This window comes from Convolutriloba macropyga, chromosome 9 (genome assembly GCF_964194025.1).
Source record: "Convolutriloba macropyga chromosome 9, txConMacr16.3, whole genome shotgun sequence".
NCBI lineage: Eukaryota > Metazoa > Xenacoelomorpha > Acoela > Convolutidae > Convolutriloba > Convolutriloba macropyga.
The window spans coordinates 25404865-25533262 of NC_134476.1; the positions used below are offsets into that span (position 1 = coordinate 25404865).

At 35.3% G+C, this 128398-nt stretch overlaps 3 protein-coding genes across 6 annotated transcripts; all 3 read left to right on the top strand.

Moving 5' to 3' along the window:
* The first annotated feature begins 14166 nt into the window (after window positions 1-14166).
* Window positions 14167-17745, top strand: LOC142345681 (G patch domain-containing protein 1-like). Its single transcript, XM_075397905.1, has 2 exons — window positions 14167-14385; window positions 14651-17745. The coding sequence occupies exons 1-2, from the start codon at window positions 14241-14243 to the stop codon at window positions 17044-17046; spliced, it is 2541 nt and encodes an 846-aa protein (XP_075254020.1). The 5' UTR covers window positions 14167-14240; the 3' UTR covers window positions 17047-17745.
* A 7324-nt stretch (window positions 17746-25069) lies between these two features.
* On the top strand, window positions 25070-41757 carry LOC142345682 (glutamate--cysteine ligase regulatory subunit-like). Of its 3 annotated transcripts, none has more exons than XM_075397908.1 (9): window positions 25070-25889; window positions 26340-26511; window positions 29500-29565; window positions 29866-29950; window positions 31592-31648; window positions 32154-32342; window positions 36873-37054; window positions 40644-40832; window positions 41455-41757. In XM_075397908.1, exons 2-9 carry the CDS (start codon window positions 26359-26361, stop codon window positions 41578-41580), a joined length of 1047 nt encoding a protein of 348 aa, XP_075254023.1. In that variant the 5' UTR covers window positions 25070-25889; window positions 26340-26358; the 3' UTR covers window positions 41581-41757. The 3 variants fall into 3 exon arrangements, with proteins under 3 accessions (XP_075254023.1, XP_075254022.1, XP_075254021.1); XM_075397907.1 differs by having other exon boundaries at window positions 26347-26511; XM_075397906.1 differs by having other exon boundaries at window positions 26357-26511.
* Window positions 41758-55046: 13289 nt separating this feature from the next.
* LOC142345683 (uncharacterized) lies at window positions 55047-115744 on the top strand. Of its 2 annotated transcripts, XM_075397909.1 has the most exons (11): window positions 55047-55183; window positions 59684-59977; window positions 63402-63593; window positions 66712-66747; window positions 67724-68029; window positions 82679-82791; window positions 91334-91391; window positions 92221-92533; window positions 112282-112571; window positions 112940-113136; window positions 115081-115744. In XM_075397909.1, the coding sequence occupies exons 1-11, from the start codon at window positions 55146-55148 to the stop codon at window positions 115428-115430; spliced, it is 2187 nt and encodes a 728-aa protein (XP_075254024.1). In that variant the 5' UTR covers window positions 55047-55145; the 3' UTR covers window positions 115431-115744. The 2 variants fall into 2 exon arrangements, with proteins under 2 accessions (XP_075254024.1, XP_075254025.1); XM_075397910.1 differs by lacking the exon at window positions 66712-66747.
* The last annotated feature ends 12654 nt before the right edge of the window (window positions 115745-128398 follow it).

The window sequence follows — 128398 nt, forward strand, 5'->3', positions numbered from 1 at the left end:
AGAGGACTACCAATTACGTTTGGCAGTCCATTAGCTTCACAACCTTGTTTTTAACCTGTTTTGAACGCGTTATCAATAACAGCAGAACAGTTCAAGGCATTTGTTTGGCAATCCAGAGGCAAATTCGTTGGTTTGTTATTTGCCTTAGGTTGAAGCTCCCGGACTGCAAGAATGAATCATGACAGCTGATTGTAACTGTCAATAATTTGGTATCACTTTGAAGATTGGATGAACACATTTTTGAGAGGGCGTTTCGACCCAATTCTGCAGTTATATATCGAATTAGCAGACTCTTAAGATAGCCTGATGAGAAAAGTTCGTCAATTTGATCTAATGCCTTTAGTGAAATTGCGAAAGACAGCGCGGGAGTGGTACTACTGAGATAAGTGAGAGCAGATATGATAGTGGTTTTGCTGCGTGAAATTTTTGAACTCTAATTTTAGATGAGAAAACTGTGTTGGAACAAAAATTCGCTTTCTCAATTGATTGTTTTGTCTATGTGCGGCAATTTGACTTTCATTTTTACTATTTTCCGCTGTTTTGGATCAATGGTTCTTCCAATCCATTGATAGTCCTTTCTATGACTAGCTTTTTGTTTAGTCAATGCAAATTTTTTTGAATTGTGGGTTAGAACTTATCCTGCTTTATTTTCAGTTCTCTTTACCTTTCGATCACGTTTTATTATTTTTTTTTAATACCAATGTGCGGCAAGCGGATCAACGGTGGCTATTTTTCGGCAATTTGGCCGCCATTTTCCTATATTGAGTATTAAAAATAATCAAATGTTGAAGTTGTATCAGACACAGTAGACAAACGCAAAGCTTTGATTTTCACATGCAATGTTTTCCCCAATTATTTTTAGTAGATTTTCTGGTTGTCAGCCCATTCTTTGCCCATGGAAATAGAGCCGCTACAATTATTAATCTGTGAATAATTGTATAGAAGATTAAAATCGTTGGTTATAAATAATTGCTCAGCAGTTCTGTTTAATTGTCGCAGCTATACATCAATCGTCTGTAGGTTCTGCAACGTACTCGTTTTGTTCAATTTCTTTGTTATTTCACCATTATTGACTCAATCATGTCGCTGATCTTTCTGAATGTTATGGTTCTAAAAGATGTTAGATTCGCAAATTCGGTGCACTTTATAATAATAATGTTACTTAATTATATACTGAAAAAAGGTGATTCAACTAGTGCTTCTTCTGCTGATAAATAGAATCGTATTTTTCATTTCCTCCTCTTGTGGAAATCATCCCAGAGCAACATAAAGTGATTGACGTGAATTGATTCCATATTTTATAGAGTTAATTATTTGATTTGTAGCAGTTTTTTCTGGTTGCCGGTACCGAAATAGAATCAAGCGTGCAGTGTTAACGTCCAATAAGGCGAATGAAAAATGAAATAAATGTTTGCTAACTGAGCAAGAATATGGTAACACATCCAGTGAGGAAGAAATTCTATACATTTTCATTACTAGCTAATTTTAAACTCACACGAAAATTTTAAACTTCTCAAAGAAAACATTGTCTCTTGGTGTGGTTAGCGATGATTTGCTTTTTGAGATTAACAAGGAGGCTCGGTAATGTGCGTACGCACATAAGTTTCCGACACTGCTCATCCACATTTCTGAGTTAATTGGCTGCCAAATGATGAAGAGTTAGAAAACCTTCAACAACATACATATCGTTCAATAAAAAACCAATGGAAAGCAATAATACCACCCTAGAGGGCCGATGAATGTCGTTGATAATATGACTACTAGAAAGGAAAATAATAAATATCAAACAATATTTACGACCAAAACTCGATGGCTATAAATAAAATCATAGCAAAATCAAACTCCCATCAGATAAAACCTAAACGAAACAATTTAACCTATACTTCATTAAAAAAGACATGAGACCTGTCCTCAATCTGACTGGTTAACAGGTCGACTAAAAAGAGCAAAAAGTTAGGAAGTTAAAAGAAATACCTTTCTCATTTTGAAAAAAGTTAGTTTCAAAGTGATTAACACCAATAGATAAAAACTGAAATTACTAACAGGTTCATTTATAACACCATGGGTGCGAAATTCAAAAATACGTTTCCATTTTTGAAAACAATTAGTTTTACCGTTATTAATGTCATTAGATGTCAACTGAAATCCCTAAAATGTTCATTTATATCTCCAAGGGAAGCAATTAAAACATGTCATTATCCATTTTTCAATTGCGCAAATTTTCAAAGCCAATGGAATCTACGATTATTGTCATAAATTAAAAAAGAAAACAAAAATCGTATAAAATGTACAAATATAAAAAATCTGAAATATTTTGTGAAGTCTCGTAGTAACAGTTGTAACAAAGCCGAGAAACAACTGTTTGAAGCTAAAACCATTATAGAAATCATATTGCAGTTAACTGGAAACGGGCTGTGACCTGTTTTTACAGAGACTGAGCTACAAATTTACCGAAATACTATTTAAAAAAATGAAGCTCAAAAACCCAAATATGTTTTTGAAAAGGAATATTTTCAAAAGTCATAGAAGACTAATAAAATTTCAACAAACAGTAATGGATTAAGTTGCAATACCTCAGGAAACTAATTGGGCCTGTTAATAATGTGACTAAGTCACGACCCCACAAAATAACAACAAATATATAAAGAAGCTAAAACTTCAAACAATTATACGAGATCACACTTTCAAGGCACTATAATTATATAATGTCGCCTGCAAGAACTTCAAATTGTCAATTTTTTGTCATTTTAACTTAGAGAAGCCTTCCTTATATAAGGACTACGAGGAGATGACAACAAAAAGAAACCCAAAAATTTAACAGTTTAGAAATCTCAAAAAGTTTTTGTGGAATTAATGGTCGAAGCAATAGGTCACAACACATAACCAAGCGCAAAAGATTTTATGAATCAACGAAAGTAATTGAGACTTCTAATTAGTGAGATCGAGTTACATGGTTAAGTAAATGAAAGCATAGGAGATTTTTTTTCTGATTTCAATTTTCAAGTCATTAAAACAAACAGCTATAAACTGAAGTCTTTAAATAGGTTGAGTTATACGTCCTGGGGAAGCAATTGAGACGTATTATTTATCAGGTACATGGCTTTCAGCGACAAAAAAGACAAATATAGGCAAAAAAATCCATTTAAATTTTACGAGATAACTGTGTCTCAGCCCAAAAAGCATAAACTACATAACTAAAACAACTAACATATCCAGATACGCTTTTTTCCAACGCTGTGCACTTTTCCTACTATAATTTCCTTCAATTTGAAATGTCAATAATATGATAATTTGACAAGGAAACAAAATGAACTCATAATATATGCAATTATGCGCCAAAATAAAAAAAAACATGCTAACGCGTAGTATAAAAACCATAGAACCATTCCGAACATTAAATTATAAGCCAGTGGGTGTAGAACTAGCTCGTTTGCCAGCTTAAAGAGAATATGGCCGCAGCTTAAGGTAATTACTTCCGGCAAATTTGAAATCAGTAGGCTAAAAAAAGCAACTTTGGTCCCGAAAAAAATCGAATTTTTAAAAATTTAGCAAAAATTCTAGCCAAAGAACTCAGCAACCCTCCTCTATCTTAAGAGATAAAATTAATAACACTACAGCAAAAAATCTGAACAAATTTTAGCAAATGTGACGAAAATTAGGTCGAAAATACCGTAAATGTCAATAAAAACAGATGAATTACGTCAAATATTCACAAAACTTTAAACCCCGATAACTCCCTATAAAAAGCAAAAATTGAAAAAATCTTTTGAATTCCATATTCTACGCTGGACGGGCTTCTTATTGATACCACTCACAACTCTCTACGATGATTATATCGATCGGCCAAAATTATCTGATAAAAAAACCCATTTGAGTATATAGTTCCTCCCCCACTAAAGTGGGTCGGAACAACTATCTGAATTTTTCTGCTTTTAGTTACAATTGCAATCTGGGTTATAGCAAAAGCAAACGACGAGATGCCCCTAAGTTTACCTTTTATGGTTGTGCTTAAGTAAAAAAAATGGTAAAAAACCGAAAAAGTAAAAATTAGAAAAATATTTATGCTGAGAAACATAGTCAGCTGATACAAATTGGCACTGAAAGAATCGCAATTGGTTAATAGCCGGAAAGAAATGGATTATAGTGAAATCGATTTTTTGCGTGCTCTGAAGGAGGAGAACAGCCCGCGATGTATATAAGTTTGACAATGTCATTTGATTCATGCGCAGATTTTTCGTCTATTTTTGGATTGGAATGGCCAAAGCTTAGCTCAATTAATCCTATATATTAAATTTCTCCATTATTTGATTAGGTAAGCTTATGAAAAAATATAAACGCAGAATTGGGTTAATCGAATAACGAAAACTGTACGGTTGGTGGAAATGAAAAGGAACTAGAATTGTAATCTTTCGAGGTCACATCGTGGTTTTCAAGATGAGTTTGGGTGATTTTACTTAAATCGGTTAATTATAACAAAGATTATGTAAAAGTCAATGCTTTATGTGAAAAAAAGTTTTAATCACTCTTTTGAAGAAAAGTTAAAAGATGAGAGAATTTTGGTTGATTTTTAATTGCTCTTGAACGAAGTTCATAGCAATTATTGTCTTTTTTTATGCAAAATTTTTGCTTGACAATTTTGACTTTTCGAGTGACTTTTACGTTTCGCGTGATCTAAAGTTCTCTCTCAATCACAATTTCAAGCAGCTGAACTCAATTGGCGGCAATTTAATACTAAAAGACAAATGAAAAGTGCGCCGAAACTGGTGCCATTTTTTTAAATCTTAATAGCGGTGTGTTAACCTCTGTGGTTATTTGAAGCCCACTTTTGAACATCTTAGTCCCATTCAGGCTCCCTCTCCCCCACTCACCCCCCCCCCCCCCCCCACCACGACCGGAGCTGGCTGCAGTTCATTAGAGCTCCCACTAGTCGTTCGAGAGCCATTCTTCCGACGTTTAGTGGGTTATGTTTTCTTGTATTATTCAGAGGGGGAGAGAAAACGTCACGAAAGAATTTTGCTCATCGAGTATTCTTTGTTCAGTGCCGTATTTTCAAAGCAGTTGGATTTCGAAGATGGTGACTTGTATCTGTCATAATGGTCATTCGCAGAAATATTAAGACATTTAGGGTTCAGAGTGGTTTTAGCCACTTTCTTTATGTATTAAACATGTAGATGCAATGTTGAGCCATTTTTAAACTCCCCCGTTTTAAACTATTTGGCTCCTTCTGTTTTGTTCCCAATTTTTGCAGTCTTTTGGAAACCTGCACAGCAAAGGTTAACATCTGTTAGAACCAGTTTGCTGTTACTGAGGCCAATCGATCCTTGGTCGCTTGAGAAAATTTGGCCCGGATTTTGTCGGCTATGTTTCCTTGGTTTTGTCATTGCTCTTACCTTTTTGTCAAGTTAGTTCTTGACAGAGGTCGGTAATCACTGAAGGAAAAGAAATGCTTTTTAATATGCTTTTGAGTTCTATTTTTTTTAATCTCTAGAAATCAATAGCAGTCTAATGTTTTCCTGATTTTTCCTTTTTTGGCATGCTTGGTTTTTATTTTTCTTTTGTCATTGTACTTATTAGCCACTTTTATCCTCTCAGTCGTCTGTTATTGTGCTCCGACAATCGCAAGATTTGTTTTCGAAAATTGCATTTGTTGTGCTCCCCTTTTTTTTTGTAAGATGTGAGCACGATAGATTCATTATATCCAGTTAAAGCCCAAGAGCCGTTAGTTTGCATTTATCTTTCAGCTGGCTCCAGTTTTTTAAGTGTTTACTACAGTTGCAGGGTTGAAATAAGCAGACCGGTCTGGATCATTTCATGGTCAGATTGAATCTTTTTAACGAAGTTTTTAGCAATTATTTTGGTCCCGCTTTCCTATAGATATTTTTCGCTCGACTGATTTTTTGTTTGAGTTTTGTTCAAATTTTTGTTCCTCAATTCTACAATAAATAGGCATTAAGTGTCTTGGAAGCTCTCTTAGAGCTCTACGATTTAGTAGTCGCTAAGCTTGCGAGACATGGGAAACCGTTGAATTACCCACATAAACCCCTCCACCAGTCACTCATGCCCAATCTCGAACTACTCACGACACCCCCCGTTCACCTTCTTTCACCTTGCGTCAGGTAACCCCTCTTCCCGCCCTTTAACCCCCTATGCTTTATCCCCGCCTGAGACGCCCACCTACTAACCCTACCATCCCTTAGCCACAGCGGGCGCCTATCGAAGTCAGTCGACGGCTTGTCTTTTGAGAGAATATCGTCGGGCTTCAGGTGGTTATGTTACCTTCTTTTTGTCCGGTTTCTCGATTTGTTTGTCAATTTAGTTCTTGATAGAGGTCGGTCGTGGTTTGTATGGGTCACATGCTATCAGAAACGTCTATCTGGAATTTATATTTTGCATTTATCTAATCTTCAGACGACTGTGGTCGCCTCCACCACTCACTCATGCCCAATCTCGAACCACTCACGACACTCGCCGTTCACCCTCTTTCACCTTGCGTCATGTAACCCCTCTTCCCGCCCTTTAACCCCCTATGCTTCATCCCCGCCTGAGACGCCCACCTCCTAACCCTACCATCCCTTAGCCGCAGCGGGCGCCTGTCGTAATTAGTCGCCGGCTTGTCTTTGGAGAGAATATCGTCCGGCTTTAGGTGGTTATGTTACCTTCTTTTTGTCCGTTTTCTTGATTTGTTTCTCAATTTAGTTCTTGATCGAGGTAGGTCGTGGTTTGTATGGGTTACATGCTATCAGAAACGTCTATCTCGAATAATAGTTTGCATTTATCTAATCTTCAGAGGACTTTAAAACCAACATTTACGGAGTTTTTCATGATTCGGATTTTGCCATTTTTGCATTTTCAGGCGCCAATAAAAACTTAGAAGCTTGCAGCTAAGTTAGTGCGTATATTTTACAACGCAGAAATGTTTTTTGAAGAATTTTGATTCCAGAATACCGGCACCTTTTGCTAATGGTTTCTTTATTTTTCTATCTTTCTAAATTTTAATTAATTTTTATGGCTGTGGTCGCCGTTTAATATTTCTAGCCCGGTTTGTGGCAGCATTTCATAGTTTTTTCCATAGTTTGGCCTGAAGAGAATTTAAACGTTATGGATATCAAAAAATGAAAATTTTACCAAAGAGTTTTTCAGATTTTTTTGAGCTTGCCGCTTGGCTCTGGCGTAGTTTTTAACATCTCAATTAAACTTATCAATTATCTTATTTACGTCAGATAACTTAAATTTCAGTTTATCTTTTCAAAACTTAGGCTTAAGTGGTTTTAGATTTTTTGATTTTGATCTAATTAGCTTCGGCTACATTCGTAACGTTGAGCAGCATTTGTTTAGGAGTTATGTAAATGTTCCATCTAATATGTTTTTGATAGAAAATGTTGGTTTTAAATGCTTTTACACATAGTGTCTATATCTCAATCGGTAAATTTTTAATTTTCTAGATTTGTTAATTTGTTCTTTCTGTCTTTTTGGCTATTGGTGGTCACTTGGTATGCCAATCAGGCCAGGCAAGGGATTTGCAATTTTTCTGCTCAAATCAATGGACTGCATTTCAAGAATTATTTTGCAATGTTTTATTTTGTCAATCAAAATTTTGTTTCATACCTAATTTGGACTCTTTTTTGCCTACTTGTTTTGACTTCGCTAGGTTAGTTTCGTTGCTCATTCTGCTCGAATCGTTTTTCAGTGGCAATTAGGTACTCAGTAGGAGAATCTAAAATGAACAGAGTCAGTATCGAAAAGCGAAATCAAAATTAGAATGGCGATGAACCCATAAAGACCAGTTTTTGGATTTGAATGCCCCGTATTTGATATTTGTTCTAATTAATCTGTGTTACGAAGTCGAATTTTTTTATTGGTTTTGACGCTAATCCTGTATGTTTTCATCAATAAACAGGAGTGTGTCGTATTCTAACATAAGGTAACTTATTCCGATATGTTTTGTGAAACAATCAATCAATTTTTTCAGTTTTTTTGCGATCCCTGTTGGGGTCATGGGAATCAATTGCAATCTGTCTGCCTGAGTCCCGCAGCCTGACTGCTCTGGTTAGTCGTTGATCCGCGATCAATAATATCACAGAATATGTTGAGAATCACTTCTCGATTTATTAACTCAGATTTATCAATTTTTTATCAAATTCATCTCACCGTTTCATCTTTATTTTTCTTATATCTATTTTTGTTCGAATGGCATAGTTTAATGAATTAAACAGTTTGTAAAAGATTTTTAAATTAAAGACAACGGTCTAAGTCTGGTTTTGCTTTGGGTCAGTTTCAGAGTCTTCAGTTTGTTGCGAACATTTTGCCATGCGACAAGAATTAATGTGCCACTTTCTGACAGATCTGTCACTATAGAGTCGAATTTGTGTGAGTGATGTAATTTTCGGCTCTCCTTGGTATTGGTTTTTGGTCAATCAGGTGAAATTTTTCAATCATAATTTTGCTCAAGCAAGAAAATGACTTCTGTGCTTAACTATTAAATTTATATTGAGAGTGTAAACTCTTATCAACTTGAATAGAGATCAACCGAACTAGGTTTGCTAGAAAGAAATTGCGTTTGAAGTTTGATTTCGAGAGAAAGATGGAATGCGAAAATAGAAGACTGAGTAGCAGATTTTTGTGTTCGGTCTTTATGGGCTTTTGAACTATTGGTCTTCACAGTCTATATCGTGGCTACTGTCCGGCCGTCTGCCAGTTATGTACTCTTTTAGTTATTCCCTAATTTAATAATATTTTTATCGAAGTGAAACAAGTTCTTAAGCATTATAAGGCTTAAATTTATATAATCCGGAAGAGAGCAACAATATCGCTTTATTATAGGGTATGGTATGAATGGCTAGTTTCTTAGGCTCTTATTTTTCTGCAGCATATGTGCCGTCTTGTTCTTCTGTTCCTTTTTTTATTTTTTCGCAGCTCGAATAATGTGAAAAAATGTTGAAAACAGTTTTCTGATGAGTGTCCGTTTTGCTCCAATTTTTTGAATCTTTTGAATGGGTTCAAATTATCCGTAGAGGAATTTTCTCGTTACTAATCTCTTTCTTATAGGCTATTCTTCGCATTTTCTCGCTTTTATCTCTTTTTCCCCCGGTTATCAGGAATATTGAAAAATGCAAGTATTTTTTTAAATTTAGTTGTTGAAATGGTTTATCTGTGTTCTGTCAGTTGGTTTTTAAAAAGTTTTTGAAAAGAGTTGACCGAAAATAGTGAGTTATACTGATTATTTTGCCTTGAAGCAAATATAGTTGAATGAAATGTCGGCAATTGCGACAATTTCAAAAAATTTTGAGTCTCGATCAGGTATAAGAACATTTCCGGAATTATACTACGTTTCTTTGTCTCACTCTATATCGATTGGCCCAAATTGGTTCGACAAGAAAAGCTAAGTTTGCAAATATTTATTGACTCCATTAATGATTCGCGGCTTGGAAAAAAGAGAAGAAGAATTTTCTTCTCTGATACAAAATAATACTAATAGCAACAAAAAGTCTAAAATATAAGCACACACACACATATATATATATATATATATATATATATATTTATTTGTTTTTATATTTATATATATATATATATATATACAAACATATATTTATATATATATATATATATATATATATACATATACATATATATATATATATATATATATAATATATAATATATATATATATACATATATATATATATATATATATATATGTATATATATATATAGTTATATACATATATATATACATATATATATATATATATATATATATATATATATAGTTATGTACATATATATATACTTATATATATATATATATATATATATATATATATATATATATATAAATATACAAATATATAGCACAGAGAGGAAAGCAGACGGAACCCATTGGTTCACTTGAAGCTGCCCCAATAACATTGTGTTACAGAAAATGAATATTAGTCAACTAAGTTGATTTAAGTATCCCAATCTCACTAAAGCAAGTAAGCAATCTCACCTAAGCAAAGAAAACGAAACATTAAAAATAGAGAGTAACTAAAAATTTGAAATTGTTTTGCATTTGAGCTACCTGACTGATGTAGAACATCCTGAGAGGCTTTGAAAAGTGTTTAGTTTGAGGGAAGGGGTACGTTACATTGATCAAGATTAGGTTCTGGCACCCAAATGTCAGGATTCCAAAACCCAAGATTTATGTAACGTTGACAGACTTCCTCCACCTCCACCGAACAACCCGCACCACTTTTGTGGACAGGAATTCTTTAGTTCGTTAGGAGGAAGTCTGACTGCTCTATTCACTTCAACTATCTAAACACAAAGTCAGTTAAGTCTATATTGCCTAGAATATATAGATCCTTTATGATATGAACAATTTTTGAAAAATTGGTTTTATCCATCACACGAGGTGTTTCTAGAACACCGTTTTCAATCGGCAGTTTGAACAATTTTGCTCCCCTATAGGCTAGCGAACATTTTTTAAACCTGTTTGACTTGGAAGGCAATTTTAGAAGAATTTTTTTTAGCACTGCGCGTTGAACGGGAGTTTTCTTTATTTTTGAAGAGGTTATTCGTATGTTCCTCAGAATGCAATTTTTCAGCAGAACGAAGAACACATTTCAGTAGCTCATATATGTACAGTTCATAGACCGAAAGAATTTTATACTGGACAAAAAGATTACCAACATGCTTGTCTTTTTTCTTAAAATATATTGTACGCAAAACTTTCTTTTGCAAAATTATAATAGGCTTTAATGCATTCAGCGATGTATATCCATGAACTAAAGTTCCATGCTGAATTATGGGTTTAATGTTTGTATCATAATACCTCAGCAAGAAAACTCTAGGAACTACGTGCCTTAATTTGCACAAACTTCCACACTGAACAACAGTTTTTTTACGAACAGTTTCGATATGGTAATAATTCTTTAGTTGATTGTCCAAAAAATTCCTACGTATTTGCAGTGCGATTGGGAAACTTGACACGATCCAGCTATGTTTAGATAACTAAAATCTGGAGTCACATTTTTGAAATTAACATTCACCGTTTTCTCTAAATTCAGTGTTAATTTGTTGCGTAACAGCCAAGTGTTTACACTAGCTAGATCCACTTCCAGCTCATTTTTGGAGCTGTTAATGCCCGCAATGTTTGTATCGTCAGCAAACAGAAACACGTCACTGCTTTTACATGCCTTAGGGAGGTCGTTTACATAAATGATGAACAACAAAGGGCCTGGAATTGAACCTTGAGGAACGCCGTATTTTATATCAGACAGCTTAGATCTTACAACATTTACTTCAACACACTGTTTACGATTGCCTAGAACACTTTTCATCCAATTTTTACAATGACCCACTCAGCCATAAAGATCAAACTTTCCGAGTAAGATTTCATTGTCTTTTGTATCAAAAGCTTTCTTTAGATCAATCAAGACAGTTGCAGTTGTTTTTCTATCATTATGCACTCTTACTTTTTCCGTAAGTTACTTTTCCGGCAGTGGTATCAATGGTACAATGCTTGCGCCTAAAACCGAACTGATTCTTGTGTAAGAGATTGTTGCTTTCAAGATAATTAAAGATCCCGGAGTAAGCTATTTTTTCAAAGTTGCCCTAACATATTAAAAGAGAGATGGGCCGGTATTCATTACAGCATGCTTTATTTCCTGATTTGAACAGAGGAAAAATTTTTGTGATGGACAAAGCAGTAGGGAAAACACCCTGTTGGAATGATATTTTAACCAGTTTTGATAGATAGGGAGCCACTATGTCTTTACAAGCCTTTATTACTTTGGATCATACGTCGTCTAAACCACAAGAAGTTTTATTTGATAGGTATTCAATGACATCAGATATCTCCTTCTCATTGGTATCATAGAACTAGATTGAAAAATTAGTTTGGTGACGGAAAGCATTACTAAAAGGAATTTGAACACATGAATTGACGAGTTTTTCTCCAACAGAAGAGAAAAGAGTTCATTTCTTGTGCTATATCAAATGGCTTTGTTAATTGTCCGACTTCTGTTTCCAACATGGGTATTTGATCTGACCTTTCATTTTTGCCCTGAAGATCAGTTATTGTTTTGAAAACTTTCCTCGACTCACCCAGATAGTTTTCAGATTTTTAGAAGTAATTACGCATTTTTTGTTCTTTTTTAGTTCGATATCTCAAAAGTAGAAACTTTTTTCGCAAACTGGCGCTATTCCAATCTTTGGACCATTGGCCATTTGCTTAATTTCTTTTGTTTAAATATTTAGATTGTTAGTTAACCATTTAGGCTTCAGATTTGATTTGTGACAAAAAACTTTCATATGAGCATTATGATCAAAAACCAGCTAAAAACACTGCTGGAAGGAATTGAAGCATGTATTCATTTCACCATTTAATTCAATTTTTTTGCAATTGAAGACCCATGGTAAAACAAAACATCTCTGACTTCACTTGAAATTTTGTAAACGAGATATCTCGAAAACTTAACTTTGCATTGCTATGTTTGGCGACAATTTCAAAGGAAACTGGATAGTGATCTGAAATCTTTCACCTTTGTGAGTTTCAATCTTGCCTTCCACATTTTTTGTTATAAAATGGTCGATACAGGAATCCACAGAGTTGATATTCGTATCACTATTTAGCAGCTCGAAACCATTACTGTTAATAATATCAAAATAGGCTGCTGTTAGATTTTTTGAAATGTTGATATTGAAGTCACCAGAAATGATAACGGTGCAGTCTTTTTTACTTAAACATTCCAACGTTTCTTCAAGGCGTGCAAGAAACTCCATTTTTTTTTGTTTTTTGGGAGGATTGTAAACAACCAATATGAAGTAGTATTTTTTTGCTTCTACTTTGATTAGAAGGCTTTCATCTAAAATGCTCTGTTCCTCAGCGACACAATTTTACTGCTTCCCGGCATTGAATCATTACACCTCCTCCACTCTAGGGCCTTGTTTTAGAAACGGGCGTTTTATAGCCTGATAACTTACGGTGTCATATTATCTTCAAGCAAGGTTTCTGTTAGACAGAGTATCAGGGGGTGACTCGAGGTAATCTAGTTGTGACTCCAGTTCATCATAATGTTTTACTAATGATCTAGTATTAAGATGAAAAATTATTAAGGAAAGCTGATCAGTTTTAGGCAAATTTTTATTTAGTTGCTAAAACGATGAATTATCAAAGCAGAATTGCACATCCTGTAATTCGTATCCCAGCTCAATACCTTCATACAGTTGAACACAATGTACTTTTTCATTATCCTTCCATTTGCAGAACAAATTTCCCTCTCTTGGCAATGTCGATTCTGTTCGTATGTCGCTTTTCATCAAATTGTGGAACCTTAGTCTGGCTCTTGTTGGGTCTTCAACAATCGAAACGTTCATGGTTGCGTAATTTTCTCCCAACTTTCGCTTGTTTCTTAAAATTTAGACTCTTGCTTACTCTTCTGTTGAAACGAACTAAAATGGGTCTTTCGTTCTTATTGGATGGAAGACGATGAGCAATCGAGATATCTTTTTTATCCAATGCTACTCCAATATCTGATGCCAACTCCACTACGTTGCTTTTTGTTCTATCGCTAGACTCCCAAATGGTGCAATTATTTGAATCAGTTGTTATGTTTTCTGAAATTTCCAGTATTCGCAAATTGTCTCGCCTATTGTAATTCTCCAGCATTTTTGTTTCTGATAACATCTTCAATGTCAGCTCATCCTTTTGATACCTCATTTGCTCTCGAACGGAATCTGTAGCTGAATCGATTTCTGATTTTGCTTCTTTTAAAATTTCCTCCTTTGTACCACTTGAAAGTTTTTCAATCATTTCTTCGATAACCTGCTTTACTGAACACTTCACCTCATCACTTCACATCATCAATGAAACTTGATATGTCCAGATCGCCGTTTTCGTTTAATGGGCTCAATTCACTTCTCGTTATCTTCTTTTCAGGTTTACCGACTCGTGTTTGTAGCGGTGATTGATAATGAAATCTAGGTTGAGGCATATTTACGTCTACTGAGTCATCTAAACGCTCTTCTTGAAGGTTTTCATGTTTTTTGGCAGGGTTAGTTAGCATGCATCGCTGGCTCATCTCTGAAACTATTTCATAAGTTGATCACAACAATTAGGCTAAAAATAAGAAGCATATCATTTGGTGGCTACCATTATATAATCCAGCAGAATCGAGACGAAAATAACTTTGATATGCTTTCAGTTATAAATGGGAGTTAGCTTCCTTATTTTGCCTTCTCGCTAATATTCATAGCGATGTTCAAACATAGAGATGTTCAGAACGAAGATGACGATGACAATTGTGTCCATTACGGAACTGCCTTTCCACCATTGGACGAGGACGAGCAGCCAATCAGAAAGCCAGTTCCCATCCACGAGCAAACTGTCACGGATGAGAGAGGTAAAGGTTTTGTTTCTGGGATATTACTTTTTGTACCCAGCAGTTTATCTCAAAGAATATGCATCAAATCATTTTGTTCCCCGAGGTTTATCGACAATCAAATCAGTAGATCCGGTTGATTCTCTGGTTTTATACAGCATACTTTCCTTTCCTAATTATATGTATTGTAGCGGCTATCGGACAACACTTTGATAGCAACCATACGACAGGTTAAATGCCACTAATTTTTTTGTATCCGTTAGCTATATAAACTTGTATCGTTTAGGTCGTCAACGTTTTCATGGTGCTTTTACTGGCGGATTCTCGGCCGGATTCTTTAATACAGTGGGATCCAAAGAAGGATTCGAACCGGCGACTTTCCAGTCTTCGAGGTCGAACAGGCAGTCCATGAAGCAGAAAAGCGTGAACGATTTCATGGATCATGAAGATATTAACGAATTTGGAATTGCACCTAAAAGGTTAAAAGTCAATGATGAGTTTATCAGTGACAAGCTTGCAACGAATGCGAAATTGAACACGGATGTAATTGAGCGACATATCCAGGTTAACCCTGTGGATCTTGGTATACGACTGTTAAGGAGGCTGGGTGTACGTGATGGGAAAGGTGTTGGGGCGAATGTTGAACGAGAACTGAATATTGGAAAGGAAACGCCTGAAGAAAACGGGAATGATGCTACAATCGGAAAAGTCTACACTTGTGCGCGACCACCTCCTGAGTTTCAATTATTGACGGAATCGGATGTCATAGAACCGGATGTCATGCGCAAGTTTAAACTGGCACCTGATGATATTGCTTCATTCATTGTTAGGAATCCAAAATCTGACCGCAAAGGTCTGGGTTATGTTGGATTGAACCCTCAGAATTTTGTTGGAACTGAGGGATCTGGATTTGAGTCCAGAAGTGTCACGGGAATGAGTGGACAGGCGTTTGGTGTGGGTGCTTTTGAGGACGACGATGACGACATTTATGCTCAAGAGAATTTAAATGACTACGATTTTGAATTGGGTCCATCAAGACCAAGTGACAGACGAGATGCTAATAAAGTTGGTATTGGAGTCGCGGAAGGATTTGTGAAGGCGTCGAAGGAGTTCAAATTTACAGCAATTCCGGGACTAAAGTTGCCAAAAAACTACCAGCCTTCAGTTCCGAAATCGGTGTTGGATTCCTGCTCCAATAGTCGAGATCGGGAACCGGAGGTTGAGAAGAAGCCACTGGTGTTTGCCGGTGTTCGATCCGACAAAGGTATTATGGAACCGATTGTCGGCAGTGCAGTTCAAAGGGAGCCAATTAGTTCGGAAACTGGACCGTCTAAAGACAGTATGTTGGTGCAAGGAGGTGGTGCTATCAGTACCCAGACTGAAAAACTTGAATGGCGGGTCAATTCTTCCGAAAAAGAGTTCAAACCTTCAATACTTCCTACAAACTCTCGTTTCGTATCTGCGGGAAAACTGGACACTTTAAGCAACCGCGTAGTTGAGCAGGAAAAAATTGAAACTCCTCGAGAGAAGGCGGCGCGTATGAAAATGTACGGAAAATTGACACGATCTGTGATGCCTTATCGGTTCGCTTCTATTGTCTGCAAACGCTTCAACGTTAAGCTGACAGCTGAGAACTCTTATGAGCCTAAAGCAAACGACCAGACTGTTAAGAATATGTTCGGTCGCGGAATTTTAGACCAACCAATATTTGAATTTAAATCTCATGAAGTCCATAAGTCATTGCAATATGGAACCTCAAGTAAAGGCGATGCTGGTGATGACGATAAACAAGGTTCAAGCAAAGATCGCCATGAATCACTGCATGATCGCACCATTCAAAAGTCAAATTTTCTCGCATTTTTAAACGATTCTGATCTGCCTGAGTCTAGGACGCGTGAACAAGAGGCCATTGAAATTAAACGTGTTGAACAGCCGAATGTTGACTCACGAGAGAATTCAGTTCATACCTTGATCGGAAAACAACTCATTGATTCGTCAAATGTCGGTCCAGTGCAGGATTTATCGAAAGCGAAAAGTGAAGAAAATGCTGATTGCGAAGCGTTAGACTCCCTCAAAAACTTGAATCTGCTTTTGGATGTTTTTGGCGATGATGATGATGATGTTCATGACGTTTTCGATGAAACTGATAATGGCAGTGAACATCTGAACAACTCAACTTCAGATAAGCACATGGCGATTTCAGTCAATGAAAGATCAAGCGATGATCGACCCAGGGTTATCAAACAAGTCGTCCCTTATAGTGCAGAAATTGGTCACTCTGGCACCCAAAATACCTTCCGTGAAGATCAAGATTGTTTCAGCAAGTTTTTTGAAGTTCCAGGAACTGAAAGTACGAAACCCTCGTTTAATAACGTTAACAGTGAGTCTGTATTATCTGCAGCCGCAAAATGCGCTGTTAAAGAAGAAGCAAGCGTGATATCCTCGGTTGATTCAGAGGAGGAATTTGGACCTTGTTTGCCACCTGCCCCCAACCCGTCAAATGATTACGTCACGTCTGAAATTAGTTCAGTTCTGATGCTAAATGTTAAACAAGAAGTTGAGTGCGATTCAAACTCGAGCAAAGTTGCTGTTGATGTGTTGTTTGTTGAAAAGATTTGCAGTGAACTGAAACACAAGAAAAAGAAGAAAGAGAAGAAACATAAGAAGTCAAAGAAATCTTGACAAGAGAATGAATTTAATGTGTTTTTAACGCTTTAGATCTCAAGCTCGGATCTACGAATATCAAAAGCGGTATTATATCACTTCATATAGTTTAAGATTTTGTCAGAAAAATCTTTGCTATGACCTTGACGAAGTCGTGTAAACAGAGACTGAAGTCAGTCCAGGCCTAGTTCTTCATAGCTGGCTGTACTTTCAAATATGGCCTTGAAATCAATTATATTCAGTCCTGAGAAAACAAATGGGAAGCAATATCTTCACGGGTCTGGTCCAAGAAACTGTGGGTTGAATATTTGTTTGTTCAGACTTATGAAACACGTGTTCACCAAATGTGGTCAAGCATTAATTGGTGCAATTGCATGAATGACTCGACAAAACAAGAGTGGAATATATGGTTTTCCGTTCAAAATTGAATATAAATTGTATTCGTAAATGGTTTTGATTTATCTAAGTTCTACTATTATCTTTGCCAAAGAGGAAGGCGTCTTTTTATCGGTTTGGGATTGTCTTAGTAAACATTTTTTTATCAATTCTTTTTAGAAGACACTTTATTACGAAGTGCTCTCTATCTGGACAATTTTAGTATCTGTTTGTTCGGTGAGCAAATCAATAGTGATCAGAAAAATACCTCTGTATTTTCAACCCCTCGGTGTTATCTTTTATCTTTTATTATCTTTTTGAAATCAATTTGTGCATGATATATATTGTTCTCGTACAAATATTTTAAATCAGTGGAATTAAAATTAACAGAAATAAATGCCAGAAGTCAACTTGCGTCTAAATACAAATACTTACCTCTCGTGTCCTAATTTTCTCATTTGAATGTCGCAAGCAAAGTTCATCGATTTGGAAAATTGTAAGAGACAAAGTTGTGTTTCGCCAGCGTTCTCTTTCTATCGCTTCAATGACTCCCAAAAGAGACAAAGAATTTTTTAAAGTGCTGTTGGTCCTCTTATGCGATGTTTTGGTTAAGTTTCAAGTTTTTGTTCACTCTTGTCTTTTTGATTTTTGCTTCGTTAATTATTTTGGAAAGAGTTCTAAACAGCTCATATCAATTGACGGAAGTAGTTAAGCACTCAAATTCCGTCTTAACTTGTCTATATACTTGACAATCCAATTCTCGTTCCGATCCCACCTACAGAGGGGAGGAAATATGTAGTCAATTTTAGCCAATCGGTGAAGTAATCACAGCATGTTGTGAGTAGTGGCAACAATCGTGAAGCGTGTATTGAACTTAAATTAGGTTTAATTGAATTTCGTTTTTCGAGGAGTTATCTGTGTTTAAAGCTCTTATAAACATTTGATGTTTGACATGATTTTGTTCACGTCACTTTAAGTGTCATTGTTGCTTCAATTAACACCTTTTTTCCGATTTAATAATATTTGGAACAATTACGTGTTTCTTAGAGACAAGCGACAATAATAAGGCTAATTATACTATCGAGGATTTTTAAAATGAAAAGGAGTCGGATTGTATTGTGGAGCTGTTTTTTTATAAATCGCACATTTTTTATATTGTCAATTACAAGTCAGTTTTTACTTCAAAGTTCCATTGATCGCGGATCCCCTTAACATTCAAATGAAGCCCAAAGAAGATGTATTATGTTTTCAGAGAGCAGAGCAGTTCATTATTTTTTTTGCTTCGACACGATTTTGAATCTTGCTTCTTTTGTTTTTTGTGGTCTTGTGACTTGGTCTCATTAATAAAAGGTTCAATTTGATTCTCTAGGGGTGTGATGAAAAAGGGCGAGAGGCTTGAGCGAACTTATCTAATGCTGTAAGTTGATGCCCAATGGCTCGCGTAACTTAAATTAAATATATTTGTTTGTTTTCAAAATTTCGGTCGAATTTTTTCTTGCGCGGTTTTTAATCCTACTTTGGATGTTTTTGGCGATGATGATGATGATGTTCATGACGTTTTCGATGAAACTGATAATGGCAGTGAACATCTGAACAACTCAACTTCAGATAAGCACATGGCGATTTCAGTCAATGAAAGATCAAGCGATGATCGACCCAGGGTTATCAAACAAGTCGTCCCTTATAGTGCAGAAATTGGTCACTCTGGCACCCAAAATACCTTCCGTGAAGATCAAGATTGTTTCAGCAAGTTTTTTGAAGTTCCAGGAACTGAAAGTACGAAACCCTCGTTTAATAACGTTAACAGTGAGTCTGTATTATCTGCAGCCGCAAAATGCGCTGTTAAAGAAGAAGCAAGCGTGATATCCTCGGTTGATTCAGAGGAGGAATTTGGACCTTGTTTGCCACCTGCCCCCAACCCGTCAAATGATTACGTCACGTCTGAAATTAGTTCAGTTCTGATGCAAAATGTTAAACAAGAAGTTGAGTGCGATTCAAACTCGAGCAAAGTTGCTGTTGATGTGTTGTTTGTTGAAAAGATTTGCAGTGAACTGAAACACAAGAAAAAGAAGAAAGAGAAGAAACATAAGAAGTCAAAGAAATCTTGACAAGAGAATGAATTTAATGTGTTTTTAACGCTTTAGATCTCAAGCTCGGATCTACGAATATCAAAAGCGGTATTATATCACTTCATATAGTTTAAGATTTTGTCAGAAAAATCTTTGCTATGACCTTGACGAAGTCGTGTAAACAGAGACTGAAGTCAGTCCAGGCCTAGTTCTTCATAGCTGGCTGTACTTTCAAATATGGCCTTGAAATCAATTATATTCAGTCCTGAGAAAACAAATGGGAAGCAATATCTTCACGGGTCTGGTCCAAGAAACTGTGGGTTGAATATTTGTTTGTTCAGACTTATGAAACACGTGTTCACCAAATGTGGTCAAGCATTAATTGGTGCAATTGCATGAATGACTCGACAAAACAAGAGTGGAATATATGGTTTTCCGTTCAAAATTGAATATAAATTGTATTCGTAAATGGTTTTGATTTATCTAAGTTCTACTATTATCTTTGCCAAAGAGGAAGGCGTCTTTTTATCGGTTTGGGATTGTCTTAGTAAACATTTTTTTATCAATTCTTTTTAGAAGACACTTTATTACGAAGTGCTCTCTATCTGGACAATTTTAGTATCTGTTTGTTCGGTGAGCAAATCAATAGTGATCAGAAAAATACCTCTGTATTTTCAACCCCTCGGTGTTATCTTTTATCTTTTATTATCTTTTTGAAATCAATTTGTGCATGATATATATTGTTCTCGTACAAATATTTTAAATCAGTGGAATTAAAATTAACAGAAATAAATGCCAGAAGTCAACTTGCGTCTAAATACAAATACTTACCTCTCGTGTCCTAATTTTCTCATTTGAATGTCGCAAGCAAAGTTCATCGATTTGGAAAATTGTAAGAGACAAAGTTGTGTTTCGCCAGCGTTCTCTTTCTATCGCTTCAATGACTCCCAAAAGAGACAAAGAATTTTTTAAAGTGCTGTTGGTCCTCTTATGCGATGTTTTGGTTAAGTTTCAAGTTTTTGTTCACTCTTGTCTTTTTGATTTTTGCTTCGTTAATTATTTTGGAAAGAGTTCTAAACAGCTCATATCAATTGACGGAAGTAGTTAAGCACTCAAATTCCGTCTTAACTTGTCTATATACTTGACAATCCAATTCTCGTTCCGATCCCACCTACAGAGGGGAGGAAATATGTAGTCAATTTTAGCCAATCGGTGAAGTAATCACAGCATGTTGTGAGTAGTGGCAACAATCGTGAAGCGTGTATTGAACTTAAATTAGGTTTAATTGAATTTCGTTTTTCGAGGAGTTATCTGTGTTTAAAGCTCTTATAAACATTTGATGTTTGACATGATTTTGTTCACGTCACTTTAAGTGTCATTGTTGCTTCAATTAACACCTTTTTTCCGATTTAATAATATTTGGAACAATTACGTGTTTCTTAGAGACAAGCGACAATAATAAGGCTAATTATACTATCGAGGATTTTTAAAATGAAAAGGAGTCGGATTGTATTGTGGAGCTGTTTTTTTATAAATCGCACATTTTTTATATTGTCAATTACAAGTCAGTTTTTACTTCAAAGTTCCATTGATCGCGGATCCCCTTAACATTCAAATGAAGCCCAAAGAAGATGTATTATGTTTTCAGAGAGCAGAGCAGTTCATTATTTTTTTTGCTTCGACACGATTTTGAATCTTGCTTCTTTTGTTTTTTGTGGTCTTGTGACTTGGTCTCATTAATAAAAGGTTCAATTTGATTCTCTAGGGGTGTGATGAAAAAGGGCGAGAGGCATGAGCGAACTTATCTAATGCTGTAAGTTGATGCCCAATGGCTCGCGTAACTTAAATTAAATATATTTGTTTGTTTTCAAAATTTCGGTCGAATTTTTTCTTGCGCGGTTTTTAATCCTACTTTGTACAACGAGTACCTCAGCTTATTAATTGCAGGTATCATCATCTTTCTGGTAAAATCAATCTTTCAGTGGTTTCCGCTGACTCTAGGTCTCACAAAAAATTCTGATTTTTGTTTTCCCCCATATTTGGATTCTTTTCGTTCCTTTTCTCATTATCACCTTAATTGCAGAGCGCATTGGCGTTTAAAAGAGCTTAGATTGAACTTGATTGTTTATGCTTTAAGTAGAGAGCTTTTGGTTTTATTGGGTTCCACGCTATTTTCTTGCTAATTTTATTTCAGTTTTTGAGTTTTATGTGTTTCTTTTTGTAGTTTAATTCCATCTGATTAATTACCGGTCCATTGCCTTTAATTGGTAAGCAATGGTTGTGATGACTTTGAACTTGATTGTTTTCAAGTATATCAGTGTATTTTGAACTTTGCCCTCTGTGTTCTTAGTTTCACCAATGACAGGTCCTAGCCACTTGCTGCTTAATGTTGGTTTTGACGGCTTTTGATGCAAACTACGTTGATTGTTTTAATGGCTTCAACCCAGTGTGTCTTGTAAATTGTTTAATTGATATTGAACGAAGTTCATAGCAATTATTGTAAACGTGTTGGTCTTTTTTATGCAAATTTTTCGCTTGACAATTTTGCGCTTTTCTTCTAGAACATTCTTTGACTTCTCAAGTGACTTTTTTACGCTTTTGCTCGTCATTTTTGAGTGATCTCTATTGCTCTCATTCCGAATTAAAGCTTGTTGCTAATATACAATCGGTTGCAGCAGAGCAAAAATGAGTGACTCAAAGCGCAGTAGTTAGTGGGGCTGGCTATGAATCGGGAGGTTAGTGGTTCGAATCCCGTATAGGGCAAGGTTTTTTGCACCCAAAAAGAAAAATTGATTTAGGCTACAGACCCTGAATTGAATTGCCCCGCCCTTGTCGTTCAAGAGAAATTTTTCCGACATTTGTCGGTTTATATTTGAGTATTTAGCTTTGCCTGTATTTTTGTTATTTTTTTAGTCTGATGACTTTGTTTCACTAATGGCAGGTTCCTTTGGCTTCCATAGTTATGCGTAAATCTATCTACTATTTTTTCTTTTGGTTGTCTTGACTTTCGAATTTATTTAATTTCAAAAAATTCTTGGATTCTTTTGATTTTTGAGTTTGCCAAAGGCGAACGATAGTTTTCTTTACTAGTTGAAAACCATTGTACCTTTCTAAGGCCACAAAAAGTATAGGAAAATAGGTCATATCATTTGAGATGTTTTTCATATCTTAACAGTAAATTTAAAACATCACTCAAAAATTGCTTCTGACCGCCATTAACAAACGAAAATTATTTGATGAAATTTACAGACTCATTGCTTACAGACGCAGATTATTTGGCGCCTCGTGTTTCACTAAGAAACTAAATTGGTTGGTGTAAATTGGACTGAAGTTTTAAATAGAAAACAGATGTTTTCCGAAACAGCTATTTTTAATAAAGCTATGATTTACCCAGGACGAATCGAATCGTGTCTGCTGCTTACAATGTTGCACCTCAAAACTTAGCTTCCCCCTTCCTATTAATATCGATGTTTTTTTCTGCCATAAGATTTTTTCTGTCATAAGATGAAAATATGCAAGACTAACTGTAAGTGCATATATGACTGTATATCTTCAGTGTTGGGATATATAGATTTTCGGGCTTCATTTTTTGATTTTGAAATATAGATTTCAAATATTTAAAAATTTGAATACTGCATATAGTGTGGGGAATCTTTGTGCCGCCGCATTTTAACCAATTTTCTTGGTTTTAACTGGAGTGTTCACACTTCGCTTCCCCGGTATTGGAGTAAAATGCAAAGACGGAAATATCTTTCTCGAACCAACGGTTCTGCTATTCCTATCTTTCATTCAATCATTGTGCTGAGTAGATGTGACTGGCCTGGAAAATATTACTTAAAAATATTTCAGTAATAGAAGTGATTAATTGCTCTCGATTGGTTTTGACGCAATTTAAGATGTGGGTGCCTTTAGTTGTGCAAATTTTTTGCTAACCAATTTGCTTTTTGATTTAATTTTGCTTCTTTGGCTTTTTAAATCTCGCGTAATCTGTTTCTATTTATTTCATAATTGTAACCAGCTGAACTCGATTGGCGGCTGTTTCCTGAAAGTCAACTAAAAAATGCGCTGAGCTTTAACAATCTGCAAATAATTGAAGACCTGTAGTGAATTTTTGCCCATTCAACCGCTAACGATAGCATAACCATCAACCTCCCGCGACTCCGGCTGGCTGAAGCAGACTAGAAGAGAATTGAGCCCCGTCTTTCGCTCGAAAGCAGTTTCTCCTAAGATGGTTGGTTATGTTTTCTCAACCTTTGCTGAACAAAACAGTCACAGATAAAAAGTTGCAATTAATAAAAAAGCTATTCCCAGACAGAATTTTTTCATCTAAAATGGTCCACGAGAAGCAGGCTATTGGTTCGCAAGTAATTTTTTGAAGCGCTTAAGCAACAAATGACATAACTTACAACAGAAAAATACCATTTGATTTACAAAAACAAAAAATACGTTCTCATTTTATTGTATTTATGTTTGCCTTCCTGTCTAGCATGCGTTCAAAAAGTCAATGTTGGTTTCAATAAAGCGGAGATGGTTTCAAAGAGTTAGTTTCACTGTGAGTTGTTAGTTATTGTTTATTAGCACTGCCAACACGACAATTTATCATTAGCAGCTTTCTCAATTGCGTTTTCGCGTTTTGTTTGCAACCGCCACATTCCAATTCCAAAGCAGTTGCTATGCTCAATTTTCAAAGCAGAAAATCAGATGAGATGGTAACATATTTCACCTCTCACTGCAAACCTATTCTATGCAAAACCTATTCTATTCTAAACCTAACTGCAAATTTTTCGGCGAGGAAGTGATCAAATGGCAGTAAGCGTTTATTATTAGTAGTTGCACTGCGCTGACAGATCGTAGCTTTGAAAAGAGAAGCTGATTGGAGCATTTAATTGTAATGTTTCTATCTCTGCAGTTCTATTTTTATATCACATGCAGAATTTAGCACCCCGTAAATTGTTGCAACACTATTTTAAGATTTTTGTTAGATGTCGTCAGATATACCTGTTGGACTTGTTTCGACTATGGGTGAGTTGTTTGATCTCAGATAATCAGTCAATCGTCAATATGACTGTGTTTAGTTTGAGATAGTTTGTGTTGATCGAAAGACCTGATTATGAAACTGGTAAAACTTGATTAAACTCTTAGTGATCTGCATTTCTCGTCATTTGACTATACCAAGCATAGTTCGATCGAAGCAACAGGTACAGTTATGCAGTACTCAATTTTAACAGGGTATTTTGTATTTGCCCAACAAACATTGATCATAGTGTAGGCCATGTTTGGTTGCTTTGTAGTTTGTATCTGGATAAAATTTTTGGGATGTGATAAAAAATGGTCATGTTTTTTTTCGTAAAAATAACTGGTCACAGAAAGCTCCAGCGCCGTTGGTGCATGCACCGCTGATAGTTCTAAGACTCTTGTAAAGTGCTTAATACTCAGAAAACCTCTTCAGCTTAGACTTGTCCAAGTAAACTGCTATAATTGAAGTAGTTTTAATATTTGATGGCATGCTTCTAAAAGAGCTCTACTAATAGTGACTTAATGAGATTTTAATTAATTTTCATTTCAAAAACTCTTCGAGTGGTTTTGGTTCTTTTCAGATAAATTTGTTGACTACCTCGTGAAATCTTTTGAACAAAGACACCAAAGTGCATTACTATTGAACACCGCCTCCTCCACCTTCACAATAACAGTCACCACCTGTCGCCTGCTCTTTATATGTTTAGTATTTAACATTAGCTTTAGCACACCTCCACCACAAGAATAAGAAGCAATCGCAACTATCAAGCTATCTAGCCGGTCAGACTCATCATCTGTCCTTAATCAAATAGATCAAAGAGAATTTTGATGAAATTTATTGAAGCGTTCAGCAAAATTACAATTTATACCATTATAAGTAGAAATTTTAACAGCACCAAACAATCTACGTTAATTCCAAATTTTTGCAACCGACTGTTTTTTTTATTTGCTGCTTGTAAAAACATCGGCCATTTTTTGTATATATTTTCATTCGCCATTATTAGAGCGTCTGTTTGTTCGTTTTGATTTTCTGCATAGTTTGCTGGTGGTATATGCAAAATTGTACCTGCTTTACCTTTTAGCAGCGTAATTTACTTTGATCATCGATTACTTTCTTAGCCTGGTTACTGTACGTTTACTATAGAAGAACCAAAACTTTGACTTGAATTATTAAAGTTTGAAATTAGTTTCTGAATCATAATTGTTTTGAGTTTATTGAATTTTGGGACTTTATCTGTTACTAGTTGGGTTAATTTAACATTCCATTTGCGTACATATTAAGCTGCGATACAAAAAGGGGTTATAAAGGGTCAGTTATAGTATATATTTTGCTTCGAAATTTTCGAGTTATTTAACACCTGTCGTTATTTCACTTATACCCGCTGCAGAATCAGTCTCAAAGTTGTGCACTTTTTTCTTTCCCCTTTTGAATATGATATTCTGAAATAATCAATTTTAAACCACACTAGTAATTGAATAAACTGAGCTAGAAACTTTCATTTTTTGTTGGGACATAAACCGTAATCTATGCTGAAAAAAGTAAGTTTGCATTCAATTGTTCAGTATGAGGAATTTCATTCCTGTGATTGGACGAATAAGTGTTATAATATTTTTGAAACTATTGTGCATAATGAATTTGCCACTATTACATTCAATGAATCTGTTTCTTAATTTGGTTAAAATGATTGGAACGGATAAAGTCAGTTTTAAAAATGAAAAAAAAAACTTCAAAGCAGCATTTTACAACCAAGATAGTAGATTTTAAAAATAAATAAATAGAAATAAAGTTTTTATCATAGTACACATTAAATTGATAAAATCAAGAAATAGGGTCACGGGGAAAGGGAACAGTTGAAAGTTTGAAACAGAAATGACAAGTGCTACACTGTTCGCGGATATTGACCCCAGGGGATGTGACGATGTACTACCTGCTATTCCAAATGCCTCCTCCTTGTTTATTCACACAGGCAATATCATCAACAGAGGATTTATATACAAGAGGTCGCCAACTGTCACCGAGGAGGTTTGTTAGAATCACATTTTATCACTTAATTGTTCGGATCTAAAGAAATAGGTAAGAACTATATGCTTGATGTGCTCTTCAGACAGTGTTGAACGGTCGTTTTACCATCGGAGGAGAAAGTGAGTTGTGTCATTGGAACATCTTTGTAAAGTGTCATTCGGAAAAGCAAAATGGATAGGAGGAATTAGAAAAGTGTTTCATAAGAAGCCGTTGTTTGTTGCAACTCAGCTGATTCTTGAAACAAGCTGCATCATAAATAAACTAAGAATTTGTCAAATGAAAAATTTGCTCTGTGTGCGGGTTTTTTCAAAAATGGTCCAAATTTTGCACATTTAAGCTCATTATACAGCTTTGGGTCCCATTTTTTATTGAAGGCATATTTTGATTGAATGCTCGTGAACGAAGTTTGAGGCAATTGTGTATTTTATGCAACTTTTTGATGAGAAATTCTGACCTTTTGATTGACTGATTGACTACGTTCTTTTTTTGCTTTTTGCGCAATTTTGAGCAGATCATTGCAACCCGAGGCAGTGTAATACTAAAATTCAACCTGCAGGGCGTCAATGTTTCACTTTTTTCATTTCAATTCTTTAATAACCAATAATAGCGCAATTTACTAATTTTTTTGTTCCCACCAAAAAAATTGCGATGATGTTCTAAGTGACCGCATCTGCAGTTAACTCTTAAGGCAGAATACAACCAATAGAAAATTTTAAAAGAAAAGTAATCAAATATGATAGTACTTTTACATTCTTATTTCACGATAGAGGTTTGAAGAGAATTCTAATTCTAAATGAGTCTGGTGTTACTGAATATAGCAATGTTTGCTCTATGTTGCCTCAAACTGTAACAATGAGCTGAAGATAAATTTTCTCTGTATCTGTTTCTCGGTTAACTTTTCTCGTCTTTAATTTTTGGCTGTAGAACTATTTGTCTGAGCACAATCGGCCATGCTGAGCAAACGAGTAGCAAATGTGGCTTTCTAAATACATTATTTTGAGCTATGACTTGAGGTCTGCAGTGTTGTTTTATGTGCTACAGATTTTTAATTTCCAGGTTTCAAACCTCAAACGTAAAAATATTTTAATTGAAGCTTCGACCCAGCAGGGCTGTTAGAGGCTCTCCTGCTGAGTGTATAGAGTGCTGTTTTTCGAGTTTTAAAAAGAATTTTAATAGCCGCCGTCAGCCTTTTAACGACTATTATTTAGGCGCTCTCATTTTTTTTTACAATTCAATGATTTTGTATTGTATTGAGGCGCTGTCTTTTTTTAATGATCTGTTCACACATTTCTTAATCTTTGAATTCAAAGATTATTAATAGGAAGTGAAGCGCAAAAGCGAGAGTGAGAAAACGGTGTTTGAACAAAAATTAGCTTGTGGTTTTTTGTTTACATGCGGCTATTTGAAATTGATTTTTGCTAATTTTTCAATTTGTTGATCGAATTTTTGTCTAATTGGCTTTCCAAATCCATTTCTTGTCAATCTTAGGTCTATTGTTTTATTAGTCATTTCTTTGATTAATGCTTTTTGCTTAACCTATTGATGATGTTTTTCGTTTTACATAGTCACGACTTATCTCACTCGCTGTTTCAGCTGAATGGATTCTAAATTTTTGCATGCATTGAAATACGCTATGTAGGGAATACGGCCATTGTCAAAAGACCAAAATCAAAATAAACGTGATAAACCGATAAAGACCGGTCATTAAGTCATAGTTCATTAGGTTATCAAAGTCCAATAGAGCGAATGCTAGCTGACATTAGTATTGGCCTCAATAGCCTTTAGTTTACTAGCTGATTTAAGTATTGTTTTGAATATAACTGAACCTTCATACCACATTTGAACACTTTTTGAAACTTCGGAAAAAATTCGTCAATTTCTATCTTCTGTTTCAATCCCGATATTCGTCAACGGAGGCTATTTCTGGCAATTTGCCGGCTATATTTCTCCTGGTTTTCTTTTGTTGGTGTCGCTTTTGACGGTTCAATTTTTTTTGGACAGAGGCAAAACTTAATCTCTCATTATCTTTTGATAATGAAAAGTGAATACATGCATGAATATTTTTAAAAATTCAATCACTCTTCACGTTTTGATTGCAATCACAATTCTTGAACATGTTTGTGTTTATTCGAGATGTGTTTAAATAAAGCGCGCCCTTTCTGAGTTCAATTAAGCTGACATCTTAAATTTTAGCTGCCCAATTTTTCTGTCGTTACTTTAGATCTCATTCGATTCATTGGTATTTTGAGCCTCGAGGTCTAGAAAACTATTGCAGCTATTTTCTTGCAACCTGCCTGCTATGATTTTTGATATAATAAAATAGCGTGACTTCCTTTAAAAATTCCTTACAATTGTAATTATAATTTTTTATTGCGAGAGGTTAGAGACTTCTACGTTGAAGGACAATTATGAGCCTCTTTGCTTCGTCACTAAATCACATTTTTTAATAGCCTTTTTTAAATGTAATAAATGAAATGATTGTTGCCAAAAGTGATCTTGGCGAGTGTTTTGACTTATCGGGTCATTTGTTGGCCTTACTTGCAACAGAAACCATTTTTTAAAGGGAATTTATAGTTGAATTAGTGAAGTTTTTCGGGCCGGGCCCTCGAGCTGTTTTTGATGGGTTTTGGTATGAATATAACGAAACGATTTGTAGTTAGTCTAGTTGACTCGGTTTCAATCAAAGTGACTCTAATCTGCTAAATTGACAGCTCGAAGTCAAGTAGAGTCATTGCTGACGACATAATGACCTAATGACTTTATCTTTCGTCCTCAAAGGTCATGAACTGTTTGCTTAACTCTGAGGTTAAAGATACTAAGCTTTATTTTTTGGCGATTCTGTAATCTAAATGACACACATAAGATCTAAAGAACAGATTGACAGTTCGGCGGCTGATGCTTTTTCAATTTCAGAATTTTTGCAAATGTTTCCAGTAAATGTGCAAATTAGAGCAGATATTTTGCCAACAACAGTTTCTCATGTTTCAGATCAAACTGACGTGTGTAAAAACACTGGGAAAATGGCTTTCGGGAATAAACAAACACGAGACAAAGGTAACTATCGACTTAAACTCTGACATTTTGTCGGTCTTGAGTAACTTCCCGTCGAAATTTTTGGCGCCATAGTAATGTGACTCACTCACCCTGACTTGACGCAATACAAGCAATCAAAATACGAATGATTTCAAATGTAATCCCAAACCAAGTTCAAAAAGGCTGATGATAAGAATTTGGTTATATTAAATTGAAAGAGCTCAGAATGAGTAAATGACGTTAGCAAAAATTGATAAAATAGTTTTCAGCATGCAAATAAAATATGTGAATATGTCTGAATGTGCATTTTACTGTTGTTAGATGTTGGATGTGGTAGACATGGACTATGGCCAGATCACCAACTCAGCCGGGATCACAGAAGACAGAAAGAACCTTAAGATAACAGGTTAACTACAGATTAGGAAGAAGAACTTCTCGGTACTTCATTGCTGTGACGTCAGCTTACATACTGATTTATCTCAGAAATTTAAGTGGGTCCTTATAACGCTCGCCAATCGTACACAATTTATTTTTTATCATGCGCATTTTTATTTATCATGACTGATTTTGGTAAATATTTGTCCCTTAATGGTCAGTAATGTCTTTTGCACGTTGGCTTCATTTTTGTCCACTCTGTGATTGACAATGATGATGAATTTGTTTCTCGCAGCCCATAGTAGTTTTTTGTAACTGCTACATGTTTTTATATGCTAAAAGTCAGAAAGCCGGCTTATCGCTATGTTAAAGGCATGTGCTTAGTATACAATTGATTAATGGTGCAATCCCCTGACTGCGTGAAACACTGTCGATCTGGGGCTGAGTTGTCACGTAACCATGGCTCCAGGTTGACCCCAGTCGTCGCCCCGATATCTGCTTCAATAATGGCTCCACTTGAGATTATGAAATGTTTGGAATAAAAAAGGACAGTTGAGAACAGGCTTCTCTTTATCCACTTCAACATTCTAATGATGTTCCGCTGTGATAACGGGGAACAACATTATTATTCTAAACGTGACTTGTGGCCAACACCAAAACAATACAATACAATAGGTGCTATTGATAGATAGTCCAAAACATATTGACGAAAGGAGTAAATAAAGTCGCTCGTTCGACTAGACTACCGAATTGGGCCGTTTTGTCATTCTCTGGGCTCAGTTAAACAGGTGTTCTCCTTCAGATATTGAGATTAAGAGCACAATCGACAACTTGCTACCCAACAAACGCATAGGAAAATCTTGTGTGTCACAATTTCCGACGATGCCTTACTTCAAGCAAGAGCATTTAACCAAGTTCAAACAGCTGACATCGGTTGCTTCTCTTTGGCTTCTTGGCTATCCGCAAAAAAAACGACCAATTAGGATAAGATTATTTGTAAGCAGTTGATTAACTGCTATCAAACGAAGGTTGTAGGTATTATGTTTGTGCGATTTTACTTGTGCGATTTTTTGCTTGACCGATTTTTCGTCTTTTAACTTTTTTCCTCAAAAACGGGATAAACAGGTAAAGCCCAGAGGGCATTAATTGGCCGAGCAGCTATGTTAGAGCATTAATGGTCTCGAATGTGCGAAATTTCATGGTGAAGGTGGGTAGAGTTTGAGCTCCCAGGCTCTTACCCGGCTATTTGAAAGATACAACGAGTCTTCTTCTGAAACTAAATTAGTTCTGAGTTAGTGTAAAGTACCGGTAAAGTTGTTTTACAGACACCATGTAGTTTGATTGATGTCATGATAGAGGAACTGACATAGCAAAGCCAATAAAGAGTGATTCTAGAAATATTCTCGTTAAAACTTTTTCTGCCAGCGTTTGTCGCTTTACTCAGATTTTAGTCTTTTTCATTTATTAAAAATTTCAATACCCAAATTGTCAGGACTGGAATTTATTGAGCTAATACATTACCTGGACTTTTTTTCGGTCGTTCCAGTATGAGTTGAGTAATTAATTGCCTCTGATTTTATAGTTGTACGATCATATTTTTGAAAATCTTTGGACCTAATACAGAGCAGAGAATCTTCTCTATCATGTTATGTTATAATTTGTTTTGTTTCAGTGAAACTGTTTGTCAACAATGCTGGGCCAGATTGCGTGAATGAGGCTCTTAACTGTGGTAAGTATGTGATTGATATCAGATGTATCAATTTTATTAAATTGACATTGAAAAAATTATCAGCTGCTGTTGAACAACAATTTAATTCACAACTAATATTTGAAGGTCCATGGTCGAATCAGTTCGCATTACATGTAGAGACTTTTCTTGGAATGTAATGCTCTTAGAAGGGAGTCTTAGAGACACCCAGAAGGGAAATGTTGCTCACAAACTAGTTGATTGACTGAATAATTGTAATGAGAGCGGCAAGTATAGCGTTTCAGTTTTGTTAGTCAAATTATGAACCATACCTGAACTTCAAAAATAGAGCATCGGCAGAGTTCTTTTTGTTTCTTTTTGTACACGCTGCTATCCAAATGAGGTCACTGACGGCAATGGAAACCATTTGCGGACAATGTTGATATAAATGGGTCATTAAAGATTGAACTACATTTCTATCATTCAGCATCATTAGGATAAGCAAAATGAATTGTCATTTTTTTATGTTGAACAAGGCTCGTTTTAGTTGGAGCTAAGTTGGGTACTTCATACGTGGAAACTCTGATCCTCTCTTTGCCCGGAACCTCCCACGGGGCCTCTGTCACCTACAATGGATTAGTGGGTCCGTACTGGGAGGCAGCAGAGAGTGTGTCCCACTTCGAGTACACCTCTCGCACTCACCACTCTGAATGTTCCAAGCGATCCAATCCTGATGGTGAGTATAAATTTTCTGCCAGATTTTAGTTTTGTTAACACGCGGAAAACGTCCAGGGCTGTTTATGACCCCTAGTTACAAATATTAAGTTGTCATGAGGTTTAAAGTTAACTGTGCAACTAAAGACAAAGTGGGAAATAAAATAACGCAATTAAGAGAGAAACGATTTATTGTTTTCTAGTTCGATCAGAGGAATTTATTGCGGTCGATAAGGCAAAATTTGTGACCGGACGTTTCATATCTTAAAATAGAGAAAGTTTGCTTCAAATTGTTTGGAACAATTTTGGAAAGTTTTGGTTGCGTTAAATTTGAAAGCCATTTCGTTGTGGTTTTGATGTTTACTTTGTATATTTTGTTTCATTCTATTTTTGAAACAAAGCCGCACATTTTTGAATTTTTTTGTGTTTCAACTGGTTTTTTACGAAGAGGTACCTGTGGGCTGCATTGTTTTCAGAGTCTCGGTAAGAAATTTTTATTTACCAGATTTGCCAGTTAGTGATAGTTTTATTAGTATTCTGGTTTTTAACTGCTACGACGATTTTGAACTGTCTTCACCACGTCTAAAATATTCATGTGTTTGGTAACCAAATGGGATTGAGTGGCAAGCATAATTCTTCCCTATAGTTTTTCTTAAATTTTTTTCTCGGCAAATTTGAGGCAAAGTTGGTTGATTTTAAAATTTTGTCGTTTTTTATTTGAGTGAGTTTGATGTTTTTCGCCTTTAATGTAAAAAGCAAAATAACCAATGACTTTTGAGATATTTTGTTGATGAAAATAATTTTAATTGCTCTCAAACGAAGTTTGTAGCGATTATATTAGTCCTGTCGGTCTTTTATGCGATTTTTCGCATGCCGGTTTTTCGTCTGACCCATTTCATTTGACTTTTTGTCCTCAAAAACGGGATAAATTCGTAGCCTCGGCGGGTATTAAGCGCTCTTAGCGCCTTTCAGCTCACTAGTCTCCAATTATGCAATTCACAGAAACTGTTTTAGAGACATACTTATAGTGTGAAGGGCGGTTCTTAGAGGATGACCCCCCCCCCCCCCCCACACATACACACACAACACAAATCAGCCCCCTCTCACTTCACCCCCTCCCCCCAATCGCCGCCCCTTTACATCGTTCAGGCCGTAAGGGCACCGTGTAGCCAAAAACCGCCCTCCCATCGTTGCCTCCCACTATTACACTAAGTTTTTGATGGAGGGATTGTTCTACGCCGTATAGGTAGTTGATTTCTGGAGGTTTTCGCGGACAGTTATCGTTCGAGCAATTGCGTATGTTGACTTAAAGGTGGCTTCAGTGGTTGGATTGCTGATCAGTGAGGTCCAGAGTGTCGTGTCATGGTCTTTTGTTTCAGAAAACTGCGGTTATTTCATGCGTAATTAATTGCTCTTGAACGAACTATGAAGAAATTATTTCAAATGTGTCTATTTTGAACTTTTGCTTGCCCAATTTTGTGCTTATGTTCAAGAACATTCTGTCGCTCTCGATTGAAATTTTCTCGCCTGACTTCTTGATTTTCTGGTGCTAGGACAATAGATCGAAAGGCAACAAATCGAAAGCAAATATTGGGACAGTAGATCCAAAATAAAATTATTCAGGTTGCGTGTGGCCAATCAGATAAGCTGTCATTTTTTATACAGCGTATAAAATTTTCTGTTTTGATATTTTGTTCGGTTGTGATAGATTCATATCAAGTCTCACGGGCCGCTAAGGCATGGCCACGGCTCGCGAGTCATGGCCAGATGCGGCAGTTTTAACACCAGCTCGCAAATAATACCTAATTTCGGCCGATGAGATTAGATTAATTTTGGAGCTAGTGTCCCTATTTTTCTGTTTTCGATCTAACGTCCAATCTATTTTCCTGTCACCTGATTTTCTAGCTTCATAATCGTAATTGCGTAATAGATAAGTTGTGCGATTGGCGTCTGGAAAACGTGGATTCGAATTCCTCCCTTATAGCGACTTTTTGCACACATGCATATGGTGACTGCGTGTTTGTCTTCTGGTGGATGCATATTACTTGTTTTTGAGAGAATAAAGGGAGACAACTCCCTTTCAGAAATACCTGTGCAACTGAGCTATGGTCACCAATAATTACTCAAGCAGACACCATCAAGCTAAATTTTTTATTAAATCTATTCAGATACTATGCACCGAATGAGTAAGTATACAAATAAGACGACATTTAATTGCTTTCGAACGAAGTTTGACATAATTATTGTAATCGTGTGTCTAATGAAAAACTTTTGCCTGACTGTTTTACTTTTACGCTCTTGACTTTTTACGTAATCTAATTTTTTCTTTTTATTTACAATTTTAAGAAGCTGAACTCAATTTTAAGAAGCTGAACTCAAACAGTGCGCCAAAATTACTGTCCTTTTTTATTTTACATCTTAATGGTTGTATATAATTACCACTAATGACATCATTTGAATCACCTTAGTTAATTTCTTTGTCCGCCTCCTCCAAGCTACCTCCCGTCCACCACATGATTGAAGCAGGCTCCAATAGGATGGCTCTTAATATTCTTATGAGTGAAATTCTTGCGATATAAGTGGGTTATGTTTTTTTGGGCTAATTATAATTGTACCCGGGATTGTTATATTTCTCAGCATATCTGGTAAATTTTCATATTTAATAGCCGCACAACGATAGCTGGGGCTATTATTGGCCTTCTCTTGATTTTTTACAATTCAAAGAATTTGAATTGTATTAGGGCGCATTCTTTTTTAAGATCTGTTCACACATTTTCATGATTTTCGAAGTCAAATTGGAGTAGTGATTTTGGTCACGACGAAACAGGAAATGGAGCGAAAAAGCGAGTGGTTTTGCGGCGTGAAGTTTTTCGCTCTTATTTTAAAGTAAAGTGAGAAAAAGGTGTTTGAACAAAATTTCCCTTTCTCGCTAGTGGTTTTTTGTTCACATGCGGCATTTTGACATTGATTTTGTTTTTTTATTTTTTATTTGATTTTATTTTCAGAAATGGGTTTTCCCTATTCACTCATATTCCGTTCTAGGTCTGGTGTTTTGTTTAGTTCTGGGTCTGGCGTCATGAAAATTTTGTGAATTGTACGTCAGGACGACTTGTCCTTCTATGTTTTTTTAATTTGCTTTACCTTTTGACCACGTTTTTCGTTTTACATAAGTCACGATTTTCACGTTTGACTTCTGACTTATCTCACTCACTGTTTCAACTGAATGGATTCTTTTTTTTTCGCTCTGATTTCAAAGTAGAGTGAGAAAACTGTGTTTGAACAAAAATTCGCTTTCTCGCTAGTGATTTTTTGTTCACATGCGGCAATTTCACTTTCAGTTTTACTGTTTTTTTTCGATTTTTTGGATAGGATTTTTTCTTAATGGTTTTCCCAATCCATTCATAGTTAATTCTAGGCCTAGTTTTTTTTTGTTTGAACCAAATTTTCATTCCTCGCTAGTGTTTTTTGTTCACATGCGGCATTTTGACATTCTGTTTTTTTTTATTTATCTGATTTTTTTGGAAATGGTTTTCCCAATTCATTCATAAGAACATGACGTCACAACCACTTCAAATCTGATTTTTGTTCATTCGTTCATGCAATTTCAACTGAAGTGTGTGCGTGAGGTCATCTTTCGCTCTTAGTGGAGCGAGTTTTTTTGTTCATTCGCGTGATTAAATTTTTGGTCACACTTGACTTTCCTCGCTCTCAAAAATGACTTCCTCGCTTTGAAATTGACTTTTATTTACTTTAATTCAAAGAGATAATGTCAAATGGGTGTGTCTCACTATAAATTAAGGTTGTTTGAGAGCAGCTTATAGAGGCAGCAAAAATTTATACATATTTTGAATCAAAATACAACATATCAGCCTCAATGAAAGGCGGATTTTTTGGTCTGTCTTTTTTACTGTTTTTTGAGACTGCAGATCTACGAAGCTATTGCGGCTATTTTCCGACAATCTGCCAGCTATGTTTTAAATTTTAAAACTGTAGAAAATTTTTTAACAAATCCCGTTTGAGGACTTCGAAATATATATCTTATTTGCAAGCCAGGTTCAGCAATGCGTCCGTGGTATTTGATTTGCGTCCGTGGTAAATTTGATTCGATCATCTATTCAAAACTTTGCACTTCATTGCTCAACGCTAACGACAAAATTTCAAATTCCACCAAATTGGACCAACTTCTGTGAGGCCAAAATAGTTAATTGATCTCAAACGAAGTTTGTAGCCATTATATTTGTCCTGGTGTCTTTTTTATTCAGTTTTTGATTTTTTTGATGCTATTGTTCACTTGACTGATTTTTTGTCTGACTCCCTTGACTTTCTTCCTCAAAAACAGGAAAAAACAGGTAACACGTTTTAGGTAAACCGTAGCTAGTTACTGACGAAGACAACCGCTCACCAGTTGTTTAGAGCAATTTGCCGGACGTTAGTCGGTTATGCTAGAAGAAACTTGACAAAACATTTTTATTACCACGAGATTAACCATTTTTATACAGATATCTAGGTATCGTTTTTCCAAGACCATTAGTCACTTTTCTTTTGTTTGCAGACACCCTGGGCTCTGGTGAAGTGGGAGAAGAGGAGGATGAGGATGAGTTGATGTGCAGTGAGGACAGTGCCTCAGTTGTGAGGAAAGATGCCAATGATGGAAATGTATTCATATCCTGGACTGTCGGATTCTCAGACCTGAACGCAGCCTCCCTCAGAGATGTGTACGATAATGCACATAATGTTAGTTCTATATACGGCTTGGTTTTCTTACCAAATACCTTTCTCTCGGGATGAAATCATTGTTTGGACTGGTTTTAAATGAAGTGATGGAAATTGTAAACTTTTAAGAGCTTATTGGAGAATAGCTCAATTGCCAAGCCTTTCAAGTTGCTGTTCAAGAAAACGTTGGGGCATTAATATCTTTGTAGTGTTTTGCGGTTCCTTGTCGTCAGAATAAGCATTTAGTATAAACGCACATGACCTATCAATTTTGTTTGCCTCTTCCACATTTCCTGCACAGAATCAGACCTGCATCAGAAACGAAAATGATTGCTGTAATCATTTTTTTCGCTTCTGATGCCGGTCTGATTCTGTGCAGGAAATGTGGAAGAGGCAAACAAAAATGATAGGTCATGTTCCTTCGCACATAACTCGTCAAACCCCCATCCAGTTAAAACGTGAAAGTATATTTAAAAAGTGTTTATTTAAAAAGTTTATACTAAATACGTATTCTCAGATATTTGATTTTAGTTATATTCCTGCTGAAAGGTTCTTACTGTTAAATATCGTGAGCTTGTTCGTAACTCTTTTGAGCCGTTTTAGCCTCTAAGCGTGTTCACCGAATGCTTGTATTTTCCTTTCATAAATGCGAGCAGCACTCTGATTCCCATTATCTGGTAATAAATGTTGAAAGGCGGCAATGATAAAAGCGTCAGCAAAACCTGTTTTGAAACGCTCTCACCCATGTATTGAGAAAATAAAACTCGCTCACAAACTAGATTATATTTACTTGCCTCTTAAATGTGTTAAGAACTACATAGCAACGGAGAGTTTTGTATTTTAGTACTTCTTAGTATGCAGTATCTCCCCTCTCCTCGCTCTTAATCAGTGCTCATGATCCCACTGGGGTTGATATAGATAAAACATCAGCCACCTCCTCACATGTTGTTCGAGAGCAATTTGTCCGACTGTATTTGGTATTGTTCAAGTTTTAATTTTAATTAGTCTCACAATACCAAACAATGAATGTGAGTTTCATTTTTGATGGTTCTGTTTTTCGTCAATTTGCAGCAACCCTTAAACCGCTGTCTCGTTCCAAAGACCTTTTTGTCAACACAAATTATTGTTTTGTTTTTTTACCTCAAATTATTGACTTCAACTTTTATTGTGCAAACACATAGTTCAAATTTCTACGTTGAAATTTCGACTGCGATGTTAACAATGCATGCTAAGAATTTTTCCTTTCATTATTTCGTGAAACTTTGAGGTTGTGGCAAAAAACAATGAAAAGAACTTGAACATTTTATTTTGTTTTGAGGTAATTTTTGATTTACAGTGATTAAAAAACAGCCGATTGTCAGGCTTTTATATTCATAGTTATTAGTATATTTTAGTTATTCGGACATCAACAGAGAAAATCAGAACGTTGTCAGACTAATTTGTGATAATTAGTATTTGCGTTTTCTGACATTTTAAGCAAACGAGAAAAGTAACAACTTCTCACATCTCAAATTTTCATGCAAATCAACTGATTTTAGATAAAATTTAAACATATATATTTTTTAATTTACAGGTTTCGCATTTATTGTTGCTCAATGTCTGTTTGTACGAGCTTGTCATTTAGCACTTGCATAAATAAAAGCTATGGTTAAATTTTTTTAGCGTCGATTTTAGTATAAATACTATTAAATATAGTTCTAATATTAAATTTCAAATTATAATCGTGTTCTAATTGCGAGAAAGAGAAGAAACTCGAGCATCAATGTCTTTTATGAAACAAAAATTTAATAATCTTTACCATCGATATATGTTTGCATCTGAATGATTCCACTTCATTTCTTTACGCAAAATGTTGATTGTCAAATTTTAACAATAAGTTCCAGAGAAGAAATTCATGAAATGAAGTTTTTTTGCACCCAGATTTTTTGGGTTGGAACAGTTGCAAGGTGAAAATAATTGTCGAGACAATTGAGCCCGAAGGAAATTCATGTACACCCATTAGCAGTCAAGTTTATGACAATAGCATTTTCAAGAGTTTGTGAGTTTATGTTTGAATTTGGGTAATTGGCTCTAAACTTTGCCCTTTTTCTGGGGTACGGAACCATTATGGTGAAAATATTTGTAGAGATAATTTTTTAAATGGAAGTTGGCACTGAAAAAATTGTGACAAGTGAAAACAGTCACCAGCCAAATTGGATTAGGATAATTGGATGATTGAATGATTCTTTTCAGGATAAATCTGCCAGACTAGTTGGTGTTCTGCTGTAGGTCGCATATTTTGCTCATGTTGACTTTTGGTGTAAAACTATGAAAAGAATAAAATATGTTTTGTAACCTTTGCATAATCTTAACTCATCGCTACGCAAACAGGAGTGAGTGAATCATTGACCGCAAATTTTGTGCTCAAAATTTTAAAACTGTGTCTTTGCGTGATAATCGCTTTGGCCTGATCAATTTTTTAATTGCTCTCAAACGAAGTTTGTAGCAATTATATTAGTCCTGTCGGTCTTTTTTTATGCGATTTTTCGCTTGACCAATTTTTCGTCTGACGCTTTTGACTTTTCGTCCTCAAAAACGGGATAAACAGGTAGCGCCCAGCGGGCATTATGTGCTCTTAGAGCCTTTCAGGTCTGTTTCAGCTCAAACTGTCTTGTAGACTTATACTTATACTTATGGTGTGAGGGGCGGTTCTTAGAGGTTGACACCCCCCCCCCCCTTTGTTGACCCCCCACCCCCACTATTGGCTCCACCCCCCCCCCCCACCGCGCTTTTGCCCCCCACCCAGTGCTGTCCCCATCAGCCCCGGTGCAACCCCCCCCCCTCCCCCGTGGCTAGCTACTGACCAAGCCAATCGCTCGCCGGTCGTTTGAGAGCAATTCGCCCGACGTTAGTCGGTTATGTTTGAATTGTTTAGTTACTCTCAATTTTGTACATGTAAACTCTTTTCGACCATTTACCTTCAATCTTGTATTCACTCAAGAGGCGTGCATTCACGCAGGTGTATGCCTTAATGCATCGAGAACCCCTTGCTGAGAATCACTTTTAATGAGTATGATTTGATTACTTGGGTGCATCAATGTGCATAGAAGTGAGTCGAGTACGAAACTGTTCCAAAAGCCGCGGGTGGCGTTGCTTCAGAAGAACAGCTTAACCATTTGGTCGAAGCAAATATATAAAATTTTAACGAGGTACGAGTTCAAAGAATCTGAGACTATCGGACTATTTTCGACTTGTTAACAAATAAACACTTTGGTTCTGGTGCTTCTATTTTTTATTTACTCTGCTGAATTATAAAGTCTATCGCAGCAAATTTTTGCATGCCTGCTGAATTGAGTTGGTTTTAGAAACAATCGGTTTTTAGAAGATTAATTGTAACAATAGAACGTGCGACTGTTTAGCGCATGTTTTCATTTTATTTGTAATTCAAAACCACAAAATTTTTGTGATCGAATTTTTTTTTACCCGTTTTGAATAACAATATAGCGTGGTCAGGTAACTTCTTTTTGTCAGGGATTTTTGATACGGATATATATATATATATATATATATATATATATATATATATATATATATATATATTTACTGTCGGACTAGGCTGTTCTGTGTTTAGAAGCCCTCGATTGACCAGATTAACTCGGATGTGTGTTGTTCTCCACCTGAAGATTTGGTGGCCTTGTGCAAAGAGAAAGACATCCAACTGTTGACCCACAATGACCCCAGAGACATACTCAGTGAAGATGTCATGGCAGAGATACTTTCGTCACACCTTACACATCACAAAGACTTGCTTGGATGGCAGGTACCGTTCGTTCGTTAATTGCTAATGAAAGCAATAATTTGTATACAATCAAGTATTCCTCAATGTAACTTGAAAGATGAAATAAATGTCTCCGAGAAGGCAGACAAACCTGGTTCAAAGAACCGACCAATCAACGATGCACCAATAAACGCAATCTGTGAAACATGTTTATGACTGAAGACGCATTTGTTTTAGCTCTGCAGTCGTCCCTAATACTCTCTCCCAATAATTTGAAAACCTAGAAATTTGACTGAAGCGGAATTGCATTCGATCATGCCCTGGTTAAAAAGAGATCCTCTCAAAATGCAACTATTGTACCTGAACATGTTTTTTCGGTTAAACGAGGAATACTCTAAATCTGTGAGGACAAAATTGAAATGCCTCTTTCGTAACTTGCCTGAAATGGTCACCAAAATACAAGTTACGAAAGAGGCATCTCAATTTTGTCCTCACAGATTTAGAGTATTCCTAGTTTAACCGAAAAAACATGTTCGGGTACAATAGTTGCATTTTGAGAGGATCTCTTTTTAACCAGGGCATGATCCAATGCAATTCTGATCGAATTTCAGGCAAGACAGATCTATTTGATGCTTTCACGGAGGAAATCATTTTGTTGTTTTAGGTTGCATGGGTGTTGCGCTATTCTGGTCTAGTCAAGTGCAGAGGCATTATTCACACAAAGGGATACATCGTGAAACTTGCCAGGAACAGTTCCTCACAAGACCACTTCATGATAGCACCACATTAACAGAGAACACAGCGAACCCTAACACAACAGTCAAGTTTACATCTGTTTCATACTATTAAAATTATAAAATTGTCAAAAATCCTAATTTCATTGTATGGCTTGATGTCAAATCAAAATTTAAAATTTTTGTTCATTTATTACAACTGAGCTCAAACCCAACCTCATAATGGTAAACCCGCTAGCACATTTGTATTGAGGATTGTCTCACTGAAAATTTGCCAACGGAAAGTGTTTTTAGCACATTTGTGTTATTGAATAAGCTGTTTTCTATAACCTTTTACAAATGCTGGCTGAAAAAGCAACCTTAAAGCAATTAAGAATCCACCAGGATCGAGAATCCAAAAAGGCATGATACCAGACTCAACCAGTCTTATGAGCTCAGTTGGGAAGTCGATAACTTGTAAATATGTTCTCCGAACTGCTATTAATCATAATCATAACTAACTTAACCTGGTCTAAGGTTTGAGGTTTATTCCTTCGCAGTGATGACATCTCGTGGAACGCAAAATGAGCCTTCGAAATCTTTTTTTGCTTCTACGGTTTGTAGATTGGTTTGTTTAAAATTTCGTTGTTAATACGCAACTTTTCTGTGGCTTATTGTTTCTGATATCAAACTTAGCCGACATCACTACTTAATTGTTTGGTAAACTTTGTTTTCTTGATTTCAAATACGGAATTATTTAAAAAAAAACAAGACTAGTGTAGCTCAACCCCACTAACATTTATCACCCTATAGCTGAAATAAATTGCATTTCTTAATTTTGGTGTACATTAAACGAATGATTTACTGAAATTTAATAGAGAATGATGAATCTAAGCAGTGGAAAATGTAGACAATTTGTGACAACCAATGTCAAATTTTGATATTTTATACTCGTTGATGTATGTTTCATAAGTCTGTGTACCAACCCCTTGGAGAAGTTAGGACAGGATAGATCACGTTTTTTGAAATTTTATTTTACCAAACAATCCACAGAGTATAATGAGCGTGAATTTTGTTGATTTTTGTCACCGAAGTACTATGCTGTTGTTTATCAAACGATGTATCAGCGTGACCTAAAATTACTGGTTTGTTAGTAATTAATTACCTCTATCTTGAGTTGGCCGTTTCCTTGAAGTGTTAAACGAGGCGGGCTGTTAAAAGTTTGCAGATGTAATTAAATGAGCAGTTTACCTTATGGTCATATATTAATTGTAATTTTATACAAAAAACTATTTTGCATAAAAATAAAAATTTTAAAAGTTTGTATTTTTCTATCTGAACCAACCGTTCTTTTATAATCAGCAGCTTGAGGTGCATTAGAAAATCATTTGCTCAGCAGAGTTGTAGATTATTTGCAACGTTTCGCCTCATGACAGTCGTTCAATTTTGTATCCATTTGGCGGAAATTTTGAGCCAAAATTTTCGGACATTAGGCGAATACCAACAAAGGCACTCAAAAGCGGTACTTCAAAATTCAATTGACGCTCTAAGGTACTCAAAATTCCCTAATAATTGTCTTCACAGCAAAATTAGTAAAAGCAGTACATATTGATTATACCATTTTTGCAAATTCTTTCCTCTCAAAATACCTTTGGGCAAAGGTATTTGGCAATAAATGCGGAGGCAAGAGTGGAAAATATTATTAAAAATTCCTTGTTTTCACCTTTTTAGAGTTTTGGAAAGTTCAACAAAAATGTCATAAAAGCTGGATGAACATAAAGAAATGCTGCAAATACTGTATGTTAAAAAATTGGACCGTTTTCTTGAACTAATATTGTATAGAGAATTTTTTAGGGACTTTTGAGTACTTCATGATGTCGAGTGGCTTTTGAGTGCTTTAATTGGTATCCGCCTTATGTCCTCAGAACTTTTGTTCAAATTTTTTGTCTAGTGGTTAGAAAAATGTTTCCGCTTAATCAAGTTTGCATCTAATATCCCATCGCCTGTTTTTTAATCGTTTTTGTTGAGTGAATTTTGAAGCAGGAAATAAAACGCGTAGAAAAATTTGGTCGCTGAAAAAGAAATGAAGAGCAGAGCGAAACGAGAAAGATTGTTTGTTCTTACCAATATTTTGGAGAAAGTGAGAAGTTGAATTGTGCAGAAAAATTTGTGTGAAATTTTTTGCTCTGATTTTAAAGTAGAGTGAGAAAGCGGTGTTTGAAAAAAAACCGTTTTCTCGCTAGTGGTTTTTTGTTCAAATGAGGCATTTAGTTAATAATCTGTTCTGTCTTTTTCAATTTTTCTGGATCTGATTTTTTCAAAATGGTTTTTCTGCTCTATTCATGGTCCATTCTAGGTCGAGTTTTTTTGTTAAGTCAATAAAAATTCTTTGAAATGTGTCACATTTCAAAGAATTGTTTTCTTTTGCGGAATTGGAATAGAAGAGAAGCCTCTTACTTGCGTTTAGATATCAAGTGACAAAAGATTCGTTGTTATCAAACAGTCTTTTGTCGAGAAGGAAGAGAAAAAGACATTTCAAACTATTTTATTTCTCTTTGCAGTTTTTTGTTTTTTTTTTAATTGCTCTCAAATGAAATTTATACAAATTACCATAGTCCTGTGGTCCTTTGTTATGCAATTCTTGCTCGACCGATTTTTCGTCCGATCCTTCTGACGGAGGGCATGTGGACCAGCAGCCCTCTTAAAGTCTAACGCAGTATTAGTATCTTAGTATGCGGTTCACGAAAACTGTTTTGAAGAGAAATTTCAAGGTTTGAAGGGCATCTCGTTGTCTTAGTTTGACCCCTCTGTTACGCGCCGCCTGTTCAATCAACCTCAAACCCGCCGTCCATTTTCTTCTTAACAAGCAATTGGGACACCCCTCTTGTCCAGCTCTCTCAACCTTACTCCCATCATTTGACGCCCCCCCCCCACCATCGCTTGACCTCCCCTCACTCCGCTCAAACCCACATGATGCGTCTAAACCCCAGCTGGCTTCTAACTAAGCTCACTATTCGCAAGTGTAGTCTATTTTGACCTGCCAATTGTTTTTGAACTTTTCAACACTCTTATTTAATCGGAAGAAGCTATTATTGGCTTTGTGTGCCCTTGTAATATCAAATTTTTTTTGGTTTTAGGTTTATAAGTTGTTTTTAATTGCTTCTGTTTTGATGAACTGACTTCAAATGATATATTAATTCTCATGAAGGGTGTTAGTAAGTACTTTTTATTTGACAGATTCATTATAGTTGGCACAGCCGGCTCTTCGAATCATTTCCGGTAACCTTCCACCAGTCAGGTAGCAAAAAACGGGGAAAAGTTCGGGGAGTGAATTGAATTGGTAAAAGTTTATTCGATAAACAAATTCAGTGCGGAGGAAAGAGAGAGAGAGGATATTTCGTTCATGCTTTCTTTCGGCACAGAGCAAGAAATATAAGTGTGAAAGAATTGCTCTGCGAGCAATTTTTTTAAAAGGTTTTTTGAAGTTTTTTTATTTTCGAAATTTCTTTTTTCTAGAGGGTTATTTTAGACTAATTTTATCAATGAGATTGTTTTGAAACCGGTTTTTTGGATTTTGGCAATCAAGGGGAGTTTTATGCTAATTTATTGTTTTTTCAATTAAATCTAGGGCTTTAAGGCTATTTTAGCGATCAGCTCATTTTTACGTTTTGCATTTGCTTGTTACTGCGATTAGGCTTAATGCAGCGGGCAGTCTCTATTGCAATTTAATTAAAGTTTTATGTAACAAGCATTTTTCCCTTTCGAATTTTGACATGAAATTGAGAAAAACCATTGTTTATTTTCCTTATTTAGTTTTCCCTGTTTTTCAGAATTAGAGAGATTTTTGTGCTCATTTTGGATTGTCAACTTTGAGCAATGATGTTGTCTCGATTACCAGAGATACCTTTGTCGAAAAGCTGCTTTCTGGCAAAGACATCTTCGAATTATTTCCGCAATTCTTTCTGCTGTTTTCACGTGAGCGAGCAAGAAAACCTGAAGTTCAGGGTGTGAAAAAGTCATTTTGATGAACAAATTTTAAGTGCGGAGAAAAAAGATTAGGTAGTTTGTTCATGCCTTCTTTTGAAACAGAGCAAGAAATGTAGGTGTGGAAAGATTATTTAGCGCTCTCCTCTGAATTTAATTTGTAGTGGGATGCTGTCTTTTTTGTTAAGATATGTTTACACATTTTGATGATTTTTGAAGTCAAATAGAAGTGATGTTTTTGGTCTCGACGGAACAGGAAGTTAGTTTTTTGGTTTTTTACTGTTTTTTCGATTTTTGGATCTGACTTTCTCTGAATGGTTTTTCTACTCTATTCATGGTCCATTCTAGGTCTTGTTTTTTATAGTAAAGGAAAATTCTTTGATATGTGTCACGACTTGTCCTGCTGTATTATACTCTTGTGTGGAATTTGAATGGAACCTTACTATTTGTGTTTAGATACCAATTGATAACAGTTTTGTTGGTATCAGACAACATATTTTTGGGAAATAAGAGAAAATAGACATATTAAATTATTTTATTTCTCTTTGCAGTTTTTCGTTTTTTTTAATTGCGCTCAAATGAAATTTATAGCTATTACCTTAGTCCTGTGGCCTTTTTTTATGTGGTTTCTCTCTTGACCATTTTTTTGTCTGATCCTGACGGAGGGAATTAAATGGACCAGGAGCTCTCTTCGAGTCTAACGCCTTAATAGTCTCTAAGTATGCCGTTCACAAAAACTGTTTTGAGGAGAACTGTCAAGGTGTGAAGGGCGTCTTTTAGTCTTAGTTTGACCCCTCTTAGGCCCCCATCAATCATCCCCAAACCCGCAGTCCTTTTTTCTGACCAGGTAATTTGGACTCCCCCTCTCGTCCAGCTCTCCCACAACCTTACTCCCATCACGAACCACCTGCCCCAGCATCGCTTGACCTCACCTCACTCCGCTCAAACCCGCATGATGCACCTATAGGCCCGAGATGGCTACTAATGATGCCTACCGCTCGCAAGTTTACTCTATTTTGACCTAACATTTGTTTTCTTAAATTTTCTTTACTTTTAATTGCTCGAAGGAAGCTATTCTTGGCTTTGTGCCCTTGTAATAACAAAAAATGTTTTTTTTGTTTTAGATTTATGAGTTTTTAAAATTTTTCATTTTTTTCAGGAATTGACTTCAAATGAAATAATAATTCTCATGAGGGGTGTTAGTAAGTACGATTTATTTGACAGGTTTGTTTTGTTGGGCAAAGCCGGATCTTCGATTCGTTTCCGGAAACCTTCTAGCTGTTTTTTTTTCTTAAAGTGAGTGAGCAAAAAACGGGGAAAAGTTCGGGTAGTGAATTGAATTGGTAAAAGTTTATTCGATGAACAAATTCAGAGATCGGAGGAAAAAGAGAGTGAATATTTTGTTCATGCCTTCTTTGGGCACAGAGCAAGAAGTATAGGTGTGAAAAAGTTGCTAAGCCATCGGTTTTAAGGTGCGGCCCTATGAATTTTTTTCGGAATTTCTTTTGTCTAAAAGGTTATTTATCAATATGAAATTGTTTTAAAACCGGTTGGTTGGTTTTTGGCAATCAAGGGGAGTTTTATGCTAATTTAAGGATTTTTCAATTAAATATTTGGTTTTAATGCTATTTGTGCAATTATTGGCCCATTTTTGTTTTATTGCTTTTGCTTGTTACTGAAATTCATGCTCGCGGGCAGTCTGTTGAAATTTATTTTCATTTTTTCTTGGTACCAAGCCTTTTTGTCTTTCGAAATTTGAAATTATTTTGAGAAAAACTATTGTTTTTTATTTTCCTAATTTTAGTTTTCCTTATATTTCAGAATTAGAGAGGTATATGTGCTCATTTTGGATTGTCAAAATTTGTTTGAGCAAAATTTGTTTTATCTCTGGTGATCTTTATCGATTATTAAAGATAATGTTTTCTGTTTGTGTTTGTACTTGTGCAAATTGTACGGAATTTTGTAATTGTTTTGGGTTAATTTACTTTTAACTTTTCTCCCTCTTATTTCATTTAAGATAGTTTTTCTCTTCTTTGATGCTTACTGCGTCAGCAACTAGTTATTCGAAAAGCTGCTTTTTGGCAAAGATACCTTCAAGTTATTTCCGCAATTCCTCCTGCCGTTTTGAAGTGAGCGAGCAAGAAAACCTGGAGTTCAGTAAGTGAATAAAGTTTGAAAAAGTCATTTTGATGAACAAATTTTAAGAGCGGCGACAGAGGACCAGATAATTTGTCCATGCCTTTTTTTGAAACAGAGCGAGAAATGTAGGTGTGAAAAAATTATTTAGCACTCCCCTTTGAATTTAATTTATAGTGGGACGCTATCTTTTTTTAAAGATATGTTGACACATTTTAATGATTTTTGAAGTCAATTAGAAGTGATGTTTTTGGTCTCGTCGAAACAGGAAGTGAATTTTTTGGGGTTTTTTTTCTTTTTCCGATTTTTGGAACTGACTTTCTCTGAAAGGTTTTTCCTTCTCTATTCATGGCCCATTCTAGGTCTCAGTTTTCGTTTTGTCAATGAAAATTCTTTGGTTATCTTTTTTTAAGGATATGTACACACATCTTCATGATTTTCGAAATCAAATAGAAAGGATGATTTTGTCTCGCCAAAACACAAAATGAAGCGAAAAAGCTAGTGGTTTTGTGGTGTAAAATTTTTTGCTCTGATTTTAAGGTAGAGTGAGAAAACGTTGTTTGAAAAAAATCGCTTTCTCGCAAGTTGCTTTTTGTTCACATGCGGCATTTTGACATTGATTTTTACTTTTTCCATTTTTTGAATCTGATTTTTTCTGAATGATTTTTCTACTCTATTCATGGTCCATTCTAGGTCTTGTTTTTTATAGTAAATGAAAATTCTTTGATATGTGTCACGACTTGTCCTGCTGTATTATACTCTTGTGTGGAATTTGAATGGAACCTTACTATTTGTGTTCAGATACCAATTGATAACAGTTTTGTTGGTATCAGACAATATTTTTGGGAAATAAGAGAAAATAGACATATTAAATTATTTTATTTCTCTTTGCAGTTTTTCGTTTTTTTTTAATTGCGCTCAAATGAAATTTATAGCTATTACCTTAGTCCTGTGGCCTTTTTTAATGCGGTTTCTCTCTTGACCATTTTTTTGTCCGATCCTGACGGAGGGAATTAAATGGATCAGGAGCTCTCTTCGAGTCCAACGTCTTAATAGTCTCTAAGTATGCTGTTCACAAAAACTGTTTTGAGGAGAACTGTCAAGGTGTGAAGGGCGTCTTTTAGTCTTAGTTTGACCCCTCTTAGCCCCCCATCAATCATCCCCAAACCCGCAGTCCTTTTTTCTGACCAGGTAATTTGGACTCCCCCTCTCGTCCAGCTCTCCCACAACCTTACTCCCATCACGAACCACCTGCCCCAGCATCGCTTGACCTCTCCTCACTCCGCTCAAACCCGCATGATGCATCTATAGGCCCGAGATGGCTACTAACGAAGCCTACCGCTCGCAAGTTTACTATTTTGACCTGACATTTGTTTTCTTAAATTTTCTTTACTTTTAATTGCTCGAAGGAAGCTATTCTTGGCTTTGTGCCCTTGTAATAACAAAAAATGTTTTTTTTTGTTTTAGATTTATGAGTTTTTTAAATTTTAATTTTTTTTCAGGAATTGACTTCAAATGAAATAATAATTCTCATGAGGGGTGTTAGTAAGTACGATTTATTTGACAGGTTTGTTTTGTTGGGCAAAGCCGGATCTTCGATTCGTGCCCGGAAACCTTCAAGCTGTTTTTTTCTTAAAGTCAGTGAGCAAAAAAACGGGGAAAAGTTCGGGTAGTGAATTGAATTGGTAAAAGTTTATTAGATGAACAAATTCAGAGATCGGAGGAAAGAGAGAGTGAATATTTTGTTCATGCCTTCTTTGGGCACAGAGCAAGAGGTATAGGTGTGAAAAAATTGCTAAGCCATCTGTTTTAAGGTGCGGCCCTATGAATTTTTTTCGGAATTTCTTTTGTCTAAAAGGTTATTTATCAATATGAAATTGTTTTAAAACCGGTTGGTTGGTTTTTGGCAATCAAGGGGAGTTTTATGCTAATTTAAGGATTTTTCAATTAAATATTTGGTTTTAATGCTATTTGTGCAATTATTGGCCCATTTTTGCTTTATTGCATTTGCTTGTTTCTGAAATTTGCTTCATGCTCGCGGGCAGTCTCTGTTGCAATATAATCTAAATTTTTTGTAGCATGCTTTTTTGTCTTTCGAAATTGACACTAAATTGAGAAAATTTATTTTTTATTTTCCTAATTTAGTTTTCCCTGTATTTCAGAATTTTGGAGGTTTATTTCCTCATTTTAGGTTTTCAAAATTTGTTTGAGCAATTTGTTTGAGTTTGTTTTATCTCTTTTAAACATTATCGATTACTAGAGATGGTGTTTTCTGTTTGCATTTGTACTTGTGCAAATCGTATAGAATTTTGTATTTGTTTTGGGTCATTTTTTAGCCTATTTTCCCTGTTATTTCAATAAGGATAGTTTTTCTCTTCTTTGATGCTTATTGCCGTGATAAACGAGTTATTCGAACAACTGCTTTTTGGTAAAGACATCTTTCGGTTATTTCCGGATTTTTTCCTGCTGTTTTGAAGTGAGCGAGCAAGAAAACCTGAAGTTCAGGGAATTAATAAAGTTTGCAAATTCTTTTTGATGAACAAATTCGAAGAGTGGAGAAAAAGGTCAGATAGTTTATTCATGCCTTTTTTGAAACAGCGCAAAAAGTATAGGTGTGAAAAAATTTTTGCTAAGCGAGAATTCCAACTTTTTTGTTCATGACGGTCATTTTGTTTTAATTTTTTTACGCTGACAGCCTCGAAACAGCATTTTCTTCGTCTTTTAATGCCCCTCTTTACATCTTTTATATACATGACGTCATTCTGTTGTGTTATCTTTTAATAGCCGCCGTCCGTCAGCCTCGCAACGGCTATTATTTAGAGCTCTCCTTTGAATTTAAATTGTAGTGGGACGCTATTTTTTTAAACATTTGTTCACACGTTTTCTTGAATTTTGATGTCAAATAGAAGTGATGATTTTCGTCTCGCCGAAACAGGAAATGAAGCGAAAAAATAAGTGATTTTTGGTGTGAAATTTTTCGCTTCGATTTTAAAGTAGAGTGAGAAAACGCTGATTGAAAAAATCGCTTTCTTGCTAGTTGTTTATTGTTAACATGCGGCATTTTTTCATTTTTTCAGGATCCGATTCTTTGTAAATGGTTTTTCTGCTCCATTCATAGTCCGTTCTAGGTCTAGTATTTTGTTTAGTCAATAAAAATTCTTTGAAATGTCTCACGACTTGTCCTGCTATGTTGTATTCTTTCGCGCTTTTTAATTGCTCTTGAACGAAGTTCATAGCAATTATTGTAAATGTGTTGGTCTTTCTTATGCAAATTTTTTGCTTGACCGTTTTTGCGCTTTTGTTCTTAAACATTTTTTAACTTCTCAAGTGACTTTTTCACGCTTTCCTCCTTCTTTGTTGAGTGATCTCTATTGCTCTCACTCCGAAGCTGATTGCAGCGTAGCAAGATTGGCCTGATATCCGAGTGGGCAGTTCTTCTGGTTAGAGATCGGGAGGTCAATGGTTCGAATCCCGAGACAGTTTTCTACAAAAAGGGGGATCTGTTCGAAGGAAAGGTTAGTTTGTTTATAACAGTTCAACCTCTTGCTGACCTACTACCCACTTACCGCTTTTGCACGTGCACTGGACCCACCTATACGTCCACCGGTCTACTTTTTGCACCCCTAAACCTTGTATACCTACCCCCTATACAATCCAGCGTTTAACCACCTTAAAGTGAAAGATAAATGTTTGCTAATTTCTATGTAAAAAATGTCAACAAACGTTCCCCTAGAACTATAAGACATTCATTGATAAGTTTTACCGTGCTCTTTTTGCATACCAGGATGTGTTGGTTTTGTGACCAGTTGTTTCGGATGATATTTAGTTTAGTGTATGATTATCACAGTACTTTTTGTAAGATAAAATAACTTGATTCTCGAAATGGATTGTGTGAAGATTGCTCTGCGATTTGATTTAGTATGAGGTTTCCTTTAGTTTCAGAGATCTCTATCTTTGTTTTATTATACACAGTTTTCGCTTGACCATTTTTTAAGACCTTATCTCGCTGGCTTGAGAGATTTTCCTTGTCACTTCTTAAATTTTGTGTGATGTCTGTCGCTCTCTTTCGCAGAATTTTGATCAACTAATCTAAATTGGGCAGTTTACTAGACATGAAAAGTGCGCAAAAAGACATTAGTTTTATGTTTTCACTCTAAATCTCAGAAGTGGTTTAAAGTTAGCGCTAATAACACCATTTGAAGACCCTTAGTGATTTTATTGAGGCTACTACACCCTCAACTCTGATTTTGCGTTTGTTGTTTGAATGAATCGAGGAAAGAATGACATTGCGAGCATGAAGAATAGTTTCAGAGGAAAAACCTACGTTCAATCCGGTGATCTGTTTAATTCGGGGTAATTAATTAATTAATCCCAAAAGAAGTTTGGAGCGATCATTTTAATCGTATGTTTTTTTAACTAAAAGTGAGGATTGGCTTTGCTTGGTTTATTGTTCACGCATTTGAATGAAAGAATTCATTTTCATCTCATCACATATAATCTGCCTCACTCAAAATTTACCTCTGCCCCCTCTAACTTCTGAAGTTCATTTTGTAGCGACTATTTGATCAATCGTCAAATTGGCGAAGTTCAGAGACGTCTATATTCCATTAGGTGAATGGGGGGGGGGGGAACTTTAATAGTGTTTTTGACCAAGCACGGCCGCTCTCTAAAAATTCAATTCTTAACTATTAGTAAAATTTCATTTGAGAATTAGGATATCTTAGGAATCAGTTTTCGTTTTTTTTTTGGTTATAAGATTTTTTTATCAGTGATATCTTCATAGGCCGATAGTAGCCCATAATGCGGAGACTTGGTCTGCTCTTAGAGTGCCGCTAATGGGCTCGGGTTGATGCGACATCAAATAAAATATAAGAGCAACTTAAGATTTCAAATATTGTGATGTTATTGATTGCTAATTGTACTTCTATAAATGATCCAGCATTTTCTTCATAGGGCGCTGTTTTTCATTGGCAAATACTAGGCGTTAAAACTGTATACAACTTTCGGCCGGCTGAACTGACATGTATTTTAGAAGTACTGCTGCCAGTATTGATTCAGCTTTACTTAATTAAACACCCAAAAAGTTCAGCGTGGTTTTTTGAGTAATACATTATTTCATACTATCGTCGTCTTCAGCCATCAAGTTCATTATTCTAGGTCAAACCGGTGCTGGTGCGAGGGAGGATGTGCTTCAAAAGTTAGCGCAATGCTTAAGATAGTTGATATGGCGTTATGACACAACTTTCATTCGGTATCATCCCAGTGTGGTTAATGTGGCAAAAGTTCAGTTTTCCAAACAAATTTTGATGCTTTTTTGCTCAGTTTTACTGGAAACGAAAATTCATTTGGCTCTTGATTGAGATGTGTGTGAAACAGTTTTTGAGGTATACAGATTTGCACTCTGAACATTTTCAAGTTATTTTCAGTTATCAGTCTACTTAGTTTTGTTTGATTGTGCCGAAAATGGTTTTTTAGTGTGTTTTGGAGGCTCGAGCAGTTTTCCTCAAGTTATGCAATTGTCATATCTAAGACGGGCAGTGATGCCTGTTGATAACGGCTTACAAACCTTTTTCTGTTTTAACAGTCTGTTCCCCAGATTTTTACGAAAAATTTGTGGTATTTCGAAGCATTTTCCGTCTAGAATTTAAATTTATAAATTTTAGATACTTTTCAGTAACATTTTTGGTCTTTGATATTTGTTTTCTTGTCAAAAGTAAAAAATGCATTGCGTCTTGAACTAACGTAACTGACAAACGAAGACACTGTTATGTTTGTATATCTGTGCTTAAGAATCAACTAGAGCCCAAAAATTGTAATTAGATTCTTTTCAGTTTTTGCTGCTTGTGTTAAACTGCAGTTTTTCCAAGGCGTTTCGTATCGTATCGTTACTCAAACTACAGAAACATTGAGCTCAATTCTAATAGGCATTTTAAATGATTTGGTGTGGATTTTCTGAATTCTTCTGGTTATTCACTATCCTCAAAGGTTCTATTGGGCTGTAAGGTCACTTCTTGAACATTTGTTTGATTTCACTTTTCGAGCGACTTTTTCGCTCTTCGATTCTTGATTTCTGTGTGACCTTAATTGCTCTCTTTCAGAAGTTATGTCTTGCTAAAAATAAAAGCGATTGTAACATACGCAGACGAAGGGCCCTGATCGCCAAGTGGTTGATGCTTCAGTCTATTAGGTCACGGAATCGCTCACGGCTTTGGTTGAAATTTTTTGCACGCCCAAAAATGTGCCTAGCCTACAGTCACTTCGGAAATAAATTGCCCCTCCTGTCGTTTGAGAGAAATGTACCCGATAGTTGTTGGTTTATGCTAATGTGATTTTATGTCGTAATCACCTGTGAAAACAAAATACGTACCATCCATTTTATTTTAAAGATTTCGTTTTTCGCTCTGTCTTCGTGACATAATAATGGTTTATAAAAAATTGTTACATTGAATAAGTTATCCTAGGGTTTGTTATTTCTCTTCCTGATTAGCGTTATTTGTTTCTCGGATAAAGACAGTTTTCCTGAGGCAAAGGTATCTAGATTAAGGATCTCAATTCAGCTGATTTTAGTTCTTACTTAAAAAGACGTTCACTGCAGTATTGCGAATTCTCTAGCTGATTGCCCTTTGGATAATGTTAGTTTGCGAAAATTCATTTCAAAATGCTCTCACTTTTCTTTTAGCTTATCAATTTTTTTCGATTTGAGAAACTATCACAACCCAACAAGGAGCCAAATTATCCGCTTTATCATGAGAAAAGATGCTTGTATTACCCATTGCTGATTTGTGAGGTGAAATGATAGTGATACCAGATTCGAGGTTAAATGAATCAAGATGAAAACAGAAATAGAACTGATTATGGTTTTCAACTTTTTCCCTCAATGTAGTAGCTTCTTTGTTTCAGCTTCAGCTGCCCACATTGCCACTCCTTCTCTTCGTTGAATATCGGCAATAGTTAATTAATTGCTCTCGAACGATGTTTCTGAAGCAATTATTGCGAAGGTGTTGGTCTTTTTGATGCAAAGTTTTTGCCCGTTAGGACTCTTCGAGTGACTTTTGCATTCTTCACTTTTTCGTTTTGCGTGCTCTAAATATCTCTCTCGCGCACAATTTCAGCAATTTATGTTCATTTATTTGACATTTCATTTCGACAAAGGAAAGTGTTGAAATTTTTATTATAGTATACTGATTATTACGATAAAACTTGTTAAAATTATTACTTGTAGTGAGTGAGTACTTGGATGAAGTGGTGAATTGTTTTTGCAGAGATTTTCTCCTCTAGCTCTAGCGTTTTAGAGACTGCCAAGATGACGAGAGCTAAATACGGTATCATTAGAATTTTTAGTTGTTGGTTTTATCAATTGGGCAAGCTGTTTATTTGATTATTGTTTTGTCAGTTCTCTCTCAATTTCTGATGCATTCTTTTCAGATAAGAGATGATAATGTGAAAATTGTGTTTGTTTTGGTGTGCGTCCCTTCATCCCTGAGCCCAAAGTACTCCAGGAGGAAAATAACTGAATGCTCAGATGGAGTCAACACAGCTTCCATCGCGCTCCGAATTCTCGTGAGCTTTATTTTTCCCTGTCATCTCATGACATTTCTCGAATTTTTCATGCTCTAACTACCCAGAAGGATTAAATTTCTTTATTTGGAAAAATCCACTGTAACTTTTTCAAAACAATGCATTTCATGTACGTTTTTGAAAATAGAATGTCTAAATTTGTGTTACTTTGTGTCATTTTGGTAAACTCTTCATCACACTTCAAAGTTTTTTGAAATCTTATTGAACAAGACAACTCGTGCGAGTCTGCACAGCACAAACGCACAAAATGTTCCTACATTTGGAGGAAAAACTCTTCTCATTATCAGTTGCCGCGGAAAGTTGATGTTTCAACAAGAATAATCAATCGTAAGAAAAGTGCTGAAAAAATACAAAAATAGTAAAATAAGAATTCAATCGAACGAAGCATCAAATAAATTTATTTCAATGTTTCCTTGGCAAATTTTTAAAGAAAATGCAAAGTTCAATATTTCTCGCGTTTTCCCAAATGTTTGTCTTCAATTTCCTTCTGGCGAACGCTGTGTTTAAGAGTTACTATTAAATTAAAATGCTTATCAGATGCAATTAACTTCGAGAGCATAACTTTTAAAGTCTGTATCAGTATCATAAAATTAAGTTTAGGATGAAGTTGAAAGGAAGTAAAAAAAAATGCGTGTTTCTCCAGTAATTTTTAAAGATCTGGTTTTCCCTGTCTTCATGGGAGCCTATCTATAATTTTTAAGTCAAATCAAACTCATAATGATCTAGTGGGCATAGTAGTTGTGTGTGACATTTCTGCAACATTTTTTGCTGCGTTTGAATTGAAGTGAGCTCCATTTTCCATATAAAGTGAAGACATACAGATGAGTTTTGAAGTGTTTCTGTTGACTGACGCTAGAGACCAACTCAAGGACCAAAGATTTAAAATCGCGTATTCTTCTATTCATTTTCTTATTTCCAAGAAAGCATTCTTGTGTTCCTATACCTTTGCAGTCAATCAATCTTTTTCAATCTTATTAAAAGGACAAAAATTAAACGATTACTATATTGTTCATAAATCTAGAGGCCAGTAAATAATAACCATATCAATTTTTGATTTTATCGTTTCCCTTTAACAGACAATTTGAGATAATATTTGAACGTATGATATAGCTGGAACGCGTTTTCACTGGTTTATTTGCTTCTCTAGATTTATGAACAATATCTCTTGAGGGGGGAGGAACTATCTACTCAAATGGGTTTTTTTTTGTTCAGACAATTTTGACCGATCGATATATTCGTCGTACAGAGTTGTGAGTGGTATCATTAAATAGCCCCTCCAGCGTAGAATATGGAATTAAAAAGATTTTTTTAAAAATTCGTATTTCACAGATAGTTATCTAGGTTTGAAGTTTTGTGAAAAATAGACGGATTTCCGTTGTTTTTATTCACATTTTCCGGAATTTCGCCTAAATGTTCGTCAATTTTGCTAAAAATTGTAGAAATTGTTAACAACAGTAATTTTAACTTTATTTTTAGAAACGAAAAAAGTTTTTTGACTATTTTGATTTAATTTTTATGGCTAAAATTTTGGCTAAAAATTTCCAAAATTGAGCTTTCTTTCATCAAAAGTTGCCCGAAATGAGCTTTTCTGTCCTCTTTGATTAAATTTGCCGATAGTACACACCCCGAAAACATCAAAAACTTTGTAAACTACAAAGGGAGCCAGCTTTACTTCCAATTCCTTTGAGAGTAGTCTATAATCTAAATTTTGCCGTTTTCTAAATTTACTCTATGATTATTAAAAACGCAGCATTTATTTTTGATCTTTTGACTAACGAATTATCTAGACATAAAGCAGTTGAATCAACTGAGTGTTCTAAATGGACGATCAGCAATAGCGGAGCGGGTTTTGGTCCAATATTGGACTCTAACAGTCGAAAAAATAATTCGCATTTTAATCAGTCGGTTTTAAAAAAAAAATTTGAGCTTTTTTATGTTAATTAAGGATTAGAACAATTCACATCAAAGCTCACTGTTGATAGGTTCAAATGGCTTCCTAAGCAGTTTCAAATGATTGTAGTCATTTTCTCTACTCGAAAGCATATGGTCGTTTTGACTTTTAAAATTTTTGGTTTTAAATAAACAACGGCTTGTTTAACTTTGCAACTATTTTTCTCTTAATTTGGTCAACTTGTAGCTTAGTGTCAGCAAAGAAAGAATGTTTCTCCTTCCTCTTCTTTCTATTGAGATAAATTTTAATCTTTTCGGTTTTACGCGTCCAGTTATGGTTTTCTGGCTTTGATATTACTTGATTTCACAATTTTATTTTGTGTAATGGCTTCTTTTTAACGGTTTTTTTCTCGTTTTGTTACATTATCACATTATTGACATTTCACCTGCTACATTATTGGTGTTGAATGTAAGGCACAATTGATCATATAATGGCCTTGAAAGGCAAGATTATGGTTTTAACGGCTTCGACGTCCCTTTCTCGAAGAATTCGAATTTTTTTTACAATTGTCTTTAACTGTTGATTTTATTTTCTCTATTTAGTCGTATGAGATTACCTGGATAATGACAGGTCTCAGAAGCAATTCACGAGGATTTAAACGAGCCTTTATTTTGATTTGAGTAGATTGCTGATGCCTTTAATGACTTTGAAATCAATTGTTTTGAAAAAAAAAATTTTTTAACGTTGTTCAACATCGCATTTTTGTTCTTTTTTGTCTTTTTGTTACCTAATCTTGTTAATTTAAGGTCAGATATAACATTTTTGTTGTCAAGGGAAGGTGCAAGTGTACCAAATCTAATGTTTTTCACAGAAATGTTTATAAAATAATATAAGGGTTTTTGGCACAAAAAGTAAATTAAATTTTAATTTTTGTCTATTTATTGTTCTTTTTGTAGACGTAAGACATGTTCTGAGTAATTACCTGCCTCAAGCGCTTCCCTTGGACAAAAAGACGAACCTATCTATTTATTTCATTTTGTAGCTTATGGTTTTCATGACATTGAAAATAATTGTTTTCGAAAAAAACAAAATTTTTAAATAGTTTTGCACTTTCTCTTTTTGGTATACTTGTTACCTATTCTCATTAATGAGAAGGCCTATGCCACATTTTTGGCGTTCCAGTAAGATTCAATTCAACATATTTTGAGGGGCCAAATATGACTTTACGGCTTCGACAGCGTTTTCTCGCAAGTTTTAATTCAATTTTTTTTGTCTTTGTTGATTTTTTGTAACTGTATAAAAAATTGACAAATGACAGGTCTTAATGCCCTCATTTGGAGGCGTTTGTGTTCATAAACACATTGGATAAACATTTTGCCATCTAATGGTTTTCCTCACTTTGAAATTGGTTGTTTTTAAAAAATATAAGCCATTTTTTTTTATCTTTGCTGTTATTTTGTTTTTTTTTTGTCTAATTGTTACCGAGCTTTTCTATAAAGTGGTCTCATATCTTTTATAGTGAAGTATAATTTATTTGAGCCTGTTTGAGCTGGTTAGCTTGTTTGGGCTTGTATGTAATTTCTTTTATAATGGACATAAAGTTTTGGATGTAATTAATTTTTGTTATTGTTGTTTGATTTATTGTTCGTCTTGGCTTGCTTTCTTAATAATGATTGATCTCATCAATCTAGTGCGGCATGTTTTTACTCCACTGAGTTATTTGCGTTGGAGGCGATCTTTGTCCGTACACATTTTTATTTGAAAAATGCTTGAATTTTTGGGGTTTTCTGTCTGTTCCTAATTTGGTAGACATTTATGCCAAAACTGTGGATGAGCGGGGTCGGAACTTTATGTGCAAACGCACATTACCGAGATTCCTTGTTTAATAAATGTCTTTTCTTTTAAATAAGATTGAAAAAGATTGATTTACTGCAAAGGTGCAGGAACACAAAATAATTTTCTGGAAATAAGAAAATGAAATGAAAAATACGCGATTTTAATTCTTAGGATCTGCAGTTTAGCTCTTCAGTTACCAAATTGAAATCGATTATAATTATAAACAAATAATGAAATAAATGCTAAAACGTTTTTATCTCAATTCACCACACACACACACATCTCAGCACACAATACAGGTTTTCTTATCCAATTTTCTTTCAAAGTTTCTAACTGTTCCTTTTTTCACCCTGGTATAAATTGGCTATTAAAAGCAGCCTCTATGAGGTTGAAATTTCTGTTTTCTTTTCTATCCACGATTCGCAAAGAAAAACTTGACAGAAAACCAAAAACGCCGTCATCGCATTTATATTCCCCAATTTTGAAAAAAAATGTATTGAACGATCAGTTCATGCATTAATGTCTACTAGATTAATTGTAAATAGCTTTGAAAATTATTTGAAACGGAGTATCAAATGTCTAAGTGAAATTTCTACTTTTTAAGTTTGGGATTTTGAAAATTTGGGATAATAGTCTGCTTCATTGGGATTTTGCGTCAGCGCAATAAGAGAATCAACAAAGGAAATCGTTTATTTGAACAGGGCTTTCGGATATTTTGTAAATAACGGTCCTAAATTGATCAATTTTGGTTTTAGACACTACACGAAAAACTTGATAGATCGTAGCCCTGCATCTCCGACTTTTCTACAACGACGCATAGCATCACATAGTTCGTATGAGAACCTTTACCCACCGAATAATACTCACCCCAATTTCTTTGTCACACCACACGCAGTCACGACACTCACTCCTCCCCCAACACATTCGGGGGGCACTAGAGGAATAGAACCCAATCACAGAGCGGGAAGCAGTGCCGAAGATTACATCAACTTGAAGGCCTATGTTGGCTCCAATCAGACGTCACCAGTTAAGCGGTCCAGGAACAACAGGTTAATAGTCTGTAGTCAATGAGTTATAATTTTATTATATTTTTTAAAAAATAGTTCTTCCGATCCTTCTCAAATTGTGCGCTCAAAGTGATTTTTCAGTCATCTGGAACGAACCAAACATCCAGCCCCGTGCCCAAAAACATTTTGAAAGGGCCAATTGAGCGTGAAGTACTATTGGAGTAATTAGAGAAATATTCAAATATTACCCGAACTGATATACTGTAATGGATTCAATTGAACAATTTTTGATTTTTCGTGAATTTTTGTCCAGAGAAACGGAATAAACTGGTAAAGCTTGTATTCTATTCATGGACGTTCCAGAAAACAACTTTATGTTGTGAAGAGCTATACCACCTCCCCCTCAGTCCAACCAACCCCTTCCTACCCCCCCCCCAACCGCTCAACCCCGCATGATATGTAAGCGTAATTTTACGATGTACATACTCTTCTTCGAGTACCTCTCACTTTTGTGACTACGAAAACCAACTACTCGCAAGAGGTTTGGTAGCAGTTCGTGAATCGTTTGTCGCTTCTTTCAACTGTTGGTCTTCTTTATGTTTTCCATCTATTTCAAATGATGGAAGTCTCTGTGAAGTCTCTCGTCTATAAATTCCCAGACGAGTTTTTTTTAAAACATGAATTTTCTGGAAGTGCGGGAAATGCATGGTTTATTGCTCTCGAACCAAGTTAAAAGCAGCTGTTGCAGTCCCTTGTTTCTTGCAAAATTTTGCTTAACCATTTTGATGTTTATTTTTTTTCGCTTGCTTTAGCTGTTTTACTTTCGAATAGATTTTAAACGAGGCATAGAAACAGCCACTGTTCAATTAAAGGCAATAAAGTAGTAACGGCAGGGGAGAATAAGGAAGATCAAAAAGTTTTAACCAAGACGTGCACACATGATTTTTTTTGTTTCGAAATATTTTAATTGAACAAAATAATTTCCGACAGGTCAGAAACTGCATATTGAACTATTTGATGATGAAATTGTGAATGTGACATTCAAACGTGACGAACTACGAAGAAATCAAGTCGGTATTTTATTTTTTGATAACGTTCTCAAATTTTGGGCAATTTTTCATTTGATTTTTTCTCTTGTTTTTCAAGCCAGACAAATTGTTGAATCAAGGTCAGAAAAAGACATCTAAACGCTTGCTCTTGCACAAAATTGGGATTTTTAAAATAGAGAAAAGGCACAATTGGGTAATCCAAGTCAAGATAACTGAACGAAACTGTGTTTTTAGTTTTGTCAATTTTGATAATGCCTTGAAATGTACATACATGTTTACTATATGAAAACAGAATAAACTGGAGCTAGTTCTGTTCTTTTTGAGCATGTTTCGAAAATTTTGAGTTTGGATTCCTTTTTTAACGCATATTAAAGAATACATGATTGAGTGGCGGATTTTTTGTCTTTTCTCAGTCACCTACTTGACTGATTCTTTTTACTCTTTCAGAAATTATGAGCAAGTTAATTAGAGTATAAGCTAATAATTACCTAAATTAGCTATTAATAATAGTTTAGAACGAAACTGGCTGAAAACAATGTTGCCACTCAGTTAAAATTTTAAAATTCTCGCCGAAAATCTGCACTGGTTTATGTTGTTTTGGAGCTTTCTGAGGCAAAACTACATTTAAGTAGTTCAAGAGAAAATAGTCCGCTAGATAAAATAAAATTTGAAAAGATATTGTGGACTCTTTTTTTGCTTTCTCCCGAATCGTTGTCTACCTGGTATTTTAAGATTTGTCTATTGTTGTCTTATTTTTCGGCCAGCTACGAACACGAAAGCGAGTCGGAAGACACTTAGTACTTGCTCTCAAACGAAGTTTGTAGCAATTATATTAGTCCGGTTGGTCTTTTTTATGCGATTTTTTGCTAGACCGATTTTTCGTCTGACGCTTTTGACTTTTCGTCCTCAAACACGAGATAAACAGGTAGCGCCCAGCGGGCATTAAGTGCTTGGAGCCTTTCAGCTGTTTCAGCTCAAACTGTTTTGGAAACCTATTCTTATGGTGTGAAGGAATGTTCTAATAGGTTGAAGAACCCTCGACTGTTGACTTCAGTTTGTAATTTTTCAATTTATTTTTTTGACTTCAGTTTGTAATTTTTCAATTAAATTCAAAGTTTTCAAATTTTCGGAAAATTTTCGAAAGTGTTTGGATCTTTGAGCCAGTGAAAATATTTCAGGCTTGAAACAGGGATACTGAATAGTCTCTTGAGGCGATGAGATGGTTTGTAAGATATTAATGTCTTGAATTTTAGCAGGATCGGTTACCTGACAGAACTTACGAGACAAAAAATAGTTTTTCTGCTGCGAAGTTGAAACTTTTTTTATTTTTGCCTTTTCCAGTTTTTTTTCTAATGATTTATTTACTAACAAGGCTAGAAAACTAGAAGTTGCGGAGTCAAATATCATCATGGAAAACACTCCTATCTCTGTTTCTCTCTCTCTCTGTCGGTAGAGTTTCTCTGCTTCTCTTTCTCGTTCACATTTTATCTCTCTCTCTCTCTCTCTCTCTCACTCTATCTCTCTCTCTCTAACTTTGTTAATGCCGCACTTCAGCTGCTGTTATGTGGCGTAAGTTCATCATCTCTGATCCTCATTAACAATCCTCATTCAACAATGTTAGAAATGTTTTTTATAATAAATGATCTAACAGGCAGTTTAGGAAATCATTGTTAATTGCTCTCAAAAGCAATTTGTAGCAAATATATTAATCATGTTTGTTTCTTTTATGCAATTTTTTGTATGGCCAATTTTTCGTCTCACCCATTTGACTTTCGCCTTCAGAAACGGGAGAAAGAGTGAGCGCCCAGATTGCATTAAGTTCTCTTAGAGCTGTTCAGCCCACTAGTCTTCAAGTATGCGATTAACAGAAATTGTTTTGAAGACTTATACTTATGGTGTGAAGGTCGGTTCGTAGAAATTGATCCCACACCCACTCAACCACCGCCCCCACAGCAGTCCACCCAATCCACTTTTGCACAACCGTTGCGGTGCACCCCCGCTGCGCTCACCTTGCGCCCCTTTTTATCTCTCACACTCTACCTCTCTCTCCCTCTCTCTCTCTCTCTCTCTCTCTCTCTCTCTCTCTCTCTCTCTCTCTCTTAACTCTTTTGTTGATGCCGCACTTCAGCTGCTTTTATGTGGCGTGATGTCCTCATCTATTACTCACGCCCCTTCATCAATTAATCTAAAGCTAGCCTCACTAAACAGTGGCTAGCTACTGACGAAGCCAACCGCTCGCCCGTCGTTTGAGAGCAATTCGCCGGAAGTTCGTCGGTTATGTTTAACTTTATTATCGCCTTATCTTTTTCGTGCGGTCACACTTAATGCTGCTAAATTGTAGTTAGTGAAGTTTGCTTTTCGTGTGGCAGATTTGTTGTTTGTCAATCAATTAACTCAATTGGTGTTGAATATTATAGTGCGAATGTGTCCAACCATCTACAACCGCGAGTTTTGCCTACATCTCATGTGAACAGTAATGTGTCACCTCCTTTGGGTGATTTATCAACCCATCAACAACAGCAGCTGAAATTGCAAAAACAACAAAATTGCTTCGTCAATTATGGCTACTGCCATGAAGATGAATATGAGAACACGGCTTCTTACATGAGGTACGTTTTCATAGCCTAGATGTTACAAGGTTGAGGTGTGTAACATTTTCGAATAAGATCTTATGAGGTTTAAAATCTTTTAAATCTTTTTGGTTTGTCCCACAGTTGTAGCCAGAGTTTGCTACCTGCAAAAATATACTCCAAAGTTTATTTCGCTAGTGGTTACTAGTTATCGAAGTTCCCTTTCTATTGAACGTATTTTATTCTTTCTTTTCCGTATTATTTTCACTGCATATCTATGCTCTCTCTCTAAGCTAGCTCAACGGGGTTTTGTGGGTTCAGGTATATGGTTCGCACAATATAACCTAGTAAAATAAAATGAAGTTTCGATCATTTTTTTTGCCTTGCGGTCGATGGATAATAATTTTCTCGCAATAACAGAATTTAGATGGCAAATTAAATTTTGGAAGCTTTGTATGGGGCGTAGGATATGATGCGAAAAATCGATTAGGCATACGGAATTTTTGAGTCTATTAGGCAAAAGTTTTCGACTTTATGGAAATTAGGCGAATACTAATTAAACAAAAAAATACTGAATTCCGATTTCGTTAGGTTTGATCAGCAATCATATTAATACGACAAACAAAAAACAGTGTAAGATTACATGTATCTATAAATATTATAAAAAATATTAATATTAAGTCAGCTAATATTGAAGCTGAAATCAATCCGAGACACACAATAGTAAATGGCGACTGTGGGACCCTTCGGAAAGCAATTAAGAGAAAATTATGTAGTTTTTTGCTTTGATGTGATTTTTCATTGCTAAAAGTTTTCTTTTGTCTTCAAAATCTGACTTTTGGATTAGATTCCAAAGTTTGCAACCGCGATTAAAGATACTATCTTCAAGAAATGAAATTTTATAGTTTAGGTTGCAAAAGAAGGTTCCGTTCTTCTGATTCACCTGTTGGTTCATAGCGTGATAGCTGTTTTCTATATATGCGGGTAATCTATTATTTAGAAGTTTCCTAAAAAGGGACTTTTATTTGTTATCTAGGAAGAGTCTGATTGGAACGATGTTATACTTAATCTTTAGATCAAAGGAATGATCGTATTTTTGTCTATAGAATGTGGCCTTAACTACCACGAGAAGTTGTTTTTCAAGAGTTGTTAATAGTTTTTAAAAAATTCAGTTTAGAAGAACTGCAGAATAGTGCAGGTGGCTGATTACTAGAGCTTTGAGTAAAAGGAGTTTTGTGTTATCAGGAAAAGTGGTTGTAATTGAATGCATAGTTTTCATACCACAGGTTATTTTTCTCAAAATATCTTTTATCTCATCTTCATAAAATAGAATTTGGTCTAGATAAACTCCAATGTACTTGACTGAATGTTTGGCACTTGACTTTTATGAGACCCTATTTGTTAAATCCCCCCTTTAGGTTCTTTTATTAGATGTGTTTTGCAGATGTGTTGTTACTGATAACGAGTTACATTCGTTCAAGAAATTTAAAGTAACTTATTTGCCTTTGCTAGGCTCGTACAATAAAGTATCATCTGCTTACTGCACTAGTAGGCAGTTTTAGGAGATTGTTTTATTTAGATCATTGATATAGATGTTAAAATGTAGATGATCTAGAATAGTATCTTGTAGAACTCCGTTGTAAAGGTTGATGCAATCAGATTCCGTGTTTTCTTCTACTGTTTTCTGTAGGCGATCTGTGAGAAAATTCAATATAAGTTGGCGGGAGCCTTCTCCGAATCCTTGGAGTTTCACCTCTTCGATTAAATTTTTTGAGGCGAACGCCTTGAGAGATCTAAAAGGGAGGTTTTTACGAAATGATTATTGTCCATCAGGTATCCAAAATTTTCTCTGCGTTGTTGATAGAAAGAAATGGTTCTTAATGCAATGACACCTGAAATATTTTCAGCTCAATGCTTTTTTGATACTTTTTCCTATTTTTTAAAAAAAATTTTCTGTTCGTTTGGTTCCTATTGGTCAATTTGTTTTTTGGTTAGGTCAGGAGTTCATTTGTCCTTCATTCAATTTTTAGATTGTTGTTTAGGAATTGTCCTGGTAATGTTTTTTATATTAGTTTCACTTTTTTAAAAAAGTTTGACACAAGTCAGATTTTCAAAGAAACGGGTTGTAGTCGGTTGATTAAGTCAAAGTGCGTTAGGTTTTCATTAGGGCGAATTTGATTTATATTAGTATTGAGATATATAGACTTCAGTTTAGAAGCTCATTTTCATAGAAATATCTAATCTACCTAACACTGCACACCAAATTAGCACATTTTTTAATTCCTAAAAAATGGGATGTCACAGTATATCTTCTATTCTCTTCGCTTTCTGTTTTAATCCCAATCGCGTCTATTCGCTGAAAGTTCCTGCTATATTTACAATTCATTCAGCACGGTTGGGTAAATTTAGGTACTGTTTTAACGCTTATTTCAGGCTAAATGTTCATATTTGTTTCTTGTGCTATTCTAGTACACTGAGATTTTCTTTACGTGCTATCTTTTAGAACTTTCGTTATTGCACGGTTTTTTAAATGCAGCCCACAGTAGTAGGGAGCTCGAATACTTAAGTTTTAAGTAGTTTTAAAATAGCTTGCTTGTTTTAAGTATCTAAACTTCAAAACTTGTGATTGATCAAATTTAGTTTTAAAGGTAATTGTGCCATTAAATTGGAGGAAACTGACAAACGTAACAAAGTTGTTCAAAATTGACCGAAATAACGCCAGCTACTCTGTTATGTCAACAACTTCTCTCCCATGTGTCTTTCCCACTGTGTTACGCCGGTTGCACTTTGTTTAAGTTGGCAAACTTGTCAAAATAGAAAAGGGAGAAATGGAAATGAGAGGACGCAGCCACAGGCTTAATAAGTACCACTAAAGTTTGTTGCGTTTGAAACTAACGCAGAGAAGTACTTCAGTATAGATTCCATTTATTGAGCAATATTTGCACTGTTAGCAAACTTGCGCTCCATGTAAAATATGTTGCCTCTTTTTGTGTATGTGTGTAGCAACATAAATAGTTATTAAAATAGTAGCGTTATAACCAGGGTATTCCCACTTAGAATTTGAATCCCTAAAATTGTTTTGTTATCTGAGTTCCATCATTTTGAGTCATTTGATTTATCTTACAATTCTGTCAACAGCAATCTTGAAATCTTTCAGCTCGCCGCTTCTTCAGCACTCAGTTGCTCGGTTAAAGTGAGTTTATAAACTGATTAGTTAGTACCGAATGGCAATTATTATTACTGGGTGATCGGTTTGTTTGATGTCAGTCATTTTCATTCTCTCTGTTGTTGTGGTTATCATGATTAGTTTGTAACCCTAGAACGTTCTTTAACATTAAACACTTGTTTATACTGAGATTGTGTTCGATCATTCATGTATATTTCTGTAATGAATGAAATTGTCAGAGACAACTGTTGATTATATGATAAGAAGCGGAAGAGTTTTGCTTTCTAGGTAAAACATCGAAGTGTACGGCTCACTTCATACGATTCACGAATTTGATCCGTAGAGACAATACAATGGTACCATATTGTGCAAATACTATAGATGATATTATATTAGGGGGGAGGGGGGGGGGGGGTTGCTATTTTGAGATGTCTACTTTGAGATGAAAGATACTAATTTAACATAGTTGGTGGTATAGATTATTTGATAACCACTTTGACGAACTGAAGTCGGGAACTAGAAAGTACTAGAATATATCTATCATGGCTTATGAAACTGTGTCCATTTTCACTTGATCTGTTTCGTCATTGTGGGATCAATGCTCGGTACATAATATTAACTGATATATTTGATAAAATTAGATTTCTCATTAATCTGAAATTATTGAGTTCATTGAGCTCTTCTGCATGCAAACAGCATGATCTAATTTGTTTCTATAATTAGACAGTTATTATTTCGTTGATTTCTGTTACAGGTACTTGCTTTCTATTCTATGTTTGGACTGTTTTTGAGTACTCTCATTAAATCAAAAGTTGGTTTCAATTTTTGCCCTTTAATCAAAATGAGCATCCAGAACTTTTCTAATTTTGGTCTTGTTTTGAAACCGACCCGTGTGTATGTACTCTTACATTGTTTGTAGTAAATTTCCAAATTTAGTGCCAAAGCGATTTGATTGGTTTTCCCTATTATTATTCAGTTAACAGTTACATGGATTGGCTTTTAGACCGCGGGCTAACACAGCTCCTTCTAGACGTCGTCCGCTAGTGAACGGAAACTACCTCGATATGTCCTCCCCTGTGGGACAACATGATGCGTTACCAGGCAACAACCACACCCCTCCCCCACCGCCCATTCTAACTCCGCCTGTGTCAAACAGAGTTGTAGGAGTTCAGCAGGATGCCTCAACTGCAGCAATTCAGAAACATCTCATGCCCTTGCCAACATCCGGAAGTGGTAGTTTGGACGTGGAAGCGAGCAGTTTGCCAGGATCGCCCAAATTTATTCCGAGAAAAGGCAGCCTACCAGCTAGGTGGGTGATAACATTGCAGCCAAAACTTTTCCATTCTCACGCATTTTGCCAATAAAGGACACCATGTAAGAACTCTTGGTAATTTTTTTTAGTTTTAGTGAGTTTTTAAACAGTAATTATGGTTTGGGTTTCTTCCTGCTCAAAGTTTCTTTATAACGCGATGTATTTATTTTGCAATACTCTTGTTTTTTCCAATTCAAAGGATTTGAATTGTATTGTGGCTCTGGTTTTCGATACCCGAAAAAGAGTACTGATGGCGCGTTTGTTTGGAGATCGATAAATTGGAGTGTATTTGGGTTAGGAAATGCCACACGAAAAAAAAAGCGTTTAGGTCAAGCTGATGAACAAAAGTGAAGAGAGGAGAAAAATCTCTGTCCAAAAGCGAGAAAATTAAGTGCCAAAAAATTGTGTCAAGCGAGGAAATACTCTCGTTGACGTGCGGCATTTAAAGTAGTTTCATAGTTTGAACGCAATTGTTCTTTTCGAAGTTGTTTTTATTAGGCTTGGTTACAAATTTTAACAAGGAGGCTCGGTAATGTGCGTTTCACAATGTTCTGACAGCCTTCAACCATGCATCTGACTCAATTGTCCACCAAATGAAAAAGAGATAGAAAACTTTCAAAAGTTAACTAATTGTTCGAAAATAATAGGTGTATCCAAAAAAAATCACTTTAAGCTCTAACTACTATTCAAATGAAACGATACTTGGTAGGGAGACCATGATACCTGCATTAAGGAGAATAAGAGACAACACAAACAACAAAGTCATATAAAAGAACAAGCATTACTTACGACCAAAAATATCTCAATTTTTTCTGAAAAACCTAATGAAAGTCCAAATAGTTTTAGATAAAAAGTAAACTAAACCAATTGACCTGCTTTTCATCAGAGCAGACATGGGATATGTTTTATTTGAGAAGAATTAACAAGGACCCAGAAAAAGGGAAAATTAGAAAATACGTTCACTTTGAAAACAAATAATTTCCAAGTCATGAAAGCAATAAGCTATTAATGGCTATCAATTAGCTATTATTGTCATACGAATACAAAAAGAACAAGTACAGGTAAAAACCAAAATTATCTACCAGACTTAATTATCTACCAAATTAGGAGGAGATGAAAAACTCTAGCTCAAGAAGAAGAATTAATTTCTCTCGAGTTATGTATTTACAGTGATATATATCAGCTAGAACACAGAGAGGGGACAGATAACGGAGCACTGATGCTCACTAGATTCTGCCCATGGATACATTAAGCAACAAAAATAGCTACTTAGCAAGTAGAAGAACAACATCAAACAACACAGACATTTAGCAAAATTTTTATTGAATGAGATCATAATTTGGAAAATAGAGATGGAAACACCACGAAAAGCCACCAACAGTTGGATCTATAAGGCCCCGAATGTTGACGCTTTGATACAAACTTACACAAAACTATTTTTAACTAGTAAAAACTATAGTTACAATATTTCAAAATTTCCAAGTCCGAAAAAATTTAGGCACTTCTGTTAATTTAGGCCCTATCACACTTCCACATTCCTTTATCAATGGCTGCTGACATCATCAAGACCACAGGAGCACTTGCTTTTATTTAAATCAGTTGCCTAGAGAACTTCGAGTTCATACTCCTCCAATAATTAATCCAGATTATTCACGAATTGAGGTTTGTTATTTCTAGGGGGTTGTATACTATCAAGACCAAAGTAGACCGGATAGAAATACTTCAAATACTTCTAATTAATAAGTTTGTCACAAGTATTAGTCTTAAACAGCATCAGATAAAATCTAAACTAAACAAAACTAACTGAAACAGATAATTTGACCCGAATGTCCATTTATCAAAAATAAATGAAGAATGTTGGATACTATTCGAGATTTAATGTCGAAAAACAGTCTTGTATCAATTGAACTTTGGGTGTATTTGAGTCAGGAATTCCACACAAAAAAATGTGTTTAGGTCAATCTGATGAACAAAAGTAATGAGAGGAGAAAAATCTTTACTGAGCAAAAGCGGGAAAGTAAAGTGCAAAACAAATCTGCCAAGCGAGAGAATATTCGGGTTGACGAGCGGTCTTGAAAGTAGTTTTAAGTTCTGCAAAATCAAAATAGGGCTCAATAAACTTCTTGATGTAAAGCCGCAGATTAACCATCCATTTTATTTATTGGCTTAATGTTTGTCTGATAATACCGGAGCAAAAATTTCCTAGAAACAAAATGTCTCAACTTGCAATTGCACATTGTCGTAACTTCTTAACTTCGTAACTTTTTAAACTTTTTACTTACCGTAGCAATATGATCCATAAACCTTAACCTAGTATCCAACAACACGCGTAAATAATTGATAGAAGAAGGTTTGGTTGCTAAAGCACCAAACCTGATCACCTTAGCGGAACCGGTACTGGAAGTTCTAGCAAAATTAACAAAAACAATTTTCATATCATTAAGTGTTAATTTGTTGTTTACTTAGCCATTCGCTTACGCTCTTCAGATCACTTGCGAGGAAAGATAAATCACAGGCTGCCCCACTTATATTTGTGTCATCAGCCATAAAGAATACCTCACCGGCTTAACAACATTGGGGTAAATCGTTGATGGAAATGAGAAATAGAAGAGGCCATTAAATTGAACCCTCGTGTGCAACACAAGAAACCCATTTGGATTTGGAACGGACCCCAATTTTTTTGACACACTGTTGTTGAATCGACAGATAGCTTGCCATCCATTTCAAACAAGGACCACCTAAACCGTATTTAGCAAACCTACTCAGAATTTTATGATCGATGTTATCGAATGCCTTTTTAAGATCAAGGAAAACTGTAAAAGACTCTTTTTTATGATTTGCAAACCTAATTTTTTCGTCAAAAAGCAGCAATAGCATCAATAGTGTTATGCTCCCTACGAAAATCAAACTGGTTGATATGAATGAATTCAAATAACTGTAAATCCTTTTGTGAATAATTTTGATTATTTTACTCCATATGATGAGCAACGACATTGGACGGCAGTTCGAGCAATCAGATCTATCGACAGATTCGGGAACAGAAATTACTTTTGACATTGATAAAGCTAGAATCGACGACTTCATAACTTCTGTTAATATAGGCACTATTACACTTCTACATTCCTTTATCAATGGCTGCTGAAATCATCAAGACCACAGGAGCACTTGCTTTTCTTTGAATCAGTTGCCTGGAGAACTTTGAGTTCATTTGGGGGATAGAACCACACACAGCGGCCACATTCAATGAATTGTGGTAAATGAGAGGGTTGCGGGAGTTTTGCTTGAGTCTGGTCACCGGTTTTGGCGAAGAATTCATTTAATACATCCGCCACAACGTGCGGATTGTAGCTTTCAAATTCGCCTACCTTAACTGTCCCAATTTTTCCTTAGTCCTGTGTGCTTAGCTTTCAGCTCATTTAAAAGTTTAATTGTCTGTCTTGAGTCATCAATCCTTTTTTCTAACTTTATAAAATAAAAACGTTTCTTAGCTACTTTAATCTCTTTTTTCTCTTTTGAATTTTTGTAGATTCCCCTCAGCTTTTGCCAGGTGTTTTGAGCTTGATTGCACTTTGCTAACAGTTTAATTATTCAATTTGATAACCATGGAGGCTTTTTCGATTTGTTTTCACTTGTTTTAAGAGGTTTCAATGGTGCGTATTTACTTAATACCTCGAGGAACAGATTTTGAAATTCATTGAACATGCAGTTGACATCATTGTCAAATTCCAGGGTATCTAATTTTAATTCCAAATCAGCAAAACTTTGTATTTTTAACTCGTCCTGGAGAAACGCTTTCTCTAGTGAACCCGTTTAAATCATGAGACTGGTCAGTCTCAACGTACACGGTGAGAACAATTGGTTACTGATCAGAAAAAACAGTGACTTGTACAAGTTAGCCAGCTATGATGGAAGTCGCTTTTAACCAGATAATGGTCCAACAATGATTCATTTCCATTTGAAAAATGCGTTCAATCAGACTTACCTGGATCAAATCCTAGAATATTCTGGTTGACGAGCGGTCTTGAAAGTAGTTTTAAGTTCTGCAAAATGAAAATAGGGCTCAATAAACTTCTTATTTATAACTTCATTTATAACTTCTGTCAATTTAGGCACTATCACTTCTACATTCCTTTATCAATGGCTGCTGACATCATCAAGACCAATGGAGCACTTGCTTTTATTTGAATCAGTTGCCTGAAGAACTTCGAGTTCATTTGGGGATAAACCAAACACAGCGGTCACATTCAATGAATTGTGGTAAATGAGAGGGTTGCGGGAGCTTTGCTTGAGTCTGCTCACTGGTTGTGGCGAAGAACTCATTTCATACATCCGCCACAACGTGCGGATTGTAGCTTTCAACTTCGCCTACCTTAACTGTTCCAATTTTTCCTTAGTCCTAGGTGCTTATCTTTCAGCTCATTTAAAAGTTTAATTGTCTGTCTCGAGTCATCAATCCTTTTTTCGAACTTTATAAAATAAAAACGTTTCTTAGCTACTTAATCTCTTTTTCGACTTTCGCACGAAGGTGTTTGAACTTTTGTAAATTCGCCTCAGTTTTTGCCAGGTTTTTTTGAGCTTGATTGCGCTTTGCTAACAAATTAATTATTCAATTTGATAACCATGGAGGCTTTTTCGATTTGTTTTCACCTGTTTTAAGAGGTATCAATAATGCGTATTTAGTTAATACCTCGAGGAAAAAATTTTGAAACTCATTGAACATGCAGTTCAAATCATTGTCAAATTCCAGGGTATCTAATTTTAATTCCAAATGAGCAGAACTTTTTATTTTTAACTCGTACTGGAGAAACGCTTTATCTCTAGTGAACCCGTTTAAATCATGAGACTGGTCAGTCTCAACGTACACGGTGAGAACACTTGGTTACTGATCAGAAAAACAGTGACGTGTACAAGTTAAGCAGCTATGATGAAAGCCGCATTTAACCAGATAATGGTCCAGCAATGATTCATTTCCGTTTGAAAAATGCGTTCCATCAGATTTACCTAGATCAAATCCATTTGAATTTAAAACATCCAGGTATCTTTCCGTAAGATTGTGGCTTTTTAAAATGTTAATTTTAATGTCTCCACAAATGGTCACGGGAGGAGTTTGAAAACTGCTCCAAAAATTTATCCAGGTTATTCACGAATTGAGGTTTGTTATTTCTAGGGGGTTGTATACTATTAAGACCAAAGTCTTTCCCATTAGTTTCCAATTGAACTAATATGCTTTTGCTAATATTAAATTCCGAAATGTCGACAATTTTTTTTTTACATTTTGCTTACACCGGAGCTTCACACCTCTAGAGGCACGCGTTTTAGATACAACGGAGCAAAAACCCAACAATTTAAACGACGCACAATCATCATCATCTTTTAACCAGGTTTCCGCTAATTATAAAACCGAAGGTGGTGACTCGAGACTGCGTACTAGAACCTCCAGTTCCTGTAAATGTTTACGCAGGGATCTGACATTTGAAGTTAGAAACTTTATGATACTACGAAACTGAATCTTGTTTGAAGGTGCACGAGCTGGCTGCTATTTTTGCAGAAAACAGCTTTCTACATCTACCGGACTGTAGATCACAGCCATGACTCCTTCGAACAACGCATGCACCGATTTAATAGCCCCAGTGTCCTTCCACTTATACAATCTTGTACCTTCTCTGGTCCATGCAGATTCAATCCGAACATCACTTTTATCAGACTCAAAAACTTTGAACGGGGTTGAGTCAAATCTTCGAAAAATTTGATGTTCTTTAAACTTAATATCTCATGAGCTTTTTCTTCTCTTTAAGCATCTCTACCTTCTTGATCCTTCCTGAAAATCTCGCAGTAATTGGTCTTTCTCCTCACCTGCCGGGTAATCGATGGGCAATTGAGATATCCCGTTCGTCAATACTGGCTCCAGTAATCGTTCACAAGTCCGCAACTTTTTTGATATATGTCTCTATGACCCTAGGCGATGACTTGTACATTGTCGCTTGTCCTCGTCTTCTTTTAATCCAAAGATCTTTATATTCCTCGTTTGTTGTAGCTTTCGAGCAGTTCTGCCTCCAATGGGATTTTGAGGTTCATCGTCTCCTAATTTTTTACTTCGAGCATTATCTCACTTATTAGTTCCTCCTTGAGTTCCTTTTTTAAACCCGCCAAAGCTTCTGACACCATTTGTTTTATTGACGGTTGAATTCAGTACTTCACTTCGCAAAATAATTGAGGAATTGCTTTCTTCACTGCATCTGATAGAAATACTTCAAATACTTCTAATTAATAAGTTTGTCACAAGTATTAGTCTTAAACAGCATCAGATAAAATCTAAACTAATTAAAACTAACTGAAACAGATAATTTGACCCGAATGTCCATTTATCAAAAATAAATGAAGAATGTTGGATACTAATCAAGATTTAATGTCGAAAAACAGTCTTGTATCAATTGAACTTTGGGTGTATTTGAGTCAGGAATTCCACACACAAAATGTGTTTAGGCAAATCTGATGAACGAAAGTAATGAGAGGAGAAAAGTTTTCACTGAGCAAAAGCGGGAAAGTAAATTGCAAAACAAATCTGCCAAGCGAGAGAATATTCTGGTTGACGAGCGGTCTTGAAAGTAGTTTTAAGTTCTGCAAAATCAAAATAGGGCTCAATAAACTTCTTGATGTAAAGCCGTAGATTAACCATCCATTTTATTTATTGGCTTAATGTTTGTCCGATAATACCGGAGCAAAAATTTTCTGGAAACAAAATGTCTCAACTTGCTATTCCACATTGTATTCGTAACTTTTTAAACTTTTTACTTACCGTAGCAATATGATCCGTAAACCTTAACCTAGTATCCAACAACACACGTAAATAATTAATAGAAGAAGGTTTGGTTGCTAAAGCACCAAACCTGATCACCTTAGCGGAATCGGTACTGGAAATTCTAGCAAAATTAACAAAAACAATTTTCAAATCTTTAAGTGTTAATTTGTTGTTTACTAGCCATTCGCTTACGATCTTCAGATCACTTGCGAGGAAAGATAAATCACAGGCTGCCCACTTATATTTGTCATCAGCCATGAAGAATACCTCACCGGCTTAACAACATTGGGGTAAATCGTTGATAAAAATGAGAAATAGAAGAGGCCATTAAATTGAACCCTCGTGTGCAACACAAGAAACCCTTTTGGATTTGGAACGGACCCCAATTACTTTGACACACTGTTGTTGAATCGACAGATAGCTTGCCATCCATTTCAAACAAGGACCACCTAAACCGTATTTAGCAAACCTACTCAGAATTTTATGATCGATGTTATCGAATGCCTTTTTAAGATCAAGGAAAACTGTAAAAGACTCTTTTTTATGATTTGCAAACCTAATTTTTTCGTCAATACGTCGAGGAAAAAATTTTGAAACTCATTGAACATGCAGTTCAAATCATTGTCAAATTCCAGGGTATCTAATTTTAATTCCAAATGAGCAGAACTTTTTATTTTTAACTCGTACTGGAGAAACGCTTTATCTCTAGTGAACCCGTTTAAATCATGAGACTGGTCAGTCTCAACGTACACGGTGAGAACACTTGGTTACTGATCAGAAAAACAGTGACGTGTACAAGTTAAGCAGCTATGATGAAAGCCGCATTTAACCAGATAATGGTCCAGCAATGATTCATTTCCGTTTGAAAAATGCGTTCCATCAGATTTACCTAGATCAAATCCATTTGAATTTAAGACATCCAGGTATCTTTCCGTAAGATTGTGGCTTTTTAAAATGTTAATTTTAATGTCTCCACAAATAGTCACGGGAGGAGTTTGAAAACTGCTCCAAAAATTTATCCAGGTTATTCACGAATTGAGGTTTGTTATTTCTAGGGGGTTGTATACTATTAAGACCAAAGTCTTTCCCATTAGTTTCCAATGGAACTAATATGCTTTTGCTAATATTAAATTCCGAAATGTCGACAATTTTTTTTTTACATTTTGCTTATACCGGAGCTTCACACCTCTAGAGGCACGCGTTTTAGATACAACGGAGCAAAAACCCAACAATTTAAACGACGCACAATCATCATCATTTAACCAAATTTCCGCTAATTATAAAACCGAAGGTGGTGACTCGAGACTGCGTTGTAGAACCTCCAGTTCCTGTAAATGTTTACGCAGGGATCTGACATTTGAAGTTAGAAACTTGATGATACTACGAAACTGAATCTTGTTTGAAGGTGCACGAGCTGGCTGCTTTTTTTGCAGAAAACAGCTTTCTACATCTACCGGACTGTAGATCACAGCCATGACTCCTTCGAACAACGCATGCACCGATTTAATAGCCCCAGTGTCCTTCCACTTATACAATCTTGTACCTTCTCTGGTCTATGCAGATTCAATCCGAACATCACTTTTATCAGACTCAAAAACTTTGAACGGGGTTGAGTCAAATCTTCGAAAAATTTGATGTTCTTTAAACTTGATATCTCATAAGCTTTTTCTTCTCTTTAAGCATCTCTACCTTCTTGATCCTTCTTGAAAATCTCGCAATAATTGGTCTTTCTCCTCACCTGCCGGGTAATCGATGGGCAATTGAGATATCCCGTTCGTCAATACTGGCTCCAGTAATTGTTCCCAAGTCCGCAACTTTTTTGATATATATCTCTATGACCCTAGGCGATGACTTGTACATTGTCGCTTGTCCTCGTCTTCTTTTAATCCAAACATCTTGATATTCCTCGTTTGTTGTAGCTTTCGAGCAGTTCTGCCTCCGATGGGATTTTGAGGTTCATCGTCTCCTAATTTTTTACTTCGAGCATTATCTCACTTATCAGTTCCTCCTTGAGTTCCTTTTTTAAACCCGCCAAAGCTTCTGACACCATTTGTTTTATTGAAGGTTGAATTCGGTACTTCACTTCGCAAAATACTTGCGGAATTGCTTTCTTCACTGCATCTGATAGAAATACTTCAAATACTTCAAATAATAAGTTTGTCACAAGTATTAGTCTTAAACAGCATCAGATAAAATCTAAACTAAACAAAACTAACTGAAACAGATAATTTGACCCAAATGTCCATTTATCAAAAATAAATGAAGAATGTTGGATACTAATCAAGATTTAATGTCGAAAAACAGTCTTGTATCAATTGAACTTTGGGTGTATTTGAGTCAGGAATTCCGCACCAAAAAATGTGTTTAGGCCAATCTGATGAACAAAAGTAGTGAGAGGAGAAAAATTTTCACTGAGCAAAAGCGGGAAAGTAAATTGCAAAACAAATCTGCCAAGCGAGAGAATATTCTGGTTGACGAGCGGTCTTGAAAGTAGTTTTAAGTTCTGCAAAATCAAAAGCCCCGAGCAAAAGCAAAGTAAAGTGCAAAAAATTTCTGCCAAGCGAGAGAATATTTTGATTGACGAGCGGTCTTGAAAGTAGTTTTATAGTCTGAGCTGAATTCTTCTATTTGAACTTGTTTTTTTTTTCTCTTTGTTACAAATTTTAACAAGGAGGCTAGGTAATGTGCGTTTGCGCATAATGTTCCGACATCGACCGCTCAACTACATCTTTGAGTTAATTATCTACCAAATAAGGAGGAGATACAAAAATTTGAAAAACTTTAGCTCAAGCCACTATACAAATCAAATTATAACGATTTAGAGGGCCGATGATAGCTATTATAGAGTAAGAGATAAGACAAACAACACAATCAAAGAAAATCAAATAGTCTTACTTCAGACCAAAACTCAATGTCTATCCATTTTCTGTAAGAAACTTTATGGAGAAGTCAAAACAACATCAGATAAAATCTAAACTAAACAAAACTAACTGAAAGAGATAATTTGACCAGAAAGTCCATGTATCAAAAATAAACGAAGAATGTTGGATGCTTATCGAGATTTAATATCGAAAAACAATCTTGTATCAATTGAACTTGCGGTGTATTTGGGTCAGAAAATGCCACACGCAAAAATTCGTTTAGGTCAATCTGATGAACAAAAGTGAAGAGATGAGAAAAATCTTCTCTGAGCAAAAGCGAGAAAATTAAGTGCAATGACAACTTGGCGTCATCTGCAAAACAAAACAGCTGGAACTTTCCGGTACTAATAACATATGATCGTTGTAACTTTGAAAAAGCAGAGGTCCAAGAACACTACCTTGAGGAACGGCACTGGTAATCGTAACTTCATCTGACAATTTTCCATTGACGTTAACACGCTGGTTTCTTCCGGTTAAGTATGAGAACATAAGCTGCAAGAAGTCATTGTGAAGACCGTACTACGATAGCTTTTTAAGCAAGATAGTATGGTCTACATTGTCAAAAGCTTTGGCAAAATCCAAGTCGTTGATAACCTGTTCGACGTTCTTGTCAAAGTTAGTATAATTTTCGTCCGTAAAAACGAGCAGTTGAGTAATTGTTGAGTGTTCTTTTCTGAAACCGTGCTGCCTACTGCTCAATTTATAGTGGAATTTTGAGTAAAGGAAGTCCAAAAGAGTTTTCTCCAATATTAATGATAATCGAGGTAATATGAAATTGGGTCTATAATTCTCAACTTTGTTTTTTGACTCCTTCTTGTGGATTGGGGAACACTTCGATATCGTTGGCCACTTGCGGAGAGATAGTATGTTACTGAAAACTAAATGAACTAGAGGAGCTAGTGCAACAGCGCAGTTCTTGAAAACGAATAGGGGTACACCGTCCGCAACAGCGAAAGTGCTTGGAGGCACGCTTTCAATCAAAATGCTGACCTGTGCCGGCGTCACGAGTAAATCAGACAGCTGGATATCTCGACTCTCAATTTCATTCGGAGCAGAAGTAAGAGATGTTTTTTGTAAACAGAATGAAAAAAGATATTAAAAAGATTAGCTTTCTCTAAATCTGACATAGCAGAACTTTCAAGGTCAGTCATTTTATTTGGCAGTGAATATCGCCAAACCGTTTCTTTTCCTTTCAATGTCAGCGCTGTCAACGACAATATCAATCGTTTGCGCTAATTTCTGAACACACTCCTCATCATTTTTCGAGCTGGATGGCGAAGTTCCCTTATTAACAAAATTGAGTTTTTGCTCGCTTGTTCGTTTTGCTCTTGACGGATCTCCCTTTCAATGCAAGACTGCGCTTTCATCTCTTTCGTCAAGTTATCCAAAAGAACACTGGAATAACTCTTGGCTCTTTTTGCATATGAATAGCGCAGAAACCGCAACTGGACGGTTTAGCGCCGTCGAAATTTTTGGGGACAGAATTTTTTGTGAGAACAGGGCAGGCATCTGTGCTGCAGGAAGTTTATTGTTCAATAAAATTGTCCTTGGATAATTGCGCTCTGGTAGGCATAATTAAAAATCCTAATCCTCTAACCGCTAACCACTGTTAGCAGAAACTCAAAAAAAATAAACAACATAGCCGGCAGATTACCAGCAAATAGCCGCAATAGATTCGTAGATGGGCAGTCTAAAAAAAGGTAAAGAATACAGACCAAAAAAATTCGTCTTTTCATTGAAGGCTGACCTGTTATATTTTGATTAAAAATCTGTATAAGTTATTGCTGCCTCTATTAGCAGATCTCAAATAACCTTCATTTAGAGTGACACACACCCATTTGACCTTATCTCTTTGAATTAAAGTAAATAAAGTCAATTTCAAATTGAGGAAGTGATTTTTGAGAGTGACCAAAAATTTAATCACGCGCATGAACAAAAAACTCGCTCCACTAAGAGCGAAAAATGACGTCACACATGCAATTCAGATGAAATTGCTTGAACGAATGAACGAAAAGTGGCTGTGACGTCATATGGTCGTAACAAAAGTCATGACGACGAAATAAAAAAACCAGGAGAAGGCCAATAATAGCCCCAGCTATCGCTGTGCGGCTATTAAAAATAAATCTCGACTCGATGAAACACTCTTAGCATCAACACTCCAATAGAATTTATATCGGGTGCCTCAAACACTTTATTGTTCGTAGTCGTTAAGGATCCTGATTTCACGTTGAATAATTAAGTCTGTCGCCGGAAACTAAAATCCCCAATAAGCGGGGCTAACCAATCAATTCCCGGCCTCTGGTAGCAAGTAATCACAGTACAGGAGCTAAAACAGGAATAAATAGCCTCCCGGGTTCACGTGGAGACTATTTGATAAGTTTATCACAACAATTAGGCTAATATTCTCAAGAACATCAAACGCTGACAAAACTCCGGATTTCATTTAAAAAAAGTTACAAAAACCATGGAGCCACAAAAAATTTACTCAGAAAATACAATATTTCGTCATTGAACCTCTTTTTAATTAAAGCGTCGATACTAGCTTGCCTGTAATTGGGTTGAAAAATTTAAAAATTGAAAAGTATATACACAAAATACAATCCAAATCTTTTTTAATTGCAAAAATTAACGTTGAGACCAAAACTGGCCTTGTTTTATCGCTGAGTGGTTGTAAATGGAATGCAATTGTTTAAAAATAATAATAGTTTTCTTGGCCAAAAGAAAATCTTAATAAGTGAAAAATGAATGATGCATTTTTATAAACTTTTACTTAAATTAGAAAACGACCGCTAAAATATTAGACCTGATCTGAGTAAACAAAGATTGAGTTTTAGAAGTTTTACCAAAATTGTAGCGAAGACAAATGGTTTAGACAATTCCCGAACTCTTTTATTTTTAAACGTAAAACCAATGACGTTATCATTAAGAATTGTATCGTAATTTTGGCGAAAATTGATCAAAATTGAAGCAAAGTGTACGAAAAATGTTACCTCCATTACTCTCGAAATTTGCGAAATTCAAAAAGATCTCCTTAATTTGAAATTTTCCGCTTGAGAAGCCTTGCAATGATGCCACTCGCAACTATATACGGTGAATATATCGATAGTCGAAACTAGAATGAAAAAAACCAGTTGAGCATATATTTCCTGCCTCAATAAATTGGGTCGGAAAAAATTTATAACAATTAATCGTCTTCTGAGAAGTTACGTTTCAAAGTATTTTGATGACTTTGATATTTTTTAAAATATTTTTGGTCTATATTGATATGTCTCTATTGGTGTATATTCCGAGATCGAAGGGCCTGTGATGTTGGCGCATTTATTAAACAGCAGTATGGACCATCAGACATCAAGAAATAAATTTTTCAGACCAAAAATTTTGGTGAATTTATATAATTTTGGAAAAACAGAACATCAGAGCAAACAAAGGTATTAGAACGTGGTTAGGACAATCTCTAAGCCACGCATGAACCCATGAAACCGAATTGCATCAAATCCACAATTGTGGCTCTTAGCACTTACATGATGCAAAAGTTTTTTTCCATGTTTTTTCTTGTACAGTCAAAATTCTTATTGTATTTTTATTATATTTTTATTTTTATTTATTATTATAGTATTATTATTAAGATCTCATAGATGTCAATTATAAGTCAAAGGCCGTTTTTTATGATTAAAAGGCATTGCAGTTACAATCAGTGCTTGAGGAAATTAAAGTATTTAGCGCAATTACTTGCTATTTACTGGCCAAGATTGTCTCGACTGGATTTTGGCGCCACTATTAAACAGCAGCATGAACCATGAGACATCATGAAATGAATTATCAGAACTAAAAGATTGTGTGGCTATTAGCACTTACATGCTGCAAAAGTTAATTTTTTCATGTTTTTCCTTGTATAGTTAAATTTTTTTAATGTGTTGCAGGTACCACCACTGCATGAGGAACATGAGTATTTAGCGCAATTACTTGCATTTACTTTTTAAATGTTGACTTTAATCAACCAATCAGTAATTAATAATTGTTTTTATAGTCGCTATTTTAAATGTTATTTACTATCAACGAATTGTTTGAAAAGTCTACAAGTCTTTTAATCAGATTCATTTGGAGTTGGCTTTCGTTTTGACCATATTTTGAGTCTTAATGAATTTTGGTCTTTGTGTTAAGTTTTTGCTAGATCGTGAACATTGGCAAAAGTTCTAACCTAGCCGAGCTTTCTTGCAAGAGGTTACGAACAATACTATCATTTGACTGAAGCCTTAGAAACTTGAGTACGAGTTTGACCATAGTTCATCATTTGGGATATTCCTAAGTTCAGTCAACTAACGTTAGGCTTTTTAAACGACCGAGCGACTGATAGTTTCGACGAAAATATTAGTCATTTGGAATTGAAGTGAAGAACCAGGCTGGCGTAGAACTCGAGAACCAGGCTTTGAAGATAGGGTTCCGCTAAGATTCTTGAGCCGCCGGAACACCTCATTGTCTAATCAAATTTTAATTCTAATATAAATTACTAATATTGAGGTTACTTTTATGATCCTTAAAAATAAAGCCTTTTAAGGTCTTTAAATGATTAATTTATAATAAAGACGTGGATGACAAAACATTGATCAAATTGAAACCCGCGATTATAATTGAAGAAGAACATTTTGAAGCATTTGGTTTTTTTGAGTTGGCTTGATAGATTGCATCCGCAACGTCGTCAACTCAAATCTGTATATGCGGCATTGTAATCTACGGTGCTCCAAGTCTCTTTCGCAGCTCTTCCGGCTGTCTGTAGGCTATGTTTTATAGTATTTTTGTTCGGGATAGCCTCAAAAATTCTTTATCTGCTAGGGTTGAACGCACTTGGTTTCCAAACAGATCTCATTTTGAGGCCTATTGTTTTTCGTTTCTAAATGGCCATTTCTTTAACGTGCTGTGTGCATTTAGGTTTTTCCAGCAGACTCAACAGCAGGGCGGTGGAAGTGGTAAACAAGTAAGCAACCAGAGTGCCAAACAGAGGACGCCTCCCTTCTGCTCAGCTTGTGCACAAATTGCTGCCAGTAAGAAGTTCCTTAATAATGATACTTAGAAGAATCTCTTGTAGATTCAAGGGTCAACGTTGTCAACCTCACCTAACTTTTGAGGGATTTGAGATTTTTGAGTAGATATGAGCAAAAGCAGTGTCAGTTGACCAGGCGGCTTTTGAAGAGCGGATAAAAGGGGCTAATTTTGTTCAAAGTGCCTTGCGAAATTGAGTGGGAAACGCAGGTGTTCACATGCGTCTTTCAAAGCAGTTCCTTAAAGTTGTGAGCAAATTCTGCCAGTTTTCTCTGTCAAAGTTGATACTACACTTTTTTTACTCAACTTGTGACGAAATGCTAATTTTGCAAACATTTGTGCTCTGGTGATGTTATAAAAAAGACCTTTCTAGTGCAATGTCTCGTAAACTTACTGATAGCTGCCGAAAAAGAAATTGGCATATTTAACAGCCGTCCTGATCTTCGCAGCTATTATTGCGACCCGATTTTTATTACAATCCAAGAATTGGATTGTATTGATAATTCAAAGAAATCGAATTGCATTCGTGCTCGTCTTTTAAGATCTGTTCAAATATTATACCATGACTTTGAATTTTCAAAATGGTATAAAAAGTAGAGCCCCGTAGGCATTAAATGTCATCAGCGGCCCTCATCTGACTTTGGTAGCCTTTTAAATGCTTAGTACACTGAAGTTGCCGGGACGGCCTAAATTCATGGTGAAAATGTCTGTTTTTGAGCCCAAAATTGTGCAATTTTTCTTGCTTTTAGAGAAAAATTTTTCAAGTTTTCGTTAAATGAGCCTTACTTTGACGTTTGTTACAGTTCATGAACGTCTTGTGCTAGATGAAATCTTTTTGTTGAGTTTTTGAAGTATTTGTATTCAACACAAAAAGTTTTAGTGAATTTTTCAAATTTGTTCGCAAATTTTTTCGTTATTTTTCATTTTTTATGGGCGAATGAAGCACTTTCTGTTTTTACGTCTGTTAGTTGATCGATTTTAAAAGAAAAAAATGTGGTTTTGGGGACTTCAGTTTCAAGAAATTAAGCAACTCATGAGTAATTTGGGTTAATGTTTTCAATTTTTTTTTTAAAATATTGTTGCTTTTGTCTCTGCTAGTCGCTTATATGTGCAGCCAGATTTCTGGTCGCCTGTAATTTAGTTGTTTTTTTCCAGATTTTGGCACGGCATTATTTATTTTAAGAAGTATGTATGAAATGTACAAGTATGCAACAATTTTGTAATGTTCTTCAATTTTTAGGAATTTTGGTGTCAACTGCAAGTTTTCTGAGCTCTAGCCTTCAATGAGACTTCTCTTGAGATTTGTGCTGCGTACAGGCGTAGATTCTACCATTAGATTTTGAGATTTGAAGACATTTATACAAAGAAGATCTAAAGAATTTTCAGTGTTTCGTTGCTTTTTGTGTTTATGATTATTTTGGCTGCCTCAGCTTTCCTCATAAATCTCAAGCAAGTTTTCCTCTTAGGTTTCTTCTCTTCTCGGTGTTTTCTTCTCTTCCTTTTTAATAACAAACCAAGGTTTCCAGTACCTCAATTTCGGACGAATTTGAAAAATTACCGTTTGCTTAAATTTGTGAAGTTATTTTTTCATCCGTGGCTCAGGTTTTTCAATTGGTCTTGTCGAGGATATGGACGAAGGAGTTATTTGTTCAATCTATCGGACTGCAGTCAATGACTTGTGCTGCTATGTTTTTTATGTGATAACACTTTTTTCAATGACTTATAAACCCGCTTTATGTGGGCCAAATGAATAAAGAAATCTATTCTTGTCTTTAAATTTTTATGTCCATCTTTTGTATACGCCGACTTTACAACACGATAAGTATTTTGAAGGTACGCATCAAAATTTTTACAAGCATTGGTAATTTTTGCGAAATTTTTCAGGTCTTGTATTTTTTGCCTATTCTCTATTCTCATGCATTTTTTTCTGGGACCTTAAAGCTAGTCGTTTTGTAGATTTGGTCACAACGAGTTGGCTTTGAAGACATCAATAACAAAAAATTTCGTAATGAATTTTGCAACTTAATTTTTAAGAATTTCTAAAAAATTTTCTGTTGAAGTTGAAAAGCCAGAATTTTTTGGTTTGCTTCCTTTACGATTTTTTTCACTAAACATTGCTTTTGATGACATTAGTAGAAGAAACATTAGTAACTGTTCGGAATGGTTTGTAATTTTTACAGTTTTTGCTGTTTTTCAGTGCTCATAATCTCTCCGGCTCTTCTATAAAGCAAGATTCGTATTGGCAATTCAGGTAATTATGTTTTTTCAATTTGTTTGGAATTATTGGTTTTCGCTACGTTACCAAAAATATCTGGGCCAAAAATATCAAGACCTTAAATGCTAATTTTGTTTTTCACTTAATTCGTCAAACTTTCTTGCCTCTTTCGCTTGTAATTAACAGTAGGCCTGCTGGTCAAGCCAGTGACTTTCAGGTTTCTGTTCAGTAGTATTTTAGGTTTAGTCTCGTTTTTTTTTAAGATCCGATCGCACATTTATTGACATCAATGAGAAGTCATGTTGTAGTAATGATATTGTCCATGTCGAAGAGAACGAAAGAGCGAATAGGTGAGCAGTTTTAAGCCGGACTTTTTCAAGCGAAGTTCATGGTTTTTTTTTAACTTTTATGCTCTGTCTTTATAGAATGTTAGTTGATTTTTGTTTTGCCCGTGTTTGTTGTCCGTATTCATGTTTGTCTGAGTGCTTAATCTCGGTACTTAAGAAATTTTTGTCTAAGTTATTAAGTAATTAAAAGCCGCCCTAATCTTCTCAGCAGGTTATTTTTGCGCTCCTATTTTTGATTAATTTACTTCGTCTTGTCGAGCAAAAATTGTTCCGCTTTACCTCATTTTACCGCTATTTGACTTCTCTATGGTATATTCAATAAGGCTATATTCTTCTTACAAAGTTTATTGTTCGATCATTCTACTCAAAGTCCTTTTAAACAGTAGTTGGTCAGCAACGTAATCTAATAGGAACCGAATCAGTATCGTAAAACAAAATCAAAATTGAAACGGGATAAACCCATAAAGTCCAATTTTAGATGCCAATTACTTGAACTTTGTTCTTATCATTCTTTGTTACCATCTCTAATGCTTATTGGTATTGATAATAGCCCCTGTATCATCTCATTAAGACCCCCTCTTTTATCTCCATCAGGCACCCCCACCACCTGCACCCCAGCCCCTGTCCACCATCCAGCCCGGCGATTTGGACCCCCCTTCTCGTCCAGCTCAAACCCACCCCCATCACTTGACCCCCACTCACTCCGCTCACATGCACCTGAAGCCTCCCTAAGCCTCAGCTGGCTGCTACCGAAACCAGCCGCTCGCCATTCGGTTGAGAGCATTTCGCCCGACGTTAGTTGGTTGTGTTAGTGTTTTTAGTGAATAGGTAATTTTTTAAAATAAGCTTTAGAAGAAGCTGAACAAACTTGCTGGTTTTGTCGTCTTGGTTTTTAGTTTTTTAATGTTTTCTCCCATTGGGTTTTCCACCAGAAAAAAAATTGAATCTACTTAATATTTCCAGTTTTTTATTTCCAGTTTTTAGGTCTGGTCCATTAGTCTTAATACTAATGGATTTTTACCAGCCTATTATAGCAATAAAAATTGACCAAAAAATTTTCTGCTAGTTTGCAGTTATTAGTTAGACACCATTCGTTTCCGGACAGTTACTGTGAATTTTTTGCTTTTTTCTGTTCTTTCAATCCCAACAGGGGTTATGGAAATCAATGGTGGCTGTTTTCCGGCTATCTATCGAGTATGTTTTGGAAGTTTCCTGATCTTGATGGGTTAGGAAAATCTCATATTTTTAAGGTTATGTTTTTGGTCTCTTTTTGCAATTATTCCGAAAAGTTCCAAATCCAAATTTAGTTTCTTAACACTTTAATGTAATTTATTTAACGCTTTCAACAACAGAACTGATATTTTCGAGACATTTTGCTCAGCAAACTAAAGGTAATTTTGTTGCGTCTGAATTTTGTAGGAAAACAACAAATAGTTCATTGCTTTTTGTAGTTATTGTCGGTCAAAAACTGGAGTCTGCATCGTTGTGCAATTTATTTTGCTAAATTATTTGTGGGCCCTCTATTAACAAAAAGTTTTCAAATTGTTGCTTATTCTTTACGAATTGCATTATTGTCAGACAGTTGGTTTTCTCTGAGACAAGCCTTCAGGCGAAAAAAGCCGTCGGTTGTCTTTTCTTTTTTTAGTTTTCTCCCTAGTGGGAACATAGCTATGGAGTAGTGACCAACGAATGCTGATTATTCAATTGAGCTATTTTCAAGACGGTTACTTTTGTCTAAATTGTTTTTGTTTTAATTTTTTTTTCAGGTGTGTTAATTATCAACGCTTAACTATGTTTTTGACATAGGCCATTTATCTCAATACCTTTAATGTGCTTCTCTTTGTAAAGACTTAGTCTGCGCCCTCTGTTCTCTTGTCCACGTTACAATATATTTTGAAAGTTGAGAAAAAAATTAGTTATCTTGATAACTATGCTTTGATAACACCGATATTTTTAGGAGCGAGCACATTCCTGTTATATTTCCTATCCTTTGTGACGCCTCTGTAAGCAAAAGCAGAATCAATTTTTGAGCTACATCTGACCTGAAGTTTTATACTAGCATAATAGCAGCTTAGTAACCGCCCGCATCTTCTCAGCAGGCTATTATAGCCGGCCTATTTTTTTTACAATTTGAAGACTTTGAATTGTATTGCGGCGCTGTCTTTTAGGAGAATTGAAGAAGTGATTTTTAAATAATCATTTTGTGGAGCGAATTTTGATTTGAAGCAGATAATGAATCGCGTCAAAGTTTTTGAGAGTGGTTCTAATGTTAGGCAAAATTGCGAGTGAAAAGAAAGAGTGGTTTTTGTTCATACCGCTGTTCTTTGTTTTTTCAGGCTGTTTTGTGCTTATTTTTAGGTAGTGATGTGAATATGCTATTTAAGCCTGATCAGATTTTGCGAATCGTTTGCTTTAGTTGGTACCAGTCCATCGAAAAAGTAGTTTTCTTGACAGAGAATCGTTTCCGAAATCTATCTGGCTGTTTCCTCTCTATAAGTGAATGACTAAAAAACCGAAGTTTAGGTAGTTATTTGTTTGAAAAACATTTTGGTGCACGTGTTCGAAGAGCAGAGAAATTAATGTGTATTTTGTTCATACTTTTTCGAAACAGAGAGGGAAATGTAGGTATGGCAAATTTTTCGCTAAATTAGCTATTTTTTTGTTGATGCGCGGCTTCTTTCCTACTTTTTCTGTTTTAAGCTTTTTTGTGTTGTCTAAAAGGCTATTATAGACTAAGTATTAATATTCAAGTGTGTTTGGTAGTGTTTTGAAGTTCTTTGTTTTCAAAAGGGATTTTACGCTAGTTTGAATGCTTTTCATTCATTCTTTTTGCTGATTTTTCGGCTGTTTTAGCTATTTTTGGCGCACGGTGTTGGTTTAATGTTTATTGCTAACTGAAGTGAAGCCTAATACCATAGGAATTTGCTATTACGAATTGCATAAAGATCTTTTTCCAGTTCTCACCACAAAGCAGTTTTTTGTGCGTATGACATAGTTTTTTAGAAATTCTTTTCAGCTCATTATGGCTTGCCTGATATTTTGTGAACAATCGTATAGCGTTGATCGCATGAACATTTGTTTGTGTACTTTTACTATATGAAAATATAATTAATTTTTGGTTAATGATCATATCAATTTTATTTTTGGCTAATTTTTTTACTAGCTGAATTATTTCTTATTTTCCCCCTTGGTTTGATGTGTTAAGCCGATGCATAATAGGTATTTGAAAGGCTAGTTTTTTTTCGGCGAAGATGTCTTTGATTTGTTTTCGGAATTCTTTCGGCTACATTTTTTAAGATCTGTTCACTCATTTTATTGATTTTTGAAGTCAGATTGAAATGGCGATTTTGGTCACACCGAAACCAGAAGTGGAGAGCGTGGTCTCGTGATTTTTTCACTCTAATTTTAAGTTCAGTGAACAAACGGTCTTCGAACAAAGTTTCGCTTTCTCGCTGGTGATTCTTTTATTCAAATGCGGCTATAATTTGGCTATAATTTTTTTTTCAATTTTTTTTAATCAATTGTTTTCTAAATGGTTTTCCGAGCTCATCCCTAGTCATTCCTATTTTTTGTTCAGTCAATGAGAATTCTTTGACTTAAATTTGAAATTTGCATTTGAGTTTAATCGCGGAAAGCGCGTCTTGTGGAAGGCAATCAATTTACTATTCCGTGGGGGTAGTATCCTCTTGCCTGCAATTAACGCACCCAACTAAATATTCTACCCCCATACTTCCCCCATAATCATGCCCCTGGTCTCGTCGATAGTGGCGTAATACGCAGTGTGGCGCAATAGCACATACAAAATGTGATGTTTATCAAGCAGATATTTTTAATTTTGTTTTTGAAAAGAGAATGACACAGTTTGTCAACTAATTGCAGCTCTACTTATGTAGAGTAAAATATATATGTAGAATTAAGAAATTTACAACATATAAGGTGACCGTTATTTTTGATGACTCAACTTATAAGTTTGGTGACTCAACTTATTTTTAACTTATAAGGTGACTCAACGATAGAATACAACTTATAACTTGTGGTTGACATTGTTAATTGCTCTCAAACGATGTTTGTAGCAATTATATTAGTCCTGTCGGTCTTTTTTATGCGATTTTTCGCTTGGTCGATTGTTTCTGACGCTTTTGACTTTTCGGCCTCCAAAACGGGATAAACAGGTAGCGCCCAGCGGGCATTGTGCTTTTAGAGCATTTCAGCTCAAACTTGGAGACTTATACTTATGGTGTGAAGGGCGGAAGAGGTTGAAGACACCCCCCACTGTTGACCCCCCCCCCGCCACTATTGCCCCCAAGCCTCCCCACCGCGCTGTTGCTCCCACCCACTGTTGCCCACACCTCCCTCTCCATCAGCCCCCCACCCCCCCCCCCCCCACCGTGGCTACGTTCGAACAACCGATCGCTAAATAGTAACGTTCACGCAATTTTATAGTAACGTTCACAATTTTTTCAAGCTTTTTAAAATGTTTTTGAGTTCTTTCAGCTCTAGTTGTCAAGGAATCTCCTTTAGTGTTTTATAATAGTTTACTTCATAGTTTCTAGTGGTAGTGGAATGGTTTCAACATTTAAACATCACGAATTTAAGCATTTTTTGACAAAACGTGCAAATTCTTCAAGTTTATTGACGTTTTTTGTTATCCAAATTTTTACGGTCCCAGGGGCCAGAAAGTGTTCATTAATACGTCACTGAAAAATTTTTATTGGCCATGGAAGAAATGCAAACTTTTTAATATCACAAATTTTTAGCAAATTTTCAAGTTCTTTGAAAATTTTTGTCGCTTTTTAGGTTTATCCAGCTTCAAGAACCGAGGAACCTCCTCTAGGGTTTTGCAATAGGTTGCTGTATAGTTTCTAAATGTAATGGAATGTTTCAAGATTTCAACCTCACGATTTTTAGCATTTTTTTTTTTACAAAACTTGCATTTTTTTCTTCCATTTGCTTGACATTTATTGTCATTATTCAGGTTTTTCAGCCTAACAGAAAATCTCCGTTAGGGTTTGATAATAAGTTACTGGAAAATGTTTTTTGGCCACGGATTAAAATTACTTTTGTTATCACAAATTTTTGCTGTTTTTTATGCAACTTGCAATTTTTTTTAATTTTTTGAAATTTTTTGTCATTTTTTAGGTTTCTCCAGCCTCAAGGGCCACATAATGTCCTCTAGGGTTTGATTATAGGTTACTGTATAGCTTCTAGATGTAATGGATGTTTTTCAGGATTTCAATATCAGCAATTTGTAAGAAAAATAGTTGCAATTTTTGAAAGATTTTTCAAAGATTTTTGAATTTATCATTTTTCAGCACCAGGGTCCTAGGGACCTCCTCCAAGGTTTGATGATAAGTTGTCGCATAGTTTCTAGATTTAATGGAATGGTTATCAATAATTTAATGAATTCAGCATTAGCAATTTTTTCTTCAAATTTTCTCTTCAAATTTTCAGAAAATTATGTTCCAAGTTTATGGATCTTTATGAGCAACTGAAACCATTTAAAGCTTGAAATAGTGATACTGGATAGTCTCTTGAGACGATTAAATGGTTTTGAAGATTTTAATATCTTGAATTTTAGCAAGAGTTCGTTAAAATTTGCGGTTGCTTTCAAAATTTTTGAATATTTTTGTCCTTTTCCGAGTTTAACGATCATTACTGGCCAACGAAGCTGTTCAAGTCTTTCAGATGGGTTACTTGACATTACTCCAGAGAGAAAAAAATAGTTTGGAACATTTCCACTGCCAAATCTGGAAGCTTTTCGTTTAAGTTTTGCAATATTTTGCAAATTTTTAAAATATCAATTTTTTATTTGATTTATTTACGAACAAGGCTAGAAAACTAAAAGTTGAAGAGTCGAATCAAGCTAGAGCTAGCCTCACTCCGTGGCTAGCTACTGACGAAGCCAATCGCTCGCCGGTCGTTTACGAGCAATTTGCCCGACGTTCGTCGGTTATGTTTGACATTATTGTTGTGTTGCTTCAGCTCTCCCCAGTGGGTGGGCAGTCAATGAGACGGAAGAAGGCATTCCCTACTTCATTGAGTAAGTAATACTACTCACTAAATAATACTAACACAATTAATATCTACTTTTTTGTTAACTATGTTAATGTTGTATATAGTTCGTTTCGACACTGCTGAATAATATGTGCAGATTTCTATTAAAAATTAATATCAACAAATCGTTGAAAATTTCAGTTAAATAGAATGTTGTTTTTCCGTTTTTCCAAATGAAACTGTTTAAAAAGTATAGCCAGTTTTGTGACTGAATCATTATAAAACTGCTTTCGAAAGGCATTTACAGGTAGTAATACTTTTCTGAGAATATATGCGCTATAGTTTGAACAGGATTCTAAAGAATCCTAAAGTTATAGTAAAACAGTTAGCATAGCTTGAGTGTACAGCTTGCGAGCTAAAATTAATGGGGCTTAAGTTTCGTCCGCAAAGTTGTATATGGTTCAGTCAAAAACAGCCAAAATTAAAAAGCGCCGAAATCTACATGATCCATGTCAATCAGTTTTTAATCTCATTTCATGATTTAAATTCAATTGGTTTAGCTTATTACTCATTTACAATTATTAACTTTTCGGCTCTTTTTAACTTGGGCTCTTTTTGAAGTCGCCGTTTTATATACACCATAGGGTAGCGGCTTCAACTAAAAGTGACAGATGTGTTGCGCTTATTTTGGTATGATGAAGTTCTCTTGGTACGGCGTCGGTAATTAAAATTAATTGCACCCCGTTAAGGGTAATTACACCTGATCAATAACTAGACGTGACTATAGTTACCCCGCCTAGGAATTATATAGCTCTAAATTGTTCTTTAATTTCACAAACATCGGGTTAATTGGCATCACTGTTCCCCCTCTTCAGTCACAACTCCAGGTCAACCCATTGGAGACTACCCTGGCTGCCCCCGTGTCTGAACTGTGAATTAATCCACAACGAGCTAATGATGGAACATGGTAGCACTGCAAATGCTACACCTGGTAATCAACACAGTTATACTACAAATCGCCCTCCGCCGCCCCCAATTCCGAGACGCAAACCTATTTCGTCAGACGAAGAGAAGTCGCCTCTTTTGGCTCCGAGTGTTGCAACCCACGAAGCTTTTGTTTCTGGATCATCAGACGGAGACCAGGGCTTCGGAGTACCTTCCGCAACATCAACTGCAATACATAATCAGGTACAAACCAGAAGAGTTAAAAACAGTAAGTGGCAGAATATTGGTAAATTAAGGTGCAATTACTGTAAACGTTATGCTAATAATTAACGTGAAGTTTGTTAATTTTTTAATAGCCGCACAGCGATAGCTGGGGCTATTATTGGCCTTCTCTTGGTTTTTGACAATTCAAAGAATTTGAATTATTGGGGCGCTGTCTTTTTTTTTAAGATCTGTTCACACATTTTCATGATTTTTGAAGTCAAATTGGAGTAGTGATTTTGGTCACGCCGAAACAGGAAGTGGAGCGAAAAAGCGAGTGGTTTTGCGGCGTGAAATTTTTTGCTCCAAATTTAAAGTAGAGTGAGAAAACGGTGTTTGAACAAAAATTCGCTTTCTCGCTAGTGGTTTTTTGTTCACATGCGGCAATTTGACTTTGATTTTTACTGTTTTTTCGTTTTTTTGGATAGGATTTTTTTGTAAATGGTTTTTCCAATCCATTCATAGTCCGTTCTAGGTCTAGTTTTCTGTTTAGTCAATGAAAATTCTTTGAATTGTACGTCAGGACTTGTCCTGCTATGTTTTTTTATTTCGTCATGATTTTTTATTTTACGACCATATGACGTCACAGCCACTTTTTGTTCATTCGTTCATGCAATTTCAACTGAATTGCATGTGTGACGTCATTTTTCGCTCTCATTGGAGCGAGTTTTTTGTTCACGCGCGTGATTAAATTTTTGGTCACACTTGACTTACCTCTCTCTCAAAAATGACTTCCTGACTTTGAAATTGACTTTTATTTACTTTGATTCAAAGAGATAAGGTCAAATGGGCGTGTGTCACCCTAAATGAAGGTTATTTGAGATCAGCTAATAGAGGCAGCAATAACTTATACAGATTTTTAATCAAAATATAACAGATCAGCCTTCAATGAGAAGACAAATTTTTTTGGTCTGTCTTTTTACTGTTTTTTTTAGACTGCCGATCTACGAATCTATTGCGGCTATTTTCTGGCAATCTGCCAGCTATGTTTTAAATAGTAGTGCTATTAACTCGAACGCCTATTTAGCCGATTAGTGTTTTTAAAGATCGAAGAACCATAACCGCGGCGAGCATTTACTAATCGAAAAGGTACATTAGATAGAGTCTTTTCCCGAATCGAAGATATTGCTGGTCCGTCGGTGTCAAGCGTTGCCTCCTCTCCGAGCTTGTGCTTCGATGCTAGCGCTGCATCTCTGCTGGTTCCTGTCGTGGGCCACTCCACCCAGATATATTTCCAAGACTGATTAATAGCCGCCCTTAGCCTCTCAAAGGCTATTTTTTAGGCGCTCTCCTTTTCACGATGCAAGAATTGGATTGTATTCGGGTTCTGTCCTTTTTGCAATCCACGAATTGGATTGTATTGGTGCCCTGACTTTGTAAAATCAAGAATTGGATCGTATTGGTCGGTGCTCTGTCTTTTTTTGTAAGATGTTTTTACACCATTTGTTATGACTTTGATCTTTCAAAACGGTATTAACAGGTAAAGCTCAGCTGTCATCAAGTTTCATGAGAGGTCTTTAGCCGCGTATAGAGGTCATTTTTAGGAGTTTTTGAGCCCAAAACGTTTAATTTTTTACATTTTCGCGGTTTTTTGTCATTTTCGAACTGTTTGTTAGGGCAGTCTGAAGTTGAGGTTTGTAAAAGTTGATAGAAATCTTTTGCAAGACATAATAACTTTTATGACCATTTTGTAAGCTATATGTTTTGGAACTCCAAACATAAACACTCAAATTTATACTTCTATTTAAAGGTGGGTTACTGGAAAGATTTGAGAGGCAGGAAAAAATGGTTTTGAACACATTAAGTTTGCGAAATTTAGATTTTCTGAAATTTTCTGCCTTTTTTTAAAAGTATTTGGCATATTTTAGAGTTTTTCTATCTTAAGTGGCCTTTTAAAGCTTTTCAAGGCTTGTATGTGGGTTAGAGGGTATTTTTGAGGGGATGGAGTTAGAATTTCAGGGTAGTAGCAATGATTTTATTAAATAGCCGCACAGCGATAGCTGGGGCTATTATTGGCCTTCTCTTGGTTTTTTTATTTCGTCGTCGCGATTTTTGTTACGACCATATGACGTCACAATCACTTCAAATCTGCTTTTTGATCATTCGTTCATTCAATTTCAACTGAAGTGCGTGTGTGACGTCATTTTTCGCTCTTAGTGGAGCGAGTTTTTTTGTTCATTCGCGTGATTATATTTTTGGTCACAGGTGAATTACCACACTCTCAAAAATGACTTCCTCACTTTGAAGTTGACTTTTATTTACTTTAATTCAAAGAGATAAGGTCAAATGGGTGTGTGTCACTCTAAATGAAGGTTATTTGAGAGCAGCCAATAGAGGCAGCAAAAACTTGTACAGGTGTTTAATCAAGATATAACATATCGGCCTTCAATGAAAAGACGAATTTTTTAGTCTGACTTACTGTTTTTTTGAGACTGCAGATCTACAAAGCTATTGCGGATATTTTCTGGTAATTTGCCAGCTATGTTTTGTTTAGTTTGTTTGACTGTATTAGCTTCTTCAATTTTGGGACTGTTTGCCTCCCATGGGAATGGCTGCCATTTGTTCAATTGATCTGCTTGTCAGATGCAGCAATTTTTCATTTAACTCTTTGGATTGTATTTCGGGACTTGTCCTGCTATTTTTTTGTAAGATGTTTTTGCACATTTTGCATGATTTTGATCTTCCAAGCGGGATAAACAGGTAAACCTGTGGCAATTAAGTTTCATCAGAGGCATGAAGCCGGCTTAAGAGGTTCTTCAAGTGGTGCAGCTGCTGGGAATGCCTAAAATGAAGGTTAGAGGCCATTGTAAGCAATTATCGAGCCCAAAATGGCGCTATTTTTTTAATAGCCGCACAGCGATAGCTGGGGCTATTATTGGCCTTCTCTTGGTTTTTTTTTATTTCGTCGTTATGATTTTTGTTACGACCATATGACGTCACAGCCACTTTTTGTTCATTCGTTCATGCAATTTCAACTGAATTGCATGTGTGACGTCATTTTTCGCTCTTAGTGGAGCGAGTTTTTTTTTGTTCATGCGCGTAATTTAATTTTTGGTCACACTTGACTTACCTCACTTTCAAAAATGACTTCCTCACTTTGAAATTGACTTCTGTTTACTGTAATTCAAAGAGATAAGGTCAAATGGGTGTGTGTCACTCTAAATGAAGGTTATTTGAGATCAGCTAATAGAGGCAGCAATAACTTATACAGATTTTTAATCAAAATATAACAGGTCAGCCTTCAATGAAAAGACGAATTTTTTTGGTCTGTATTTTGTACTGTTTTTTAGACTGCCCATCTACGAATCTATTGCGGCTATTTGCTGGTAATCTGCCAGCTATGTTATGTTTTTTTTGTTATTTTTCGATTTTTTGTTTCATATGTTTTGAGTTTTGGTCAAAGTATATAAAACTAAAAGTCTATTGATGTGCTTGTCAGACACAGTAGTTTAAATTCTTGATTCCTTGCTATAGATTTTGTTTTAGGACCTGTCCTGCTATGTTTTTTGTCAGATGTTTTCTATTTTCCATGACACATTTTTCATGACTTTAATCTCTCAAAACGCGATAAACAACTAACGCCCAGTTTGGGTATTGAGTTTCTTTAGAGGAATATAGTTGGTTTAAGTAGTCCCTTAATTCCTGGGTACTTTAAGTTTGAGTAGAGCAGATGCTGGGAGTAACTTAATTAAAAGTTAAAGGGTCATTTTAGGAGTTTTGAGCGCCCAAAATGGTGCAATTTACAATGTTTTTGTGAATTTTGTGTATTGATGTTTGGCATAAATGATGGAGGTCTGCTGCAGGACATATTTTGTTTGAAATTTCGTGAGCTATATGTTTAGGTACTGCAAACTTAAAACAACAAACACGATACTAAATTTTGAAATCTTTTTAACGTTTTTGTCATGCATGTATCAGTTTTTAATAGGTATATTTGAAGAGATCGAATTTTGCCTTCGATGTAAACGCTTCAAGAGTTTTAGCAATGTGCATATTTTTGTTTAGTTTGTTTGATTGTTTTAGTTTCTCAACTTTTCATATGATTTTGTTTGTATTTTTAGCTGGCATTGCTGTTTGATCTGGTGGTTAGATACAGTAGTTCTGAGTGTTTCAGTCAATTCTGTGGATTATCTATCAGGATCTGTCCTGCAATGATTTTTTTAAAAACCATCCCTCAGTTATGCAGATTCATTATCAAAATAACGTCTCGCCGTTTGATGAAAAGTTCGTCTTTTTTTCCGTTTCTTTACTGTCTTTTTGAGATTGCAGATCTGCTAAGCTATTGAGGCTTTTTTTTCTGGCAATCTGCCAGCTATGTTTTTTTGTTTAGTTTGTTTGACTTTCTTAGTTTCCCAACTTTAAATGTTGTTGCGGCTATTATTTGGGCGCTTTCTTTTTTCCAATGCAAGAATTGGATTGTATTGCTGGTCTGTCTTTCGTACAATGTTTTCACACATTTCTCCATGACTTGGATCTTTCAATACGGGATAAACAGGTAACGCCCAGTAAGCAGTAATTTTCTTTAGAGGCCGAAAGCCGGCTTTAGTAGTCCCTCACATGCTTTGAAAGGTGCTGCTGGGAAGAACCTAATTCAGGGATTTAATGTAACTTCTGGAGTTTTCGAGCCCAAAATGGTGCAATTTTTCACTTTTTTTCCCTCAGTTTTGGAGTCTTCATTAGTCTCGAATTGACGTTTGCCAAAGTTGATAAAGCCCTTTTGCAAGATATAATTACTTTTCATAGCTATTTTTCTGCTATATGTTTTTGTACTGCAAACCATTGCGTAAAATGTATTAAATTTTGCAATGTTTTTTTGGTTGTTGATAGTTTTTGTCGTTTTTTGAGCATTTCAATCCCCAGTGGCTAGGGAACCTTCTCCAGTGTTTGATAAAATGTTACTGCTTAGTTGGTTAGGGCAATGAAACGGTTCTAAAGATTTTAATTCCACATCACAAACTTTTACAATTTGAGTTTTTTTCGAGTTTTTGTGAAAGTTTTGTTTACTGTTTTTTCCAGCCTCCGGACCCAGAAAACCTGCTCTGAGAACTAGTATTATGCTACTGCATAGTTTTTGGTATCAATGGAAGTGTTTTCAACATTTAATACCACGCATTTTATTATTTTTTAGATTTTAATTTTTCTTTTATCTTTTTCTGAGTTTCTCCAGCCTCGGTTGCCTTGCATCCTCCTCTAGAGTTTGATAGTTGGTTACTGCATAGTTTTTAGTGGAAATCCATTGACTTTTAACATAACATCCAGACTAATTTTTTCCAATCCGAGAATTGGATTTTATTGCTGGTCTGTCTTTTTCGTACGATGTTTTCACACATCTTTCCATGACTTGGATCTTTTAAATACGGTATAAACAGGTAACGCCCAGCAGGCAGTAATTTTCTTTAGAGGCCGAAAGCCGGCTTTAGTAGTCCCTCTAGTGCTTTGAGAGGTGCTGCTAATGGGAAGGCCATAGTTCAGGGTTAAAATGTCATTCAGAAATTTTGAGCCCAAACTGGTGCAAGTTTTAATTGTTTTCCCTCAGTTTTGGAGTCTTCAGTAGTCTCGAATTGACGTTTGCCAAAATTGATGAAGCTCTTTTGCAAGATATAATAACTTTTCTTAGCTATTTTTCAGCTATATGTTTTGGTACTGCAAACATTATCACGTAAAATGTATTAATTTTCCCAAGGTTTTTTCGGTTGTTGATAGTTTTCGTCGTTTTTTGAGCATTTCAATCCCCAGTGTCTATGGAACCTCCTCCAGTGTTTGATAAAATGTTACTGCATAGTTGGATAGGGCAATGAAACGGTTCTGGAGATTTTAATTTCACATCACAAACTTTTACAATTTGAATTTTTTTTCGACTGTTTTCCAGCCTCCGGACTCAGAAAACCTGCTCTGAGAACTGGTATTATGCTACTGCATAGTTTTTGGTAGCAATGGAATGGTTTTCAACATTTTAATAACACGCATTTTATGATTTTAATTTTATCTTTTTCTGAGTTTCTCCAGCCTCGGTTGCCTTGCATCCTCCTCTACAGTTTGATAGTTGGTTACTGCATAGTTTTTAGTGGAAATCCATTGGCTTTTAACATAACATCCAGACTAATTTTTTCCAATCCGAGAATTGCTGGTCTGTATTGCTGGTCTGTCTTTTTCGTACGATGTTTTCACACATTTTTCCATGACTTGGATCTATTAAATACGGGATAAACAGGTAAAGCCCAGTAGGCAGTACTTTTCCTTAGAGGCCGAAAGCCGGCTTTAAAAGTCCCTCAAGTGCGTTGAGAGGTGCTGCTAATGGGAAGGCCCTAGTTCAGGGTTAAAATGTCACTCAGAAATTTCGAGCCCAAATTGGTGCAAGTTTTAATTGTTTTCCCTCAGTTTTGGAGTCTTCATTAGTCTCGAATTGTTTTGTACTGCAAACAATCACGTAAAATGTATTAATTTTTGCACTGTTTTTTCGGTTGTTGATAGTTTTTGTCGTTTTTTGAGCATTTCAGTCCCCAGTGGCTAGGGAACCTTCTCCAGTGTTTGATAAAATGTTACTGCTTAGTTGGTTAGGGCAATGAAACGGTTCTAAAGATTTTAATTCCACATCACAAACTTTTACAATTTGAGTTTTTTTTTCGAGTTTTTGTGAAAGTTTTGTTTACTGTTTTGTCCAGCCTCCAGACCCAGAAAACCTGCTCTGAGAACTAGTATAATGCTACTGCATAGTTTTTGGCATCAATGGAAGTGTTATCAACATTTAATACCAAGCATTTTATTATTTTTTAGATTTTAATTTTTCTTTTATCTTTTTCTGAGTTTCTCCAGCCTCGGTTGCCTTGCATCCTCCTCTAGAGTTTGATAGTTGGTTACTGCATAGTTTTTAGTGGAAATCCATTGGCTTTTAACATAACATCCAGACTAATTTTTTCCAATCGGAGAATTGCTGGTCTGTATTGCTGGTCTGTCTTTTTCGTACGATGTTTTCACACATTTTTCCATGACTTGGATCTATTGAATACGGGATAAACAGGTAACGCCCAGTAGGCAGTACTTTTCCTTAGAGGCCGAAAGCTGGCTTTAAAAGTCCCTCAAGTGCGTTGAGAGGTGCTGCTAATGTGAAGGCCCTAGTTCAGGGTTAAAATGTCACTCAGAAATTTCGAGCCCAAATTGGTGCAAGTTTTAATTGTTTTCCCTCAGTTTTGGAGTCTTCATTAGTCTCGAATTGACGTTTGCCAAAGTTGATGAAGCTCTTTTGCAAGATATAATAACTTTTCATAGCTATTTTTCAGCTATATGTTTTTGTACTGCAAACAATCACGTAAAATGTATTAATTTTTGCACTGTTTTTTCGGTTGTTGATAGTTTTTGTCGTTTTTTGAGCATTTCAGTCCCCAGTGGCTAGGGAACCTTCTCCAGTGTTTGATAAAATGTTACTGCTTAGTTGGTTAGGGCAATGAAACGGTTCTAAAGATTTTAATTCCACATCACAAACTTTTACAATTTGAGTTTTTTTTTCGAGTTTTTGTGAAAGTTTTGTTTACTGTTTTGTCCAGCCTCCGGACCCAGAAAACCTGCTCTGAGAACTAGTATAATGCTACTGCATAGTTTTTGGCATCAATGGAAGTGTTATCAACATTTAATACCAAGCATTTTATTATTTTTTAGATTTTAATTTTTCTTTTATCTTTTTCTGAGTTTCTCCAGGCTCGGTTGCCTTGCATCCTCCTCTAGAGTTTGATAGTTGGTTACTGCATAGTTTTTAGTGGAAATCCATTGACTTTTAACATAACATCCAGACTAATTTTTTCCAATCCGAGAATTGGATTTTATTGCTGGTCTGTCTTTTTCGTACGATGTTATCACACATCTTTCCATGACTTGGATCTTTCAAATACGGGATAAACAGGTAACGCCCAGTAGGCAGTAATTTTCCTTAGAGGCCGAAAGCCGGCTTTAAAAGTCCCTCAAGTGCGTTGAGAGGTGCTGCTAATGGGAAGGCCCTAGTTCAGGGTTAAAATGTCACTCAGAAATTTCGAGCCCAAATTGGTGCAAGTTTTAATTGTTTTCCCTCAGTTTTGGAGTCTTCATTAGTCTCGAATTGTTTTGTACTGCAAACAATCACGTAAAATGTATTAATTTTTGCACTGTTTTTTCGGTTGTTGATAGTTTTTGTCGTTTTTTGAGCATTTCAATCCCCAGTGGCTAGGGAACCTTCTCCAGTGTTTGATAAAATGTTACTGCTTAGTTGGTTAGGGCAATGAAACGGTTCTAAAGATTTTAATTCCACATCACAAAATTTTACAATTTGAGTTTTTTTTTTCGAGTTTTTGTGAAAGTTTTGTTTACTGTTTTGTCCAGCCTCCGGACCCAGAAAACCTGCTCTGAGAACTAGTATAATGCTACTGCATAGTTTTTGGCATCAATGGAAGTGTTATCAACATTTAATACCAAGCATTTTATTATTTTTTAGATTTTAATTTTTCTTTTATCTTTTTCTGAGTTTCTCCAGCCTCGGTTGCCTTGCATCCTCCTCTAGAGTTTGATAGTTGGTTACTGCATAGTTTTTAGTGGAAATCCATTGGCTTTTAACATAACATCCAGACTAATTTTTTCCAATCCGAGAATTGCTGGTCTGTATTGCTGGTCTGTCTTTTTCGTACGATGTTTTCACACATTTTTCCATGACTTGGATCTATTGAATACGGGATAAACAGGTAACGCCCAGTAGGCAGTACTTTTCCTTAGAGGCCGAAAGCTGGCTTTAAAAGTCCCTCAAGTGCGTTGAGAGGTGCTGCTAATGTGAAGGCCCTAGTTCAGGGTTAAAATGTCACTCAGAAATTTCGAGCCCAAATTGGTGCAAGTTTTAATTGTTTTCCCTCAGTTTTGGAGTCTTCATTAGTCTCGAATTGACGTTTGCCAAAGTTGATGAAGCTCTTTTGCAAGATATAATAACTTTTCATAGCTATTTTTCAGCTATATGTTTTTGTACTGCAAACAATCACGTAAAATGTATTAATTTTTGCAATGTTTTTTCGGTTGTTGATAGTTTTTGTCGTTTTTTGAGCATTTCAATCCCCAGTGGCTAGGGAACCTTCTCCAGTGTTTGATAAAATGTTACTGCTTAGTTGGTTAGGGCAATGAAACGGTTCTAAAGATTTTAATTCCACATCACAAACTTTTACAATTTGAGTTTTTTTTCGAGTTTTTGTGAAAGTTTTGTTTACTGTTTTTTCAAGCCTCCGGACCCAGAAAACCTGCTCTGAGAACTAGTATAATGCTACTGCATAGTTTTTGGCATCAATGGAAGTGTTATCAACATTTAATACCAAGCATTTTATTATTTTTTAGATTTTAATTTTTCTTTTATCTTTTTCTGAGTTTCTCCAGCCTCGGTTGCCTTGCATCCTCCTCTAGAGTTTGATAGTTGGTTACTGCATAGTTTTTAGTGGAAATCCATTGACTTTTAACATAACATCCAGACTAAGTTTTTCCAATCCGAGAATTGGATTTTATTGCTGGTCTGTCTTTTTCGTACGATGTTTTCACACTTGGATGTTTTCACACTTTCCATGACTTGGATCTTTTAAATACGGGATAAACAGGTAACGCCCACCAGGCAGTAATTTTCCTTAGAGGCCGAAAGCCGGATTTAGTAGTCCCTCAAGTGCTTTGAGAGGTGCTGCTAATGGGAAGGCCCTAGTTCAGGGTTAAAATGTCACTCAGAAATTTCGAGCCCAAACTGGTGCAAGTTTTTATTGTTTTCCCTCAGTTTTGGAGTCTTCCTTAGTCTCGAATTGACGTTTGCCAAAGTTGATGAAGCTCTTTTGCAAGATATAATAACTTTTCTTAGCTATTTTTCAGCTATATGTTTTGGTACTGCAAACATAATCACGTAAAATGTATTATTTTTCGCAATGTTTTTTCGGTTCTTGATAGTTTTCGTCGTTTTTTGAGCATTTCAATCCCCAGTGGCTAGGGAACCTTCTCCAGTGTTTGATTAAATGTTACTGCTTAGTTGGTTAGGGCAATGAAACGGTTCTAAAGATTTTAATTCCACATCACAAACTTTTACAATTTGAGTTTTTTTTTCGAGTTTTTGTGAAAGTTTTGTTTACTGTTTTTTCCAGCCTCCGGACCCAGAAAACCTGCTCTGAGAACTAGTATAATGCTACTGCATAGTTTTTGGCATCAATGGAAGTGTTATCAACATTTAATACCAAGCATTTTATTATTTTTTAGATTTTAATTTTTCTTTTATCTTTTTCTGAGTTTCTCCAGCCTCGGTTGCCTTGCATCCTCCTCTAGAGTTTGATAGTTGGTTACTGCATAGTTTTTAGTGGAAATCCATTGACTTTTAACATAACATCCAGACTAATTTTTTCCAATCCGAGAATTGGATTTTATTGCTGGTCTGTCTTTTTCGTACGATGTTTTCACACATCTTTCCATGACTTGGATCTTTCAAATACGGGATAAACAGGTAACGCCCAGTAGGCAGTAATTTTCCTTAGAGGCCGAAAGCCGGCTTTAGTAGTACCTCAAGTGCTTTGAGTGGTGCTGCTAATGGGAAGGCCCTAGTTCAGGGTTAAAATGTCACTCAGAAATTTCGAGCCCAAACTGGTGCAAGTTTTAATTGTTTTCCCTCAGTTTTGGAGTCTTCCTTAGTCTCGAATTGACGTTTGCCAAAGTTGATGAAGCTCTTTTGCAAGATATAATAACTTTTCTTAGCTATTTTTCAGCTATATGTTTTGGTACTGCAAACATAATCAAGTAAAATGTATTATTTTTCGCAATGTTTTTTCGGTTCTTGATAGTTTTCGTCGTTTTTTGAGCATTTCAATCCCCAGTGGCTATGGAACCTCCTCCAGTGTTTGATAAAATGTTACTGCATAGTTGGTTAGGGCAATGAAACGGTTCATGAGCCTCCGGGACTAGTAAACCTGCTCTGAGAACTGGTATTACGCTACCGCATAGTTTTTGGTAGCAATGGAATGGTTTTCAACATTTTAATACCACGCATTTTATGATTTTAATTTTAATTTTATCTTTTTCTGAGTTCCTCCAGCCTCTGTTGCCTTGCATCCTCCTCTAGAGTTTGATAGTTGGTTACTGCATAGTTTTTAGTGGAAATCCATTGGCTTTTAACGTAAAATTCAGACAAATTTTACCAATGTTTTCAAGATTTTTTTATTTGTTTTGAGAACTTTTGACCTTTTTTGAGTTTTTCAGGCCCAGAAACTCGTCCATGGTTTGATAATAGATGACGCATGTTTTTTAGGGGCAATGGATGGTTTTTTAATTTTTGATCACTATTTTTTCAATTTTTTGCATTAAACTTGCATTAAACTTGCGGACAGGTAATATCCTCCTATGTTTGATATTATGTTACTGCATGCTTGCTATGGACACCGGAATGTTAACGTAACGAAATTTTTGTTTTGATAAAATTTGAAATTTTTAAATTTGCTACAAATTTTGTCTTCCTAGTTTATTGATATTTATTAGCCAATTCAACTTTTTAAGATTTCAATTTGGGTTAATGGATAGCCTCGTGAGACAATGAATGGTTTTGAGGAAACCAATGACGTCACAACCGCTTCAGATCTGCTTTTTTTCATTAGTTCATGCATTTTCAACTGAATTGCGAGCAAGACATCATTTTTCATTAAAGGTGCAGCGAGGATTTTTTTGTTCTTTCATGTGATTATGTTTTTGGTCACAAGTGACTTACCTAACTCAAAAATAATTTCATCACACTGAAATTGACGTTTCCCTGAAAATTTAATAAGGTCTCAAGTGATCTCATGTCACTCTAATTGGAAGGTTTTTTTAATAGCAGGTAATAGATGCAGCAATAAATTATGCAGATTCATTATCAAAATAACATCTCGCCGTTTGATGAAAAGTACGCCTTTTTACTGTCTTTTTGATATTGCAGATCTGCATAGCTATTGCGGCTTTTTTCTGGCAATCTGCCAACTATGTTTTTTGTTTAGTTTGTTTGATTTTCTTAGTTTCCCAACTTTAAATATTGTTTTGTCTGGTATTTTTCAACTGATCTGCTGGTCAGGTACAGTGGTTCTGAGTTTTTCATTCAATTCTTTGAATTGTTTTTCAGAATTTGTCCTGTTGTTTTTTATTCGCTTTACCTTTTGAATACTTACCTCACTCACTTTTTCAATTGAGTGGGTTTCAAATATTTTCACGCATTGAATTACGCAATGTAGTGAACACTGCCAAAGTCAAGAGAGCAAAATCAATAGATCAAAAGAAATAGTTTAAGCATATAAAGCTCGTTATTGAATTAATAGTGCATTAGGTTATCAAAGTTCATTAAAATGGTGCATCACATAGCTGACATTAGGTGTATGCGTAATGGCTTTCAGTTCAGAAGCTGAATTAAGTATAGTTTTTGGAACTAACAAACTGCACTCTGAATTAGAACATTGAAAAAATAAAAAACTTCCGTCAATTTCTATCTTTTCTTATTTCTATTTCTGTTTCGATTCCAATGTGCATCAAGGGCGTCAACGGTGGCTAATTTTGCGGCAATTTACCGGCTATGTTTAATTTTTCAGGTATTGGTACTTTTTTGTGTCACTCAATATTCAACCATCAAGTCTTATGACGCTTTTTAATGACGGAAAAATGAATCTAATTAATGGTTTGCGTTCATAATTATTGACTTCTGTGACTTTAATGCTACTTGTTTTCAAAATTCAGTGAAAATTAACTTTCAGCCGTGGTTGGTTTTTGTCTACTGTCAGCTATCGTCTTCGATGATAAGTACTCTCGGAAAGAAACAGTTCAAGCATATAAAGCTCGTTATTGAATTATTAGTTCATTAGGATATCACAGTTCATTAAAATGGTGCATCACTTAGCTGGCATTAGGTGTATGCTTAATTACTTTCAGTTTAGAAGCTGAATTAAGTATAGTTTTGGAATCTAACAAACTGCACTCTGAATTAGAACATTGAAAAAATAAAAAACTTCCGTCAGTTTCTATCTTTTCTTATTTCTTTTTCTGTTTCGATTGCAATGTGCATCAAGGGCGTCAACGTGGCTAATTTTGCTGCAATTTACCGGCTATGTTTATAAATTTTTAGGTTTTGGTACTTTTTATGCTACTGCATAGTTTTTGGTAGCAATGGAATGGTTTTCAACATTTTACCACGAATTTTATTATTTTTGAAGTTTTAATTTTTTTTCTTGTTCTGAGTTTCTCCAGGCTCGGTTGCCTTGCATCCTCCTCTAGAGTTTGATAGTTGGTTACTGCATAGTTTTTAGTGGAAATCCATTGACTTTTAACATAACATCCAGACTAATTTTTTCCAATCCGAGAATTGGATTTTATTGCTGGTCTGTCTTTTTCGTACGATGTTTTCACACATCTTTCCATGACTTGGATCTTTCAAATACGGGATAAACAGGTAACGCCCAGTAGGCAGTAATTTTCCTTAGAGGCCGAAAGCCGGCTTTAGTAGTACCTCAAGTGCTTTGAGTGGTGCTGCTAATGGGAAGGCCCTAGTTCAGGGTTAAAATGTCACTCAGAAATTTCGAGCCCAAACTAGTGCAAGTTTTAATTGTTTTACCTCAGTTTTGGAGTCTTCAGATTCATTATCAAAATAACATTTTGATGAAAACGTACTTTTGATGAAAAGTGCGTCTTTTTTCGTGTCTTTTTACTGTCTTTTTGAGATTGCAGATCTGCATAGCTATTGCGGCTGTTTTCTGGCAATCTGCCAACTGTTTTTTTTGTTTTTTTAGTTAGTTTGATTTTCTTAGTTTCCCAACTTTAAATATTGTTTTGTCTGGTATTTTTCAACTGATCTGCTGGTCAGGTACAGTGGTTCTGAGTTTTTCATTCAATTCTTTGAATTGTTTTTCAGAATTTGTCCTGTTGTTTTTTATTCGCTTTACCTTTTGAATACTTACCTCACTCACTTTTTCAATTGAGTGGGTTTCAAATATTTTCACGCATTGAATTACGCAATGTAGTGAACACTGCCAAAGTCAAGAGAGCAAAATCAATAGATCAAAAGAAATAGTTTAAGCATATAAAGCTCGTTATTGAATTAATAGTGCATTAGGTTATCAAAGTTCATTAAAATGGTGCATCACATAGCTGACATTAGGTGTATGCGTAATGGCTTTCAGTTCAGAAGCTGAATTAAGTATAGTTTTGGAATCTAACAAACTGCACTCTGAATTAGAACATTGAAAAAAATAAAAAACTTCCGTCAATTTCTATCTTTTCTTATTTCTTTTTCTGTTTCGATTGCAATGTGCATCAAGGGCGTCAACGGTGGCTAATTTTGCGGCAATTTACCGGCTATGTTTATAAATTTTCAGGTTTTGGTACTTTTTTGTGTCACTCGATATTCAATGATCAAGTCTTATGACGCTTTTTATTGACGGAAATAATGGTTTGAGTTCATAATTATTGGCTTTTGTGACTTTAATGCTACTTGTTTTCAAAATTTAGTGAAGATCAACTTTCAACCGCGGTTGGTTTTTGTCGACTGTCAGCTATTGTCTTCAATGATAAGTACTTTCGGAAAGAAACAGTTTAAGCATATAAAGCTCGTTATTGAAATAATAGTGCATTAGGTTATCAAAGTTCATTAAAGTGGTGCATCATATAGCTGGCATTAGGTGTATGCCTAATGGCTTTCCGTTTAGAAGCTGAATTAAGTATACTTTTGGAATCTAACAAACTGCACTCTGAATTAGAACATTGAAAAAATAAAAAACTTCCGTCAGTTTCTATCTTTTCTTATTTCTTTTTCTGTTTCGATTGCAATGTGCATCAAGGGCGTCAACGTGGCTAATTTTGCAGCAATTTACCGGCTATGTTTATAAATTTTCATGTTTTGGTACTTTTTTGTGTCACTCAATATTCAATGATCAAGTCTTATGACGCTTTTTAATGACGGAAATAATGATTTGGGTTCATAATTATTGGCTTTTGTGACTTTAATGCTACTTGTTTTCAAAATTCAGTGAAGATTAACTTTCAACCGCGGATGGTTTTTGTCTACTGTCAGCTATCGTCTTCAATGATAAGTACTTTCGGAAAGAAACAATTTAAGCATATAAAGCTCGTTATTGAATTAATAGTGCATTAGGTTATCAAAGTTCATTAAAATGGTGCATCACATAGCTGGCATTAGGTGTATGCTTAATGGCTTTCAGTTTAGAAGCTGAATTAAGTATAGTTTTGGAATCTAACAAACTGCACTCTGAATTAGAACATTGAAAAAATAAAAAACTTCCGTCAATTTCTATCTAATTTTTTTTTCTGTTTCGATTGCAATGTTTATCAAGGGCGTCAACGGTGGCTAATTTTGCGGCAATTTACCGGCTATGTTTATAAATTTTCAGGTTTTGGTAGTTTTTTGTGTCACTCAATACTCGATGATCAAGTCTTATGACGCTTTTTAATGACGGAAATAATGGTCTGAGTGCATAATTATTGGCTTTTGGGACTTTAATGCTATTTGTTTTCAAAATTTAGTGAAGATTAACTGTCAACCGCGGTTGGTTTTTGTCTACTGTCAGGTATTGTCTTCACTTATAAGTACTTTCGGAAAGAAACAGTTTAAGCATATAAAGCTCGTTATTGAAATAATAGTGCATTAGGTTATCAAAGTTCATTAAAATGGTGCATCACATAGCTGGCATTAGGTGTATGCTTAATGACGTTCAGTTTAGAAGCTGAATTAAGTATAGTTTTGGAATCTAACAAACTGCACTCTGAATTAGAACATTGAAAAAATAAAAAAAATTCCGTCAGTTTCTATCTTTTCTTATTTCCTTTTCGGTTTCGATTGCAATATGCATCAAGGGCGTCAACGGTGACTAAATTTGCGGTAATTTACCGGCTATTTCTATAAATTTTCAGGTTTTGGTACTTTTTTGTGTCACTCAATATTCAATGATCAAGTCTTATGACGCTTTTTAATGACTGAAAAATGAATCTAATTAACGGTTTGAGTTCATAATTATTGGCTTTTGTGACTTTAATGCTACTTGTTTTCAAAATTCAGTGAAGATTAACTTTCAACCGCGGTTAGTTTTTTTCTTTCCTTTTCGGTTTCGATTGCAATATGCATCAAGGGCGTCAACAGTGGCTAAATTTGCGGTAATTTACCGGCTATGTCTATAAATTTTCAGGTTTTGGTACTTTTTTGTTTCACTCAATATTCAATGATCAAGTCTTATGACGCTTTTTAATGACTGAAAAATGAATCTAATTAACGGTTTGAGTTCATAATTATTGGCTTTTGTGACTTTAATGCTACTTGTTTTCAAAATTCAGTGAAGATTAACTTTCAACCGCGGTTGGTTTTTTTCTTTTGTCAGCTATCGTCTTCAATGATAAGTACTTTCGGTTTTCAAATAGGACGTAAAGAAAACAAGGAGACTCAGTAAGGTGCGTATGCACATAAAGTTCAGACCACGCTCAATTGCGCATCTGACTCATTTGTCCACCAAATGAAGAGATAGAAAACTTTCAAAAAATCACTTATTGTTCAAAAATAATTGGTGTATCCTTCCAAAAAAAATCACTTTATGCTCTAACTACTTTTCAACTGAAACAGAAACTCGGTAGTGAGCCCATGGTACCTGCCATTGAGGAGAGTAAGAGACAACACAAACAACAAAGTCATATAAAAGAACAAGCATTACTTTCGACCAAAAATCTATCAATTTTTTCTTACAAACCTAACGAAAGTCCAAATAGCTTCAAATGAAAAGTGAAGTAAACCATTTGACTTGCATTTCATCAGAACAGATATGGGATCTGTATTTTTGAGAAGACTTAACAAGCAGACAGAAAAAAGGCCAATATAGAGACTACGTTTACACTTTTTGAAAACAAATATTTTCAATGTCATGAAAGCAATTAGCCATCAATGGCTATTATTTAGCTATTAATGTCATACGACTAGAAAAACAACAACTACAGGCAAAAACCAAAAAAAAATCTATTTTTCTGAGGAAACAGTGTGGAAGCATATCAAACATCGAAATCTGTTCACCAAACAAATCGAAAACAATTGATTGCGCTTTAGTACAAGGTCATTAATGTGATATACGACTTGTCAATAATGTGTCACTAATGTGATGAGTGGACAAGACACCAAAAGAGAACCTCAAAAATAAGGAAATGCCAATAAATGAAAAGTTGTTTAGGAAAGCTCGTATTATCAGCGCCAACAAACCATTATTTCAATTATAAAAAAGCAGTAAAGATTATATTTTTGTTCAGTTGAAAAATAAAGCAATCTCTCTTTTTGCCAAAACTACGCTTAAAAGACAAATTTCAAACAACTAATTATTTTGAAAACAAGTTTCATAAAAAGCTTAAGACCTTAACAATTTTAAGCAAATTTTCAACTATAATGGTAAATAGTTCAACTTGTTACTGCCTAGGATGCCGATTGTCCCTGGCATTACTGAGACTAAGTCCAAAGATTACGCCTTAGCACTGAAAACAGTCAAAAAAGTTCACGCACGATTTTATGCAAATGGTGTAGAAGCCAAAAACATTGCTTTTCACTGAATTATTATGTATCTTCATTGGACTCACTTTTCACGTCAATTTGTTCTGCCAATAATTGTGGTTTGATTTCAAATCTTTCTTGCCTGAAACTAACGTAAAAAAAACAAAAAAGGCAAAAGTATTCCAGGAACACGTATACAGCCGCACCTTTACAATCCGAATAATTTTTGAACTATAAATTTACACAACTAGACCAAAAGTGGTCTTGCTCTTGCAGCTTCTACATTAAAAATGTTCCAAATGTTACCTAATTAGATAATTTGACCAAAAAGACAATATCATAAATAAATAATGAGCTTTGGATACATATCGAGTCGTTACCAAAAAACTGAAAGCGTTTGATAGTTTCTATAATGACTAGCAAATTCGCGAATTCCTTAAAAATTTACGAAAAGATTTTGTCGGAGCCATAAATCCATTCGTTTTACTCATAAAACACAATTTTGGTTAATTGGACCTTTTGGAACATAAGTTACTCTTCTTTTATTTGAAGTACAGATAGAAAGTGTGAACCTTAGTTACTTTCTTTTACTCAATAGAAGCACCTATTTGTTCACTAACTTTATACAACCCACCGCGGATCTTTGTAACTCTTAAATAATTGTGGCTAATTTTTTGTTTTCTTTTGAAATTTTTGAAGATTTTTCAAGTTTTAATTTCTTTTATTGACCAATGAAATATTTTTTAGGCTTGACTGCGATTTAATAGATAACTTTTAAGCACCAAAATAAATTTCTCAGGATGTAAACATCACAAATTGCAGCATCTTTTTAATTGTTGCTATTTTAAGTTTTTCGAAATTTTTTGTTCTCTTTCAATTGTTCTTTTAGTGTTTGTGTTCTATTTTTTTTAATTTGCATAATTATTTAATTGTAATTTGTATAGTTATTTAATAATGATCGCATCTCGTTTTTTTTATTAACCTGAGTAACTACAATACCTATTATTTTTTTGTAATAGCTAATTCTTCTATTCAATGCTTTGGATTGTAGTACAGGACTTGTCTTGCTGTTTGATATTCTCTCCTATTTTTCCATGACTTTGGCCTTTGAAAACGGGATAAACAGGTAACACCCAGTGGGTATTAAGTTTCAGTAGATGCCCATAGCAGGCTTTAGTTGTCTTTTGAAGTGTTTACTCGTAAGTTTACTCGTGAATTATGCAAGTATAATTAAGAAAATAAGTTAGATTTAAAGCTAGGTTAATTTTAGGTTTTTGCTCGTGATATCTTATCTTAATTTAGTGATTAATAGCCGCACAGCGATAGCTGGGGCTATTATTGCCCTTCTCTTGGTTTTTTTAAAATTCAAAGAATTTGAATTGTATTGGGGCGCTGTCTTTTTTTTAAGATCTGTTCACACATTTCATGATTTTTGAAGTCAAATTGGTGTAGTGATTTTGGTCACGCCGAAACAGGAAGTGGAGCGAAAAAGCGAGTGGTTTTGCGGCGTGAAATTTTTCTGCTCTAAATTTAAAGTAGAGTGCGAAAACGGTGTTTTGAACAAAAATTCGCTTTCTCGCTTGTGGTATTTTGTTCACATGCGGCAATTTCACTTTGGTTTTTTCGATTTTTTAGATCGGATTTTTTTTCTAAATGGTTTTTTCCAATCCATTCATAGTCCGTTCTTGGTCTAGTTTTCTGTTTAGTCATTGAAAATTCTTTGAATTGTACGTCAGGACTTGTCCTGCTATGTTTTTTTATTTCGTCGTCGCGATTTTTGTTACGACCATATGACGTCACAACCACTTCAAATCTGCTTTTTGTTCATTCGGTCATGCAATTTCAACTGAAGTTCGTGTGTGACGTCATTTTTCGCTCTTAGTAGAGCGAGTTTTTTTCGTTCGTTCGCGTGATTATTTTTTTGGTCACAGGTGACTTACCACACTCTCAAAAATGACTTCCTCACTTTGAAATTGACTTTTATTTACTTTAATTCAAGAGATACGGTCAAATGGGTGTGTGTCACTCTAAATGAAGGTTATTAGAGAGCAGCTAATAGAGGCAGCAAAAACTTATACAGATTTTTAATCAAACTATAACATATCAGCCTTCAATGAAAAGACCAATTTTTTTGGTCTGTCTTTTTTACTGTTGAGATTGCAGATCTACAAAGCTATTGCGGTTATTTTCTGGCAATCTGCCAGCTATGTTTTATGTTATCTTGATTTAGTGTGTACCACCGTCGCCTCAATTGAATAAACAGCCACTGAGACCAATATTTACAAACTACTCAATGATGGACACAATTCCAGTGCAGAGCGAGGGCTTCCAAAGAGTGTCAACTGCCTCCTCGGCATCACTGTTAGATCCGATGCTGCCTCTGGAGGTAGTCAACAATGTGGGATCAAGGTCCAGCTCATCAGCATACATGCCTATGTATCCATCACAGCAAGAATTCCACTTCCAATCCAGGCATCAAGAAGCAATGCGCAGAATGCCCCCTGCACGACCTCTTACAAGGTAAAAAAGAATTAGCATTTCAGTTGAGTGTACGTTGTGCAAATAGATTCACTTGTAAACCAAAAGAGAAGCTTCAAATGGACATTCGGAGTTGAAGTTTAGGGTTTTTGCGACCACTCGAAAAATTGTTTGCTTGAAACTCGTGCCTTGAAGCAGCTCAAAATTTGAACGCTCATAACATTATTATTAGCTGCAGTCCTAAATAAGCGTTCAATGGCAAAAAATAGAGGTTTATCCAAGTGATTATATGTTACCCTTGCACAAAATGATAGCCCAAAGTATGTATTTATTATTAACGTGTACTTAAATTATTAAACACTATCTTTATTTATGCTCTTGGTGTGATTTAATACTCAGAATTGTCACAGGTTACCGAACGCTCTCCCGTTGGACGTGGCAGTTGCAGAAGAAAGCTCAAAGCGACTGGTTGAGGAGTTGCGCTCTCCTGCATCTGCTACAGAGAAGAGAGTGAAAGAGGGAGTCAACGAGGAGACAGTGCTGGAAACAGACGCGGAAGATGCACCCAAGAGACCACGACATCCTTCTGTTGAATCACAACTGCTCTGTAAGCCTTACCAATACTTTAAATTTTTACACTATTTTTACTGCTAAGGACATAATACAAGATTAGCGCTCTTTCTCCAATAAAAGAATTGATATCACTGGAAATCAAATAAATTCATGATGCAAGCTTAGATTGAAACTGAAATTAACTTAGATTGAACCAAATCTAATATGTGATGGACGACAGAGCGGGCAAAAGATGCACATAGTTGGTGACTTCAAAAAAAAAAACAGAAATTAAAGGGAGCCAAGGTTCAAAAGAGCCGAACGTTCAATCATGATAACGAATTTTTACAATTAAAGTTACTCAGAAAGTCAGACTAGAAAATTCTCAAACAGTTATTCCCAAGAATTTTAGAACTGAAACTTTATTATTCACTAGCAAAAGAAATCGAGAGCATTTCTTTAGGGTAAAAAATTTTAATTAGGGTAAGAAATACCCATATCAGTCACACCAACTCTAGCAAAAATTTTTGAGCGATTACTACTTGAACAACTAACTCACCACCTAACTCTTAATGGTCTGATTAACAAGAATCAATTCGGCTTTCAAAAGCAAAAGTCCTGTCTCGATACTATCATTTCATTAACTGAAAAGATAAACCAATGCGTTGACGAAAACGAAATTGTTGTCACACTCTTTTTAGACTTAGCAAAGGCTTTCAACTCAATATCTATAGATGTTTTTATGAACAAAATAAAAAGGTATGGAATTGGAGAAAATGCGAGAGAAAATGCAAGAATCTTATTAAACTCTTTACTTTGTGATAGAAAACAGTGTGTAAAAAATGGGATAGCAAAATCAGATTGGGTTGTCATAAATCACGGTGTTCCTCAGGGAACTGTCTTAGGGCCTCTAATTTTTATACTTTATGTCAACGATTTCAGTGAAGCTGTATCAACGAATTGTGATGTATTACAGTTTGCCGATGATACAGCAATTCTATGTCATGCAAAGAATGAAGCAAATTTGCAGCTAATAGCTGAAGATACATTAAACAAGACAGATCAATATATGAAACAAAACAGGTTAACTTTGAATGAGAAAAAAACGGAGTTAATGGTGTTCAGGAATGAAAAATTGCCGATCATTGAAACTGTCGATTTCAAGGGACACCGATTGGAAGCATCTGAAAAATGTAGATATTTAGGTGTAAATAATTGATAGGGAACTGACATACCAAAATCAACTAAATAAGGTTATCAGTAAAATGGCTTCAGCAATCAGATCATTATATTTGGTTCGTTATCAGGTACCGCTAAAAACAAGAATAAATCTTTTTAAATCACTAATTTTGTCTCATTTAGATTTTAGCGCAATTTTTTAAAATTTACCATCTTACTCTATTGACAGAATTAACAAACAGATAAACTGGGGAATAAAAGTTTGCTTTATGAAAACCAAATACGATACTGCCAGAGATCTACTTCTGGAGACTAAAATTCTTCCAGCAGAGCTCCAAATAACACGAGTGTCTTTAAATAGGTTTTTCAATATTCTCCAACAAACAAGAAATCGCTCTAATAAACATTTCAGATTTTTAGAAAACGTGCCTATTATTGTAAACAAACGAACCCATAACCTTTTCTTAGAACAAAAATGTAAGTCAAAATGGAGTAATGGTTCAATTGTTTGTAACTTTATTCGAAAATGGAACACACTTCCAATTACAATTAGAAAAGAAACGTCGAAGACCAAATTTAAACAAAAAGTTACAGCGGAAATGCTTAAACGACACGAAAGAGTTCCAATAGACAGAAGGGTTGCAGGATTTAAACATATTTTTTATTAAATTATTTTACGAAAACCGAACCTTAGTTTGTTATAAATTAGAAAAAAAATGTTTGTTTAATAAATTTCTAACATGTAACATTAACCAAGTGGTTAGTTTAATTTACATGTTTGCAGATCAAAAGAAAAATAGGCAAATATGATCACGTTTAGATCTGTTGGACTCCCAACCGGATTTCTTCATGGACACTTACTACAAAGCAGATGAGAAGCTGGATCGGATGCTGGACTTCAACGTTTTCAACACCAGACACCTGGAAGCCATGCGTGATTCTCTGGACCGAAAATACTTTGAAGAATGTCAGGCTGTGTGTGCAGCTTACGAGAGATACAGAGTGGCCTTAACTGAGAAAATACAGAAAAAAGTGGAAGCAGAATTGAAGGAAAAACACAAAAGACAGTTGAACCATATTAAGTCAACGCGTTCTGCCAAAAGTAACTTAACCGACCATCGAAATATTGATAACATATCTTTGTCATCTCTAGATTTCAACAATGAGTGAAGCTATCAAGAAATATAACTTTTTGCTTTCTTTGTAAGTACAACAACATTTCAGTAAAAGTTGATATAATGCTAAAAATCCTATCCGAAAACTATCAAAAGATTGATCTTATCATTGAAATATTGCTACCTGTTGAAGTTGCTCTTTTACGTCTAGCCTTTTATACTTTTAGCGTTTTATGTGCTTTTCTGTTTTAGCTATAATTCTGTCCAGTAAGCTATCCTTGCAGATATTGTTCAGTGCATTATTTATTTTGCATATCACTTCAATAAGTGACACTATCAAACAGTTTGAACAGAGATATTTTGATACAAGTTTTTTAAAACCTTGCTCTAGCCAGCATGCTAGTATGCATGCAAGTTTACATCGTATCGATCAATAGCTGTAGCATACCCTCAGCGGATTTTATTCGATTGTCCGTATTGCGAAACGATTCCAGGTTCCGCGCCCACGACCGCTGTGATAAGACCTTCTGAACCCTAGAGCATGATCAGGCTCTGAGTTTTTGGTCCGCTGAGAACCTATTTTGTTCTGATTTCCAGCATTTTTGGGTCTGCTGTCGGGACTGATTTTGTCAAACTGTTGTTTGGCATGAGTAGGAACGATGTCTGGGTCTGCTCGGAACGCAGCGCAACGATTCCGGTAAGTGTGAGCTGAGCAGAAAGAATTTAGACTAAGCCTCTTAATATCTTTGAGAACAAGAGGCCCACTTTCTAGAACACAGAATGACATACTCTAAGGTGCGTTTGCACATAATATTCCGACATTGCTCATTGACATTTTTTTATAGCCGCGAAGCAGTAAGCTGAGCGGAGCTATATTGCGGTGCTCTTAATTACAATTCAAAGAATTTGAATTGTATTGGGGCGCTGTCTTTTTTTAAAGATCTGTTCACACATTTTCATGATTTTTGAAGTCAAATTTGAGTAGTGATTTTGGTCACGCCGGAACAGGAAATGGAGCGAAAAAGCGAGTGGTTTTTCGGCGTGAAATTTTTAAATTCTATTAAAGTAGAGTGAGAAAGCGTGGTTTGAACAAAAATTCGATTTCTCACTAGTGGTTTTTTGTTCACATGCGGCAATTTCACTTTGATTTTTACTGTTTTTTCGATTTTTTGGATCGGATTTTTTTCTAAATGGTTTTCCCCAATCCATTCATAGTCCGTTCTAGTTTTCTGTTTAGTCAATGAAAATTATTTGAATTGTACGTCAGGACTTGTCCTGCTATGTTTTTTTTGTTTCGTCGTTTGACGCTCTTTTTCGTTTTACATTTGTTCAAACAGCAAACTTTCTGAATTACTTCTTCCTCTCACGAACGACGTATGCGCGCGTGACGTCATTTCTCACTCTCTTTAGCAAAAGTTTTTTGCGTGATTAGATTTTGATCACAACTGACTTACCTCACTCAATAAAATTACCTTTGCACTTTAAAACATAAGTTTATTTTGAATTTGTTTCAGGTCAAAGGAACTCATATGTGCACCCCAGAGTTACTACAACGATACGCTAACAAATTACTACAACAACACTTATCGAAAAAGAACTGTACCTATTATTTTTGCTATCGAGAAAATCTCAGCGAGCGCTTGTGATTTTCTCGTTACATCATAAGAAATCACTTCCAACCGAAAGTTTTTCTTTTCTCCTTGCCAGAGCTGCTTTTTATCCCTCCCCGCCAGCCCGTGATGAGAGAAATTAATTGATTACCAAAAATGAGTTTGGTACAGATTTCGTAACGTTTTGCAGTTTCTATTGCCAGAGTTTGTGGTTACGTAGAGTTAAAGGTTAAGCAGGGTTAAGTAAAAGTGGACCCTCTTCCAAACAATACATACTTGGAAGTTTTTCGATAGACAAAAAATTCGCACAATGTTAAATTTCTTCATATTAATGGCTAAAGATTAGTTGAAAAACATCTCCTGTGCGGTAACTTGATAATTGGTTTCGGCACCAACGGAATCTACGGCTTAAAAGAAATATGGTTTTCAGAATCTGTTTTGTCACTCAGTTTTGTTTTTAAAATCAATAGAACAATTGATTGCTTGACAACAGATTGTATTGACAATAAGAAAAAAATTGCAGTGGTGTCATGCTTCGAGAAAGACCTTAAAAACACTTCCAAATGGTTTCGACTAACTATTGATTTATTTTTTCGAAACCCCTCAGAACGCTCAATTAATAATCTGTCATATTGTCCATCACAGTCACTGAGCCGCCAATTTCTTGACGAAATGGCGTATAATTTGGACATGAATGCAACATTGCAATATTATTTATCTATTAACTCTCAAACGAAGTTTGCAGCAATTATATTAGTCATGTGGGTCTTAAAATTTTGACTTTTGTAAAGACTTATTCCCCAGATTTCTATTGTGTCCAGAGTCAACATATAGTCTGTCATGTCTGCAAGAAAAAATGGAACTTGATAAATGAAAAGCATTGGTAGTGGTAGTGACGTACATAGTGTAAAATGCTTTTCTTTCAGATCTGTATCCTGCTTTGATTGTAAGAACCCTCTTCACTTAAATACGAACAAACCCATGGTTTTCATCTATTCGTGTTTTACTTTGGAGGACGCTGCTCACTTTTTATTGGAGCCAATATGCTTTTTAACTTCATCATAAACGCAAATTTTTGAAAGGCCAAATGAATTGTTATCTTCAGCAATAGATGCACTGGTACTACTGATAGACGTGGTTCAAAGAGACCATTTAAAACCCATATTTTGCATTTGGATGAATTAGAGGTGTTCCCCACGGTACTATATTGAGTCAGTCCCCTCTTACCAATTTTTACGTTAATGATATAAATAAATGCATTCATCTCAATTGTCAATTAATTTAATACGCCGGTGACACTTTGACTCTATTGCATGACAAAAACATTGATAAAAACAGTGAATCATATCAGCAATCTCAAATTTATTTAAGTATTTCAATGAAAACAATTTACAAGTTAAGAGTAACAAAACTGAAATACTTGCATTCACATGTAATGGGAAAGCGAAGCAATTCGATCTACAAGTAAATAACCAGAAGCTTTGGGAAAAGCAGAATGTTAAATATCAAGGACACATGAAAATAAGGAAAATGGCGCAAGGAAAACTTGATATGCCTTACAAGACTCTGTTCTTGAGAAATTGAAAAAAGCGTATAGATTGTGTTGTATTGTATTAGATCAATTGCAGTACTCAGCCGTACTTCTGTCTGCCAACTATTGTTAAAAAATACTTTCGTCTTTGGAACTGCAATTAAACTGGGCTGTCAAAGCTTGTTTTAACAGAAAAAAAATATAATAGCTCTATAGATTTGAAACTAACGAGCTGCTTATTATACAAAAGAACAAATTCAAAAATAGCCTTTTCACAAACATGAAATAGACTGCCACTTAATAATTTTTATTGTGACAAAGGTCTTAGGTAAACTGGCCAGGCACCACGCAAAGAGTACATTGTAAAAATTGGCCCAAAAAGCGTTATTCGTTAAGGTATTATTCTTCTGAACAAATATTCATTGATCCTTCTGCAAATTTATGAGGGATCCACGAAATGTATCACGAGGTCAGATTTGTCCAAAAAGGAAATTATTTTAATGATTAACATTACTTTACTTCTTTTGTACAGTAATGAGCATTTCTGTTGGTACATTGTATACTATGTATTAAAAATACACTACGTTATCCAACTTATGATGATTTAAAGTGGCTTTGGAAATGTGATTTTCATTTCAAAATATTTACAAAAATTGAAAGTAAAGAATGAATTAAATCATCATTGGAGGGCCGGTAAGACCTACAAATAATAATATTACGAAACAAGACGAAATAAACATTAAAACAAACAAAAACATGAATTACCGCAAAATCTATTGATAACAATGAATAACGAAGTCAAAATACCATCAGATAAAATCTATAAATCACTTGTCAGTCACTAGAAATCAAACAAATAGGTAAGACTCACTACAAAGAGGTAACATAGCGGCAAAAAGAAGAAAGGGGACAAAGATCCAATATTTTTTGAGAACGAATCACAACAAAAAAATTTTTGTCACCCGCTAGAAAGCAGTTGAGAGCATTCAATGGGACCAAGTAACATGTTCAGAAAAGAAAAATGGGTTTAATAAACCAAATTTAATAAATAAAGTTTAATTAGCCAAATAAGTTTAATATTACGAAAAAAATTAATTGCTAGGGTAACATATAACTCCTTATGAAGGCACTAGGATCTGCCATTGCTGCCGCAAAGTCAAAAGAGTACAAAATAAAAGTAATTACAGGTAAAACCAATGAAGAACTTACGAAGTATTGAAGCCATTAAAATCATTAGCTACTAATTCTAAAGATCTTAAGTGTTCAATTCCGTCTTTTGTGAGCCTTGTAATGAGACTTGTAAAGAAAGGGACTATGTGAAAGCACGACAAACAGAACCACAAATGTTTATTATTAAAAACTAAAAGTTTTCAATGAAAACATGGTGTGTTAGTCATAAGAAAACATCAGTTGAAACATAAAAGCAATAAAGAGTTGATGACTGTCATCAATGAAAATAAGGTAAGTTAATCCGGATAATGAAATACGAATTTAATTGAAAAGCATGCGACTACAGAAGCATAACCAATACAGGCAAAAAACCAAAAATTCAATTAAAAACCCTTTAATTCACAAACAACATGGACTCAAATTAGTGACTTAAACCTTAAAAATTGGATTGGGCCTCTTTTCTATGGCAATGGGACGCGCCTTCTGGACAAGACGTCAACAAATTCAAAACAAAACAAATTCACAATTTTTTTGAAAACTCGTTCTAATCCCAGTAATTAAAACCATTAGCGATCGATCACCTGAAGGAAGAAAATATATGACCAAATATACAGAAAGCGCGAATTTTTAAAACTCGTTTCAAAGTATTAGTTAAATGACACGAATGACGCAAGTAAACCTATCCAATGCTTTCAGTTCATGCCTAATGGCAGTTATGAGTTTAAAAAATAATTTTGAGAATTTTTCTAATATTTAAAAGTTTAGAACAAAGTTATAATTCTCGATTTTTTTTAAAGTCATAACTGCCATTAGGTATCAATTGAAAGCATTGGATAGGATTACATATTCCGCTTAGGCAAGCCATTCAATTTTTTAAATACCTTGATTCAAGTTTAACTTTAACTTGAAGTTTTCAAATACTTTTAAGCCATAAAACTACAAATTCATAAAATATCAGCTGTTCTCTGAAAACAAAATTGGGCCTCATTAACCTGATGGGATCTGTTGTTGATGGAACATTGATATGAATATCGACATGTCTGTATTCGACATGAAATGAACCAAAAATTGTGAGCAGAATTTGAACAACAGCGTCACAATAGAGTTCGCATTTGTATTGGGCGGCCCAATAAAATTCGAATTGTATTGGACGGCTTAATTCAAAAAACCACGGCCCAGTAGAATTTGAGTCCTTTCGATGAGACCAAAATTAGAATTTCTATCGCTGCGTGTCTAAAAAAACATGTAACTGGTCTAAATCTTAGCGTAATTCATCCTTTCGAACAAATTTAGACAAAATTTCCTATTGAACAAAAATGACGCTAAATTGAAAAAAAAAAACAACACTTAAGTTATTGGTAACAGTAGTTGGAAAGTTGGAGAATGACACCACCACAATCTAGCAAGGTAAAACTGTTCATGCATCTGGAGTTTCAACGATGAAAGAAAAAACAAATGTTCTGAAAAAATATGACCAACAGAAAATCAAAACACGCCTATCCTAATACAAAACAGTACAAATAACGATAACAATCAGAAAGTGTAAAAACTTGTTGAAGAAATAGCTGGTGAGCACGACAACTTAGTGCAACGGTACATTGAGAAGCTTAATCTGGGCAATATTGGTACATGTGAATTTCCACCATTGCGGATCAAACCTGAGAATGCAGCAAAAAACGAAAAAATTGACGAATTCATTATAATACCAAACAAGTATACCAGTTCCGACGATAGCAGATTTTCTTTTTTCTAATTGAATGAAATAATCCAACAAACAGCGACCTCGTGTGTCATTACAAAGTGAATTTTTATCGCAAATTTGGCATACCATTACTACCAGACAGACTCTTCACTTACTTATGCGTACTTCAGATAATGTTAATAGTATCAAGCAGGGCTCAAACAGATCAATCAAAGCTCAGCTCCAGTTCAACAGATTTCAACACAGATATTTTAATAACCTTACCCCAGAGTGTAAAATGACTACAACGATATGCTAACATATCACTACAACTCATCGAAAACAACTGTACCACTTATTTTTGCATAATTTTAATCCAGCATTTTAAATAAATTCAAAAAATTTTGATTTGAACAAAAATGATATTCAATTGAAAATAACGTCAGATCTCATCAATGTCAACAAAACATTTAAACCTTAACTCCTTGAAAAAAGCAAAACCAAAAAAAATTAATTAACAGCCGCCCTCATCTTCTCAACATGCTATTAACGACTCGAAGAGAAGTATTGGTGGCGAGTCTTTTAAAACAGAATATAAATGTCAATGCCGCACGTCAAAACCAAGTGATAGGTCAAACGGCGGAACGAATTGAAGAGCAGAGTTTTTCTGTTCCTGCAGCGTTTTTGAGAGAGAGAACGAGAGTATCGGGTAAGTTCAGTGGTTCTATTTGCAATCTCGAGCTCTTTTAGTGATTGCGCTATTTTGCACGCTTTTTGAGCGGTTTTTGTACTCTGTTTTTAGTGTCTGGGGTAATTTCTTATTTAAATTAGATTTCATATTGGTTTTTGTGGCATTTTAAGTTCGTTTTAGTTGAAGAAGATATTCTAAATATAAACAATTTTTTTGTTTAATTGTTCTATCAGTATTTTTTGCCTAATTCATTTTTCTGCCAAGAGTAATTTTCACGCTCAAATGTTTCATTAGGGTTGGCTGTAGGATTTGTACCATGTGAAAACGATTAAAGGTTTGATAGCACATCAAAATATTTAAATCAGTTTGCAGTTTTAACAAGAAGAAATTGCGTCTTAAAGTGTTTGGCGAACATATGCTGAGACGTTACAATTTTCGTATAAAAAAATTAACAGGCCTCCGATTTTGGTTTTCGCTTTGGTTTTGCTTGTTGTTTTGGTTTCACTTGTTGTCGTTCTAACATGTGCGGTTTTGCTGAATGAAAATTGAGTATATAAGACATTCTGTCATCAAAAACTTCAATTTTGAAAAATGTAAACTTCGATAAATATCCAAACGTTTTCCAAATGAGGTTAATAGTCTTGCTAGCCTAAATTTTTGTTAGCTCTGGTGTAAGTAAAGCTTTACTTTGAGTCGATGCCGGAGTCTTTCGGCTTTTTTAATAGCCGCCAAGGGATAGCGGCTATTATTAGGAACATCGTGGTTTTTTACAATTCAAAGAATTTGAATTGTATTGGGGCGCTGTGTTTTTTTTTAAGATGTGTTCATATATTTTTCAATGACTTTGATCTTTCAAAACGGGATAAACAGGTAAAGCCGAGCGGGCATTAAATTTCATTAGAGGCGCAAAGTGGGCTTCAGTAGTCCTTAAAGTGCTTAGAGTGGTGCAGCTGCTTGGATGGCCTTAATTTAAGGTTAAAAGGTCATTTTTAGGAGTTTTTGGGCTCAAAATGTTGCAAATTTTAATGTTTCTTTGTGATTTTTGTTTGATTACTGTTAGTGTGAAGTTTTTTGAAAATGATGAAGGCCCTTTGCCTGACAAAATTACTTGTTATGACCATTTTATGAGCTATATCTTTTATGGTACTACAAATACAAACACGCAAAATGTTACTAGTTTCTGCGATTTTTTTCAAGTTTTTTGAAAATTTTTGTCATTTTTTGAAGTTCTCATCTTCAGGGGTCAGGAAATGTATTTTGTGGTTTGATAATAGAGCACTGCTTAGTTTCTAGTATTAATGGATTGGTTTTCAACTTTTTAATTTCTCGAAATTTGGGATTTTTTATATAAAATCTGCAATTTTTTCAATGTTTCCAAAACTTTTGTCAATTATTGATATTTGTCCATTCTCAAGAGCCAGAAAACCTATGCCACGGTCTGTTAAAAAAAAATTAGTGCATGGTTGTTAGTTTCAATAGATTTGTTTTCAACAATTTAACCTTTCGAATTTTAGAAAATTTTTGAGAATAATTTGCAATTTTTTTCAAGTTTTTTCGAAATATTTGTCTTTTATTCAGTTTTTCTTGCCTCAGTCTCCAGCCAACCTCATCTAGGGTTTGATACTATGTTATTAGATAGTTGCTAGGAGGCAATTGAATGTTTTTCAACATTTTAATAGCACGAATTTCTTTTTGAAATTTGAGATTTCTAAAAATTATTGCCTATCGATCTTTGAGCCAATTAATTTTTCAACTCTTGGAATTGTGTTAATGCATAGCCTCTAGAGACACAGAAATGCTTCTGAAGATATTGATATCTTAGTTCTCAGCAAATTTTCTTTAAAGTTTGCAATTGATTTCATTTTTTTAATTTTTAGGTCATTTTTGAGTTAATCGATCTTCAAGTGCCAATGAATTTTTTCAGGTCATGCAGATATAATACTGGACCGATTTCAAAAACAAAAATTGGTATTGAACATATTTTTGAAATAGGTATATTTAAAGGAATGAAATTTTGCCTAGGGGGTAAAAGCTTCAAGAGTTTTAGTAATGAGTATATTTTGTTTAGTTTGCTTGTTTTAGTTTCTCAATTTTTGAGATTTGAACTGAATTCTTGGAATTGACTTTTTCAATGACTTCACCGACCTCTACTGCTTTGCAGTTGAGGTTTGTGTACGTGACGTCATTTCTGCTTTTATGTCAAGTGCTTGACTTACCTCTCAAAAAAATAACCTTTTGAAAAATATTATAACCTAAAAAGTCTAGTGGTCTATTAAATGACTGGTGGTCGATCTGTCTATCTTATTCCTTTAGTTGTTTCAATTCATGGAAGGCCACAAGCGTCTATTGCAGCTATTTTCCGACAATCTGCCGGTTATGTTTTTTAATTCGTCGATCTAAATTGTGTCTCGCTTTACCTCATTTTGTAAAGCAAAGCAATCTAAAATGAACAGAATCATTATCAAAACCAAGAATCAACAATAGAAACGGTATAAACCCAATTTTAGATGCATGCTACTTAGTTCTTATAAGTTTGTTGTCATAAGTTAATGTTAACCATCTCCAATGCTTATTGGTATTGATAATTGCCCCTGTATCCTCTCATTAGGTATCAAGATGTCTAACAACAAAATGAAATCAGAATAGTTCCGCACTTTTAAAAAGTTGTCTTACAGTTTTCTGTTCCTTCAATGCAAATGCGGGTTAATGGGAATCAATGGCAGCTATTTCCAGCAATCTGCCTGTTTTAAAAGTCTACGCTTGAAGGTCTCTCTTATTATACAATTCACAGCTCTCGAGTCTAAAATTGACTGAACACAAATGTTGAGCATATATTTTCTCTGCCCCTTGCACTCACTAAGTTGTGGTCGGAACAAGAAGCCGGGAAAAACCGGAGAGACAAACCTCAATATCCGCATATGTGCTGCAGTGAAGAGAGAACTCATTGATAGATCCCCGATGGATAAAATTTTTGATGACAACTTTATCTCCTTGAGCCACGCTGCTCTCCATAAGCTTATAATTTCCTCCGCCATCTTAAATTTATATTATTTAGGCGCTCTACTGTTTTAACAATCCAAGGATTTTGCATTGTTTTGGTGATCGGTTCTTTTATACTTGGAAGTGTCTTATTCGCTGCGAAGTCTTAAAGCTGCTGAGCGTACTTGAGCTGTGACGTGTTTCATGTTATCAATGTGAAACACGAGTTTATTTTGTTCATTCGTCAACTTCAAAGAGCGAGAACATTAAGTGAAAAACAATTCCTTAAGCGAGAGAAGTTCGTTCACGAGCGTCTTTCTATAAGTTTTTTTTTTGTTTTCACTTCCGCTTTTTTGTTTAAATTTTTGTTGGCATACACTTAAATAATTTAGCGCGTTGAATAGTAGGTGTAACCTTTTGGAGCAGACATTCACAAACATCTCTAAAATGCCTCTTAAAGCCGAATGTTCAAAAAGTTAAAACTACTATTCAACGCACTAAATGTTATAAACGTATGCCACCAAAAAGAGCAACCAAAAAAAGCGGAAGTGAAAACAACAAAAATTCTAAGAAAGCCGCTCGTGAAAAAAAATTTTTGCTTACGAATTGTTTTTCACTAAATGTTCACGCTCTTTCAATGTGAGGAATGAACAAAATAAACATTCCCTCTTCCCCACGTTTCTTGAATTTCGTTGCACCATTGATAACAAAATACAACCAACTAACGTCAGGCGAATTGCATTAACGTCGGGTGTGGGATTAAATTCTAAGAACCTTGCCAAAAAAGTGATATTATTACCTTCAGAACCTTTTCATTGTCTCAAGGGACTATCCAGTATTCATATTCCAAGCCTTAAATAGATTCAATGCGGCTCATGATGATCCATAAACGGAGATGATAATAATTTTCCAACAATTTGAAAACTAAAATTTTATCGAAAAATTGCTGAAATTCGATTCATTAAAATATTGATAACCATTCCACTAACTCTAATCTACTCAGCCGCTTTTTATCCTACTGTTTTAACAATCCAAGGATTTCGCATTGTTTTGGTGATCGGTTCTTTTATACTTGGAAGTGTCTTATTCGCTGCGAAGACTTAAAGCTGCTGAGCGTACTTGAGCTGTGACGTGTTTCATGTTATCAATGGGAAACACGAGTTTATTTTGTTCATTCGTCAACTTCAAAGAGCGAGAACATTAAGTGAAAAACAGGAGATGATCCATAAACGGAGATGATAATAATTTTCCAACAATTTGAAAATTAAAATTTTATCGAAAAATTGCTGAAATTCGATTCATTAAAATATTGATAACCATTCCACTAACTCTAATCTACTCAGCCGCTTTTTATCCTACTGTTTTAACAATCCAAGGATTTTGCATTGTTTTGGTGATCGGTTCTTTTATACTTGGAAGTGTCTTATTCGCTGCGAAGTCTTAAAGCTGCTGAGCGTACTTGAGCTGTGACGTGTTTCATGTTATCAATGGGAAACACGAGTTTATTTTGTTCATTCGTCAACTTCAAAGAGCGAGAACATTAAGTGAAAAACAGGAGATGATCCATAAACGGAGATGATAATAATTTTCCAACAATTTGAAAATTAAAATTTTATCGAAAAATTGCTGAAATTCGATTCATTAAAATATTGATAACCATTCCACTAACTCTAATCTACTCAGCCGCTTTTTATCCTACTGTTTTAACAATCCAAGGATTTCGCATTGTTTTGGTGATCGGTTCTTTTATACTTGGAAGTGTCTTATTCGCTGCGAAGACTTAAAGCTGCTGAGCGTACTTGAGCTGTGACGTGTTTCATGTTATCAATGGGAAACACGAGTTTATTTTGTTCATTCGTCAACTTCAAAGAGCGAGAACATTAAGTGAAAAACAGGAGATGATCCATAAACGGAGATGATAATAATTTTCCAACAATTTGAAAATTAAAATTTTATCGAAAAATTGCTGAAATTCGATTCATTAAAATATTGATAACCATTCCACTAACTCTAATCTACTCAGCCGCTTTTTATCAAGCCTTGGAGGAGGTCCATGAGCCCCAGAAATCGAAAAAATTCAATAGCCTTGAAAAAAACTTGCAAATAATTTTTTTAAAAATTGCTAAAATTTGTGATATTAAAATCTAGAAACTATACAGTAACCTATTATCAAACTATAGACGAGGTTCGTTGGCTCTTGAGGCTGGAGACACCTAAAAAATAATAAAAATTTACGAAAACTGAAAATTTACGAAAAAATTGCAGTTTTATTTTTAAAAAATGCTAAAATTCCTGATGTGAAAATGTTGAAAACCATTCCATTACCCCTAGAAACTATGTAGTAACCTATTATAGAACTCTACAGGAGATTCCTTGACACTTAGGGTTTAAAAAACTCAAAAATGACAAAAATTTTCAAAAAGTTTGAAAAAAAAGAATTAGTATGAATTTGGGTATTTGTTTAGATTACCAAAACATATAGCTCCTAAAATGGTAAAAAAAAGTAACTATGTCTTGCAAAAGACCTTTATAAACTTAAACCAGTTTCAATTTTAGACTGGTCCAACAAAAAATTGAAACATGACGAAAAAAACACGAAAAATTGGCAACATTTTGAACATAAACTACGGCCTTCTAAGTAGCTTCACCTCACTAAGCACTTGAACGACTACTAAACGCGGCTATCGGCCTCTAATGAAACTTAATTTCTGTTGGGGCTACCTGCTTATTCCGTTTTTAAGGCCGAAAAGTCAAATGGGTCAGACGAAAAATTGGTCCAGCAAAAAATCACAAAAAAAGACCAACAGGACTAATATAGTTGCTACAAACTTCGTACCAACTTTCAAGCCTGACCACCAACTTTCAAGAACCGCCCTTCACACCATAAGTAAAGTCTCCAAAACAGTAGTTGGCGACTAATGAGCTGAAAGGCTCTAAAGGAACTTCATACCCATTGGGCGCTACCTGTCTACCCCGTCTCTAATGGGTGAGAGGAAAAACCGGTCAAGCGAAAAAATCGGAAGACCAACAGGACTAATATAATTGCTACAAACTTCGTTTGAGACCAATTAATCACAAACAAGATTGTAATACTCAAGAATTACGGCATATACGTTTGGCACTACTTAGATGCAAGCTATTGATCTTTAACTAGTAAACGTTCATAAAATTTCATTAAGTTCATTACGTGAGTTCAGAAGTAATTTTCAGTCAGGTAATTCACGCAATTGACCTAAAAGCAGAACAAATGAGGTCACGAACACAAATTTTAACTGCAAAGCAGTAGAAGTCACCGAAATAGAAAAAACCAATGGTCGCAAGAATCATCGATGGAGACGACGACTTAAAAAACAACAAGACA

Bases quoted from the DNA above. Each gene is read 5' to 3' on its own strand.
- LOC142345681 (XM_075397905.1), top strand. From the start codon at position 14,241: ATGTTCAAACATAGAGATGTTCAGAACGAAGATGACGATGACAATTGT. The intron at 14,386-14,650 runs GTAAAGGTTTTG...TGTATCGTTTAG, and splicing joins AACTGTCACGGATGAGAGAG to GTCGTCAACGTTTTCATGGT.
- LOC142345682 (XM_075397908.1), top strand. From the start codon at position 26,359: ATGACAAGTGCTACACTGTTCGCGGATATTGACCCCAGGGGATGTGAC. The intron at 26,512-29,499 runs GTTTGTTAGAAT...CTCATGTTTCAG, and splicing joins CGCCAACTGTCACCGAGGAG to ATCAAACTGACGTGTGTAAA. The intron at 29,951-31,591 runs GTTAACTACAGA...GTTTTGTTTCAG, and splicing joins AAAGAACCTTAAGATAACAG to TGAAACTGTTTGTCAACAAT.
- LOC142345683 (XM_075397909.1), top strand. From the start codon at position 55,146: ATGGAGTCAACACAGCTTCCATCGCGCTCCGAATTCTC. The intron at 82,792-91,333 runs GTAAGAAGTTCC...GTGTTGCTTCAG, and splicing joins TTGTGCACAAATTGCTGCCA to CTCTCCCCAGTGGGTGGGCA. The intron at 92,534-112,281 runs GTACAAACCAGA...ATCTTGATTTAG, and splicing joins CAACTGCAATACATAATCAG to TGTGTACCACCGTCGCCTCA.